Here is a 144,179-nt window from a genome sequence, read left to right on the forward strand (position 1 = left end):
ATGGACTTCCCTGGTGGTCCAGTGGTTAAGAATCTGCTTGCCAATGCAGAGGACATGGGTTCAATCCCTGGTACGGGAAGACCCCACATGCCGTGGGGCAACTAAGCCAATGTGCCACAACTACTGAGTCTGTGTGCCACAACTACTGAGCCCGTGCTCTAGAGCCCATGAGCCGCAACTACTGAGCTCGCGTGCTGCAGCTACTGAAGCCCGCGTGCCTAGAGCCTGTGCTCTGCAACAAGAGAAGCCACCGCAATGAGAAGCCCGCGCGCCGCAATGAAGGGTAGCCTCTACTCGCCACAACTAGAGAAAGCCCGCACACAGCAACGAAGACCCAGTGAAGCCAAAAAAAAAAAAAAAAAAGAAACAATGCCAAATGCAGCAACATGAATGGACCTAGAGATTATGATACTAAGTGAAGTCAGACAGAAAAACACAAATATCATCTGATATCACTTACATGTAGAATTTAAAATATGATATAAATGATGAATCTATTTACAAAACAGAAACATACTCTCAGAGATTGACTTATGGTTACCAAAGGGGGAAAGGGGCAGGGAGTGATAAATTAGGAGTTTGGGATTAGCAGATAAAGAAAATTAGGAGTTTGGGATTAGCAGATAAAAACTACTATATATAAAATAAACAACAAGGTCCTACTGTATAGTATATGGAACTATATTCAGTATCTTGTAATAAACTATAATGGAAAAGAATATGAAAAAGAATCACTGAATCACTTTGTTGTACACCTGAAACTAACACAACATTGTAAATCAAATATACTTCAATAAAAATAAATAAAAATTTATTATGAAATATTTTTACTTACAAATACATACCCTGTATTTCATCTGCTCTTAGACACCATCAATTGTCAGAAGCATCTTTTTTTTTTTTTTTGGCCATGCTGCTTGGCATGCAGGATCTTAGTTCCTTGACCAGGGATCGAACCCACGCCCCCTGCAGTGGAAGCACGGAGTCTTAACCACTGGACACTTCCCTTAACTACAGGGAAGTCCCAGAGGCAGCATTGTTTTATGTACCACAGAGAAAGATAATAGCCTACCACCTAAACTATGGCACAAGGCCATTCTTACCACATTGGTTGTGAGATGCATCCCAATTTCAGAGAGATTACATTTTTAACATGTGAGCTTTAGAATCCATGAAATAAGGTGCATAGCATACCTGTGTTGTTGCAGAGGGGGCAGGTGTGGCTGGATATAGGCAATGTACTAAACAAGTATAAGAGTCTGAGTACTCGAGGACTCACCCTCGGTACAGTTGTAGCCCTTTCTTTTTCCCCCTCCCTCCCGCTGCAGTGACCACCATCTTGGTTTTTTTGTTTTGTTTTTTTTAATGTGGTACAATATATATAACATAAAACTTGCCATTCTAATAATTTTTAAGTGTACAGTTCAGTGGCATTAAGAACATTCACATTGTTGTGCAACTATTACCAGTATCCACCTCCAGAACTTTTTCATCATCCCAAACTAAAGTTAAATAAACTGAGTTAAACAATACCTCCTCATTCCTCCCTTCCCCAGACCTCGTAACCACTGTTTTTACCTTCTTCCTCTATGAATTTGGCTACTCTAGGTACTTCATGTAAGTAGATAAGGGCAATATTCGTCCTTTGGTGATTGGCTTATTTTACTCACCATAATGTTTTCCAGGTCCATTCATGTTGTAGCCTGTGTCCGAATTTTCTTCCTTTTAAAGGCTGAATAATATTCTACTGTATGTATGTATATACCACATCTTACTTATCCATTCTTCTGTTGATGGACATTTGGGTTGTTTCCACCTTTCGGCTATTGTGAATAGTGCTACTACGAACACTGGTGCACAGATAGCTGAGTCCCAGCTTTCTTTTGTGTATATACCCAGAAGTGGGAATTGCTGGGTCAAATGTAATTCTATGTTGAATATTTTGAGGAATTGCCAGATTGTTTTCCACAGTGGCTGCATCATTTTACATTTTCACCAGCAATGTACAAGGGTCTCAATTTCTCCACAGCCAGCATTTGTTTTTCCGTGTGTGTGTGTGTGTGTGTGTGTGTGTGTGTGTTTAAATAGCTATCCTAATGGGTATGACTTCATCCTTATCTTGAGCGTGTAATTCTTTTGCTTTTGTTTATAGTTTTACTAAATATATATACCTCTAAATAATACATTGTTTACTCTTGCAAGTATTAAAACCTTATTTCAAGAAATCACGTATTCACTGACCATTTGTTGGATGCAGGCACTGTGCTGGGTGCTGCAGAAACCACAGTGATGGACTGGGGAGGCCCTGCCACGTGGTGCTGGCAGCCTAATGGGCATGATGCTTTTCCAACAGGGAATCACGGGTAGGATGCGCGTCCCCAAAGGCACTCATTGGAGAGGATTGTTAGGGGGGTCAACCTAGTTCCTTTGGAAGGCTGAATAATATTCTACTGTATGTATATACGTACAGTTCCAGGGGGTGGGGAGGTCTTCGGAGGAGATAATTTAGGAAGTTTGGTAACGTGAAGGGGAAGCAGAATCAAGAGAAGGATTTTGATTTGGGTAAAGGAAGTCTGCCCCAAAGAAGGTGCAAGGCGAGAGGGGCAGATTGAAGATGCCAGGCCCGGGCCATGCGAAGTCCCAGAAGAGGCAGGTGGGGTGGGATGTGAATCATTGAACACAGGCCCCAGCGACAGCGATTCCCGCCCTTCTGCAGGGCACTTGGAGACATGGTGTCCGGAAACACGAGGGAGGAGCTTGCTCTCGGGATTCGCAGGTGCGGCCCTGAGGCCCTGGTGCTCATCCGCCCGGCGGCCTCGCTCCCAGAGGCCTTTGCAGGATCTCCGGGAACCCGGAAAAGGCGGATTGTGACGGAAGAAGCGCAGCTGCAGTGGGCTGAAGGGATGGAGGAGAAGGGAAGTGCCGGTGCCCGCAGTCGGGAATCTCTCACCACCGCCGAACACGACAGAGGAGCCGCTCCACCCACCCGTGCCATCTGCCGCGTGGTCACCCTTCTGCCTCGTTCTATTGATAGGCTCGGGGAGCGTGTTCCACCTCAGCTCAAAACAAGTTGACTCCAGTAAAAATCTTCTTCTGCAAACAGGTGGGGGGGTGCTGTGGGCAGAAGGGGTTCAAGCCTCCAGGTGCTCGGGCCCCTTTCTTCTGACCTCCTCCTCTCCACGGGCAATGTGCCCAGAGTGTCACGGTCGCGAGAGGAGGTGGGACCAAGGCGGCCAGGCCGGTCCGCTGTGCTCCCGGGCCCGTGGGGTGGAGCTAGGAGGGAAGGGCAAAGGCATCCCGCTGCTGAGCAGCCCGGGACACCTGGGATGGCCAGGTGCTCAGAGGGAACACTGCACACGCAGTATAGCTCAGTGCAGGGAGACAGGTTCATCTCCTGAATGTTACACTTCCCTGCTGTGTGACCTGTGGGAAGTTTTCTTAACGTTTCTGAGCCTTGCTTGTCTCAACTGTAAAGTGAAGATTACTGTTCTTATTTGCGGATCAGTTTGAGGACTGAAAAAGATAATGTATGTGAACTCACTAGTAGAGTTCCTGGCATATAGGAAGTACTTAATACAAAGTAATTATATATATATAAAGTAATTATGTTCATATAATGGAAGCCACTCAGTAACAAAAAGGAATGAACTACTGATACGAGCAGCAACGCAGCAACGTGGCTGGATCTCAGAACAGTTATGCTGAGTGAAAGAAGCCAGACAGAAAAAGAATACATACTGTAAGATTCCATTTATATAAAACTCCAGAAAACGCAAACTAATCTCTGGTGACAGAAAGATCAGTGGTTGCCTGTGGATGAAGGGAGGGGAGGGGAGGGATGACAAAGGACACCAAGGAAACTTCGGGGTATGTTCACTATCTTGATTGTGTTGAACGTTTCATGGGTGTGTACATGTGTCAAAACTTACCAAATTGAATACTTTAACTATGTATTGTATGTCAGTAATACCTCAATAAAGCTGTTAAAAGCAACAAAAATGTAACTATGATGATGATGGTATTGAGTTGTTTCCCATCCCCACCCTTCCCATTCCTAGATGATCGCCTTTCTCAAAAACAGGAGAAATTCTGCAAAGAGGGGCTGATGCGATATCCCCTTACATGAAAGCATCAATAGAACTCCTCCAGGGTCTTGCAGAGAAGAGCTTTGGAGGGAAAGGACCCCAGAGAAGGTTCTAGAGGCTGCTCTGATGCACCCCCTCTCGCTGAGAACTATGGACAAAGGGAGCTGAGGGAAAGGACAACCACAGCTCCTGGGCGACGGTCCCCCCAGCCCGCCCACAGTTCAGGGACAGGCTACCCGGCACCACGGGGCATCACTCCACCCTTTTGGTTTGGCGGTTACGGGCAGACCACAGCTTTGGGGGTTCTCTGGTCTTCTTTACAGCCGTGCTTCGCTTTCTTTGTTTATGCTCTGACATACTTGTTGTGACAGCGGCCACCCCACATTCATAGTGGCAGCCACTGCAGTCACAACTCTAAGGCAGGAGGGCAGAGAAGGTGGGCAGCAGAAGGGACCTAATCCAACTCAAGCCCATTTTTGCTCAGGGGAGATGTTCTCAGCGCCCAGGAAGCAGGGAACCTCTCATGGTCCGTGGCTGGTTCCTTCTGCTCCCTCAGCCAAGCAGCGGCTGAGCTGCCCAGTGCTGTGGGCCGTGCGGGGACCCTGGGCTTCTTCCTTGAAGAGGGCTGCGTGAGCCCTTCTCTTCCCGGCTGGCCACCGTTCTCCCTTCACCGCTCTCCTTGCCAGGCTGGAAGTGCAGCTGGCTTCTTGTCAGGTTCAAGGGCTCAGCTGGGGATGCAACGTCCCTGGAGTGCTTCTGGGGTTTGTGTGTGTGTGTGTGTGTGTGTGTGTGTGTGTGTGTGTGTGTGTGTGTAGGGGTGTGGGACACAAGGAGGCTTGGAAGACTGTCACAGCCACGTCCCTAATCCCCAGAGATTGTGGGATCCTGGGCACAGAGCTTCTGCCGCAGGCTCCAGGACTGAGCATACAGGCCTGAGGGTGGCCCACAGGCTGCTTTCGTCTGGTCCACACAGGCACTGGTTTTTGTTCTAATTGCATTAGTTGCCAAATGGAAAAATGGAGAGATTTTAAACAAAAATCCAGATTCCCAGCTTCTTTGACGTATTGGGAAATCTGGCATCACTACATCCACCTTGCTGAAGGACGATAGTTGTGTCTGGGGTTGAGCCACAGCTGCTTCTCTAATAATAGTGATAATAATGATGATGATGATGATAATAGCAACTGATAATAACAATGAACACTTAGGGAGTTCTGACATGTGCCAGGCATACTTTACATGCAAATCATTTATCACTTCCCCCAGGACCAACTTCCCCTATTTAGGGTCTTGGCCTGGTGGCTGCAGGCTTCAGTTTGCAAGCCCTGCTCCAGAAAAGAAGGAAGAGCCTGTAGGGAGGACCTTGGGCCCCAGCGCATCTTTCAGGCTGCTGCCCCACACTGATGGAAGGCCACATCTCCTCACCGCTGCGCCAGCCACTTTTCGAATCCATTTTAATCTCACTTCTGCCACCTGGCAGCCGCTGTCACACTTCACCCTCTACCTCCTCCCACTGCCCGCTATCACTTCCAAACACCACTAGTCTTTTCGATCTTGCTTTCAGGAGGTCAGAGGAGCGCCTTGATCAGGGCCAGGCCAGATATAACAGCACAGAAAGACTTGGGGAGGGTTGGGGGAGCTTGTTGGGTGTTGGTTTATTACTTCAGGGAGCCTTGGGAGGTAAAGTCTTGATGAAATTTCATGTTGGAATGTAGACTTGACTTCAGCAAAACATTTGATGAAATGCCTCAAGTCCTTGCAGCCAAGCTGAAGAAATGTGGGCCCGTTGATGGTGGATTAAGTGGATTTTTAAAAAAATTTTATTGGAGTATAGTTGATTTACACATTGTGTTAATTTCAGGTGTACAGCAAAGTGAATCAGTTATGCATATACATATATCCACTCTTTTTAGATTCTTTTCCCATACAGGTCATTACAGAGTATTGAGTTCCCTGTGCTATATGGTAGGTCCTTATTAGTTATCTATTTTATATATAGTGGTGGGTATATGTCAGTCCCAATCTCCCAATTTATCTCTTTCCCCCTGGTAACCATAAGTTTGTTTTCTGGATTAAGTGGATTTTTAACTGATGGAAAACTGCACCCACACAGTCATGATTATTGGGTTGATGTCAGTGTGGGTCATTGATGAAGCCAATGCTCACTAGAAAGGAAACAGAAAATATGTTTGCCACATGTGTAGAGGATGAAGCCCACAACACTGAGATTAAGGGCCTTGGTTCTGGAAACAAGCAGATACAGGTTTAGATACCAGCTCTGCCACTTTTAGCTGTGTGACCGCAGGCAGATTAGTTACATCTCCCAGAGATGTAACTAATTTTGTTCCCTCATTTATAAAGCAGGGATCATAGCAATACCGTCTTGTGCAGTTGCTGTGAGGATGAAATGGTCTGATGCCCAGGAGACTGCTCAGTAACTGTCACTCTGATGGAGATCAAGTTCATCACAGTGCATTGCTATGGGAAATGAGGCACAGAGGCCTAATTTTCTCCCCTGTTAAAACAGTGTGTACCCACCTCACTGGGCAAATGCTAGGCTCTGTTGTCCACTGGGTCAAAGGGAGATGGCAGGGGTAGGGTCACAGGGTCTCGGCCCCCCTTGGACACTGAGGGACACAGCTGAAGCCAAGGATAATCAGTAGAGGAGGAGAAGAAAAGGAGAAGCAATTGTAAGGAAGGAAAACAGATTGGAGTTACAGGAGGAAGGGGGCAGAGAAAGATGAGGGGGAGGGAAGGAGGGAGACACAGAGGGTCTCTCTAGTCCTGCCCTTTTATGGGGGAGAGTCTTACAATGTGACAAATGGGGACCTCGAGGGGGCTGGCAGTGTTCCAGAAGCTACTGCTGGGGCTGCAGAGGAAGGAGTGGATGACTGCAATAAGGGACGCTGCCCCTCAGATCCACTGGAGAGCAGAACGTTAACACCAAACAATTCCCAAACTCCCCACCTTAGAGGTAGCCACTGCTTGTGCACTTCCTGCACCCTGGAGGGGGCTCTGGCTCCAGCTGAGGCCGCTGGAAGCCCATTTCTCTCCCGAGAGCCCAGGAGAGCTGTGTGCATGTTTGCTCTCGTATATTACAAGGGATATTACAAAGTAGAATCTTTGGCCTGAAGTGAGAAGTATAATTTTTCTCTGAAGCTCCAGTCTCCAAGTTCCTGACACACAGCAGATGCCCAATAAATGCTGAGAAAGGAAAAGAATAAAGCCTGAGTGGGAGTGGGCGGCTAGCAGCTCAGAGGAGCTTGGAAGTCTGTTCTGATGGTGGCGAGGATGAGAGAGGTTCCCCATGTAGCCAGCCTCACCCCCTGAACAAATCACACAGCCCTCTTACAATTATCAAAGTAATATGTGTGCGTGGTTAAAAAAAACAATCAAGTGGTGCACAACGCTTATAATGAAAGCAGTAGATCCTTGCCCTTTCCTGTCCCACTCCCCAGAGGCAATACTATTAGTAAAATGATCTCCCCTCAGAGATACTTATTGAAGCGTTAGAAGTATCTAACTTCACAATAGAAAAGGGTTGGAAATGACCTAACTGTCCATCAAATGGTCAATGAATGCTAGACCACGGCAGAAAAACAGTGAAGAATCTCTTTATGTACCAATTTTAAATCATCTCAGGATATATGAAGTGCAAATAGTGAGATGCATATGTGTTTACATAGCATGGTACCAGTTATGCAAAAAAGGGGAAAAATATGTATGTATCATCATGTTTATAGAGGGCTCCGTTAAGGCCTGGCACATTTGAGCAGAGAGCTAAGGGAGCGAGGAGTAACATGTGTATGTCCACATGTATTATATAGACAGAATCATTTGTTAAGTTACGAGAGAAACTGGTTATATTTGTTGCCTCCCAGGGAAGAGAACGTGTTGGCTAGGAAATGGGTGGGAGGGATCCATTAATACTCTTTTATGTATTTTGCATGACTTCTTTATGAAAAAACATTTAAGAACCTCTTTGTGGTGGATAGAATTTAGGGTGATCTCAGTGGTCCCAGCCTCTTGGCGTTCACATCTCCCATCTCCCCTCCCATGGCAAGGTGATGGGATATTACTGCTATGATTATGCTGTGTTATATAAGACTTTCTTCATAGCAAACTGGAGCCAGAGGCTCTCCCCGTGGGCTTGATAAAGTCAGTGGCCATGTTGGAGAAGCTTCCATGGCAAGGAACCGTGAGTGGCTTCTAGGGACTTCGGGAGGCCTATAGTCCTGAGGGTGGCCGCCAGCTAACAGCCAGTAAAAAGCTGGGGCTTTCAGTCATACAACCACAAGGAAATTAATCCTGCCAGTGACCTGAATGAGTTTGGAAGATGATTTTTCTCAGTTAAGCTTTCAGATGAGAACACAGTCCCAGCTGATGCCTTGATTTCAACCCTCTGTAGAAGATCCATGCCCAGACTCCCGACCCAGGAAAACCATGAGAAAATACATGTGTTGTTTTAAACTGTTAAGTTTATGGTGATGCAGCAATAGAAAACAAGCACACTCTTTGAGCTGTTTCTTCTAGCATTTATCTCTATATTTCTAAGTAATGTGCTTATATTTCTTTCCTTGATTTACCAAATTTAGAATTCATCTGTTGAGGTCCTGATATGGTAGACAAGGATTTGTCCTCTTCCCATTCCCTTCCCTTCTCTTACCCTCCCAGGATAATGGCTCCGATACTTTTAGTTAATATAAGCAGTTGGTGTATAATTATTATAACTGTGTGAATATTATTTATGGTAGAGCAAGTAATATGCAGTGATTATATTTCCTACCTTCCTTTGTTTATCCTGGGGTTAATAATTATTTCATTTAAAAATTCACCTAGTGCTTTTCTGATGGTGTGCCTGCTCTGAGCACTACAGCCAGAAGTGTCTAGGCTTGGCTGCCTTAGGGGCCCAGGGCTGTGGCCCTGACTGCTCTGTGGGCTGCTTGGAGGCAAGAAACTACTTTTAATCAATGGTCATTAATCATGGCTTAGAAAGAAGGGATGTTTTCAGGCCATTCTTATTGGAAAATTGCAGTGAACCTTTAGAGTCAAGAGAATAAGACAACCGTTTCAGGAGGTACTGCAGCTCTCTTTTTTTCCCAAATGTGATTTGACAAAGCAAGGTTGTTAAAGAAATTTAAAAGTATGTTTTTAAACAGAAGAACAGCAAAAATGTGTAACCCTAACTCAGGAAAACCCTGTCTCCTGTCACTGGCCTGCCCTGCTGCACTTGGCTATAGTTAGCCCCCGAATATAGCTGCATCCTGCCAGCCCAACTCCTGCCATTGGGATCAATTGAGATTTACCCCTGGGATGCTAGGAGCATTTAACATACATAAATTAACCAATGTGACACACCATGTTAACAAATTGAAGAATAAAAATCTTATGAACGTATCAAGAGATGTATCATAAGCTTTTGATAAAATCAACATCTATTTATGATAAAAATTCTCAACAAAATGCATTAGATGGAACATACTTCAACATAATAAAGCCCATATAAGACAAGCCCACATCAACCATCGTACTCAATGGTGAACAGCTGAAAGCATTTTCTCTAAGATCAGGAACAAGAAAGGCACAGATGCCTGGGCTCACCACTTTTATTTAACATAGTATTGGAAGTCCTAGCCATAGCAATCAGACAAGAAAAAGAAATAAAAGGAATCCAAAGTGGAAGGGAAGAAGTAGAACTGTCACTGTTTGTAGGTGGCATGATACTATATAAAGAAAATCCTAAAGACACCACCAAAAAACTACTAGGACTCCTCAATGAATTTGGTAAAGTTGCAGGATACAAAATTAACATACAGAAATGTGTCATAGTTTTATACACTAACAATGAACTATCAGAAAGAGAAATTAAGAAAACAATCCCATTTATAATCATAAAGTACCATACTTTTAAAATTACTTTATTTTTATAATATATTTTGAAATCAAGGAGTGTGATGCCTCCTGCTATCTTCTTCTTTCTGAATATCACATTGTCTATTCTGGGTCTTTTGTGGTCTCAAATGAATTTTAGCATTCATTTTTAAATTTCTGTAAAAAATGCCAGTGGGATTTTGATGCAGATAGCGTTGAATCACTTTGAGGAGTAGATTCCTCAAAGTGAGGAGTTAAAACTCCATTTTAACAACATGGAGTTTTTCAATCCATGAACACAGAATGTCTTTCCATTTATTTCTGTCTCTTTACATTGCAGGGGAGGTTGAAGCTGTAATTCTAAGGGAAAAAAATCTGGACTTTGAGGTGACATAAGTCTTACTTCAATCCCCACTCCACCAACTAGCATTTGTCAGAGCTTGGGCAATTACTTCTCCTCTTAGCCTCAATTCTCTATTTGTAAAATGAGGATAATGATAATAAGGATTTTGAGGAATAAATTGAGATAATGCATGCAAAACAGTGTAGTGCTTGGCATACAGTAGGCACTAGATAAATGGCAAATATTATTATCATAGCTCAACAGATGTTTTCATTGCCATTTATCTCTGTATAAATACTTGCTACTCAAAGTATGACGCACAGACCAGCAGCATCCACCTGGGGACTTGTTTGTAATGCAGTATCTCAGGTCCCGCTCCAGAACTACTGAATCAGAGGCTACATCTTATGCTGTGTTTCATAGGCATATTAAACTTTGATAAGCGCTAGTCTAAACGATCTTAGATTACAAACGGGGTTCATGTTTGTACATTTATCTTTTACTTTAAAATAAATGTCCATTTACCTTACTTCTTCCTCCCATTCTGGAAATGTAAATGGTTAGGACAATATTATTGGGTAAAAATGTTCATTTTGGTGAAGAAGCATTTGCCATGGCTATGAAGAAACTTGAACCAGTGGAATGAAATTGGATGGAAAATGTATAAATTGAGTGCAAATTAGCTGCCTGCCCTTATTAAAATATACCTGCTTTATTGCCAAAAAGAAAAAAGAAAAAAAAAAGAATTCACCTAGTTTTCTATGTAACTTGCTCCTTCGGTTCTGGCAAAGGCCTAACAGTATAATTTCTGAATGGTGAGACCTATCATTTAATGTATCTATCCCATTTTCCCCCAGTGGTCTCCCTCCTGGAGCAGCTCTCCCTCCTTCTCCAAACCATAAGCTTGCTCTCTAGGCCTGCTGCACATCTGTCATCCAGGGACTTGCATTCACTGCTCTGTCCAATCGCAGCTCTGCTGTTTCCTCAGGCCCATATCTTCTTTCTTGATTTACAGCCTAGTTTTGGTGGAGCACATCCTTCAGCAGTTTTTTAAGACAGGGTACATGGTTAGTCAATTTGGTTGAGTCTGTTTACATGGAAAAACTGTCTTTTTTCCACCCTCACGCTCACTGAGAGTGGCTGAATATAGAATCCAGTTTGAAAATAACATTTTCCCCCTGAGGATGCTGAAGGCATTGTTTCCTCATCTCCTGGCTTCCAGTGTTGCTGCTGAGAAATTGGTACCAGTTTGATTCCTGCTTCTCTTATTGTGCCCTGTTTCAGCTTTCAGACCCAAGCTTTTTGGATCTTCTCTTTATCTTTGGTGTTCTGACATTTCAAAATTGGTGTAGGTATTTCTTTTTTCATCTGTAACGATAGACTCTCAATTGGCCCTTTCAATATGGAAATTCACACCCTTCTATTCCAGGAATATTTATCTAAATATTTAAAAATTATTTCCTCCCACCTGTTTTCTCTTTGATTATTGAAATTTTAAAAAAATTTCATCTGTCCTGTTTTCCCTCTTTGTGTTTTAATTTTCTTTTCTGGCAGGTTTCCCTTTATTGAATTTTAATTTCAACTGTTATGTATATTTTTTATCTCCAAGAGTTCTTTCTTGTTTTCTGATTATTTCCTTTCCCATAAAGGGCAATGTCTGCTCTTGATTCTCAGAATTTTCACTAGAATTCATTTTGAAACTGTCCTCTGCTCCTTGCCCTGTCTCTGAGATGCTAGGTGCTCTGACACCTACTCCAGAGCTGCCTTGTTTTAGGTCTCTTTTTCACGTTGGAGTCTTTCCTCAAATATCTGTTAATCCTTGACTATCTGATCACATTTCCAAGAGGCTCTATAAAGCGGATTGAAAGTTCTGAATGCTTAGGTGGAGCGTGAAGACAGGTGGGGCTTTTTACATTGGAGATTGTCAAATGCCAGTATTTAGAGATCTTTTTCTCCGGGTTAGTTCAGCTACTCAAGAGGAGAATCCTCTAATCTCTTGCTTGGGGGCAGGATGCCTGTAGCAGGACCAGAAAATGGGACTCAGAAACCCACTGTGCAGTGCAGTTTTTTGTTTTATTTATTTATTTATTTTTAATTTTTTTTTTTTTTTTTTTTTTTTGCGGTAAGCGGGCCTCTCACTGTTGTGGCCTCTCCCGTTGAGGAGCACAGGCTCCAGATGCGCAGGCTCAGCGGCCATGGCTCACGGGCCCAGCCGCTCCGCGTCATGTGGGATCCTCCCGGACCGGGACACGAACCCATGTCCCCTGCATCTGCAGGCGAACTCTCAACCACTGCGCCACCGGGGAAGCCCCGCTGTGCAGTTTTTAGAATGCAGTCCTGAGCCTTACCCCTCACTTTGCCTGGTATCCCCAAATTTGGAGCTTTCTCTCTGCTTCACCAGAGAACAAGCCTTGGGCATCTTGCCCAGGTGGCGGTGGAGGAAGCATGTGAGCGGCCCAGTTGTGCAGGGCAAAGGGGGAATCTGGGGGGTGGGGTGTCACTCAGTGTGGCTGCCCACACAAATCTCCTTTTCCCAGCCCCACTCCTGCCCACAACTTTCTGTACCTGTTGCTTCTACGTCCTGAGCATCCCAGGTTTTCTGCCGGGCAAATGGGTTCGCTTCTCATCTGGAACCTCCTTTGCAGGCATTTCAGCTTATATCTTCCTCTGCTAATTTTCCTCCTCCATCTGCTTTTCATCTTTGTCAAAATCTCTTATCTATAATTGTCTCCTCTCCTAGAGGAGAAATTCTCCTAGTCTTTGGGCTTCTACTTTCAAAAATGCCTTTGCTTTCATTTCAGTGGGGTTTTTGGAGAAAGACAGGATAAAAACCTGTAGTAGTATTTGGGAGGGGAAGCGCATTTCTTGTCCTTCAGCCTGGGTACCAGGGTCTCTTCCCCATTTCCTGATGGCTCTGGGCAGCTGTCACAGGGAGGCGGAGATCCCAGATAGCAGGCATATGGCACTCAGAGTCAGGTACGTATGGTGGCAGGCGGAGCCAGTAGCCTGGGCTGACAGCCAGTTGTCCCCGGGGAGGTCCAGCCTCTGGGAGCTGGGTTTAGCTGGAGTACTGAGGTTAGATTTGGGGGAAAGTGGGATGCCTGCTCCCAGGGGATGGCTCAAGGCATGGATGTTGAGGCAGATAGTGGTAATACAGGGGACAGTTCTTGAGGCTGAAGTATAGGAGGGGGAGGGACAAGGGGACAAGGCAAGTGTCCTGGAATCTGAGCCGAAATAACAGCAAATAAGTCCGGCCTCCCGTGACAGCCTTGGGACAGATCATTCCCAAGCACGGGTCAGCCATGACCCGGGGCGGGGGTGGGGGTGGGGGGATGACGTCAGGTGGGTACAAGGTGTGGAAGCCGGTGATTACAGAGGAGTCTTATACACCAGCAGGACCTGGGCGCAAGCGAATTTGCTCCTTGCAGAGGACCTTTCCCCAGGTGGGATCTGACTTCGACCTCTCACTAGCTCCGCAGCAGAGTGAACAGGAGGGAGATGCACCGTCCTCTGCTGGGATCTGATATATTTGCTGGCAGCTCTCCCAGTCTTGATCTGGAATAAGGGGAGAGAATGAGCTTCTGTTGAATAGGCACTTTACAGGCCTATTTAACCTTCTTTATCAGCCCTTGGACATGGTCTTGTCACCCCATTATGCAGACGAGGAACCAAGGGTCAGAGAGGTCGAGCTGGCTGACTAGGATCACACAGCTAGTGAGTGGCAGACCCAGGACTCAACTCGGGTCTGCATGAAGCCAAACACAACGTCCCCCAACTCCCTTTGCTGCCACCAGAGAGGTGATTCTTATTCCTTCAAGGCACGTGTGGAGTCGCAAGCTTTGATTTTAGGACGTCCTGTGGAAAGCCCCAAAGCTGCTGTTGAAATTGATCGAGGCCTGGAATCAGCTGATGGGGTTACTTCTCTGGTAACGCAGCAACACTGAAACCCTGGTGTGCCCGAGCAGCTAAGCAGGAGCCCTGAGTCTGCCTCTCCCCGGCACACAGAGGGGTGTGTATGTGAAGGGAGCAGCTCCCTTTGGAGCCAATAACAGGATTTAATTTGCAAGCCTGTTCTGATCTCTCCTAAGTTGGCCAAGTTAATTAGGTTGGGGGCATCTGTGAGCTGTGATGAAGCATCTATGTAATCTAGGAAGGGCTGGTCCTGCCTGTCTCGTTAGTATTTGTCCAAATATTCACAAACCCAAACCTCCTCCAGCTGCTGCTGGAGTGTCAGAGCTCAGAGCTCAGAGCTCAGGCTCTGAGGGAGACCTAGAGAGAGGGAAACAATATGGAGGTAGAGACATTGGGATCGAGAGGTAGAAATAGAAATGGATGTAGTTATATAGTTGTAGGTAAGATAGATGGATGGATACATATAGATACATAGATATCACCAAAGACAGTCCAGGCAAAGGCACACATTTGGAAGAAAAAAGCTACCACTTCCTGAGTTCATTTAATCCTCATAGCAACCTGTGAGGCAGGAATTTTTATCCCCATTTTACGAATGAGAAACAAGGGCTCCTGGAGGTTGAGTGACTGCCTGGGTCTCAGTGATGGAGAACTGGACCACGTCTTGTTCCTGGGGCCTGAGTCCCATCACGGTGAGCGGCCCAGGCTGGGGGTCCCTGGATTTGGTCCTTCCTTGCTCCTGGCAGACTCCACACCCCTGGGACTGGAGTCCTGCTGGCCCCTGGAAGCCCTCCCTGCCCTGGCCTCCATCCCCTTACCTGCTCTGCCTTGTCTTGGAACCTTCCTAACAGCTACAGGTAAGGTCTGACTCAAGTCCTTTATTTTTTAATGTTGTTGAGCCATTTCTACAGGCCAGACACTTCAACGGGCACTGGGGAGAAAGTGGAGAATAAAACGAGATGGCCCAGGTCCAGGGGGAGCTCATAGGCGGCAAGGCAGGAAGATACTGAACATAACATGGTAATGGTGGTCAGCGCCACGGAGACTCTAAGGGCTGTGGAGTGTTTCATAGGGGAGGCTGAGCTGGTCTGAAGGGGTCAGGGAGGGCTTCCCTGAGGAAGTGACGTGTGAAGGTTCTGAGGCAGGAAGATGCCTGGGGGAACCTCTGAGTGTTGAGCACAGTGGATGAGAGGGAGAAGGGGCACAGAGAGGCTGGCAATGCGGGTAGGGGCTTTCTAAACCGGCGGTTGCCTGTCAGTCCCCTGAGCAGGATCGATCAGGCCTCCCCTGGGGTGGGCCTGAGCCCTGCGCCTTCCCATTGCACCTTCCAGGGAGGTCCCATCCAGGTCCTGCCACCCGCCAGCTGCCCCAGTTACAGGGCCATGCCCAGCTGGGTTCCAAGATCTCACACTTTGTCTTCCCCTCCTCATATAGCCTTTCCTGTTGCCACATGAGTCCTGGAAACAGCCAAGAGTACAGGACCCCAAGCCAGAATTTATGATCCCTTTCAGCAGGGTTTGCTGCCCGTAAACCTCAGAGCAAGAGAAAAGTGAAAGGATAATCCCCTTCAGCAATACTTTGATGCTGTGATGGAGGCCCTGGGTTTGATCTTTCCTGAGCTCGTGGTGGCCCTGAGAGCCTGGCCCTGGTCCCACCCACTGAGTCTCCTACCTGTAGGGGTTGGGTGACCTCTGAAGCCCCCTCATGGGCACAAGCTGGGGGAGGAAGCCTCAAAGGGAAAGTCTGAGAGAGGGACATCGTCACCAGGCCCTGCTGGGTGCTTCAGGACATCCCGCATTCCTAGAACCAGGCCGACTCTGTTATTTCCTTTGATTAAACTTCTGTTTTCCCTAAGCCCACTGGATCCATCTTTCAATTATTTAACTCCAGCTGTAATAAAAAAAATCTATTGAACTGCACACAAACACAATATGAGGCTGTGAAGCAAACAGCAGGCCTGGGAGGGGGGAATTGAGCAGAGAGGAATCCACAGGGCTTTGTTGTTTTTATGTGCTCTGGTACATAAAGTCTGATCGCATTTGGACTCAGAACGTGGGGATGGGAGACGCACTAAGTACAAGCTGGGGGCTTGGGGCGGGGGCAGGAGGAGGGACCTGTGCTGTCCTTGCTGATAGCAAAATGTTGTCCTTTTCCTCAGTCACAGCTCCCCTTCTTACAGCTTTTCATGCGTCCAGGTCCTGGGCCTCCACCCAGCCAGTCTTCAGAGACTGCAGGCCACGTACCAGCACCACGTGAAACAGGCCTCAAGCCGCCTTATGGTATTCGCATCTTTAGGCTGAAATCACATGCTCTGACCCACCTCCAAAGCCTCTAACCAAATTGTCCTTGCTCTTCCAGCTTCTGTCTTTGAGGCTCATTTCTTTCTCTGGCTTTGCCCCACCCCACAGATCCACACTAACAGTTGATTATCCGGCTTTGACTTCCTGAACATTTAGTCCCTTCTGGGCCACCGCAGACCCCCTCCCTGGACCATTCTTCCAGCCCTCCTGGCTCACCAGGCTCCCGCAATTGGTTCAGGCGTGCTTGGGAGTTGCCCATTCTGGTTATGGGGGGCTCTGAAGGAGAGATGGCTGCCCTGGCCAATTCTCTGCCTTGGGGACCACCCCTCTGTGCTGGCGGAGCCTGACCCCCCAGATGCAGCTTCCCTAGGGGGTCGGGTAAGGAGGACTATTTCATCCCTGGGGCCCGGGAGCCGCTGGAGATGCCCTTTCAGACCAGCAGTTCCCATGACAGGGTGGGACCCGAAGGAGAATTTCAAAATTATGAAAAAGTGATCTGCACAGGAACGGACCCAGCGTTGACTAAGCCCCAGCCCTCCCCTGGAGCAGGGGCCTGGAGGTTCCATGCAGGGCCAGGCATTAACCCTTGAGGTATGGGATCAGGGGAAGCTCCAGGGTTCCTATGGGGGCTCCTGAGCCATCAGGGCGATGGGGTCCAGGAGGAAGACATTAGGACAGCAGCTGTTTGTCAATGTGCATGAATGTATTTCAAAGTTTTACCAACAGGTACAACTGTACCGGTGCACAACCAACTGGTTAGCAGTCCTGGTGGCGCTGCTGAATGACAGTCGGGCAGAAAAACAAGCCTCAGTTATAGGGTTCCTCTGTGGAGGCAGCTGCTTTGTCTGAAGGCTCCACTGAAGCCACATTCCCTCAAGGCTTCCCCAGGGGGTGGTCAGGTTACTGACCTCAGATTCTTGGTCCTGCCCTCATTTGCTTTTTCTGAGAGGAGGGGAGGGGAGGGAAGGGGAGAAGTACATAGTGGTCAAAAACACAGGTTCTGGGGTCAGACTATCCCGGGTTTGACAGCTATGTCATAAGCTGTGTGACCTTGGGAAAGTTGCTTAACCTCTCTGAGCCTCAGTTTTCTCATCTGAAACATGAGGCTCATAACATCTTGCTCCCTGGGAGGCCGTAAATGTTCATATGTTAAAAGTCAGTAAAGTACCTGGCATAGAGTAAGCTTAAAAAATGGTAACTAATATTGTTGTAATTGATTTGACTCTGATGGATCAAGCTGACCATCTTCCCTTTGCCAACCTGACTATGCCTATATTCGGCCCCAGCAACTCCTGGGAGCTTGCCACGTGCCAGACACTCTGCTAGACCTTGGACCTTCATACTAAGTGCTATGCAGAGCTTAAGTAAATGAACGAGGTACTGGCCGTTCACCACCTCCCTCCCCTTACACCAACCCCTCCGCTATCTTGCGTGGAGACACCCCTACCTATAATGGTCTATGGTCCTGAGTTCCCACAGAGAGGCCAAGAGGGAGGAGGATCCATGTCACACAGGGCCAGTGCCTACACAAAGGCAAGGGGCTGTTGACACAGAGGGGCCTTTGACCCTCCTTGAAACTGATCAGTCCTCGGGGAAGAGAGCTCTTCATGGCTGATGCAGCGGGTGGTACAGCAGGGTCCTGAGCACAGGCCAAGGACAGGCCTCTAGTGTTCAGGGCAGGGTGGGGACCAGCCTGGGGAGGGGGGCGGGACAGGTTCTCTCCACCCTGAGGACAAGATGCTTGTGGTTCTTTCCGGGGGAGAGCCAGACATTCACTGCCTGGAACGAGGTCTGTTCAAATGGGCACTTAACATTAGAGTTGATGTGTTTCTTTTAAGAGTTTTTCAAATGTGGGTACTTAAATAGGCTATCTAATCTGTCTTCTCATCTACCTACCTATCTAGGGTTCAATTAGGGATCACAGCTCAGATCTGATCTCCCTGCTAAAACTGAAAGGGTACAATCTGCCATGCCTGGAAGAATAGAAACCATGTTCCTGGCAGATTGCAGATCTATTGGCAATATTTATTGCACTTATAAACTCGATGCTGCTGGTAATAATAGCTATGAGAAGAGTTCTCGTACCTTTGAAATGGAGATAATTGCTTTATTTTCTAATATGGATAATTTGAAAACAATATTTGTACCCATTGCCTGAGGCAGATGCCACCAGTCGACCGCATCCTTTTAAAGATACCCTCATCACGGCCTGCACATCCACCTGTGTCCTTGGCATGACGTACCTACAGGAAGGCAAGCAAGATGGCCCAGATGTACACAGAGCCCATGTGCTTCTCACACGAGGAACGTAGAGGTGAGGCTGCATTTCCTACTTGTCAAGCACTAAAGCTTAATTGGGCCAGAAACACTCCCTGGTTCCTGCTTCTGGAAGACAGATCTCAGCTGTCACTAAGCATCTGTGGTACCCAGAAGGGACGAGTGGAGTTCTGTGGGTTGGAGACTTTGAGAAGATTTTTTTCCCTCTGTGCCAATTACGTGCATGGTATTTGGTTTTCTTTGTCTAAGCCATCACGTCGGAACCTCTGGCCCTGGGGCTGACATTCTGAGCCCGGCTTAGTCCCCAGCACTGCTTACTGCCGTGACCCTCAGGGAAGCCTGGTACTGTAGGCATTAGAGCAAAGGGGGCCTCAGACTGGAGAGGCTTTCAGAGGCAGGTGAGGGGAGACATGAGGTGGTGACGATCTTGGATCTTGGAGGGAGGTGGCGGGGAACAGCGGAGCTGTGGGCGCAAAGGCACGGAGTTATTTGTTGAGGACTCACCGTGTGTTGCAGCGATCATGGCGGACCCTGTTCCTGCCATCGAGGACGGGAGAAAGGCGACGAGCAAACTCATAGATTTGATGGTATCTGGTGGTGAAGTGGGCTTTGAAGAAAAATGAAACAAGGTAAAGGGAGAGAGAAGGAGTAGGGGGCTGGTTGGGAGGGGGCAGAAGGAGCAGAAGGTATGAAGGGCGCTGCCAGACCAGCAAGGTGTTTGGAGGACTGAGGAGGGGCGTGGCTAGGGTGGGTGGCACGCCACTGGGCATGTGATGTAGCCTGGAGAGTTTTGTTGGGCCTGACGGGCAGTGTGGGGTCCTTAGTGACGTTACCCACAGGGCCAGGGAGGGGGACTGCCAGGTGTTTGGGCTGAGCCCTCTACTCTGTGAAGGAAGTGTCACCTTATTCCACCCGAGCCCTCCAAGCCAGCCCAGAGGTGTCCGTATATGAGAGTATCCAATGAGCCCACCCCCATTAATGGAGGAGGGAACTGAGCCCAGAGAAGGGAAGTGACTCACCCAAGGCCACTGGCCCACACAGCTGCCTCGGAAAGGCTGTGTTGGCCCAGCTCATCTTCTGAGGAAGGTGGAGAGTGAGGGGAACAGCTATCCCGGGGCCTCGGGCCAGTTTTGGGGAAGTATGGCTAGGCATTGCTGCGGTGAGCTTCCCTCATTTGACCAGAGGACCTTCCCTGGTTCCCTACCCCCTGCCCTTTGCCTTCCTCAATTCTTGCCCTTTCCTCTTCTCTCTAAAGCTCCTTCCTGCATTTCCCACCCAGGGGCTGTGGTGTGGTGTGTCCAAGACCCGACTGGATTCCTTTAGCACCTCTGTGCAGAAACCCCCAGATGCTGTGACTTCCGAGGGAGAATCTGCCTGCAAACGCCAGCCTCACCCTGGGCCAAGGAGGAGCCTGTGCCTGGCCAGTCTGCAGACCCTGTGCGCGTGGTGCAGAGTTCCAGGGCTGTGTATATTCCAGATGGGTGTGGGATCTGACCTTTTCTGTTTATTAACTCCCATGGGGGCCACTGAGCAAAGGACCGCCTCTGGTAGAAATTGCCCGTGTCTTGAAGGGCCTATTAATGCTGTCACTGGCCAAAGGCAGGCCGTCACTGGCATTTTAGCTGCCACTGGACTGATCCTTCAATCCACATGAAGGTCTCAAAGCCTCTCCTTCGAGACATTCATTAGCCCCCAGTTAATGTAAGACAGAAACTCACCCTGGAGAGAGAGCTGGATTCACTTCAGCTCCAGAGTCTGTCCCTCATTTGTCCGCAAATGGTCCAGCAAATCATGATGATTTAGTCCTTTCTTATCAAAACAGCTAAGTGAGAAAATTAAAGGGCCTTTGGAGGTTCATTTATTTCTTGGGCCTGTCATTGAAGAGTCCCCCAGTGCGGGCCCAGCCATGCCTCCAGCTTTTTTTTTTTTTTTTTTTTTTTGCAGTACGCGGCCTCTCACTGTTGTGGCCTCTTCCGTTGCGGAGCACAGGCTCCGGACGTGCAGACTCAGCGGCCATGGCTCACAGGCCCAGCCGCTCCGTGGCATGTGGGATCTTCTTGGACTGGGGCACGAACCCGTGTCCCCTCCATCGGCAGGCGGACTCTCAACCACTGCGCCACCAGGGAAGCCCCATGCCTCTAGCTTTATCTCCCGCTTCTCACTGTGGCCTCAGCTCAGCGCACAGAGAACCCTTGTACGCAGCAGCTTGGGCCTTTAATTAGCAACTCTGGAACGAATTAGTATCTCCATGGAATGGAAATGCCAGGGTTTCTCTAAGAATTATCCTTAGCGGGTTGCATAGGGGTTTCTGAGGCGAGTGGCGCTGTCACGGTGACCCCTCTGTCCCCAAGAAGAGGACTTTGCTGTCCAGTGCAGGCAGCTGGGGTGTGAGTTGGGGGAGAGAAACCAGGATGTGGTTCCTAAGTGGGCTTTTGTTCACACTCCAGGCAGCTCTCGGGCACCCACACTACTGCCTGAGCGCTTAGGGGAAAAAGCAATGAATAAAGTCGCAGCTGAGGAGGGCAGTCAGCCCTGCTCACAAAAAAAAAAAAACGACATAAGGGAAGGCGGAGCCCGATGGCAGAGGCTCAGGCCACATCTGCTCTGGGAAGACAGTTTGAAGTCGGCCAGCTCACTCAGTCCTTCTTTATCTCCCAGGACTGTCTCTCACGACACCAGTCTCCCAGAGCGCAGGGAAGAGGGAGCGGGAGGCTGAGAGGCCGTCTTCTTCGTGGGCGGAGGTGCAACTGACATTCTCTTTCCCACCCACTCCTGCCCAAGCAACCCAGACCCGGAAGAGGCTTTGGGGCGGGGACAGGGGCAGGGCCTCTTAATATATTGAAAGGCATGGAAGTGGGGATGGGAAAAAAGAAAAGGTCAGGACGTTGAAAAGACAGGGTGTGCGTGAGACCAACATCCTTTCTCTCCCGACTCTCACCAGCATTCCACCACGTGCACGCACACACCTGTGCATACACACGTGTGCACACACACACACTCAGATGCAAAGAGGGGGGAAGGGAGGAGTGTGAGAAAAGAGAGAGAGACAGGAGGAGGATGGAAGGCTATATGATGCGATAAACCCTCATTCCTTAACCATCCCTCAGGCTCTAATAACAAAGCAAATTGTGGCCCCTTTATCAGTGCCTTTGAAATATGACTGTAGTTGGCAAACATCAAGAGTAAGGCTGGCTGTTCTGCTAAGTGCTGGGCAAGAGAGAGCTGCCCGGAGGCTATTTGCAGTCTCTTTCCACGGAGAACTATATACAAGCCAGCCCATGGTGAACGCTGAACAAGTGAGGAGTTATACAACTAAGAACATGACTTGCATTGGGAAGTAGCTTGTCTATTTGTATTTTAATATTTTGGCATTTATTTTTGAAATAGAAGTTTATTTTCCAACGGAATTCTGAAGAAAGGTTTAGGTTTAGGTTTAGGTAGTTTTCTTGGGCTGGGAGGGCCTGGGTCATTTCCCTCATTATCATGACTCTATAGGTGCCCCAAGGCAAGGACCTGAGGGGGCTGGGCATTCCCTGTCACCACCTTTAGGGTTCAGGTCATTGGCGGCCTGGGGATTTGAACAGGGAAGGGGAGCCACCTCATTTAAAATTACCTACACTTGCAGCCAGGCGATCTAATTCCCCCAATTATTTTATCTCTCAGAATATTGTCAGCACGGGAGGCAAGTCCAAAATAGCTTCTCATCTTACAGATCCAGGTCCCCCAACACTTAGGCGACGAGCCTGATTGCTCAGCTGAGGGGTGCTGAGCCTCTTTTCCTGGCTGGCTGGAGGGCATTTCTACCGTTAAAAAACCTGACAGTATATAGTGATGCTACATGTGCGAGAAGCTATGCGAACAAATCGTAAAAGACAGCAGACTACAAATGTAATAAAATGTATACAAATGTAATACAAATGTAATAAAAACTGTGGAATTAATTAAAGAAATCTCAGCTAAAACTAGAGTCGAGACAGGCCTGTAGGGGAGGCTCTCACGCCCCACCAGGCATCCTCGGATACTCTAAACTCACATCTCAGACAGGAAGGTGTGGTCTACTTTACTTTCTAGCAGAAAGAAGAAAGCTTCCCTTCACTGGAGGACAGCCCAGCCAATCAAAGCAGCCCAACCAATGAGAAGCCTCTATACTTTGGACTCCTGGCTCTTCCAATGGATTCTTTGGTTATTACAAGCTCTTCTAACCCCCACCCCCCCCCCCCGCACTTTCCCTATAAAAGCAAGTTCCCCTTCCATGTTCTGCGGATTTGTTTATGGATCGCCGTAGTTTGTGTGTCGGAGTTGCGTTTCCTCTGGCTATTCCTGAGTAAACTCACTTTTCCTGGTAAAATAACTGGCGATTGCATTATTAAAGGGGACAAAAGCAATACAACAAAATTATTCTAATATGTATTCAATCATATAAGCAATGCGTGTGTGTGTGTGTGTGTGTGTGTATAATAGAAAACTTAACGTGACTAGTTCAGTACTTGAACCCTCACCCTAAGGGTCAGTTAGTCTCCTTCACAGGCTCCTGCCATGCCCTGTCCTTTGGGGTTGGTCCATCTTGCCCTGGGTTGGGGGATATCCACAGCTTAGCCCATGTGCCACAACTACTGAAGCTTGTGCGCCTAGAGCCCGTGCTCTGCAACAAGAGAAGCCACCGCACCGTGCACCGCAATGAAGAGTAGGCCCTGCTCGCCACAACTAGAGAAAGCCCGTGCACAGCGTTGAAGACTCAACGCAGCCAAAAATAAATAAATTTTAAAAAAAGGATTATTAGCACCTGGAAGGCGGCTTTATGGCCCCTCCCACGTACTACCACTTCACAAAGAAAAGCACTCTCCTGATTTCTAACATCCTAAGTTTTGCTTGGTTTTGAAATTTGCATAATTGTGCTGTTTGTACTCTCATATTTTTTAAAGAGGAAACAATCCTGAGTTCATACTAATATTTCCAATTCAAATGTAAGATTACAGAGTTTTCACTTAACTTGGTTGAATTTACACTTTCACTTTGCTGAAAAACTTGGTTTTTAACGACTTTAATAACACAATTGCTTGTTTGCCTGTTCCACAATACAAGTATAATAATTTCAGAATAGCTATATGCATATCGCTGCTGACAATGAGATGACTGAATGCAGTATAAGATATCTTTGTTTTTGTCCTTAGAATATTTCCCACTAGGACTGTATAATCAATTCTATATTTTAAAATTATTTGAAGCAATTATTTTGTGTGTGTATTGTTATGCCACCATCTTGATATGCAGTTAGGTGCATTTCTTTCCTTTTGTTTTCAATTTTTAAGACTTGCTTTTTGGATTTTTTTTAAAAAAATATGGATTCAAGTCAAAACTACATAACAAAATATATTCAGAGAAATCTAGCTTTCACCCTTATCTCCTCCATCCTGTTCTCTCTCTGCATGGGTAACTTTTATTAACATAAGTAATATGTATTAGCATTTGGTTTATCCACTCATCAATTTAAAAAAATATAAACAAATACGTATGTATTCACATTATCCCCTCCCATTTTGTGGTGGATTAGTGAGGTAACCAATTCTTTGTTACTCTCCCCGCTGAGGGATGAAGTTTCTCCCCGCTTCCCTTGAACCTGGGTTGGTCCTGGGACTGCCTGAACCAATAGAATGCAGAGGAAGTGACCCTCTGCTAATTCTAGGCCTATGAGGATGGGCAGCTTTCATTTCCTCCTTGGTACGTTCACCCTTGGGATTTAGGATTCAGCTGCCAACTATAAAAGCCCAAGCTAGCCATGGGGAGATAGAGACGTCCTAGCCTCTCATCCATCCCACCAACACACCAGACACGTGAGTGAGTCATCCTGGACCATCCAGCCCAGCAGCCATCTGACTGCAGCAGCATGAGAACCACCCCCCAAAAAAACCTACAGAAGAATTGTTCAGTGAACTTACAGATTCATGAGAGATAAGTTAATGTTTGTTGATGTGTTAAGCCATTAAGTTTTGGGATGGTTTTTTATGCAGTGGTAGATAACCAAAACATATATATATATATATATATATATATATATATATATACATATATATATATATATTTATTTATACAGAAGGAAGCATTCTAGCTATGCCACTCTGCACCTTGATTTAACCACTTAATGAATGCTGGAGAGCACTATGTATCACATATGTTGATTCTTACCTTTGTGATGACCCAGGTTATATATGGAGATCTGAGGTTCAGAAAGGTTGAGTAACTTGTCCAAGGCTGCACAGCTATTTTATTAGTTTGCTAGGGCTGCCAAAACAAAATACCACAGACTGGGTAAGCTAAACAACAGCAATTTATTTTCTTACAGTTCCAGAGGCTGGAAGACCAAGACCGAGGTGTCAGAAAATTTGCTTTCTCCTGAGGACTCTCCCCTTGCCTTGCAGATGGCCACTTTCACCCATGGTCCTTCCTCTGTTTGGGCACATCCCTGGTGTCTCTGTGTGTGTCCAAATCTCCTCTCCTTATAAGGACGCCAGTCATATTGGATTAGGGCTCACCCTAATGACCTCATTTTACCTTAATCACCTCTTTAAAGCTCTGTCTTCAAAACAGTTACCTTCTAGGGAACTGGGGGTTAGGACTTCAACATGTGAATTTGGGGGGGGGCACACAAAAATTTGTCCAAGAATTTGTGACCATCTTCAATCTGCCACATTGGGTTTAGACTTGTACATATGCATAAGATCTTCTCTTTCTGAGGCTGTTGGAGATATTGGAGAATAAATTTGTAATCTCTCAAAGTAACATGAATGTGATGGATAAGAATTCAAATAATAAATAAAGAACCGATTTGGAAAGCATGAGAAGAGAGAGTAAGAGACTCTCCCCACCACCACATTATAATAGTTCAGGAGAATGATTTTTAAGGAAAACTTAGCTAGGAAGTTAAGGAGGACAGTTCTTTTACTAAGAATATCTCTGTTGTGATAATTGTCATTTTGTTTAATACCTATTTACCTCTATCTTCTTAAATTGGAAAAAAATTAAAAGGTGTTACATGGGGCATAAGTGTTCCCCAAAATATTAATGTCAGTTGTCTCTGAGTAGTGGAACTATGGGTAAATTCTTTCTTTTTAAAACTTTCCTGTACTTTTCCATACTTCCTCTGGCTACTTCTTTTATAATGGAAAAAATAAACATCACAGAAGTGTTTTGAGACAGATAGGGCCATTCTCTTTCTCATTCTTTTGTCCTGATGAAAGCTGGTTAGTGGTGAGGGTAAGGGGTGGCTGGGGTGATGGGGAAGGTATCCATCAGGGGCTGGGCAGGAAACCAGGGCCATGACAGATACTTCCATGGAGGGAGCTAGTCCAGCTCATGGAGCGCAGAGCAGCCTCGGGGCTGCAGGTTTGGCCATCCCAGGGAGGGGGTACAGGGCTCATCTCTTCGCGGCAGCTCAGTGCAGCCCCCTGCCAGGGCATGGCGTGTCCACTGAGCTGCCAAAGGTTAGTGGCATCAACCCTCATGGCCAGCTTGCCCTCCCACCCTCAGAGCTGCCTCGGTTACCTCCCGCTACCCTGACTAATGAATCCACTTCCTGTGTTCATAGAAATTCAAGACGTGGGGTTTTATTTGCCTGAAGTTTTCTCCCACTTTCCCTCCCTTTCCTCCTTCTTTCCTTCTTCTCTTCCTTCCTCTCTCCCTCCCTCGCTCCTCCTTTCCTTCCTTCCTCCCTGCTCCTACTTTCCTTTCTCCCTTTCTTCTTTCCTTCTAGAGGGGAAGGAGGGAAAGGGGATAAGAGAATGGACAAGGGGACAAAGTACAAACCCTTTCTCTTTAGGGAACTGGCCACCTTATCTCATGATCTCAGTGCTCAGAAACCCCTTAGGTCTTGTGGAGAGCGATGCCCTGTCTTTAACCCAGAGCAGAGCCTGGCTTGGCCTGTCCAGCAGAAGGGGCCTCCGTGATTTTCCATGCAGGAGCCAGGAGGGGCCCCACGTGGTGATGACGTGGCCTGTCTGCAGCCAGAACACGAAAGGAGCAAAGGCAGGGATGCTGTACTGGGAGACGCCAGGTGCAGGTGTTTCCTTCCTTTGGAACTTCACAGCTGGACCTCGCTCCGCCCTGAGGGGTTCCTGGAGCCCAGCTGCTCGCTGTGGGGGGTGAAGAGGATGAGCAGAGCATGCTGATGCAGGCGAGGCCCTGCCGGAGCCGAAAGCTGGCCCCGAGATTCTCCCGCCGGCGATGACAGGGATGCCTTGCTCCTGAGTGGCGCTGCCTGGCCACGGAGTGCTCTCACATTGGGCTGCCTGCCCAGAAGCAGATCTAGAAAGTTCTGTTTGAAGGATAACATTAGTGTACTCGCCAAGAGTCCGCAACCTAATGATGTCTTTGATGTAAAGTTACTTCTTTTCTAAGAAACCTGGGGGACCTCCCGTGCTGTGTCCCAAAGCACACGTCACGTACCAGCTGGCTCTTGGGTTTCTCGAGAGCCACGTCCAGGTGGTGAGGCGCTCTCGGGGTCGCACAGGTGTGCTGGAGGCACAGTGGCCGGTCGACTCCGAGGAATGACAGCAACGGGGAGAGGTGCTGGGGGTTGGAGCCGGGAAAACCCACCCGGATCTTTTTAGAGGGAACAAGACAGATTTTAACATCTACGTGTTGGTGAATATGATGTCAATCCACAAGAAATTGCTACAGAAAATTGTTAAGTTCGTTGATTTTTTGAGTACTTAGGGGAAAAAACTAGTCCTCACTAGGTGCCATTGATCGCTAGTTGTTTTTTTTTAATAAATTAAAAAAAATTATTTTTGGCCGTGTTGGGTCTTTGTTGCTGCACGCGGGTTTTCTCTAGTTGCAGCGAGCAGGGGCCACTCTTCGCTGCGGTGCGTGGGCCTCTCGTTGCGGTGGCTTCTCTTGTTGCGGAGTACGGGCTGTAGACGTGTGGGCTTCAGTAGTTGTGGCACGCGGGCTCAGTAATTGTGGCTCGCAAGCTCTAGAGCACAGGCTCAGCAGATATGGTGCACGGGCTTAGTTGCTCCACAGCATGTGGGATCTTCCTGGACCGGGGATCAAACCCATGTCCCCTGCATTGGTAGGTGGACTCTAAACCACTGTGCCACGAGGGAAGTCCCTGATTGTTTACTAAAAATGAGCTTTCAAAGATTTCTGTGTAAAGATATTAAAGCCAGATTACAGCATCTTCCTCTCCCTGTACTGACACCAAAACCACAGATTTTATCAGAAAGGAAAATCATGGTCCCATTTCACTCATGAATATAGATGCAAAAACACTAAACAAAATATTGGCAAATAAAATACCAACATGGCATTAAAAAAATATATACCACATTTAATTGGGTATATCCCAGCTGTCTGGGATGCCCTAGTAATAGAAAACTGCAAATATATCATCATATTAACAGATTAAAAGAGAAAAACCATCTAACCATTTCAAGGGGGGGCAGTAGATTTAACTTTGATAAATTTGAACACTTTCATGCTAAAAACTGTTTCTAAATTAAAGATTATTTTGAAAACAAGTATCCATAAAAAAACAAAGAAATAAAATCCTAATAGGGGAAATATAAGAAGCATTTCCTTTAAAATCAAGGATGAGACAAGAATCCCTGCTACCATAAGTTCTACTGTATTGGAAGACCTGGGCAGTTCAGTAAGATAAGAAAAAGAAAAAGAGATTAGAGACATGAAACTGGAAAGCGGGTAATAAAACTCAGTATTTGCTGGTGACATGATTGCTACATAGGAAAGCCAGAAGAATTCATATGCTATTATAGACATGCATCATACCAGAGTTTAGCAAAATTGCTGGATATAAGATTCTGGTATATTTTTGTATACCAGCAGCAAATGATTAGGAATGTAATTACTATTGAAGACAGTGGAGAATATCAAGTGTCTAATAAAAGCATCAGAGAATATCAAGACTCTACCAAAATATGCGCAGGACCTCTATGGAGAATATTATAAAATTTTGTTCGCGATGCTAACGACCCAGATAAGTGGATACACCAAACTCCTGGACAGGAAGTTTCAAGATCGTGAAGATGCCAGTTCTGCCCAATTTGATCTATAGATTCAATGCAATTTCTATCAAAATCTGAACAATGTTTTTCATAGAACTTGATTAAATCATTAAAAAATTCATATGGAAGAAATAAAAGGCTAAGAATAGCAGAGCACTTCTGAAGAGGGATAGCAGGAAGGTGGGGAACACCCCCCACACACCAGGATTTATGAACCTACAATAAGTAAGGCAATGGGGGATTAGTGTAGGGACGGCAAATGGACCAATGCAGCAGAGCAGAGAGCCTCCTAAAAGACCTTACGCGGATGATGTAGTCAGCTCAGGCTGCCAACAAAATACCGTTGGTTGCATGGCTTAGACAACATTTATTTCTCACAATCCTGAAGGCTGGGGAGTCCTAGGTCAAGGTGCAGATTCAGTTCCTGACATGCAGAGAGCTGCCTTCTTGCTGTGTCCTCACATAGCAGAGAGCGAGTGAGCTCTGGTCTCCCTGGCTGGCTGAGCTCGAGTTCTCTTCATTACACCATGCCGCCTTCTGCAATCATCTGTCATGTTCTGCTGAGTCCAATTCTTTTATATATAAAATATATATTTTATTGAAATATAGTTGATTTACAGCGTTGTGTTAATTTCCGCTGTACAGCCAAGCTACTGAGTCTACTTCGTAAATATCTCTCAGGGCTGTCCTCCCCAGCTTCTCCTCATTGCCTCCTCCTTTTCAGGGCCTTATCATCTTTTCCCTGGATTGTTGCATGATCCCTCACCAGGCTTCCTGGTTTCTAGTTTTTTTTTTTTTTTTGCGGTACGCGGGCCTCTCACTGTTGTGGCCTCTCCCGTTGCGGAGCACAGGCTCCGGACGCGCAGGCTCAGCGGCCATGGCTCACGGGCCCAGCCGCTCCGCGGCATGTGGGATCTTCCCGGACCAGGACACGAACCCACGTCCCCTGCATCTGCAGGCGGACCCTCAACCACTGCGCCACCAGGGAAGCCCGTGGTTTCTAGTTTTTACCTTTACAATCTATTCCCTGCATTGCCGTCTGAACTTTTTATTTTTTTATGTTTATTTATTTGGCTGTGCCGGGTCTTAGTTGAGGCATGCGGGACCTTTAGCTGCAGCATGCGGGATCTAGTTCCCTGACCAGGGATCGAACGCAGGCCGCTTGCATTGGGAGTGCGGAGTCTTAACTGCTGGACCACCAGGGAAGTCCCACCATCTGAACTTTGTAAAAACGTGCATCTGGTTAAGGACCAGCTGCGTCTACAGAGTGAGGATGCATTGTCCTCAAAGGGGACAGGAAAACATGCTGGGAGAACACTTCAGTTCACAGCAGAAGGAAAGAGTCCTCAGTGTATGGGAGAAGCCCCATACACATAAGTGTATAATACATATGACTGTAATATATAAGAGTATAATCAGGTAGCTGTTACTGGGATCACAGTTTAAGCGGTACATACATTCATTTTTTTTTTAAACCTACCATTTATTGATCACGTACTTTGTACCTCGTGTTTGGCCTATACTATTTTATTGCATTCTCCCAATAATTCTTTGAGGCAGGCGATTCTGGTTCCATTTTATAGATGAGCACACCAAGGCTCAGAGAGGTTAGGGAGGTGCTTGAAGTCACACAGCTAGTGAACAGTGGAGTTAGGATTCCCTACTCCCACCCCACCATTGACCCAAAGCCTCCTACTCACAAATAAGTGTATCCAGAAGAACATGTTCATGGCACATAAGGACACGTCGGAGGAAATGGGTCTTCTGGACCTGGAAAACAAAGACATGACACTATAGAGAACAGTATGGAGGTTCTTTAAAAAAATGAAAATCGAGTTACCATATGATTGTGCAATCCCACTCCTGGGCATATATCAGGAGAAAACTCTAATTTGAAAAGGTACATGCACCTCAATGTTCATAGCAGCACTATTTACAATAGCCAAGACGTGGAAACAACCCAAGTGCCCAACAACAGACGATTGGCTTAAGAAGATACACACACACACACACACACACACATACACACACACAATGGAATATTACTCATCCATAAAAGAATGAAATAATACTATTTGCAGCAACATGGATGGACCTAGAGATTATCATACTAAGTGAAGTCAGACAGAGAAAGACAAATGTCATATGATATCACTTATATGTGGAATCTAAAAAAATGATACAAATGAACTTATTTACAAAACAGAAATAGACTCACAGACATAGAAAACAAATTCATGGTAACCAAAGGGGAATGGTAGGGGGGAGGGATAAATTGGGAATATGGGGTTAGCGGACGTACACTGTTATACATAAAGCAGATAAAGAACAAGGACCTACTGTATAGCACATGCAGCTATACTCAGTATCTTGTAATAACCTATAATAAAAAAAAAAGACAGACAGAGACCGTCAATTGTGAGCTCCTGGACACTGGGAGACCCACGTGGAGGTGGGAAAGCCAAGGAGAAGGCTCCTGCCTTGCATGAGAAGTTTGGAGAATGACTTACGATTTCATAGCCCTTTCTTTTCCACCTCCCTCTTTGCTGTTTGTTTCTGAGTCAGTCAAATCTAGTTAGCCTTTCTGTTGAGTGGAGGGAGGGTAAGAAAAGGGTGGAAGAAAACAATAGTTAACTTAATTAAGACCAGTTAACTAGGATAGCTGTCATTAGAGGGACAGAGTTGCTGAAGTGGCCATTGCTGGGCAAGGAGAGCTGGAGGGTTCCAGTCCCTGCTTTGCGGGGACTCTGTGGTCTTAGGAGGGTGCCCATCACTCCCATGTCACCTGTGGGACGTGGGGTCCAGGTCAGATACTCGGCGCTTCCCTGCATCATCAGTGAGTCTGTGAGCAATGAGCAGAAGAACATTCCTACGAGAATGTTCCTACAGGAAATGAACATCCTTCTCCTATAAAAATGTTTTCGGAGCTCTATTTTCAAAAGCAAAGCATTTGGAAAAAAAATTTGACTCATAAATTTTTTAGTAAAAATATTATAAAATGCCTGGGGCTGGGAATAGGATCAGAGAGCGACTGCAACCGCACATAGGGATCTTTCTGGGGTGATGAAAATGTTCTAAAATTCAACTGTAGTGATGGTTGCACAACTGTAAATTCACTCAAAACCACGGAACACTATGCAAATGATACTTCAATAAGGCAGTTAAAAATGATCACTGAATTCTGGGAAAATCGACACCAAATAACCCCAGTTGCCTTACAGATAGGTCACTCTGTGGCAGGCAGTGTGAGCAGGCTGTGCCCGGGTATTTGACAGAGCCCGTAAGTTATCCTGGGGAGGAAAGGCGTATAAATACAAATTGCTCTGGCCCATGAAAGCACGTGGTTAAATGGTACCAAAGAGGCAGAAAACAGAATCAGGAGGAGAGCCTTTAGGAGGTTCTGATGGGATCCAAGCCAGATGAGAATCCCAGGCAGACTCTGTGAAGGGCAGAAAAAGGAAGACAGTGCAGGCCACACACAGTGCAGGCCACGGAGAATCAGGAAAGGCAGGACTGGGGGACACGTGTGGGTAAGATAGTCCCTCTTCCTAGGCCCCTAGGGACCCAGCTGGACCAGACATGCCCAGAGTGGCCATGGGAGGGTCACATGGTCATTTGACTGTGCGGAGTGCCTGCGAGGCTGGGCTTCAAAACTGGGGAGGATGAAGTCACCAGTTAGTAAATGGCAAAACCAGGATTTGGACTCTAGAAGTATGATTCTGACCCTTGGCCCTCAACGACAACCCCGTGTTGTTTGTCTTACTAGACAGGAAACCAAAGCTCAGAGAGGCTGATTGAGCTACCCAAGGTCACACAGCAGAAAGTGGTAGGGCTGGGATTCAAACGAAGGTCTTCTGGTGCCGAGGCTGAGGCCGATCCCACTAGCCTCCCCTTTCCAGTGCGAAGGAGGGCATGAGGACTCAGCTAGTCCTGCTTTTTTCCTTGTAGGACTCTGGTTCGTGGCACTGCGGGGTGGGGGTGGGGCGGCTGCTTCCGGATGCAGTCAGGGGGCTGGGGAGGGGATGAGTATACTCTCATCAACCTGGCTCTCGATAAAGAGGGGACTCAATCTCCTTTAAACACTCCTTTTGGGGTGCTTGTTATTCACCCCAGCAGGAAATGGCTTGACAGGGGCCTGCTCAGCATCTGAAAAGGCTGCCAGCCCCCCATGGCCAAGGAGAGAGCGCCAGGCTATTTTAACCTGGGAAAAGCCTTCAACTTACCTCCTTCAGGCTGTCCTTTTCTCTCTTATTTGCTTGAAGAATTCTCATTCCTTTATTTAATGTGATAACACGCATTGAATGCAGTCTAGAACCAATGTTCAGTCGTGGCTCAATGTCCATATTTAGCCCGGAGCTGGCGAGGGTTCCGAGCCAGGTGTACCCGCGTGGCACAGGGCGCTCCACTCTCCCGAGTGATCTGGGGAAGTAAACGGGGCAGTGTGGGAAGAAGGAAGGGCACACTACGTGTCCAGCCTTGGACGCCCCAACAGGGATCCAGAGAGCAGTGTTATCACCCCTGCTTCACACGAGGGAACAGAGAGAGGGATCCAATTCCCTGAGCGGCTGGGCTGCGGCGTCCATCTTCTCCATCCCACTCCTGCCAGCATCCCTTCCATCCCAGGAGACGGCAGTGTCTGTGGACACAGCCTGTCCTCCAACAGGATGGAATGCCTGTACCTCTGCAACTCCCGTGGCTCTTCTCCACTCCTGGGTGCCATCCGCTGGCAGGGCCCACCCTGGACCTGGCCTTTATGTCCACAGCTGCTCCTCTGCCTAAATCTTTGCTTCCAACCAATGTTTCACTCTCTGGCTGCAGCCTCTACAACACACCTTCTTAGCTAAGCCCTGCTGGAGAAAAATCACATGGCCTGTACATTGGCCTGTGATCCAACCGTCCATCGCCACTTGACCTGGTCCCCTGATCTCCCTTAATGACTGTGCAAATCTTCACCACTTCCTTCCCGTCCTCCGTCCTCCCATTGCCCCTCTTTCACCTACTTTATTGAGCAAATCGCTCTGGGCTGCGTGCACGTGCCCCATGGGGTTGTAATGGCTTATTTATGTATTTGTTTCCCCAACTCAGCTGTGCCCTTCCTTGGGTCAGGATTTGTCCCTTACTCATCTTCCTGTCCTCGGTACCTGACGCAGCACCTGGAACCTGTATGAGTAAAGCAGAGTGGCCAATGGCAGAGGATGGCTCAAGGAGATGCCCTTGCTCCATACATACACCAGAGCAGCTCATCGGCTGCCTCCTGGGCTCCGTAATGCTGCTCAGCTGGCATTGAAACAAGAGAAAACCCATCCCTGTCTCTGCCTTCTGCGTTCTACCGATAAACTCCTATGTCGGGAGATGAAACTCAAAATGCAGGTCATTCAGTCCTTTACGGGGAGGTTTCCACGGTGACTGTAGTCCATGCCTGGTGGGGACAGCCTGCCTCGCTGGAGCAGGCCTGAGTCCCACCTGTGTGTGTATAACAAGGGCCACCTTGTCCTCTCTCCACCGGGCAGGTGTTCATATGTTTCCAAGTCTCTTGTCTCCTACTTCACACACTGAATAGCAGTTTAGCCCACGAACTTCCCTGCAGAGTTGAGAGCTTCGGGAAAAGGCGGCACTAACCCTGAAGGACGGGCCTGCACCCATGCACCCTAGACTCCTGGGCCCTCCCTCAAGCACCACCCTCCAGAGTCACCTGACCCGGGCGGAGCCAGGGATCTTTTGGCCTTTTTTTCCGTGATGGGGTCTCCGGGAGAGGTGTCGACCTAGTTTTCGCGTGTTTCTCACCTCTGTCCTTCCCCTTTGGGGTACAGATGAGCTTTGTGGTCAACAACTGGCCCTTTGGGGTCTCAATTGTCTCACCTGAACAATGAAAGTGTCAGATGCAATGGTAGCCACTTCCAATTATACTGCATTTCCGTGTCTGCCAGCTCCCTCTCTACCTCCCTTCCCAGCCCACCCTCCTCTTCACTCTCCGCACACTCACCAACATCCCTTCCTGCCCCCACCTTCCCTGTCCCATTGGCTCCAGGTGGCCTAGACCTTCCAGCACTGTCCACTGACCTCCCGGTCTCTCGGGAACGAGGGCCTTGGAATCTCTTCGTATTTCTCTTGGGTGTTTGGACCCCTGTCCATCCTCGAATGAAGAAGAGGTTAAGGGAGGAAAGTGAACAGACCAGGCTGGTACACGGCAAGGTTGCTCACCGAAACTAGAAAGAGATCTCTCAAGGTGTCCGCCTCCCAGCCCCAACTCAACCATGTCTCTTTCTCTCGCCTTTCCCTGTCATTTCCTGTCACTACCTGCCCTGCATGCAGGCTTTCACGCTGGTCACTAACTCCGCAGGAGTCAGCTCAGCACTGCTGTCTCAGAGATGTTTATCCTGTGAGTCTGGTTGTTTTCAGTTCCCGCCTCATGCGGGCTGAGAAGTTTAAATGAGATGATGCTTATCGCTGCCAGCTCAGGCCTAAGTGATTGAGCCTGGGGAAGACCAGGACAGTCACCAACCTGAAAATTCACGGCCTCCCTCTCATGTCATGACTTCTCCGCCGTCCTCTTGTTCGTGTCTTGTCCACTCTGTAATGCTTGGCTGCTCCAGCATCTCCCACTATTATATCCCATTTTACAGCTGAGGAAACTGAGGCACAGGGAAATGAAGTAACTTGCCCAAGGTCGCGGCTAGTAATTGGCAGAGCTGGGATTCAGCCGAGGTTGTCTGATTCTAGAATTGATGATCTTAATCACTACGGTATTTTGCCTCTGCTTTAAAAAAAATGGCTAAAAAGAAGTTCCCTTGTCCCTGCTTCATCCTCAAGTCAACTTTCCATCTCTGACTTTCCTGCTGGGCTGGCTGACCCTTCCCACTGTAGTCTGGGGACAACTCGTGACTTTCCTGAGTCGACTCCCTTGAAGGATATTCAGAGTCTGCAAACTGCCAAACTCGATGGCTTTGCTCGGTTCTCATCCTTCCCACAGAGGGGCCATCTTCTTTACATCACTCAGCATTGTGTAAAATAGCTTGTTTTGGACTCTGGGAAAATGCCCACATGCTTTCTGGAATAGTCTTGCTGCTCTCCCATCCCAAGAGCACCCCGCTGTCTTTGGCAGGACGTTTTCTCTGGGGGACCATATTCTAGGAGGCCCTGCCTGCTCCAGCCCACAGAGACCTCCCGCTGACCAGTGAGGTACAGAGAAATTGCGGTCCCCAGTTCCCCTGTGGAAAGCTGCTGCTTTTCCTGTTTCCATGACATCAGAGTCATTACAGGCTAAACTCCTTCCTCTTCTTCCTCCTCCTCCTTCTTCTTCTTTAGCATCTTGGGATATATTTACTCAGAACAGAGTGGTTTCTTTCTATCCTTGTCTCTTGCTTGAGTTTTTCCTTTTATTTGTCAGTTTGGAAGTAATGAAATAGTTTATTAGCGTCCTCAACTGATTATCAATTAGTTTCTGTTTTTCTTAAAACTATCATTACAGACTCACAGACTCAAATATATTTGACCTGTTTCAATCTCTTGAAGTTACTGTCCTCACTGATACATACTGTTGTCTCTCTTGCCAGGGAGAACCTCTTCAGCCTGGCTCCTGAGTCCTTCGGCCCTGGCCCTAGCCGTCTTTGTTTTTTGTTTTTTGTTTTTTTCGCTTCTCACTGCCGTGGCCTCTCCCGCCGCGGAGCACAGGCTCCGGACGCGCAGGCCCAGCGGCCATGGCTCACGGGCCTAGCCGCTCCGCGGCATGTGGGATCCTCCCGGACCGGGGCACGAACCCGCGTCCCCTGCATCGGCAGGCGGACTCCCAACCACTGCGCCACCAGGGAAGCCCCCTAGCTGTCTTCGATTGCTTCCTCGCTGTCTGGTGTGACAAGTTGCTCTCGGCCCGCATCATTTTCAGGGGCCTTTTCTGTCAGTGTTGGTGGGAGACGTCTAATTGAGTTTTCAAAAGAGTTCCTTATAGCATCCTTTTCCCCATGGCAGGGAGAAAGGATAGAAAGGTGGGAGGTAAATCTCTTTTGTGTTTGAGGTCTCAGGAGACTCAAGCTGAATTCCTTTGGGTTGGAGGAGGGGCCAGGGCTGGTGCTGGGAGGGGCTGATCCAGAAGCAGGGGAAGAAGTTTCCCCAAGGAAGGTGAGGGGCTGTGTTTGGGGGTTTCTGAGGGTGGCAGGGAGCAAGCCCTGCTTCTCTTGGAGCCTGGGAGCTGTCAGACCTCTGCAGGGGTGGCCCATGGATGCAGGAGGCCGATAACAGTGGGCTGTGGACTTAGGCTCCTCCACGGGGATCCCTGTTCCCAGCCTTAGCTGGACAGAAACAAAGCTGCCCGTGGACCATGCCAGCCTGGCAATGGGCATCTCAGATACGATCCCGTGATGGAAGGCTAGAACCCTTTCCTGGTTTCTGCAAGTTCTGCTGTCTAATGTTGCGCCGCTCTCCGGAGGGGGAGGCTGAGAGGCACCACCCGGGAAAGGGGCTCAGAGCCTCGTTTAATTTAGTTTAGGAGAAGTCATGAGGGCAGTCATCTGTGACCAGGTCTCCAGTTTTGAGACACACTCTTTGACTTAGACACTTTGGTTCCTAGTCCTAAGTCTCTGGGGGAACAGGAAGTCATCCTTTCTCCAGATGTGGAGAAGAGGAAGAGGAGAACCACTTCTTAAAAACCCTTCCTCAGGGCCGGCAATTATGATTTCCCTCTGCACCGCATCATCCCAAGAACTCCAGCCTCACCCTGCCTCCCTTTCCAGGCCCCCCCACCACGCCTTCCCCCATCACACGCCATGATTGACTTCCAGCCACTTGGAGCCACTTGCAGCGTGTGAAACATGCCATGTGCTCTCTTACCTCTGGACCTTGGTACGTGCAGTTGTATCTGTTAGGACCAGGCATGCTGCAACAACAACACAACTGATAAGTAGTTTGAATATGGTGTTTATTTCTTTTGTGTGTGAAAGTAGCTAGGTGGGAGGCTCTCCAGGGCTGGCCCAGCTGCTTCATAGTTGTCAGGGACCCAGGGTCCTTTTGACTTTCTGCTCTACCATTCTTAGCAGTTGGTTTTTATCCTCAAATTTGCTTCATGGTACAAAATGGCTGCTGGAATTCCAGCCATCAGGTACAGAGTCTAGACAGGTCCTAGGTGAGACAGAATTCCTTCCAAAGAATCTATATAAACTTCCATTTATATCTCATTATTCATTATTAGAAACAAGGGAGTGTTTTAGCTGGGTGCGTTGCACACCGGGCTAAGAAGATATTCTAATCATAAGGAAGTGATGGATAGATATTGGGTAGGAACTAGTAATCTCTGCCTTTCAATGTCCGTTCCCTTTGTTCAGCTGTTCTATTGACCCTTTGTTCTCAGCTTAGATACAGCTTCTTGAGGAGTCAGCCTTCTTCTAGGTGCTTCTCTAACCCCAAACTTACCCATTATCACACCACATTGCACCTGCTGGTTCACCTGTCAGTCTTTCCCCTTGAACGGTGAGCTCTGGGAAGGCAGGGATTGTAGGCGCTCAAATAACGCATATGGAGCGAATGCGTGGAGTCTGGGGCAGCGTTCATTCTAGAACATTTCACATTAATTCTCCCTATTCAGGATGTTGTTATAATCCCCAACGGATCTTGCTGTTTTTCCACTTGTAAGTCATTACCACACGTGTACCCAAATTGCTTTTTTTTTTTTTTGGAAAGAAAAGGCATCTCTTCCCAAACCACTGGGGATGACACATGATTTGCGCCTTCACAGCTTTGGAAAGCAACTGGCACATCCAAACCAGCCTCCAAGTCTGTCTGGATGGCAGTTTGGAGGGTAATAAAATAAAAAGTAATTTATAAGTGGCAAAAAATTTGAACCAAAGCATAATTCCATTTTGTGCAGAAAGCCAAGCTGTTCTGCATGATTTGTCATCCAGCCAGGGCTCTCCGACTCGCTCCAGCCAAAGGCTCCTACCTACCCCCCCATCTCCTACTGGCTCCTTCTAATTTAATTCCAAGTGGCAGGGCTCCCAGTATCCCCAGTGAAGATGTTTGTTATCTCACAGCTGAGCCAGCTGGTCTATGCTCTTTGTAAATGTCTGACCTGGGATGAAAAGTCTTGGCTATACTAATCCCAGAAACTTGCTCCCAGGAAAATCCTATCAGTGGTTTTCGGTTATCTGTCACCGCATAACAACCACTGCAAGATGTAGTGGCTTAAAATAACCATTTATTATTTCTCACAATTCTGTGGGTTGGCTGAGCTCCCCCGGGCAGTGCCGTTCCATGTGAATCTTTTAGGTCACTCATGTGGTGGCACGCGGCTGGGCGCCCACCTGTGGCTGGAACATCTAAAACGTCCTGCCGTCTTCCAGAGCTTCTCTTCATACGGCCTTGTAGCATTCAATAGCCTAACAGCGTGGTAGCTGTCTCCTAAGAGGGAACTCTGTAAGAGGGCAAGCCCCAATTTGCAAGTGTTAATCCAGCCTCATGTGGCTAATATCTCAATTGGTCAAAGCAAGTCACATGGCCAATCCCAGAGTCAATGAGACAGGAGGATAGACAGGTATATCTCCATGGATACTGGGAGGCGTGGTTCCTTGGGCCACCAATGTACCAGTCTACATAAGAGGCCTCTGAGGAGAGTGGCATAGGGAAGGAGCAGCCTGGCCTGGAGTGAGCCAGGTTCCTCTTAGTATAGGTTACATAACTTATTGTTTGAGCTCCAGAAGCAGGGCCAGTGGGGGAATGTTACAGGGAGACAGATTAGAGTTTTAATAGGGAGACACCTGCTTTGTGAGATAGTGAGTTCCCCGTCATGGAAGGCGTCCAAAGAGAGCCTGGTGGGGATGTATAGGGAATGCTTCCCTGCCTTAGGAGATGGATTCAGTAACCATAAGCTTCCTTTCAACTCTGAGTCTATTTAAAGCTCTCCTAGGCAGGCCAGGAAGAACATTTGTCTCACAGGTGGCAAGTTCACGTCACGGCATTTGAGAGGTGGGTCGGGGGACAGGGATCGTAGTCTTCCAGGTGGAAAATATCTTAGTGGCTGTATATTTAGGGACTCAGTATGGATGGGGAACATTCTTTTTGCTCTCATTGATTGACAGCTGTGCTGGGGATGAGAGGGTGGGACTTCCTGTTCTGGCCAGCCCTGAGGGAGACAAACAGGAAGTCCTGACTGGGCCGTGGGCAGGAAGGTCTAAACAAACTTCCAAGAAGCACTTCCGCTGAAGTCGGGGAGGGGGCAGGCAGGGGTCTGCTGGGTAGAGGCCACTCACCTCCCTCCACTCAGTCAGAGCTGCTCCACTTTTGTGCCCTTGCAGACTGAGTTTTCTTGTATGATTTTTGTGCGAATAAAGGGTTCTAAGAAAATAAAAGTTAAGAAGTCACTCAGAGAGATTTTATCCATAAGAAACATGAAGTCAGCTCAAGGGCTGTGCTGCAGGTGGAGACACGGGATGGGGGATGTCACACACAGGGTCAGAGATGGGAAGCAGGCCCACAGGCCTTTGCCATGGAGGGAGGGAGGGAAGCAGCTGAGGTGCGCAGGGTCCAGCATCGGCTCCAGGACCAACGCTGAGGCTACAGTCTCGACACGCTTGCCTACTTACCCAGGGGTGGCCCCACGTCTAACTAAAGGTGGTGTGAGGTCTCAGGTGACAGAGCCAGGGCCAGGGATGCTCAGATGACCACTCCCTGGGAGCACAGAAAGAGAGGGAGGGCACTGGTCTTGGACCAGATCTGACTGGAGAACCTGGAGCTCCCCCTGAACTCCCAGCAGCCCCCTCCCTGGGTGAGCCTGGGAGCCAGGGACCTTTTGCAAGAGAGCACTTGGCTTTCTCTCAGGGTGAGGGGTCTTGGCGGTGTGACTCAAGGGTGCCACTCTCCTCATAGCAGCTTCAGGCAAGGGTTCTTCGGGGAGCAGGACCCACAGACATGGCCCCTCTCCACCTCAGGACAAAGATAGAGTGGGACCAGCAAGGTGATCAGGGTTGAATATTTTGGCCCGAGCAGGTGCTTCCCGGAGACAGAAGCAGGCTAACGCGTTACAGTTGGAGGCTGTCTTCAGCTCCAGGACGTTTCCCTCCATAATATTAGTTTTCTGTCACTGTCACAGATCACACATGTTTAGCAACATGAAGCAACACACTTCATTCTATCACAGTGTTTGTGGCTCAGGAGTATAGGGGTGGCCTAACCGGTCCTCTGCTCTGGGGCTCACTGGGCTGCAACCCAGGGGTCGGCTGGCCTCCTTCTCCTGAGGAGGCTCGACTGGGGAAGAACCCACTTCCAAGTTCATTCGAGTTATTGGCAAGGTTTATTTCCTTGCACTGATATGACTGACGCTTCTGGCTTTTTGCTGTCTTTGGGCCGGAAGCTGCCTTCAGGTATTAGGCTGTCAGCTCCCGCCTTGTGGGCTTCCTCAGTATGGCTGCTGACTTCACCCAGGCTGCAAGGAGAGCTGCTTACCGCAAGGGGGAGCCAGTCCCATTTTAGGTGGTTTCACCTGATTAAGTCAGGCCCACCCAGAACAATTTCCTTTTAAATTAACCCAGAATCAACTGATTTGGGACCTTAGTTCCATCTGCAAAATCCCTTCACCTTTACGATATGCCATTGGCTAGAATAAGTCACAGTTCCCAGCCAGGCTCAAAGGGTGTGAACAGCAGGGGGTAGGAATCATGGAGGCCACCCTGGAGTCTGTCCCACACACCCCCTTTTAGAAACCCCAGGCTCCAATGCCCTAATCCATGACCTTGCTTGCTGAGACCCATACTCTCCCCACCCTCACTCCCCCCCCAACCTCATGCCCAACTCCAGACCGGCTCTTCTCTGCTGGTAATCAGAGACTCAGACTTGCATCTTACCCCAACGCAACTTTTCTCCCTGCTGTCCAACAAGGCCGAAATGATCAGATCAAAGAAGTAAGTCTCCCAAGGAGGCCTCAATGCCTTTTCTTTGTCTGGGGCCTCTGCCTTATCCCAAATAAGTGACCAGAGGTGGACGTGTTAGGGATTCGGGACTCATTTGTGGTAAAGATGGTTTATTGAGATGCTGGGAAGGTCACTCTTAATTACTCTGCTTAGATAACCACGTAGTTTGCTACTTTTTAGGGTCATCTCTTGTAGGGTTCTAGGGTCAAGCCTCCCTCCTCCCGCCACCCCAGAGGACAACTGGCCCAGTAAATCACCTGGACTTTGTGTGCTTGTGTCTGGCAAATGGGATGACTAGAGCTACCTGGTACCAAGGGAATTGTCTTGGTCTCCTCTAGGAAGTGTCAGTAATGATAATGGTAATGGAGTACTTGCCACGTGCCAGGCGTCGTGCTCAGCACTCTCTATGCAGCCCTCAGGGCAACGTTATGAGGTGGGCACTATTATTGGCCCCCCCGTTTACAAGTGTGGGAACAGAGTCTCTGAGAGTCTGTCCCTTGCCCCAGCTTGCGCAGTTGGTGAGTGACAGAAGTAGGATGGTACCCCCTGGAATGTCTGACTCCAGAGCCCATGCAACGGCCTCTCGAGAGCCCGAGTGTATATCCTTGTGTCCTGGGTACTGAGCACGCATGTGCACACCTCCCAGGGCGCGGCCCCCCTGGGCTCTCTGAGGCTCCCCCGGGACCCTGGGCGAGTGGGGGTGGGGACAGGGTGCAGGCCTGAGAGGCCTCCTTCAGCCCCTCTGAAGCCCCTCTGACATCAGTACTGGGTGGTTACCAGAAAGACAAACCAACCTACGCCCAGGGACTAAGGGCCGACAGAACCCAGTCTGCGGTGTCTGCCAGAACGACAGAGCTTCGTGTCCTCATGCGTCATCACAGGAAGCAGGAGACAAGGCACCGGTGCAAAAGCAGCCTGGGACCCAGAGGAGGGGCCCCGGAAGGCGGAAGGAGGGGCCAGGAAGCAGGAGCCAGCCAGCCAGGCTGCTGGTGAGTGGCCGCAGGGCTAAGCCTCCCAGTTTAGGGCCAGAGGGAGTTCAGCTGACGGGTTAGGAACCAGGTCAGTAAGAAGACACTGGGTCTCAGCTCTGACCCCCCTTCAGTGATTTGAGGGTGTCCAGGGCTGATAGCGCCTGCCTGCTAGGTTGGATGGGCTTTGTGGTTGCCTTTCTCTGTTTTGTTTTCTAGTCTGTTACTCTCTTAGTTAAATGCCAGGGTTGTGAGTGTAATGGCACACGATCCACCCTTGTGCCCTGGTTCAGATCACCTGTAAGGTGAAAGGCAGGCTCCCTCTGTCTCTGTCTCGCCTTTCCTCTCCCATACCCTCCTCTCTCTCTCCTTCTCTCTCATCTTCGCTATTTCTCTTTTGATTCCTCCTGGTTTCTCTCATCCTCTAGCGAGTCATCAGTTCTAGGACTCCCACTGTTTCCGAAAAGACATCAGCGAATTGGGGGATGTCTGGGACAGCCGGTTAATAAAAATTGCATGTGGAGATATATGAATTGATTGGCACCTGAATGAGTAGGCGAACTCAATCCACATTGATCGAACACGCGGGATGTGGCAGCCGCTGTGCTCAGGCCGGCGTGGGAGGGTATTGCAGGGAAGAGGAGTTGCCGATATGGGCGTGAAGGCTACAGAATCCCAAGCCGGACGGTAGGGAATCTCCATAGGAGGGCGGGAAGAAAGGTCAGCATCCCGGCCTGGACGAAGCACACTTGCTTCAACCCCACTTGGGTTCCTGGAGAGAAAAGAGAGGCAGGTTGATTTTCAGTTTCCAAGGCATCTTCCCCAGCTGTCCTTCTTAGCACCCCTGCCCCCATCTTTGGTCCCCACAGTTTTCAGGGCATCTTCACCCTCTGGCCTTAGCACCCCTCTCCATCTTTGGTCCCCACCAAAGGCTCACGGCTGCCGGCCGTCCCCTTCTGTTTCTGTCAGAAACAGCCAAAATCAAGTGTAGAGTTTCCAGACTACGTAGGGGACTGACACGTCTCAGAAAGTCCCACTCCCTCCCACTTCTGTACCCCAGTGGAGGGAGAGAAACCCCAGGAAACCAAAGGAGAAAGAAAGTACCCAAGACCCAGAGGAGGAGGGGTATCTGTGAACGGGAGGATGAGAGCTCTGGAAGATTCTTGCCTATCTTGGAGACCCCCTTTTTCCGTGACCTTCAGGATCTTGACCTCCAGCCTGAGGTCAGAGGTCTGGTCTGGCGCCCATATCCTCAGCTTTGGGGACAGGTGGGGAGGGGCACAGCAGCGAGCCAGGTCATCTGTGGTCAGGCCCTGGCCGGACAGGCCACAGGAGAGAAGACATAAGGTGTTTGAGGTCACCCCATTTTTTCTGTCAGTCAATTTGATTCATTGCTCGGCTCCTCAGCTGTAATTACAGGGAAACGCAAACCTAATCCCTACCAGGTTTTCTCAGGAGAGTTGATTTATAGGTTGATTACAACTTAATAAATTTATTAGAAGCTGAGGGGAAGCAGTGAGTAATCGGCTGAGTGAGGCCATGCTGTTACATTGGGAGACAGGAAAGAAGAATAAAAGCCAAAAAACCGGGGGAGGAAGGGAGAGGGTTAGGATGTGAGGAGAGAGACAGGCAGTGGAGAGAATCCAAGGAGAAGGAGAGACGGGCCTGGGCCGGGGAGAGAGGAAGAAACAGGTGGAATTTAGTGAACGGGGGAGAAAGCTTTCGGGACCTATCTAGTCCAGCTCATCACTGAACTTTTCTGAGTCACACTGTCTTCATCTGTCAAATAGGCACAATTACTACCGCCCTCACTAGGTGGCTGTGATGGTAAAATGAGACTGTGTATGTGAAATTGGGGAGCATGGGGCCTGCTGCATAGAAGGGGGTGCAGCAGGGAGTGGGGTAGAAGGAAGAGGGAGGAAATAGGAAATTAGGAAGATAGAGAACAGAGAGAAAGGTTACAAGAAAGAAAACTTGGCAGAAATGGATTCCAGGGCTACCCACATAACTGCCATGGAAGAGATTGCTACGTGCCCCCAACATCCATGCTCCCTTTCTCCCATAGGAATAAACTTTTTTTAAAAAATTAATTAATTATTTATTTTTGGCTGCATTGGGTCTTCGTTGCTGCACGTGCGCTTTCTCTAGTTGCGGCGAGCGGGGGCTACTTTTCGTTGTGGTGCACGGACTTCTCATTGGGTGAATTCTCTTGTTGTGGAGCACAGGCTCTAGGCATGCAGGCTTCAGTAGTTGCAGCACATGGGCTCAGTAGTTGTGGCTCGTGGGCTCTAGAGTGCAGGCTCAGTAGCTGTGGCGCACAGGCTTAGTTGCTCCACTGCATGTGGGATCTTCCCGGACCAGGGATCGAACCCATGTCTCCTGCATTGGCAGGCAGCTTCTTAACCACTGCACTGCCAGGGAAATCTAGGAATAAAGTTTTAATTTTTCACCAGAATAAAGTTTCCCAGCTTCCCTTGTAGTTAGGTGAGGCCATGAGACAATATGGGGCCAAGGGATGAAGTGGAAGGGATTGATGCAGGCCTAGGTGGTGCCTTTAAAAGGAGCTGCGATGCTTCCTCTTTCCCTCTTCCCTTGGCTGGGGCACCGTTCTCAACCATGTGGACCAGGAAACACCCTCGCAGTGGCAGAGCGTCAAGATGGAAGGAACCTGGGTCCCTGACTCTGTGGACACCACATGAGCATAACTGGTCTTGATGACTTTGGGGAATTGAGCAACTTTACTGACGTGGAATTTTATAAAAGAGGGAAATAAACTAATACCTTGGTTAAGCCACTCGGTGTTGCATCTTTTTAACATGCAGCTCAATCCTATTCTAATTCAGTGCTGTCCAATCAAATTTTCTGTGATGAGGAAAATGTTCTCTAATTGCACCATCCAATATGGTAGCCACGAGCCACAGGTGGACATTGAGCACTTGAAATGTGGCTGGTGCAGGTGAACTGAAGTTTAAGTTCTGCTGAATTTTTTTGTTTTTTTGTTTTTGTTTTTTTTTCTGCGGTACGCGGGCCTCTCACTGTTGTGGCCTCTCCTGTTACGGAGCACAGGCTCCGGACGTGCAGGCTCAGTGGCCATGGCTCACGGGCGCAGCCGCTCCATGGCATGTGGGATCCTCCCGGAACGGGGCACGAACCCATGTCCCCTGCATCGGCAGGTGGACTCTCAACCACGGCGCCGCCACCAGGGAAGCCCCTGCCTGCTTTTAGATCAGAAAGGGCTGTGCTAGCTCTCCTGGTCTCCCTCTTAACAGCATTCCATATTTTTCTTAGTAATTGCAGCCTGACCAACTTTAGAAAACTGTCAAACTGTTTGCACAAGAAGTAGGACTTGGTCAGATAAAGCTCTGGCTGAGTGTCTGCTGAGGACTCTTAAAGAGATGGCAGTCTCCCCCCGAGGCCTTGCTCGTCACATTAACGTGTTTTTCTCAGGTCATCAAGACTCTAAATTCAGTGTGATAATAATTCTTCCCTTGATCCTTAAATACTGTGCAGGGCAAGGAGCAATATTGTTTAACAGTAACTCTGGGTCCCAGGTCCTTCTTCCCCTGGGGTGGAGATGCTATGTCCAAGCTCACCTTCCCACTTGGGGGACAGGTAACTTCTGCTAAGCTTCACCCTTCCCTGTGAGGGGTGACTTCCTATGAGCAGTAGGTTTCCAAATTCTGTAAACAGTTAGTGTCCAAATCTAGACAGCCTGGTCTGATTATGGCCAAGGTTTCTACCATGCTTACCTATTAAATATAAAAAAGAATACCCACAAAGGGGAGCGCCCCTCCTCTAGAACAGGGACCCACACTGAGTCCAGTAGAACACTCTGGCTCCGGCATGGGAAGATGGGAGAGTGGGGGGCCCAGGCCTCCACTTCTCTGTTTGATCTTGGCCTTATAAACATTCCTTTTCTCTCATTTTGTTCCTCTGCAAACCTCATACCATTATGGCTTTGGGGGAGGCGTAGGGAGGGCAAATGTCACTTTAGGAAGGAAGATGAGAAGTTCCATCCACAGAGGAAGCAGGGAAGTGATCCACCTGATCCCAAGACCTGAAATAATACTACTGTTCTAATTTATGATCTAAATCCACATCCCTGGTCTTTTAGTGTGAGAAGGCTGGGCATGAAAATTCCTATTCAACAAATGGATAAATGGAGACACAGAGAGATGACTTGCTCTGACTGAGATCACACAGTTGGGTAGAAGTGCAGATGTGAAGAGAAGCCAGGTTGGGCTCTGTCTTTAAGACCACACTTCACATGAGTGTGTTGCGTCTGGGAAAGGCAACCAGAAGATGTGTCAGTGGAAGTCAGCATGTGGATGGAAGTCCGAACACATGACTCGTGTAGATCAAGATCAGTGACTTAGAACGGCTCATCACCAAGAAGCCCACTAACAGTCTTTGCGGTAGACTGTGGTCACTACGCTATGTTTGTCTAGCATACACCCCCAGACACCTGTTCTGGTTACAGTAGCACCTCTTTTTTGGGGGGTGTTTCCACCCACTCCTTGAGGTTTGATGGGGGCTGTCAATCACAGAATCCCACTCATGACAAGCCTGGTCAAACTTAACATAGTATTCTGGCAAAAGTGATTGATCCAAAATGTGGACCAGTCAGAACCCCTTCTCTGTGGGAAAGAAAGAAGTCTCTTTCTGCTTGGTTTGATTGGGAAGATGTGAACCTAGTGTTCAGAGACCATCTCCCTCACCACATGGGGAGAACCAGTGTACAGAACGAAGCCACTACACAGAGAGGGAAGCAGGGCTAAGAGATGGAGAGAGAGAGAGAAGAAAAAAGAGAGAGAGAGAGAGGAATTGATTAGATGACTCATTGCTATAGTTTGAGCCCTTCTCTGGACTTCCCAGCCATGTGAGCCCATTGTGTCAGTTGGGATTCAATCAGAGAAGTAGAGCCAGCAGAATCACAGATGACTGACAGATAGATAAGGATACAGATATGGATTTATTACAAGGGATTGGCTTGTACGCTGTGGGGGTTGGCTAAGCAAATCTGAGGTCCAGGCAGAGAGGGAGAGAAGATCACAAGCAAGTGGGAAGCCCCTGGTAAGAGTTGAAACTTGACGTTCACAGGTTTGGGTCACAGAGGAAGATCTAGAAGGAAGGGAAAGCAACAGCTGACAGTCTCTTGGAGTTGCTCCCTCAGAGGAGGCCTAAGCCTGCTTTTAAAAGCACTTCTAACTGATTAAGTCAGGCCCAGCCAGGACACTCATAGATTAACTTAAGGTTGACTGATGAGGGACTCCAATCACATATGCAGAATTGCTTCGCCACAGCACCTAGATTAGTATGTGATTAAATGCCTCAGAGAAGGTGCTCGTATGGTATAAAGTGGCCACCGCCTCCATCTGTCCTTCAGCTCTTGAGAGCTGTCATCATCTGTAGCCCACGCTAAATGGAAACAGGTTAGAAAGGGAATTCTGGGAACTGTAATTCAGCTTTGCCACGCTCATACATCAAAAAGCCATCACATCCATAAATTCCTTTTTTCTCCTCTAAGTTAAATTGGAGTCGGGTTTTTCTATCACTTGGGGTGAAAAGGCTCCTGCCTCAGTTGCCATTTATTGAGTATCTTGCACATATTTTTCTCCCTTAATCCCGACACTTACACAAATGAGATAAGTATTATTTACAGTTTTGGAAACTGAGGCTCAGAGAAGTTAAGAAATTGTTTAAATACAGGGAACTCCAAATACAGTCTGTCTTTCTACTGCCAAGGCTACGATGTAGTCTTTTCCAAAAGGAGACATCCTAGTTGATATATGAACTCCGTGTACAATTTGGAAGATGACTTAAGCAAAAAAAAAAAATTTCAGCTAAAAAGGGGTTCAAAGCTGAGGTACTTTATTCAGCTGAGGACAGAACAAAGCCAAACAACAGATTTTATCTTCATGACCCAATGCATGGCCTAGATGTATTTGGCTGATGTAATCAACTGTTTGCTCTGTTTCCTCTGCTGTATTTGTGTCTGATTTGGGGGCGGGGAGATTATTTTTTAAGGTTTCAACTTTTTTGGAGACCTCTTACTACCTGAAGTAGCTTAGATCTTAAACTCACCTTCAAACGTGTCATGGTCACCATGTCAAATAGATATAAACCCCTTGCAAGAGGGCTTAAGAAAAAAGAGAAAGCACAAATGACCAATATCAGGACTGAAAGAGGAGACATCATTACAGATTTCACAGACATTAAAAAGATAATAAAAGGATATTATGAATAATTTTATGCTAACACATTCAATAATTTAGGTGAAATGGGACAAATTCCTTGAAAATGGACACAGTAGGTGAGATTTTTGAGCTGGGATTCCAGTGAGCTGAACCTCCTAACAGCCAAATCTAATAGGCATTTTCGGCGTCTTACTCGACCTTTCTATGGCATTTGACACGGCTGACCGCTCCTCCTTAAAAATCTTCCTCTTTGGCTCCCATGAAACACTCTTAGTGTTTCTCCTTTAAAACCTCCTTCTCCCTCCTCTCTTTCTGCTTGGTTTCAGTAGCCTCTGGTGAGTTTCCTGGAAACTCTAGTCTTCTTATTCCACATTTGCGTTACTCCATAGGGCTTTAAGTATTATTTGTATGCTGAGGGCTCCAAAGTCTGCAGCCCAAATAGCTTTACTGAGACTCACACTGACTGGCAGTCAAGACAGCTGGTTATATAATCAACAAGTGCCCACCACCCCTTGGCTGTCCTCAGCCCCTCAAACTCAACTTTCCGCTTTGTCTGCTAATAAAATCACTATTATTTGGGAACTATCCCTTCCCTATCCCCATCCATGGAGGTCAGGAAGAGTCCTTCCTCTCATGAGCCCTAATTTTACACTGTCAACTGAGGAACAAAAACAAACAAAAAAAAACCCATAAATAATGCACAACCTAAAAGTTGTTGGTTATGTTGTATTAGGGGAACTTACTGATGACTATAGCCTGGGAAATAGCCTCTCAGATAGCTCTGAAGGACTCTTTTAAAGAGGTAAGGGAGGAGCTGGGATGTATAGGAATTTTCGTTGAAAAACAAACAAACATGGAGTCCAGCATCAAAAGATTACTGCCAGTCACAAAAAATAGACATCTCAAGTTAATAATTTTAGTGCTTTTCTATGTCTGGAAAGATGCAAGAGTCTGGGCTCATTGAAATTATACCTTTGATACGCATCTTAACTACCTAGGGCCAGTATCCCGTTTCCCTCCATCCTGAATTCCCCTCAGGGCGCACCGTCAGGGTGGCAACAGTAACGGATGGCTTGATGGAGGGCAACATTCGTTGTTTACTGATATAACAGAAACATTTTTTTTTTTTTGGTCTACAACCCCCTCGAATCCATCCTCCACACTGTTGACTGAGTGGTCCTTCCCCCAAACCATATCTCATTAGGGTAGTTTTAGAACCAGGGCTCAAATTCTTTGACATTACTCCATTGAGAGGTATGGTGTCCTCCATTTGAATCTAAGCAGGATTGCGACTGCTTCGATCAACAGAGCCCGCAGAACTGACACTGTGTGACTTCTGAGGTTAGGGCAGAAGGTCCACACAGCTTCCACTGGTCCTGCGATGCCCACTCTGGGGAAGTTTCTCCCAGAACCCAGCCACCACATTGTGAAAAGTCCACGTCACGTGGAACGGCCATATGTAGATGCTCTACGGAACAGTCCCAGCTGAGCCAGCTGTTAGGTTATCCCAGTCAAGGTATCAGAGTTGAGAATCCTTTTGGAAGTGGACCCTCTAGCCACAGCTGTTCCAGCTGCCACCGTTGGAGTCCTCTCAGCTCCAGACATAATAAAGCAAAGAAGACCTGTCTGAGCTGCACTCTGTCCAATTTCCTGATCCACAGAATTTGTGATCATAACAAAATAGCTGTGTCTGTGGGTAGTTTGTTACATAGTAACTAGAATATTCAATTCATGCCACATGCCTGCTTAAAATGTTGCAGTGAAGGCTTCCCTGGTGGTGCAGTGGTTAAGAATCTGCCTGCCAATGCAGGGGATACGGGTTCGAACCTTGGTCTGGGAAGATCCCACATGCCACGGAGCAACTAAGCCTGTATGCCACAACTACTGAGCCTGGGCTCTAGAGCCCGTGAGCCACAACTACTGAGCCTGCGTGCCACAACTACTGAGCCCACGAGCCACAACTACTGAAGCCCGCCTGCCTAGAGCCCATGCTCCGCAACAAGAGAAGCCACTGCAATGAGAAGCCCATGCACCACAATAAAGAGTAGCCCCCACTCGCCACAACTAGAGAGACCCCATGCAGCAACGAAGACCCAACGCAGCCAAAAATAAATAAAATTATATTAAAAAAATGTTGCAGTGATTCCATATAATCCAAATTCCTTTGCCAGTCATTACTTGGTTCCTGCCCACTCCACCAGAGCCATCTTTAGCCCCTGCCCATACCAGCCTTAGTTCTGCCACACTTGAAATCCTGAAATGTTCCTACTTTTCTAGGTTTCCATGCCTTCATACATGCTGTTGCTCTGCCTAGATGTCTTTCTGACGTCCATTCTAGATATTAAGAAAATCATCTAGAAAACTGGAGGATGTAAATCCATTTCCTTCCCTGAAACCGTTTTAGTGGCCCTAAAAGCATTCAGGTGCTTTGCAAAAGAATGTTCAAAGAATGTTTACTTAACCTCTCTGTGCTCCAATCTTCCCATTGGTAAAATGGGGTAATAAATAATACTTACTTCACAGAGTGTGGTAAGGCTTAACTGAGTTAAAATATGTAAAGTGCTTAGTGCCCGGCAGACTGCTTGGATAAATAAATGTTTGTTTAAAATAAAATAAATCTCCTGCAAGTAGTTAACTGTAGTCTTTGCTCAAATCTCATGTACTATCACCGTCTTTGGGAAACCTCCTGACGCCTCCCCTCCGTAGCTGTTTTCACAGATGGTTCCATGTTTTCCCAGCACCTTCAGCTTACCCAGCTACAGCATTCATCACCGTCTGTAATTCTGTCCCTTGTAGTTGTTAGTATCTATCAGTTCCTCTATTAGACTCTTGAAGTCAGGGGCTGGGTTTTACTCCTTTCCCTCTCCGCAGAATCCAAGTCATATTAGGTCTTCAATAAGTAAGTATTAAACTGAATATTGCTTTGATTTTACAGTCACAGTAACTCAAGCCCATAAGAGGTTAAATGAGTTCTTTTAAGTCATACAGGTAATTAGCGGCCGAATAGAGACGAACGTTTCGGTCCTGTTCACTTCTGACTGCCAGGCCTAACTAGTTACTGTGTGTGTGTGTGCACCAGTATCACCACTACCCTCTGCTGACCATCTGCTTTTAAAATTATTTTATTCAGATACCCATAAAGTAATACCCATGGTTCTTTTTAGCATCCTTCTTCGGAGTCCCTGGGTTGTTTGGGGATTATTCAATCACCATTTTTCCTGGAGAAAGAGGGTTACTGAAAAGGAAGGGGATTTATGCAGACAATTTGCTGAACATCTGGATAATTCTGATGCCTTGAATCCCTCCCTAACATAAGAGGCGGTTGCTTTCGTTCATTTTTTCCAGGTGTGGAGGTGAAGGTGGCGTTATTCAGGAAATCTGATTAAACATGGGGCCTCCTGGTGCCGGCTTAGACCCGGCCCGGCCACATCCTTCTGCTTCTACCAATTGCTGCATTATCAACACCAGACGGCGCTGTGTCTTCGCTGGCTTTTTAAACACCAGGTCCAGCTCACAAAAGCCCCAGGTTTCTCCCAGAACTGTTCAGGGGATGGTCCCCAACACCCACCTCCCCAACCCCAGTTCCGAGCAACAGGCTCATTTCTTTTAGCTTTTCGCATCTGTGTGTGTGTGTGTGTGTGTGTGTGTGTGTGTGTGTATGTAAGGAAGGGTCCCATTTAAACTAGTCTCATGGACCTGTTTGAAAAGCTGCGTCTCCTGCTTTCAGCTCGATTATCGATCCTAAAATCGCTTTTTCTCTGACTCAAGTCCATTTAAATCAGAACGAATTTAAAGCGTACTAGATACCAGGCGCGGCGCGTTCCTTGCCTCCATCTCCCTAGCGTTAAATGCATCCTCCGGAGTAAAGGACTCAACCTCGAAGCCTTTCCCCGCCGTGCCAGCCGAGAGCACACGCCCAATTCGCGGTGTCCTTGGCTGCGGTTCCCTCCTGGTTCACCTGTCTGGGGAGCGAGACGTGTGTCCATTCCTCCCAATAGCTGGACACCAGCTCCCTCTGCGTTCCTCTTCTACTTTCTTTCCTCCTCCCTGATTTGTAAGTGGTATTTTGGGGGGTGGGGGCAGCGGAGGGGAGGGCGGGGAAGGGGCCCCGCGGGGAGGGGCGTCGGAGCGCTGTCACCGAGTGTCACGCCGCCCTCCCCGCCCCTCCGCCGGGGCTGTGGGAGCGCAGCGGAGCGCGCGGCAGAGGGCCGGGCGCTTGGGGACGCGGGAGTGCGGGGCTCTGGGCGAGCCGCGCGGCACACCGAGCACGCTGGACGCCTGAGCTCGGCGCGGAGCCCGGAGCCCCGAGCCCGGAGCCGGCCGCCACCCGCCTCCTGTGCACTGGGCGGCAGTCCCGGCCGCGGCAGCCCGGCTCCCGGGGAGCGCGCCCCGCCATGGAGCCTTCGCACAAAGACGCTGAGACGGCGGCAGCGGCGGCGGCGGTGGCTGCGGTGGCGGCGGCGGACCGGGGGACGTCCTCGTCCAGCGGGGTGGTGGTGCAGGTCCGCGAGAAGAAGGGCCCCCTGCGCGCCGCCATCCCCTACATGCCCTTCCCCGTGGCCGTCATCTGTCTCTTCCTCAACACTTTCGTGCCCGGACTGGGTAAGACGCGGCGGCCGCGACCCCTGCGCCCCGGGCACCGGCGCGGGAGGGCGGCAGGGGAGGCGCCGGGGAGGGACCCTCGGACGGCAACCACGGGCGGCATGTGCTGCGCCGGCGCTCCCAGCGCCCTCTGGCAGGTGGCAGAAGCGCCTGGAGTGGGCGCCCGGAGGGAGGCGCGGCGAAGGGCTCCTGACACACCTTTCACCTTCTCCGACCTGGGAGCCAGGTGATCCGGGCCCAAAGAGCCAGAAACTTTGCCGGGAATGTTGGATCACGCGGGCGGCGGCCCGGGCGGCTCTCTCGGCCCTGGCTAGGTTCCCCTCCAAGCGCCCCCAAATCCTGTCTTTTCCCTCCGCCGCGCTCGCCCCCCTACGAGCTCCTGTCTCGGAGGGGCGCGGGCCCCCAGCCGGAAGAGCGTTGGGGCCGTGGGTGGGGGTGACCAAGGTCTCGGGCATTCGAGAAGTCGGCCGAGCTATGGAAAAGCGGGGCGAGCCCGGATAGAAGGGTCCTCTCAGCCCCGCCTGCGTTCGCACGGTGCTGGGCGTGTGTGGGCGAGAGCTCTTCAGCCAGAGTCTCCCCCACCTCCTTCCCGAGTGCCCGCGATTCCGCCGGCAGCCCCGCAGGACGCCGAGGGGAAGGGGGATGATTTTGTTAGTTTAGATGCCTGTGGGTTTGAACCGCACTTGGCCAGAGGCGACCCCATAACTCCATCCCATCACTTCCGTTCCTGAGAAAGTGGAGAGAGCGCGGTTGTAATTCGGTGTCGGACTTTGGCTGCCTGCAGGGTCCTTGATAGCACCAGTGTCCCAAATTTTAACACAGAGGCCCATCACAGAGATGGGAGTGCCGAAGAGGGCATAAAGGGAGGAAATGCTAGGTTTCCTTGACCCTCCCTCTCCTAACCCCACGCCCAAATCTGTCTGCGCGCCCTCCCCGCCACTCCCAGCTTGCCAGCTTGGCACCGTCTGTTCTTCCGTGCTAAGTGCACCACCCCCCCAATTCCATGCGGGACTGGAGAGGCAGGCACCTCTGTGCCCAGGAGAAAGCTTGCCACTCGTAAGGCTCCAAGTTCCCAAGAACAGAGGTCAGCTAGGAGTGGTTTTCTGTTTTGCTTTGGCCTTTCTCACGGCCCCGCTCTCAGCCAGCTCTGCAGGGTCCTCTGCAGCACTGATAGCGAAGATCACACCCACCCACGCAGGTCCCGTTCACTTTCCCCTTCGTGCTCACCTTTCTGCCCCCTGGGGGGAGGTGGGGGGCTGTGGCCAGAGCAGCGTATCTGTCTGAGCAGGAAGTTAGGTGGTCTTTAGTTGGGCGTCCGCCTTGTTGGTGCCTTCATCAGCCTGGTTGGTGTCATCAGGGCGGCTCTCTTAGTACATTTAGACACGGTGGGGACGCAAGCGATGTTAATTTAAGTTGTCAGAAATCCCCACCTGCTGGAGTAAAAACACACTGCCTGTCCATCTCTCCGGGGATGGGAAGATCACGAGCAGGGATGTGTCTCGATTCCACTTTTCTTAAAGTGGTGAAGCAAATGCCATCTTATGGTCTTTGAGGAAAGAAGCACATTGGGGCCTGGTGGGAGGAGCTACGTCAAGTCTCTGCTGGCTGAGGCCACAGCGCCTGTGCACCTGCGCCCGCCCTCCTGGGTCTGCCTCACTAGGTCCCTTTCCCACCCTTAGCCCTGCTGCCACGCCCCCTGCCCTTCTGCCCCCCTGCCCTGGGCATCCAGCTCTTCTCTCTTTACACTTCCCTTTGTTAGATCAGAATCCTATGGGATTTTTGTAAGAAACCTTTCTAAGAAGCCAGAAGAAAATAAAGAGGAAATAAAGCAAACTACAAAAGTAATAAAACAGGCTGAGATGAGCCATGGGTGTACAGACTTAGGAATTTTCAATGACGAAATCCAGGCCTTTTATCATTTTGTTTTGACTATCATTGTACAGTGGACTGAGTGCACAGGCCCCTGCCCCTCTCCACCCTGAAGGGGTTCCAGATCTTTGTTGGTGTTTCATATCTGTGAGTCAGGGATGCGTGTCTCTCCAGGTTGCTGGGAGGATGAAATGAGATTACGTAAAGCTCAGGGTCTGGCCGTTAGAGAGTGTTCCGGAGACCGTGGGTCCCTGTGGCTCTTTGCCCTTCTACAGAGCTGAGCGCTACTCCCATCTCTGGTATGTGGGGCCGCCCCCGGGACCTTTCTTCTGAGTACTTATTGATCTCTCTGTTCCCCTCGACCTGCGGTAGAGTCCTGGACGGCAAAGCAGCCCAGGCAAAACTTGCAGGCTTTTTTTTTTTTTTTTTGCACTGCCCCCTCCCCAGTGGTTTGAATGGTCCCAGCTCTCAGAAATTTTTCCCTCAACCCAGATCTACCTCTCCAGGTCCTCCTGGCTCATCTGATGCTCCTGCAAAAACTGAGTATTCGTGTCTGGCTCTGCCCTTTGAAGAAGCGAAGCTTCTTTTAATGCATTCACTCATTCATTCGACAAACACAGAGCACCCACCACATGCCCGGCACTGGGGATGTGATGATGAATAAATCAGTCAAGATGTCATAGATAGTTGAGGGAAATTGGTGCAAACTTTGTTTACATTTGAAAGTGCCATGATGGCAGCAGGAAGAGTATTTGAGCAGTAATTGATTCTTCCAGGGTTGGGGTGGGTGTCCAGAGAAAGCCTCCCAGAGGGAGTAGTATTGGGTTAGACTTTGCTGAGCGTATCCATCACGAGGCCCCAAGCACTTGCCAGCCTCACTTCACTCCCACTCTCTGGAAACTGGTCACAGCATTGGCCCAAAGAGCTCTTCTTTTTTCTGGAAGCTTCCTTACCTGCAAGTCCTCTCCTCATTTGCAAATTGGATGAGAGTGCCAGTGTTAGGCTGAATGCAGGCACGGTTTTTCTCTGGTAGAGTGTCTCAGGTCCACCCAGTCTGCAGGACCTGCCATGGAGAAGCCCAGTCCTTTCAGTTCCCTGGTGCCTTCTCCACCCAAGCAACAGTGCTGTTGGGATAACATACATAAGAGGGATGTTTCCTTTCCTGGGGAGTGGATGGGAAGGAGAAGTCATTTATGATCGCTCTGACACCTCATTGGAACAATGCAAAATAAATTTGAAAAATGGATGATGGTAATTTCCTATTCAGTGAAAGTCTACTAATAAAGACCATGGACCTTCATAGTCCAACTGGTAGGGCATTTATAAGTACACACAATTACTCACACATGTCATGGAAGTTCACCGTTATGCCCCCAAATCGCCAGAGGGTTTATCTATTGGTTAGGATCCAAATGATACTTTCATATTTGAAAACTGTTATTTATCTTTATTGACTTGGTGAAATGAAAATGTTGATAACTCAGATAGTGGCAGGGAAAGTTGGACAGAGAAGAACTTCCAGTGACTGTTAACCATTCCATCAGATTAATGTTGGATATTAATCTACTGTTGAATATTCATAAATATTTAATCTGTCCCTAATATATTGCCTACTTTTTGACACTCAGCTAAGGTCTTGCTTCCCTGGTCAGAGCACCACAGGTTGGCTCAGCTTCTCTCTCTCTTTCCTTTAAGCCTGAGCCTCTAGTTGATGATGAACCATGCCCTACCCTGTGGCATCTTTTGTATTGTTGCCTTTTTATTATTGCTTCAAGAGTTTATTATTTGTCTATCTAGATAGATTGTAAGTTCCTTGAGAGCAGGAACCATTTAAAATTTCTCCTTGATATACTATCAACATGCTATTTATGGAATGCACACTGACCAGAATTTTACTCCTTGAATAGGCATTAGAGATCATCTCACCCAATGCCTTTATTTTATATAGAAGTGAGTCAGGCCGGAGGATCAAAAGACCAAGGAAGTTTACATCCTACTCAACCTTTTTAAGGAAATCATTTGAGGGTGTATTTCAGCAAAACAAGAGAGTAAACCAAGAAAGAAGATATGAGATCCAGGGAATAATGTATCCAATTCAGGGTAGACATGAAAAGCCACGCAGGATAAAATTGTTCAGCAAGCCTGCAAAGCAGTCAGTCTTCATTAGAATGGGAGGGTAGAAGGCTCCAGGAAGCAGGTTTCTGAGGATGATGTGAGGAGGGGACATTCCACAGAGTAGAGAATATTATTGGTATACTGCAAGAGATTAAAGTTGTGATACAAAACAGAAAGCAAGCAAGAAAAACAGAAGGCAATTAGTAACTGCAGTAAAGACAAAAAGCTATGCAAAAGCATTAATAGGCTCAAATGAAGCAACCTACCCAATTATATCAGGAGGCCAGTAGGCTTCAAAAAGAATAGAAGATTCCAAACAATCAATGAGAAAGAATTTGAGGATACTAGGGATATGATGTAGAAAGCACATGTTTCTTCTACCAACAATAAAAAAGAGAGGTAATAACAACTTCAGGAAAAGTAACAACAAAAAATTATTAAAGATATAGCTCAAATAGGAAGCAAATCAAAATGTGGCCTGATTTTAAGCAAGTGGTGGAACGTAAGGAAAGCTCTTTTAAGTGCATAGAATCTGTCATTGGAACAGTGGTGCACTGTATGGGCTCTTAGCTTCCCTTTGATTCTGTAGTGACGAATATTTGCTTAGTCATAATGATATAAATGCTCCTCAGTTTTGTGGGTTTTTCCCCACATCTTTATTGGAGTATAAATGCTTTACAATGTTGTGTTAGTTTCTGCTGTACAACACAGTGAATCAGCTATATGTATACATATATCCCCATAACCCCTCCCTCTTGAGCCTCCCTCCCACCTTCCCTACCCCATCCCTCTAGGTGGTCACAAAGCACTGAGCTGATCTCCCTGTGCCATGCAGCAGCTTCCCACTAGCCATCCATTTCACATTTGGTAATGTTTATACATCAATGGTACTCTTTCACTTTATCTCAGTTTCCCCTTCCCTCTTGTGCCTTCAAGTCTGCTCTCTACATCTGCGTCTTTATTCCTGCCCTGCCACTAGGTTCATCAGTACTGCTTTTTAAAATTTCATATAAATGCGTTAGCATACGGTATTTGTTTTTCTCTTTCTGGCTTACTTCACTCTGTATGACAGATGCTAGGTCCATCACTACAAATAACTCAATTTCATTCCTTTTTATGGCTGAGTAATATTCCATTGTATGTATGTGCCACACTTCTTTATCCAATCATCTGTTGATGGACATTTAGGTTGCTTCCATGTCTTGGCTATTGTAAATAGTGCTGCAGTGAACATTGGGGTGCATGTCTCTTTATTTTTTTAATTTATTTATTTTGCGGTATGCGGGCCCCTCACTGCTGTGGCCTCTCTTGCTGCGGAGCACAGGCTCTGGATGCGCAGGCTCAGCGGCCATGGCTCACGGGCCTAGCTGCTCCACGGCATGTGGGATCTTCCCGAACCAGGGCATGAACCCGTGCCCCCTGCATCGGCGGGCAGACTCTCAACCACTGTGCCACCAGGGAAGCCCCTGTTCATAGATGTTTTGATGATGGCCATTCTGACTGGTGTGAGGTGATACCTAATTGTGGTGTTGATTTGCATTTCTCTAATAATTAGTGATGCTGAGCATCTTTTCATGCATTTGTTGGCCATCTGTAGGTCTTCTTTGGAGAAATGTCTATTTAGGTCTTTTGCCCATTTTTGGACTGGGCTGTTTGTTTTTGTGATATTGAGCTGCATGAGCTGCTTGTATATTTTAGAGATTAATCATTTGTCAGCTGCTTCATTTGCAAATATTTTCTCCCATTCTGAGTGTTGTCTTTTCATCTTGTTTATGGTTTCCCTTGCTGTGCAAAAGCTTTTAAGTTTCATTAGGTCCCATTTGTTTATTTTTGTTTTTATTTCCCTTATTCTAGGAGGTGGGTCAAAAAGGATCTTACTGTGACTTATGTCATAGAGTGTTCTGCCTATGGTTTCCTTTAAGAGTTTTATAGTGTCTAGCCTTACACTTAGGTCTTTAATCCATTTTGAGTTTATTTTTGTGTATGGTGTTAGGGTGTGTTCTAATTTCATTCTTTTATATGTAGCTGTCCATTTTTCCCAGCACCACCTTATTGAAGAGGCTGTCTTTTCTCCATTGTATATTCTTGCCTCCTTTATCAAAGATAAGGTGACCATATGTGTGTGGGTTTGTCTCTAGGCTTTCTATCTTGTTCCATTGATCTACATTTCTGTTTTTGTGCCAGTACCATACTGTCTTGATTACTGTAGTTTTGCAGTATAGTCTGAAGTCAGGGAGCCTGATTCCTCCAGCTTTGTTTTTCTTTCTCAAGATTGCCTTGGCTATTCGGGGTCTTTTGTGCTTTCATACAAATTGTAAAATTTCTTTTTTTTTAATTAATTAATTTTTATTTTTATTTATTTTTGGCTGTGTTGGGTCTTCATCGCCGTGCGTGGGCTTTCTCTACATGCAGCGAGTGGGGACTACTCTTCATTGTGGTGCGTGGGCTTCTCATCATGGTGGCTTCTCTTGTTGTGGAGCATAGGCTCTAGGCATGCAGGCTTCAGTAGTTGTAGCACGTGGGCTCAGTAGTTGTGGCTCGCAGGCTCTAGAGCACAGGCTCAGTAGTTGTGGTGCATGGGCTTAGTTGCTCCACGACATGTGGGATCTTCCTGGACCAGGGCTCGAACACATGTCCCCTGTATTGAGGCGGATTCTTAATTACTGTGCCACATGGGAAGCCCACAAATTGTAAAATTTCTTGTTCTAGTTCTGTGAAAAATGGCTTCGGTAATTTGATGGGGATTGCATTGAACCTGTAGATTGCTTTGGGTAGTATAGTCATTTTCACAATATTGATTCTTCCAATCCAGGAGCATGGTCTGTCTCTCCCTCTGTTTATATTACCTTTGAGTTCTTTCATCAGTGTTTTATAGTTTTCTATGTACAGGTCTTTTGCCTCCTTGAGTACGTTTATTCCTAGGTATTTTATTCTTTTTGTTGTGATGGTAAATGGGATTGTTTCCTTAATTTCTCTTTCTGACCTTTCATTGTTAGTGTATAGGAATGCAAGAGATTTCTGTTCATTAATTTTGTATCCTGCAACCTTACCAAATTCATTGATTAGTTCTAGTAGTTTTCTGGTGGCATCTTTAGGATTTTCTCTGTATAGTATCATGTCATTGGCAAACAGTGACAATTTTACTTCTTCTTTTCCCATTTGTATTCCTTTTATTTCTTTTTCTTCCCTGATTGCCATGGCTAGGACTTCCAATACTATGTTGAATAACAGTGGCAAGAGTGGACATCCTTGTCTTGTTCCTGATCTTAGAGGAAATGCTTTCAGTTTTTCACCATTGAGAATGATGTTTGGTGTGAGTTTGTCGTATGTGGCTTTTATTATGTTGAGGTAGGTTCCCTCTATGCCCACTTTCTGGAGAGTTTTTATCATAAATTGGTGTTGAATTTTGTCAAAAGCTTTTTCTGCATCTGTTGCAGAGATGAAGAGATGACATATAGTTTTTATTCTTCAATTTGTTAATATGGTGTATCACATTGTTTTGCGTATATTGAAGAATCCTTGCATCCCTGGGATAAATCCCACTTGGTCATGATGTATCATTCTTTTAATGTGTTGTTGGATTCTGTTTGCTAGTATTTTGTTGAGGATTTTTGTGTCTGTGTTCATCAGTGATATTGGTCTATAATTTTTTTTGTGTGTGTGTGATATCTTTGTCTGGTTTTGGTATCAGGGTGATGGTAGCCTCGTAGAACGACTTTGGGAGTGTTCTTCCCTCCACAATGTTTTGGAAGAGTTTGAGAAGGATAAGTGTCACTCTTCTCTAAAAGTTTGATAGGATTCACCTGTGAAGCCATCTGGTCCTGGACTTTTGTTTGTTGGAAGATTTTTAATTACAGTTTCAATTTAATTACCTGTGATTGGTCTGTTTATATTTTCTAATCCTTCCTGGTTCAATTTTGGAAGGTTGTACTTTTCCACGAATTTGTCCATTTCTTTCAGGTTGTCCATTTTATTGGCGTATAGTTGCTTGTAGTAGTCTCTTATGATCTTTTGTATTCTGTGGTGTCAGTTGTAATCTCTCCTTTTTCATTTCTAATTTTATTGATTTGTGTCCTCTCCCTCTTTGTTTTTGATTATTCTGGATAAAGGTTTATCAATTCTGTTTATCTTCTCAAAGAACCAGCTTTTAGTTTTATTGATCTTTGCTATTTTCTTTGTTTCTATTTCATTTATTTCTACTCTGATCTTTATGTTTTCTTTCCTTCCACTAATTTTGGATTTTGTTTGTTCTTCTTTTTCTAGTTGCTTTAGGTGTAAGGTTAGATTGTTTATTTGAGATTTTTCTGGTTTCTTGAGGTGAGCTTGAATTGCTATGAACTTCCCTCTTAGAACTGCTTTTGCTGCGTCCCATAGGTTTTGGATCATCGTGTTTTTGTTATCATTTGTTTCTAGGTATTTTTTGATTTCCTCTTTGATTTCCTCAGTGATCTCTTGGTTATTTAGCAGTGCACTGATTAGCCTCCATGTATTTGTGTTTTTTCCTGTTTTTTTCCTGTAACTGATTTCTAATCTCATAGTGTTATGGTCGGAAAAGATGCCTGATACAATTTCAATTTTCTTAAATTTTCCAAGGTTTGATTGTGACCCAAAATGTGATCTATTCTGGAGAACTTTCTGTGTGCATTTGAGAAGAAAGTGTATTTTTCCACTTTCGGGTGGAATGTCCTAAAAATATCAATTAAGTCTATCTGGTCTATTGTGTCATTTAAAGCTTGTGTTTCCTTATTTATTTTTTGTCTAGATGACCTGTCTGTTGGTGTAAGTGGGGTGTTAAAGTCCCCCACCATTATTGCCTTACTGTCGATTTCTCCTTTTATGGCTGTTAGCATTTGCCTTATGTATTGAGGTGGTCCTATGTTGGGTGCATAAAAATTTATAATCGTTACGTTTTCTTCTTGGATAGATCCCTTGATCAAATGTAGTAAAAAGACTCTTGTAACAGTCTTTATTTTAAAGTCTATTTTATCTGATATGAGTATTGCTACTCCAGCTTTCTTGTGATTTTGATTTGCATGGATATCTTTTTCCATCCCCTCACTTTCAGTCTGTATGCATCCCTAGGTCTGAAGTGCATCTCTTGTAGATAGCATATATAAGGGTCTTGTTTTTGTATCCATTCAGCCAGTCTATGTCTTTTGGTTGGAGCATTTAATCCATTGACATTCAAGGTGATTATCAAGATGTATGTTCCTATTACCATTTTCTTAATTGATTTGGGTTTGTTTTTGTGGGTCCTTTTCTTCTCTGGTGTTTCTCGCTTAAAGAAGTTCCTTTAGCATTTGCTGTAAAGCTGGTTTGGTGCTGCTGAATTCTCATAGATTTTGCTTGTCTGTAAAGCTTTTGATTTCTCCAATGAATCTGAATGAGATCCTTGCTGGGTAGAGTGATCTTGGTTGTAGGTTTTTGCCTTTCATCACTTTAAATATGTCCTGCCACTCCCTTCTGGCTTGCAGAGTTTCTGCTGAAAGATCAGCTGTTAACCTTATGGGGATTCCCTTGTGTGTTGTTTGTTACTTTTCCCTTGCTACTTTTAATATTTTTTCTTTGTATTTAATTTTTGATAGTTTGATTAATATGTGTCTCAGCATGTTTCTCGTTGGGTTTATCCTGTATGGGACTCTTTGAGCTTCCTGGATTTGATTGACTATTTCCTTTCCCATGTTAGGGAAGTTTTTGACTATAATCTCTTCAAATATTTTCTCAGTCCCTTTCTTTCTCTCTTCTTCTTCTGGGACCCCTATAATTCGAATGTTGGTGCGTTTAATGTTGTCCCAGAGGTCTCTGAGACTGTCCTCAATTCTTTTCATTCTTTTTTCTTTATTCTGCTTACTGGCAGTTATTTCCACCATTTTATCTTCCAGGTCAGTTATCCTTTCTTCTGCCTCAGTTATTCTGTTATTGATTCCTTCTAGAGTATTTTTAATTTCAGTAATTGTGTTGTTCATCACTGTTTGTTTGCTCTTTAGTTCTTCTAGATCGGTGTTGAATGTTTCTGTTGTATTTTCTCCATTCTGTTCCTGAGATTTTGGATCATCTTTACCATCATTACTCTGAATTCTTTTTCAGGCAGGTTGTCTATTTCATCTTCATTTATTTGGTCTTGTAGGTTTTTACCTTACTTCTTCATCTGTAACATTTTCTTGTTGTTTCTATTTTTTTTTTTTGATGGGTGTGGCTGTATTCCTGTTTTACTGGTTGTTTGACCTGAGGTGTCCAGCACTGGAGTTTGCAGGCAGTTGGATAGGGCTGGGTCTTGGTGCTGAGATGAGGACCTCCAGGAGGCCTCACTCTGATTAATATTCCCTGTGGTCCGAGGTTCTCTGTTAGTCCAGTGGTTTGGACTCAGAGCTCCCACCACAGGAGTTCAGGCCTGACCTCCGGCCTGGGAACCAAGATCCCGCAAGTTGTGTGGCGTTGCAAAAAAAAAAAAAAAAAAAAGGAGCAATACAATAATAAAGAATAATAAACAAAATAAAATTAGAAAGATAAAAAATATATTAGGAAAAATAAAAATATAATTGAAACAACTGCAACAAGGTAAAATAAAACCACAACAGAAAAAAAAAAATCCTTGGCTGTGGAGGCGGAGTTTAGGTGGGGGTGGAACTTAGGCAGGGGCAGGGTTTATGGTGGGGCGAGACCTAGGCAGAGGGGCGGGTGATGTTTGAGTGTGGGGCGGGGCATCTGCTTAGGACCTGCCCAGAAGGGCAGAGGCAGCACGTGGAAAGGAGGGCCTCTGGAGTGTGGAGTTTCGGAGTTTGGAGGTAAGGCCCTGGGTGGGGTTTAGGCCCAGCGTGATGGAGGGGGTCTCCGAGTGTAGAGGTGGGGCCCTGGGTGGGGGTGCAAGGGCGGGGCTTGGGCCCTGCACGGGAGGAGGGAGGCTCCGAGAGCAGAGGATTGGCCTGGGAACCCAACAGGCTCCCTGGTGCCCAAGTGGACAGGGAAAGCACTGGCCGCTTTCCCTTCTGTTCCTCCATGCCACCCCACCCATGGTCTCCCCCAGGGTCTCCTCTGTCCCTGCTGGACCTCTAATGGTGGGTGGGTCCTGCTGGGTGTAGGAACTCCTCCCCTCCCCCAGCCACCCCTCAGGGGTGCCAGTCCTGTAGTTCCGGCCTGTACTTTTGCTCCCCCTTCCCTCCTTCCCACTCCCTCAGGACCCACATAGCTGGAGGGGGCCTAGGTGGGCAGAGGATCAGGCCCGGGATCTCAGCAGGTTCCTGGGGGTCCAAGTGGGCAGGGGAAACCTGGCCACCCTCCCTTTTGATCCTTCACCCTCCCAATCGTCCCCCAATGTTCCCTTCGGATGTGGGATCCCTTCTCCCCCAGCCATCCCTCAGGGGCGCCAGTTCCGTCTGGCCTCCACTACTCCTCCCCCTTCACTCCCGCCATGCCCCACGGCCTACCTGGTCACTGGAGGTTCCTCCCGTCCCCTTAGGTGTAAGTGGTCCCCCACAGGTGCCTGGTATGTGCCCTAGTTGTGCAGAGACGCGAATTCCACGTTCTCCTAGTCCGCCATCTTGATTCCGCCCTCCTCAGTGGTTTTCAACTTTTAAAACCAACCACAGGCAAAGCACTGAAGAGTACTTAATAATAGCTATAAAGGAGTGTGAAAGATTTTTTTTACCTTGGCAATATAAAATTTAAAAAAAAAAACAGCTTGTAGAAGTTGGCAGGTAGATTGTGATAGATTAAATTATTGTTCCCACTTAGCCACTGAAAGATGACGGCACATCTCCACTTAATGCCCTGCGGCTCGCCACGATTCCTGTGGGAGGGGACTACTTCGTTTCCTGCGCGTCGATATCAGGCTTGGCCATGTGACTTGCTTTGGCCAGTTGAGTGAGTGGAAGTGACATAGGCCATGCCTGAGCAGACATCTTCAGAGGTATTGAGGTTCTGCCACTGTTCTTTTCCCTCTCTCACGAGAATGGCAGGTCTCAGATGGGGGCTGCTCTTTAACCTGGCTCCCAGAATAAAGAGGGTATCAGAAGCAGAGCATGACATGTCACATGAGTGAGTAATAAGCCTGAGTTACTGAGATTTTTCTGTTGTTGTGTTAGTGTTGTTATTGTCCCAGCACAGCCTACCAAAGCTGACTAATGTGTGGAGGGTGGAGTAGAGATGTGAATACCCTCCTCATGTGGAGTGAGTGATCAAGACATACTGTCTGTAGTTGCTAGACCAAGAAATAGACTACCAAGGAAATCAACAGGTGCACTGAAATACAGTAGCGATGTCTTGGGACAATGGGATAATGTGGGAACAAGAGTAGAAGGGAGATGAGGAATGGTTAAGTAAGCTAACTCTTATGTATCATAGCAGAAAGTCAATAAATGATGTCTGAAGTTGATAAGACAGAAAAAGCAACATAAGCCTACTCTGGAGATTAGGAAAACACCAGAAGAATTCCCACTCTTTCAGACATCATCAATTTTCCTTTGTCTAGTGACTCATTATTAGCACATATACATACTGAAATTGTCTCCCATCATTTTGAAATAGGATCTCTTGATCCCACACCCACCTCTGCCCATTGCCCATCTCTCTGTTCCCCTTTGTGGCTCAGTCCCCTGAAAGAGTTGTCTAGATTTGTTGTCATCAATCCCTCTTCCCTCATTTTCTCTGGAACCCACTCTAAGCATGTTTTTACCTCCATCAGTCACCTAAATTGCACTTATCAGCATCACCAGTCTCCTCCAGATTTTCTGAATCCAGTGGTCAATTCGGCCGTCAACTTCCCAGACCTCTCAGTCGCATTGGACACAATTGCTCACTCCCTCCTCCAAACACTGTCTTCACTCGGCTTCTGGAACATCACCCTCTCCTAGTTTTCTTTATACCTTGTGACTCCTTCTCTGTTCCCTTTGCTCATCTCATCAGCGTCTAAACTTGGGAGTTCCCCAGGGCACTTGATCTTCTTGCTCTCGATCTTCTCTTTGACCTTGATCTCTTTTCTGCCTACACCACCGCCCTCCCCCGATGTTCATGCTGAGTCTCCTGGCTTTACATTGCATCCTTGTGATGATGACTCCCAGATCCAGATCTCCAGCTCAGACCTCTCCCTTGACCTCCGGAGTTTTATACCCAACTGACTTCTCAATATCTCCCCTTGGAAAGCAAAAGGCATCATAGACTTAACTTATCCAAAACCAAACTTCTGATTTTCTTCCCCAAACTTACTTCTCCCTCGTCTTTCCCCATCGCAGCAAATGGCATCCTTCCAGTAGCTCAGGCCAAAAGCTGGGATTCATCCTTGACTCCTCTTTTTCTCACACCCCACGCCCAGTCTGTCAGGAAACACTTGGCTCTGCTTTCGTAATGTAGTCAGTATCTGACCACTTCTCACCATCTTGTGTCTACTTCACTGGTCCAAGCCTCCATCTTCTCCAGAGTGCAGTGGCCTCTTAACGGGCTGCTTGCCCATACTGACCTCCCTTATAGTCTGTCCTCAACGTGGCAATAAGAGGGATCCTTTTAAAACACAAGTGAATCAGATAATGTTACCTTTGGGCTGGAAACCCTCCAATGGCTCTCACGTCACTCAAGTAAAATCTCAGGTCCTCATGATGACCCACGTGGCCCTAGGCCAGAACTGTTAAAAAGAAATATAACATGAGCCACAGGTGTAATCTTAAAATTTCTGGTACCTATATTATAAAAAAAGTAAAAAGGAACAGGTGAAATTAACTTTATTAGTATATTGTACTTAACCCAGTATATCCAAAATTTCATCATTCAATGCATTTTTTTTTTTTTTTTTTTTTGCTGCATTGTGTCCTCGTTGCTGCACGCGGGCTTTCTCTAGTTGCGGCGAGCGGAGGCTACTCTTGGTTGCGGTGTGTGAGCTTCTCATTGCAGTGGCTTCTCTTGTTACACAGCATAGGTTCTAGGCGCACGGACTTCAGTAGTTGTGGTATGTGGGCTCAGTAGTTGTGGCTTGCGGGCTTAGTTGCTCCGCGGCATGTAGGATCTTCCCGGACCAGGGCTCGAACCCGTGTCTCCTGCATTGGCAGGTGGATTCTTAACCACTGCGCCACCAGGAAAGCCCTCAATGCATTTCAATATGAGAAATTTATTTTCTCACAGTTCTGGAAGCTGGAAGCCCAAGGTCAAGGTATTAGCAGGGTTGGTTTCTCCTGAGTTCTGTCTCCTTGGTTTGTAGACAACCACTTTCCCCCATGTGTCTTTACGTGGTCTTCTGTCTGTGTGTCTCTGTGTCCAGATCTCCTCTTCTTATAAGGACACCAGTCATATGAGGTTAGGGCCCATCCTCAAGACCTCATTTTAAGTTATTTACCTCTTTAAAGACCTTATCTCCAAACACAGTCGCATTCTGAGGCACTGGGAGTTAGGACTTCAACATAGGAGTTTTGAGGGGACACAGCTCAGCCCATAACACCTTCCAGACGATCTTACTTAAAATTGTGGCTCTCCTCCTCCTCCCCAGACTCCCTATCTTTCCCTAGTTCATTTTCCTTAAGAGCGCTCTCACTATCAAACATACGGTCTACTGCAGGGACCCTGTCCCCTTTGACCTTGCATCTCAGCAGGAGCACAGTGCACATCTGGGGAGTGATGTGCTCTGTAGTAGGCACTGAGTCAACTGTCCTCTGATCAGCACACCCCTGGGTCTACACCTGACTGCAGCACAGACTTCCTTAGTATCACCTGCTGACTGACCACGTCCACTCCCCACAGCAGCTCCGTTTCTTGCAACATCTGGGAAGAAATGTGGATGCTATTTACATTATTGAACCGGACCTGGTCACCCCTCAAAGTATCGCTGCCCAGGCTGTGACCCAACTCACTACGGGATACGTCCCATGGGAGACTCACTGAGCGAGTGTCGCTTGGCACAGTGACATTTATACATTGGCTTTTAAGTGATGCTGCAATATATAGGCAGGCAGGTAGGGTAAATACAGTGGGGCGACCTGGAGGGCACTGGACTAAATCACATCTCCAGTTGCGCATCAGATTCATGAAGCCACGAGGTGTTGTGGAAAGGGGGTGAACTAGAAGTTAGGAGGCCCCAGAGCTAGTTCTGATTTTTCAGATCCGTGCAGCCCTGAGCCCCTTCACCTCTCTGAGCCCATTTCCCCATCCGTGAAACGGAAATAGTCCCCGCTCTGCCACCTCGCAGGGTCGTTTATGTTCTGTTTAACCACGAAGCACTCCATGGTCAGAAAGGGGGTTATCACTACCAGTTAACATTAACAAAATGTCCTTTGTTCCCAAGTTCATCCTGGGCTTTTCCTCACAGTGGCACGAGGGCGAGCGGGAGAGCTGTAAGCAGGGCAGCTTTTTCAGCATCTGGTCCCATGTGGCTCAGAGCTGAGACCTGGGACCTCCTGCTGGGCACTGCTGGGACCTCCCATACCCAACACGCTGGGGGCAAGGGGGCAACAGCGCACATTCTCTAGGGCTTGGTTTACCATTTACCAGAAGGTTCTGCCATTATAACCCCCAAACCCTGGGTCTCTGAGAGGGACGTGTCTCTGAGGCCGACTCTGCCGTTTGGTAAAAGGCTGTGGGAGCATCAAACTGGAGAATGAATGTGTGCCTGTGTATCTGGACACGCAGACACATGCACAAATGCCCCGCAAGCTTTACCTGTAGTTATCTTACTGTAAAAGTTAGACAGGTCCTAGGTTTGTGTTTGAACTTCCCAGCTCATGATTCCAGGGAAACCGTTTATTCATCCTGGAGGCCATGTAGGTGGTTTGTAGCCCTGAAGCCCTATCACCTGGGCAACGGGCAGAGGTCGGCCTTGGGAGGATGTATTTTTATTGAAGTTTAGTAGATTTACAACATTACATTAGTTTCAGGTTACGACATAGTGATTCAGTGTTTTTATAGATTTAAAGTTATTACAAAGTTTGGCTATATTCCCTGTGTTGTATAATATATCCTTGTTGCTTATTGATTCTATACATAGTAGTTTGTATCTCTAATAGACTTGCCCCTAACTTGCCCCTCCGCCTTTGCCTCTCTCCAGTGGTAACCACTAGTTTGTTCTCTCTGTGTTTCTGCTTTGTTATATTCATTCATTTGTTTTACTTTTTTAGATTCCACATATCAGTGATATCATACAGTATTTGTCTCTGTCTGACGTATTTCACTAAGCATAATACCCTCCAGGTCCACCCACGTTGTTGCAAATAGCAGAATTTCATTTTTTAAAATTTAGTTTATGGAAGTATAGTTGATTTACAGTGTTGTGTTCATTTCTGCTGTACAGCGAAGTGATTCAGTTATGCATAAATATATATTCTTTTCCATTATGGTTTATCACAGGATATTGAATGTAGCTCCCTGTGCTATACAGTTAAGACCTTGTTGTTTATCCATCCTATATATAGTAGTTTGCCTCTGCTAATCCCAAACTCGCAATCCTTCCCTCTCCCCCCTTCCCCCTCCTTGGCAACCACAATGCTGTTCTCTATTTCTGTGAGCCTATTTTTGTTCTGTAGATAGGTTCATTTGTGTCGTATTTTAGATTCATATAAGTGATATCACGTGGTATTAGCCTTTCTCTTTCTGACTTACTTCACTTAGCATGATAATCTCTAGGTCCACCCATGTTTTTGCAAATGGCGTTATTTCATTCTTTCTTATGGCTGAGTAATATTCCATTGTGTATATATACCACATCATCCATTTGTCTATTGGTGGATACTTATAAGCATTTATTTTATGAAAGGTCTTAAATTCATTGAAGAAGTCATTTTTCTTGAAAAGAAAAAAATGACATGAGACCAGGGCTGTCCTGGAACCTGGACTGTGTAGGGGCCACGGCCAGGTCTTCTGTAGGCTTTGGTCTTCACTGACTGAGAAGTTTGACCCCAAAGCCAAGAATAATTTGGTGTTTGTGGACAAGAGCCTGTCAGCTGTCCTAAAATCTCAACAAAGAAAATGGTCCCCTTTTCCCAGGGCCAGGCAGCTTTAGGGCTGTCCAACCCCTTCACTTTACAAAGAAGAGGTCTCCTCCCGGACCGAAGGCTCTTACCCACAATCTCACGTCACTTACCCCAGCCCAAGGTCTTCCTGCCCACTCCAGTGCCTGGCTTGTACTGGAGGGTTAATTACTATTTGTCGAATTAAATGAGTGTGTGGCTATTATAAAGACCTGATGAGGGCTGCAGGAGACAATACATGACTTGTCAGTGATCACATCCGATCCCACCACCTGAACCTTCTTTTTCTCACTGACCCAGCCTTTTTCCCTTCATAACAGCTTTATTGAGATATAGCTACATAAAATAAACGTCACTCTTTCAATGTGTACAACTCAGTGGTTTGTAGTCTATTCAGAGCCTTTTGTTCCTTCCCCTGCCCTGCTTTCCAATTCCACCATTTGGCCCGTCTCCTTTGAGAACCTCGGAAGCTTCATGTGACAAGAACACCTTCAGGCAGGTGGTTTTGAGGAAGAGTGATTGTCTGGGTACCTTTTTCTCAGAGTTCTGCTAGTCAGCAATCCGCATCTCAGAAGGCGAGGCCCAGATGGGCGAGACGCGAGCCGCTTGGAGGCTTTCAGAAGAAACATTTTTTGGGAGGTTGTCATGTTTTATTTTCTGTTTTGTTTTAAAAAGAAGCGTCTCACCAAGAGGGAAAACTTTCTCAATGAAAAACGTAAAAGCATGGCGCCAGTGGCATAAGTTGAAACGTGGGCCATTTCCGAGGTGGAGTGAGCCCCTCCCTCTGGAGACAGATGGGCTCTGGCCCTGGTTGTGGGTGTTGCATTGGCCCGAGAAGAGTTCCCCTTAGTCCAGGCGGCAGAAGGGAGTGCCCACAGCACCTCAGGTGGACATGGGTCTTCCTGGGCAACAGCTCAGTGCACCTATGGTTTTAGTAGAATTTCTATGCTAGTAGATTAAGCCATGTCTGCCCATGGCTCAGCTCTGCCCATTTCATTCTTCTGCTCTGAAACCTTCAATAGCTCCCTCTTGTCCACAGACTAAGTTCACATTCCACGTTAGACCCACCAGGATTCAATGAACTTCACCTATTCTTTCCCTCCCTTTTACTGAATCAAACCGGACGACTTGCTTTTATGGTTCTGCCCACGCCTTTTTGCTCCTCTGTACCCCCGCCTGGAACACCCTTCTCCACCATTGTGTCCAAATCCTGCCCAGCTTCCAGGCCCACCTCCAGCGCCCTGCCGCTCCAAGCTTTTCTTGACCGTTTCCGTGTGGGGAGCTCCTCCTTCCTGGGGCTGTCAGGCCACTTAGGACATTTCTCTTGCTCCCCTTAAATTCTGTTCTGCTGTTAGTGTCTTAATCTTCTCGTATGAATCATCTCCTTGAGCGGAGGGGCCGTGCTTTATCACTTCAACCTCCCACAGCACCTAGCACGGCCCAGTAGGCATTTGTTGAAGGAAAGATGTGTGTGCAGACTGACTTCTGGTTGTGAAGGTGGAGTCAAGAGCGTGTCCTGGCCCCGTTAACCTAGTGAGTGTGTCTCTTACCCAAGGGACATAGGCTCTCGTGTCACTTCTCAGCCTTCCCGGCTCAGAGGGAAGGATGGGATCCAGTTCTCAGGGCTGAGGCAGGACTGGAGGAGTGTGGTACACGCTGTACCACAACATGTGTGTCTCTGGTGGGTCCTTGGTGTTCCAGCCACTCAGGGGAGGGATGTGGCGCAGGGGAGGGATGTTGGCCGCCCCCGTCGCTGGGCCAGAGGGCTTGCTCTGTGGGGAATTCACTGAGGACGGTCACCATGTGACTGGGAAGAGCTGGGTCCGAACCCATCCTTTCAAGTTGCTCAGCCAACAACTGAGAAGCGTGGGCGGGGAGGGGGAGGAGGAGGGCGGAGCAGCGGAGGCGATCAAGCTTCGTAAACCATTTTAATAAAGATTGCTTTGGGCAATAGCCATCAAATTAAACCTAAGGGGACATTTTGATGAGAAGCAGGATATCTGCGTGATCTTCAAGTGTCTCTCCACAGAATGCTCATTGCTTGCGAGGGGAAAAAAATCATAGAGCAGAGAAAGCAGACTGCATCTTGACTGGGTGAACAAAATAACATTACCTGGACCTTGAGAACGTCATGCTAGGTGAAAGAAGCCAGTCACAAAGGACCCTATATTGTACGATTCCATTTATGTGAAATGTCCAGAATGGGCCAATCTGCAGAGACAGAAAATAGCTGTCGGGGGAGGAGTGGCACGGCTGGGAGGACATGGGGAATGATTGCTAATGAGTACGGGGTTTCTCTTTCAGGTGATAAAAAATGTTCTGAAATTGATTGTGGTGATAGTGGCACAACCTGAATATACTAAAAGCCACTGAATGATTCAATGGGTGAATGCTATGGTGTATGAATCATATCTCAATAAAGCTGTTAAAAAAATTAGCATCACCAAGGAGTATCGCATGCCTCCTGATGTGACATCCTGAGAGGGACACATCACTACTTTTGTGGTATCCTAGCCAGGGGTGCATAATCTGAATCTATTCATGAGGAAATATCAGAAAAGCCCCAAATCAAGGGGCATTCAAAATACCTGGGCTGTATTCTTCAAAAACATCACCGTTATGAAAGATTAAAGGAGACAGAAAACCATGACCACTAAATAGAAAGCATAATCTTCGGGGTATTGGATTCTGTACCGGAGGGAAAAAGAATACCAATAAGGACATTATTGAGACAGTTGATAAAATCGAAATATGGACTGTAGATTAGAAAGAGTATTGTATCCATGTTATGTTTCCTAAAATCAGTAACTGTGCTGGGGATACATAAGAGAATACCTTTGTCTTTGGAAGCACGCTGAAGTATTAAGGGATAAAAAGCCAAGATGTATGCAGCCTTGTTTACAAATAGTTCAGGAAAAAAGATACCACTATGTAAAGAGAAAGGGAGAGAAAAACAAAAGAAATACAGTCAAGTGTTAAAATCTGGTAATCTGGGCAAAGGGTAGACACGATTTTTCTATATTATTCTTGAAACTTTTCTGTAAGTTTGAAAGTATTTTCTAATAGGTTAAAAATTATATGGTTAAAAGCCGAACGTTCTGAACTCACATAGTTCAGATATAACAATTGCACCTAAATTTAAACTACTGTACCCTATGTAAGTGCTTTCCTATCACTTCAAGTCTACCAGCTGTAATTCACTCAGGGGCTGCCTGGGGCCATGGGAACAAAGTCATGGTACAAGGTGGCATTGGCTTGCAGGGTCCAGACGCCCAAAAGAGATTCTCTCAGGGATGCCAACCATTAAAATCCCAAGGAGGCACAGAAGCTTCTTGCAGACATTTGGGAGCGTGAACCGTTCCTCTGTTCCATCAGCACATCAATCAAGTACAACAGGCTTGATCATAACTAAAGTGAGTTTCCGGGGAGGCTGGGGCCCGTGGGCAGTGCACACAGCTAGCCCGCCTTGCAGTGACTAGTTGGGACTGACCCGGCTACATTCCCAGCCTTCCTTTGGGGCCGGTCAGGCATCTGAATGCTTCAGCCAGAGCTGGAGCAGGTCCCGATGCTGCAGAGCTATTTTGGAGAAGTCTTTCTTGTCTTGGTAATTCCTCTTTTTGACATCTCAGTGTGGAGTCCAAGAATCATTCGTGGACCTCAAAGAAACCAGCCTCAAGCCGACAACCAATGACCACACCATGCCGGGAGGGCACGGGAGAGCCTACCCTTGGCCTCGGCTACTCTGAGGGGTCATGTGGATAGAATACACAAGTGGAATCTTTTCAGGGATCATCCTGTGGCCTGACTCAGGAAGGAGAAAAATAAACATAACCATCTTAGGCCCTAAAGCTGGGGTTCTGAGGCTTAAGGCAGAAGGGGGGCGGGTAGTGGCTGATACACCAAAGCTCACAAGCTGGGCGTGGCCAGGTTTCCAAAGTCTAGGACCTCAGTGTCTGTGGCTGGACTCTGAGTCCATCCTGAGGAGAGGGGCCTCACTCTGGGGCTTGGGAATTGATTTGGGCTAAAGGAAAGCAGAGAAAGCAATGGCCTGGGCAAGATCCCCAATTGCTTGGGCCCACGGTTGGGTAGGATGGCTGTGTGTCTTGTTTTTGGTTTTTGGTTTTCTTGTACACTTTTTTTTTTTGGCCACGCAGCTTGTGGGAACTTAGTTTGCCGACCAGGGCTGGAACCCACGCCCCCTGCATTGGAAGCGTGAAGTCTTAACCACTGGACCACCAGGGAAGTCCCATGGCTGTGTGTTTTATTTTCCCCACCGGCGTCTCTGAGCCCAACGTAAACCTGCCACAGGGTGCCGTCAATGATCCTGTGCGGGTTCCCCTGAGGACAAGAGCTGGTCTACCCCATGTCAGGATGTAGGTACTTGGAGATGGACCCACACACTCCTTAAAGGTAGACCTAGGAAGGAAGGAGTGAGCAGTTATGTCTCCCCTGTGCTGTTTGCGTTCCATCATTTCATATTCTGCATGGGGTTCCTCACCCACCACCCCCAGGCATCAGGGGATCGGCCATGGGAGAAATGCACGTGGTTCTTAGCATAAGTCTGAAGACAATGAAAACTGACTGGTGGTAGGGGATACGGTGATGGGTAGGATATGCCTTAAAACTGAGCATTTATTTACTCTTTTGGATTATCTGGCCTACCTGCTGCTCTAACTTTGGGTTTTCTAATCTATCACATGGGTTCGACTTGTCTCTTCAACTACACCTCTTTTGTGTCATCCCCTAGAGTGTGGTCCAGCGCAGAGCACAGAGCAGGATCCCAGCCACACTCGCTGACTGATAATAAGCTGGGAAGGAGCGTGGCCCCCGCTGGGCTGAGATCTGGCATCCCAGCTTCTCATTCCAGATCTGTCGCTAACCGTACCTTCGGCCCGTTGGCGCTCACCTCCCTGATGGGCCCTGCTCTGTACTCCTCCGAAGCAAGAGTGATTATTATTCTTGCCTCCTTGTTTGCGCTGAGATAGTTAACGACATAAGATCAAGGTCACATGCACCCTGTCCCTTTAAGTCAGGAAGTGAATGGGGGCTCTGCTCCAGCAGCTTGTCTGGCTCGTCCCACCCACGCAGTCCGGCTGATCTGCTTTCATGCTCTGAGGGCACGAGGCTTGCCCTTGCCGAGGTGGGCAGCAGCGGAGGCTTCCACATCCTTCCTCCTGTCCCCCATCCGTTCTCAACTCATCCCTGGCCTTGAGGCTGACCTCTCCGTGACCTCACCTGCTCCAGGCGCGTTGGCCAACGGGAGGCACCGGCAGGGGATGGAGCAAAGGAACAGAGAGGTGGGATGTTGCCCCTCGGGCTCCCTTCGGCTTGTGTATTGACCATGGTTTCTATCCTGCACCCCCCTTCCTCCACCCAGCCCTCTGGAGACTCAGCACCCCGTTCCCGCCCCTTCTACTGCTAAACATCAGCATTTCACTGGTTGGTTCTCCTGGTCCTGCCCAGACCTCCGTCAACAGTCACTGCCTTAAGACCCTGACCCCCACTGGCAGAGAGACCTGTGTTTCTAGCGCCCCCAGCTGGGCTGTGGGATCCTGAACCACCAGCTTGGCACCATTACCGCCGCCCGGCCGCCAACCCGGCAGTCACGCCCCTCCCCGACCCAGCCCGGTTTTCCTAAAGAAGTTGGTTTCCAACAGTCTTCCTCCTGGAAGCTCTGGAACAGCCAGTACACAGAGCCAGAAAAACGTGGGCGTCCAGCTTCCAAATGGCTCTCGTGCTCGTGAGATGCCACATTCCCAAGAGTGCCCGGGGGAGGGGGCGGCGCAGGGAGGGGGGGCCTGACACGGGCTGAGCGGCGCCCCCGGGCCCCAGGGATCTTCTTCCTGTGTTTTCCTTTATGGTTTTTCACGTTCTTGTTTAACGGCGGGCGCCAGCCCCAGCTCCTCCCTGGGCAGTTCTGGCCCCTGGCGCCTGGCTCAGAGATCTGTGCGCCGCCCCTCTTTCCCCAGCGGCCGAAGCCAGGTTCTGCGCTCCCACCCCGTCCGCTCTGCAGATTTGGGTCGCCGGAAGCATGGCTGCCCCAGGAGGCGCTGCTCTCTCATCCTGGAGCCCTCGTCTTTACTTGCCCATTGGCCGCTCGGCCCCCTCTCCCCCGCTTCCCCTGACATGAATCTGAACACCGTCCACCTTTTCAGAACTAACTCACCATTCACAAGCAACTTTTCGCTTGTGATCTCTATGATCATTTTGCAAGATGCAGCATCAGCCCAGGCTGTTGTACTTGTAACAGCTATTCCTCTTCACGCTTCCTGCTATAAATGGAAGACACTGAAAGCAAATCACCACCTCCATCCAGCGTGTGTTCCTCTCTGGAGGACCCACCATTTTGCATTTTGCCCCCCATTTCCTTTGGTTGTACCCACCGCCAGCCCTCCCCGTTGTGGAGACTGAGACCAGTTAGAGAACGAAGTTGTCAGGTGCATGGCTTGATGTTTCTCCCTCCACTCTCAAAAAGAACCCCCACCGTTTGAGTTGTTAAAACCCTCAAAGGTTCCTTGTTATGAGAAGAGTCATCAAAATACGCCTATTACGTTTAAAGTCTTTACAAAAGACACCAAAAATGAGTGCATCAGCTACTTAAAAGGATCCCCTTTGATAGCCATACAATTAACATTTTTAAAAAGCAAAAAGATTCCGGTTGGGTACCTCTGATCTGTTTTTTTCCTCCTCCTGTGTGATTTGTGTGCAGACTTCTGAGAAGCAGATTTTATAATAGAGATTCAGCCAGGCTAAATCACAGCGGCAGAAGCTTATGCAACTGTTAAAAACCTATGAGTTAAAAATGGAATAGTCTTACAGAGTGGGGAAGGTAATAATATCAGTGATGTGAAAATAGAAAGTAAGAAATTAGTATTTCAGCAATTCAGGTCTCTTATCCACATTTTTCTGCACTAGGAGATCTTGGTGTCATTTTCCAGAATAAATCCAAGGTGCAACCTTTTATTAGAAAAAGGAAACTTTGTTTTCACAAATTCAGCCCTCTGTCCCCAGTTAATCTAGGGTCAGGAGCCCTTTTTACTGACTTTTGGGCATCATGTCATGAAACGTATTTTGTATTTGTTCGAATCTGTGTGTTCACTAATGTCCATAAAGGAACAGATTTTAGATTTTTATAAGTGGGTTTTGTTAATTTGCTATTTTAAAAATACTTGTGAGACCTTTACAGTTGCCATGGTGATATAATTTCCATAAACATGATTTTTGTCGAGATTTTTGCACATTGAAGGCTGAGGTTGATATGGTTGGGGGAAAGTAGGTGGTAAATTTGTCAGCCACCAATTGCTGCTCCCTCAAGTGCTAGAAATCTGATTCCAAGAATCCATGTTATGACAGAGACCTGGATCTCTAAAGAATGCAATCGACACGAGAGGCTTCTGGGAAGTGGACTTGGTCAGGGGAGAAGGAGTCCAGCCTGCTCTCCGGATGAAACCAATGGGGTGGTGGACTGTGGGCGTGGTCTCAGCTAATCAATGATCCTCTCCAGGTTTCAGTGACCTGCAGTCTCTTTAAACCTGGCTTTCAGAAAGCCTTTGAGGACCAGACACCCTGGAGCTACCCAAGGTGTGGTGAAGAGCCTGAGGGCTCTTTTATTCCTTTTAACCAGATTTGCCAAAAATAAAAAAACCCCATTTAATGCACAATACGGCTAAAATGCTGAAATCTATAATGGAAAATAACAGGAAATCAAAATGTAACAATATTAACTGCTAAACAAAACAAGAAGACATTGAATCAGAAAGAGTTTTATAGTCATCTTGAATGCCAGCAGTTAAGGAAAAGCAGATTTAATTAGAAGAAGAGGTAGATGGTCCCAGTGGCACCAGACTTTTTATCAATGATGCTAGATATTTCTTTGGCTCATAAACAGAGGGGCTTCACAATGAAACTTCATTTCCCAGAAAATGGAATATACAAAGCCATCGAGGGAGAAGCAGAACGCATAAGAGAGAGGATTTTCTAGTAACTAAAAATGTTTTGGAAAAGAAATGACCAGTAAAAGGAGTTAAAAGAGGAAGTGTGTCAGCATGAGATAAATTCCACCGAGGGTTCTCCAGTGAGCAGGGCAGGCATTCAGTGCCAGGAGTTGCTAATTGAGCACCTGGGCCCAGCCGAGGGGTTTGAATCATACAGAATTATGAATCATAAGGCATTATGAATTACTAGAAAGCCATTGTGTTGACTGTTATTATTTATGTAGTGCTGGAAATTTGAACAGGACCACCCAGAGGATGTGCGAGACTCCCCGTCTGGCGGAGTGCTGATCTCTGTTCCTTGAAAGCCAAACTGCGATGCCCGGGAGACGCTGTATGTGCACACCCGGTGTGTGCACGTGTGAGCCTGCACACTGGTGCCCCCGGTGTGCACAGGACAAGGGCATGTTCAGAGTTTGCACAAGTTAGAAAGGTGCAGAGCCCCAGCCCTACTACCCACAGTCTCACCCTCACACAGTGGGCTATCCAGTCTACAGACTCTGGAGACAGCAGCTGCTGCTGACTTGTTATTTGTTAAGTGAGTTTATTGAAAAAGAAAAAGAGTGTGAAAGAGAGGCGTGAGGCTCCCTTCTAGAGTAGGTGGAGCTTGGGGCAAGGCTCATGGTGGGGGTGACCTGGGCTGGGTCCCACTGTGGATGCCCGGTGGAGAGCTGGCACCTTTGCTGCTGGGGCTTCCCTGCCTGGGGCATGGGATGTTCCTGGCTGTCAAGCCTGGGTGGAGTGACTTGATTATGACCTGGTGACTAGTTTGTAGTGGTGCCTTCCAGGGCTGCTCAGAGGGCTTCCCAGGCATTTTTATTTGCCCTGAAATAGCCCAGAGGAATTTGGCATAGAGGGCTGCCAGAAAGTGGCTCACTGCCCCGTCCAGGGTGGGAATCAGAACCAGAACAGTGCCTGGAGCACTGCTCCAGCCTCTTCCCTGAATACATATTTAATTTAGAGGTTTTTTTTAAATAATGCACCAGTAGCAGGCAGCACGGCTGCGGCCGTTGGGCAGCTGGGAGAGGGAAGGAGCCTGGAGCGTTTTTTCCTGTTGCCCACTCTGGTGGCCGCTGTCCTGCTGCAGGGTGGAGGTCCAGGTGTGCACTGCAGTGGAGAGCTTTGCCCTGGGGCGTCGCCTTCTGAGATGCTCCTCAATGCTCAGGGTGCAGGAAGGCCAGGCTGGCCCTTGCTCCCCCTGCCAGGAATGGGAAGCTTTCATTCTCAGGGTGGGAAAAATAAGTAGAAGCAGAACCACCTGCTACACTGCCCAGAGATGAGGGCGTGGGAGGGAGAGGTCCTCTGTGGGCTCGGGAGCAAAAGGGCATTTGATGTGGGGAGTCGGGGATCCCCAATTTTCTGTGTGTGCTTCAATGAATCCTGGTGATCCTTTTCTGGGTATAACTTCTTTATTTTGCTGAGGGCCTGGATTCTACTCTACCATGTGATAGCTGTGTGACTTGGGCAAGTTACTTAACCTCTTGTGCCTCAGTTTCTTCATCTGCAAAATGGGGATAATAATAGTACCCACTTCATAGGACTCTTTTGAAGACGAAATGAGCTATTACACATAAAGTGTTAAATTGTGCTTGGAACACAGTGAAGACTACATTTTTACCAAGCTCTAAAGGAATTTATTTTTTTACCTCTTCTTTTCCCTTACACCCCAGCCTTTGCTAACCACCATTCTACTCTCTGTTACTAGGAATTTGGCTTTTTTTTTTTTTTTTAAAGATTCCACTCGTAAGTGAGATCATGCAATATTTACCATTCTGTGTCTGGCTTATTTCATTTAGTATAATGCCTTTAAGTTCCATCCATGTTGTTACAAATGGCAGGATTTCCTTCTTTTTTAAAGGCTGAATAACATTTATGTGTGTGTGTGTGTGTGTGTGTGTGTGTGTGTGTATATATACACATGGCAGTTTTTTCATCTATTCATCCATTGACAGACATTTAGGCTGCTTCCATATCTTGAGGATAATGCTGTGATGAATATGAAAGTGCAAATATCTCATCAAGATAATGATTTTATTTCCTTCAGATAAATACCCAGAAGTGGAATTGCTGGGTCATATGGTAGTTCTATTTTTAATGTTTTGAGGACCCTCCATACCGTCTTCCACAGTGGCTGCACCAATGTACATTCCCACCAAGAGTTCTCGAAGGTTTCCTTTTCTCCACACCCTCTCCAACACTAGTTAGCTCTTGTCGTTTTGGTAATAGACCTTCTGACAGGTGTGAGGTGATAGCTCATTGATTTGCATTTTCCTGATGATTAAGGATGTTGAGCATTTTTTCCTGTACCTGTTGGCCATTTGTCTTCTTTGGAAAAATGTCTATTCAGGTTTTGTGCCTATCTTTAAACTGCTTTTTTGAAAAATTAAATATTATTCTTATCATCCTTGGAATTTGTATCGGGGTGAAGCTAGCCCTCCCATTCCAGCGCTGAGAGCACGGATGCTGTATAAACCAGCAGGGCCTCTAGACTATGGGCCTGTTGAGCACAGGACCGGTCCTCACACTCAGCTCTGCCCCTCGGAGGCTGGTACAATGCCTGGCTCATAGCAGATCCTCAGTAATTTGGGATCACAATAGCCAGTTGGGGACATGGCTGACGTGTGGTCCTACACCGTGGTTCTTCGACCTCAGGGTGTATTAGAATCCCCTGGGAAGCTTGTTAAATGTCAAATCCCAGCTTTCATCCTCTGAGAGTTTGGTTTAGGATTAGTAGGAGTGGGGTGGGGCACAACCTCAGCCTGTGGCACTCGGTGGTGTCCCCAGAGCCAGGCCTGGAGGAGAAGGGAGCCAGGGGCGACTGATACCAGCAGGGCCTGCCCCAGGAGTTTCTCAAATGGGGTTCTTTTTTAAAAATGCAAGTTCCTCAGCCCCACCTCACTCCTACTAATAGGAGTAAGCGTGGGGTAGGGCTGCGAGGGGAAGGTGGTGGCCCTCACAGGAGCCCTTGCTCTGTGCTGTCTGGTGGACACACCAAGGAAGGCTGGAGCCTTCCAGGGAGAGAAGTTGTGGTTGAATTTGGTCTAAAGCATGATTAACTTCGAACCGCTCTACAGGGAATGGTGAGGTCAGTGGTTCCTAGAAACCCTCAAAGGAGCCCCCCGGATGGGGTGGGGGGGTCCCTCGAGGCATCTCTGCACATCAGGGCCCTGCTCGTCCCCTCAGCCTGCGCTGGTCCCTCCTAGGAGGCCCTCCTTCACCAGCCACCTGCTCAGAGCCTGCAGGCAACTTTGGCCAGGGTGGTGCCCTTCTTTCTGTCCAAGGCCACCACCCCAAGCTCTGCAAGTAGCTCCCCTGTTTGCATCATTGGAGCAGTTCATTGGATTTTCCTCCAGGCTCAGACTGAGGCCTTTGCAAAACAGCTATTAGTTTAACCTAAGCAGCCAGAGAAAAGACACGCTGGAGTCGAGTGAGGAGGAATGTGCTTTTATGGAGCTGTGTGTTTAAAGATACCTCTGGGATTTGTTTCTTAGCAACAGGGCTCATCCAGAGCACGCTGGCAGTGTCGGAACATCCAATGATGCCCGCAGGCACCCTCGCAAATACAATAAAGATCTGTAGAGTACGAGAGAAAAGTCTGAGCATAGTGCCTCCAACAGGCAGAAAAACTCAGAACCCCGAACAGATGCAGCAGCTGTTGGTTTACATTAGAGAGCTCCGCGGGAGAAAAATTCCTACCCAGGGACGCCAAGCCACTTCCCTCCACGAGGCTCCCTTCTGACCAGTGGAAAAAGCATCACTTGGAGGGCTTTCCTCTCCTCATGGCTCCCTCCTTCCCCGGCACCTGGAGACCCAGCGTCCAATCAAATGGCCTTCCATGGTCTATAATTGAAGAGTGGCAGGTTTGAGCCCTCGAGGAGATATTAGACCCAAATCCAGGGGTTCTGAAACTTGTTTGGTGCCATTGGACCCTTTAACAGTCTAGTAAAGCCTTGGATCCCCTTTCAAAATAATTTTAATGCATTTTTAATGTATTTACTACATAGACTTATAAAGAAATGAATGATTTTAAAAAACAGTTATCAAGGGGGCTTCCCTGGTGGTGCAGTGGTTGAGAGTCCGCCTGCCGATGCAGGGGACGCGGGTTCTTGCCCCGGTCCGGGAAGATCCCACATGCCGCGGAGCGGCTGGGCCCGTGAGCCATGGCCGCTGAGCCTGCGCATCCAGAGCCTGTGCTCCGCAACGGGAGGGGCCACAGCAGTGAAAGGCCCGTGTACCACAAACCCCCCCAAAAACAAAAAAAAACTGTTATCAAAATATTAAAAACAAATTTGTATATAGAAACACCAGGCTTCTGTATTAATATACTAAATAAGAAGATCCAGCCGTGAGTCTAATTACCATAACTTTGAAATAATAATAAGTGTCAGTGATATTTTGAGAAATCTACTTCTCAGCTTCGTTGTGATATGGAAATACCTTATTGGTGATGAAGACCAGGTTCTGCTAATATTATGGTGGCTGTTGCCTACATCTATAATGAAAGGAAATGCTGAAATTGAGTTAAAGGTTAGTGAAAATAAAGAAGTAAATTTTTTCCAGTCCTAGTTCGTGGATCCCCAGGGGGGTTGCGGCCCCCTGTTTACCCCTTAGAACCTCTTCCCTTCCTAATCCTCCTACTTCGCACTTCTGTGTACCCAGCCCTGTTAACCAAAGTTGCTTAAAAACCTACGTTGTCAGAGCTGCTCCACGGGCATGGACAGACAGACAGACAGAGAGGCAGCAAGACACTGTTGAACAGACATAGCGAATACGTGTTGACGGGCGTGGCGGCGCTGGGGCTGCCATGAGAACCTGTGACCTGTGTCGTCAAGGAGGCCTCTGCCCTCACCTTCCTCCACAGAGAGGGGCATTCTCAACACAGGCGTCCCGGGCCAAGGTCACTGAGATGTGATGTGACCTCGGAAACCTCGGAAACATGAGAGCTTCTGACTATGAGGGACAGCTATGGGGCTTGTTTTCAGTCTGTTTCTCTCATATTTACTACATCCATGTAATAGCTCTCAACAGCCTAAAATTTAGTCACTCGACTAGATCCTGGGTCTGCAGTGCTGTTCTCATGAAGCCGGGCTTCAGTGGAAACCAGGAAAACCCAGGTGGGGAGGTTGACAGCCCTGCGCGGCCAGGTGCCCACGGGAGACAGAAAGCGAAGCTGATCAGGTGGCACCGGGAGCGGCCCCTGCCTCACTGCAGAGCACCCGAGACCTCTGGGTCAGAGGAGGGGATGCCCTGCACGAGCTGCACCCACCGGGCAGGCCTGCAGGCGGGTTAGGTGGGCAGGGAAACCTCCACGTGTTCCCGGAGTCCCGGAGTCAGCCACTGGGCAGGGTTCCTGGGGCCCAGGGCAAGCCTACGTGTAGGGGGCCCCCCCAGCCTCTGAGCAAAGGCTCAAATCCTCCCTCCCCCGCCCACCACTGATTCTGCTCCATCACCGAGCAGGAAGGTTGTGGGCCCCATGGTGCTGGTTCTGCCAGAATGTCTTTCTTCTGTTTCCCAGGACCAGGGCCACAAAAAGTGAGACCTGGAAGGGTCCTTGGGGAACATGCCATCCAAGCGTCTCAATTTACAGACTTGGACACCAGGGGGCCAGAGTGAGAGGGACTCTCCCAGGTCGTGGGGCAGTGGCAAGAGGCAGGGAGAGAGCCCTGGTCCCCTGACCACGAGTCCTGAGCAGTGTGCTGTGACCACACCTTCCTCCTCTCGCCCCAGGCAGGACGGAGGTCGCTCCTGAGTCCTGGGCCTGTTGCAGTTTACGGAGTTTGGCTCGTTGTTTTAATACAACTATCCGAGAGTCAGTTCAGCACGCACAGCGTGTTACCTGGGCAATTCTGATGAGGCGATGTGGATCCCCACCTTGGTTAGTTACCGCATGCTAAGGTTTTCCAAAGTGGTACCTCAGCCCTGCCATCCCTGGCTCTGCTTTGTCTAACCTTGGGCAGGTCAATGAAGCTCTTTGTGCCTGTGTTCAAACAACCTGATGTTACCAGTACCTACTTCACGGGCTTGTTGTCATGTGAGTTCATACACATAGAGCTCCTGGAACACATGGTGATGGGTTACCGCCTTTAAGTTAGAAGTGTCAGGAAACCAATTCAACTGGCTTAAACAAAAGAGAGAAGTACCGCCTTACAGAACTGTGGAATCCAGTGGCACGGCGGATTTCAGGTTTTGCTGGATCCAGGTGCTCAAAGGTGTCTCAGGACTCAGTTTCTCTTCCCAGCTCTTGGCCCTAATTCCTTTCCTCTATGTTTGATTTTCAGATGGGCTCTTTCTACACAATAGCTCCCAGGTGCTTCATGTTGACAACGTCTTTTAAACGAGCAATTCCAGTGTAAAGAGGGCTTTTTCTCCCAATTGGTCCAGCAAACTCCTGGAACTGAATCTCAAGGGCCTGCCTTGAGTCATGTGCCCATCTCTGAGCCAGTCACTGTGGCCTGGGGAGTGGAATGTCTGGATCGTCCAGGTCTGTGTCATTCATCTGCCTTGGGAGTTGGGGGCCAAGGTCATTCCCATCCAAACTTCATGGCCTGAGCATTGGAGAGAGGGAGGCCCCAAAGGAAGCTATGGGCACTGTTTCCAGAAGAAGGAGAACTGATATGAAATAGGTAAAAATTACAGCTGAGCAGACAGGTGAGGGATGTGGTGACCTCACAGAAACCTGTGCATCTAGGGGAGCTGACGGTGGGGATGTTACCACTGCCAACTCTCAGAATGGAGAGAGCTGAGTGGAGGAAGGGGCCATGGTGGCTACAACTGGTTTGCAGCACAAGCAAATGGACAAAGTATTAGAGAAATTGTCCCTGATATAAACCCGAGGCAGGATTGAGGGTGTTACTCATATTAGTTAATAGATTTGGGTCCATAAGTCTGGTTCCTGTCTACCAGTCGTTGCCCTGTGTGGACAGGAAGCACCTTTCTGAAGGAGCTACGGGGCGGGCTTCAGAAATCTGTTCGAGTCCAGAATCTAAACGTCTCCAGGAGTCCACCTGAGCTGGGGCTGTGAGAGGACTCCTGAAGCCCAGAAGAGGATAGGAGTCAGGTTCTGGCAGTGAATGAACCGGAGAGATGGAAGGGGGCACCAGGGATGCAGACCTCATAACCCTCCAGGGAAAGGCCTGCCTAGCACTCACAGGGGACAAGCAACCAGAGCAGGTGTGGATGGTCACCCCCATCCTGTGTTATGAGCAGGGTGGAGAGTGTCACAGCGTCAGGGTGAAGAGTACAAGTCTGGGTCACGCACCTAGACTCTCCCTGTAGGTGTGACCGTGTGCCTGGCTGTGTTGCAGGAGCTCTGTGTGTACTCACTCACTTATTCATCACACCAGGCCTGTTGCTGTGGACTGAACTGTGTCTGCCCCCAGCCACTCCATTCCTACACTGAAGCTCTAATCCTCAGTGTGTCTGTATTGGGGAGGGCTTTTAGGAGGTAACTGAGGTTAAATAAGGTCATAAGGGTGGGGCCTTCTTGGTGGGATTAGTGTCCTTATAAGCGGAGACCCCAGAGGCCAACTCTCTCTCGCTCCCTCTGCCACCTGAGAACACAGTGAGACGGCAGCCACCTGAAGAGCCGGAAGAGAGCTCTCACCAGAAACTGAAGTCAGTTGGTACCTTAATCTCAGACTTCCCAACCTCCAGAGCTGTGAGAAATAAATTTCTGTTAAGCCACCCAGACTGTGGCACTTCGTTATGGCGGTCCAAGCTGCCTGAAACACCTGTGCAGCAGGTACAGTTAACATCAGCCCTGTGGGGCAGAAGGAGGCTGGAGGCACAGAGGGCCTAGCTGACCTGCCCAAGGTTGGAAGGGGGCAGAGCCAGGTTGGCGTGGGCACCCTGGCACCATCAGCAGCCCGTGACCAATGTCCCACCCCCTCCCTTGCCAGGAGCGCCCACCTCAGGGCTTTTGTGGGGACAGAAGGAGTCTTTGCAGGCGGAGCACTTGAACAGGCCTGGCACAGAGCGAGCCCCAGTTGAGGCTGAGCGCTGTCGCCCTGCCCCATTGCACACATAGGACGGGGAGCAGAAAGTTAGGAAGCACCCCAGCTGGGAGCTGAAGGTTCCCAGAGAGGTAGGTTGGCCTGGCCTAGTTCTCCGGCAGGCCACTCTCTGGCCCCCACCCCAGCAGAGCCCCCAGGGTGGGTAGCCGGGGAGAGAGGCCGGACGGAAGCGGCTGGTCGCTGAACTGGGCAGCCAGGCCTGGCTGGCCCCTGGGTCGTGGGGAGCAGCAGAGCAGGGGATGGCTAAGTGGCAACAGGGAAGTCTGGGGCAGGGGCAATGGACCAGTCTCCACCTACACTGTCCCTGCTGGGGAGATCGGGGCAGGGATTTCTGGGAGTCCATCAGAGGGCAAGATTTTCCAAAGTACCATTTCCGAGAGGAAAGAAACAACCAACTGTTTCTACAGAAAGGCATGCCTTACTCACTTGCCCAGTTTCCAGCCCCCTTTTAGGCGATTGGGATCTATAGTGACGAGTCTGAACTTCTAAAATATTGAAGGGAACTACACTCTGATCACAAATTCTGCTTTTCACATCTGCAGAGCCTTCTTGCAATGTCTGGTGGTGAGCTGCTCCCCAGAGCCTGCCTGGGCGTCTGGACTGGGGCCAAGTCCCACCTCCCAGCTCCCGGGCTGCCACCTTCGTTATTTTCCTGCTTGTTCAGATCTCTGCAAAGAGAATATCCTACCGAGGTTGCAAAGCCCCCAGATAAGTCTCCTTCCACCTAATGAGTTCTGCTCCAAGAAATCTATCAGCTGCGGAAGCGGCTCTATCTGACTCTGTGCTTCTCCCCTTGGCTCGGTAGTCAGATCACAGGAAGGAACACGACTCGTCTCCCGGCCGCTCCCTGGCAGGTGGATTGATGGTCTGTCCTTACTCCAGGTCTCAGAAGCTCCTCATTAAAGTGAGTGACACACAGTCTCCTGGAGCTGCTGACCAGGGTGGCTGCAGGAGCAGAGTTAGAGGGACTGAGCTGTACTAGGGGCAGGGGATGGGGTGGCAGGCTGTGTCTTCTGGGGTCCCCAGCTGTGAGTGCCCCTGTGGGGGGTCAGTGGCCCTGATTTTGGCGTTCACACACTGCCTCCCTATAGGTTGGACCTCTTTAATCAAAATGGCATTCAAGGGGGCTTCCCTGGTGGTGCAGTGGTTGGGAATCCGCCTGCTGATGCAGGGGACACGGGTTCATGCCCCGGTCCGGGAAGATCCCACGTGCCGCGGAGTGGCTGGGCCCGTGAGCCATGGCCACTGAGCCTGTGCGTCCGGAGCCTGTGCTCCGCAGCGGGAGAGGCCACAACAGTGAGAGCCCCGCGTACCGCAAAAAACAAACAAACAAACAAACAAAAATGGCATTCAAGTCAGAGACGAAAAAAAATTCTTTCCATATGCCAGAAGCCATGATGAAATTAAATTAAGACATGGCGAGATTACACAGGATCAAGGCTCCCGAGTGGCTGCCGTGCGGGGTGTGTACGTCCCCGGCAAAGGCTCACCTCTCACTGAGGCTGCCGACTAGTAGAGATCCAAAAGTGACTTTTGTTATTGTGGTAAAATATACATCACATAGGATTGACCATATTAACTATTTTTAAGCGTACAACTCCGTGGCATTAAGTATATTCACATTGTTGGGCACCCATCACCACTCTCCAGAACTTTATCATCTGAAATGGAAACCCTGTATCCATTAAACGGTAACTCCTCACTGCCCCTCCCTTAGCCGCTGGTAACCTCAATTCTTTCTGTCTCTATGTGGAATCAGACCGTATTTGTCCTTTTGTGACTGGCTTATTCAACTTAGCATAATGTCTTCAAGTTTTATCCATGTCGTATCACTTGTCAGAATTTCCTTCCTTGTTAAGACTGGATAATATTCCATTGTATATATTCCACATTTTGTGTATGCATTCATCAGTGATGCACACTTGGGTAGGGCATTTCTGAAATGCAGTGATTGTTCTGAGGGTCTCTCTAGATGTCTAGCTGTGACATCTCACCGTAGTAGTCTCTGGGATTGATTTGTTTGCCTGGGAAGAGGTGTGCCCAGGAGGAGAAAGGAGAGAGGCCCACTGCTCCCAGGTAAAGGCTGTGTGTGGTGGGCGGGAGTTTGACTCCCAGCATCCTTTCCACCAAGATGACTAGTCCAAGGCAGTCTTATAATTCCAACTCTCTTATGGGTGACCGGCTCAGGAACTGACAGGCGACTCAATGATCATTAATTAGGGAAATGTTTCCTCGAGCGTGAAAGAGGGCCACAGGAAGAGGTTATCTTTATTCTTGCAGACAGTGTCATGTCTGGATTGAGATCTCTGGAACTGCCGCAGCCATCTGTGTACAGCCTGAGGTTGAAGCCAGCTCTCAGAGTGGCCGTGCAGGTACGGAAAGAGCCTGGGCCCTTGGGGACACAATCGAGCTCCTTTAGACTTCCTATCATCTGAGGTGATACACACTTCACATCACTCAAGCTCGTTTGAGTTGGCTTTGTGTCACACTCAGCCCAAAGCATACCAAGAGATACCATCTCCAAGCAGCTATGTTCCTGGATTAGACCCTCGAAGCGCTTTGGAAAAAAAGCCTAACAACAGGGCAATTTATCAGCCTCAAGAATGACATGAGCCTGCCATTAACTGTAAATATAGATATAATGTAACAAATCCAGTTGCACTATCCATGCACCCTGACCAGCCCCAGGACCTTGGTTGGTGTACCTGCCATTCCACCAGTGTGTCTGCATAAGTGCCGATGCCCGTCTCCATCTGCACCTACTTCTTCCAGCCCTGTGGAGGTGGCGTGCAACACTGCAGCAGATGATGTGCTGAGTCTAGGAGTGCAGGGTAGGCCTGACTCTGCTCTAATGTCACCTCTAGAGATGAGGTTGTTGATGCTGAAGGTGGCCACTGCCCTCCAGCATCCAAACCTGCCGTTGCCCGTCCCCACTGGGGAAGCACCGGAAAGGGACACAAGGGAACGGGCTTTTGTGTTTACCCAACGCTTGTGTGCTCTGCCTTTGGACGCCATCGCCTTTGAGGGGGTGACTGGGACATGAAATAACTCCTCACCTACAAGACGCACATTTATGGGCGATCCTCTTGTCCTGCGTGTCACCGGTCTTAGCAGGGCTGCCGCTGCTCAGAAAAAGCTCATGCCCTGGGGATCTGCTCTCAAGGTCGGCGGCACATTTTTTGGAAAATTCTAAATCATTCCCAGAAAGCTCACCCAAGGAGGGTGAAATTAATTTCTGGAAAGAGCCAGTTTGCACCCAAGCGAGGTGAATAAAGTGAGCGATTGAGCCAAGTATTCTGACTTCCATCAGGGTGAACTGTGACCAAGACCTATGAGTCTGAATCCTGGTGTGGGTTCTGAGGGTCTGCTGCCGTGTTCCTGTCCTGACGGTGTGGGTGCAAAACAGTCACAGCATCTCAGGGAATGAAGCGTGTACTTTGGGGCGACTATCTGTGTGGAATAATGGTTCACATATCTTGAAATGTTCCTGCCATTTCATTGCGGGGGAGGGGGCTATGGTCTCCCAAAACTCTTTAAGGACACGTTCCTTGATGTGCGCTTGGGTCTGTTTGTGTCCACTTTTAGGGTGTGGGAAACTCTGGGACATAAAGTCCTTATGCTGTTCATGTAGCTCCTTCTCAACAGGGCTTTGGTCTCTTGTTGTCAGGCTGTCGCCCGAGGGCTTCTGTCCCTTTCCTGTCTCCTTCTCGGACCCTGCCAGGCCTGCAGGGAGGGTGGGGAGTACTTCCTGGACTGCACAGCCCCCAAGAAGCTACGTCATTTCCATTTCAGAAGGCAAAGTGGTGCCCAGATCGAACATCCTGGGGACTGAATACTGCTGGGTGCCGATAATAACATCAGTAGGGCTTCCCTGGTGGCGCAGTGGTTGAGAGTCCGCCTGCCGATGCAGGGGACGCGGGTTCGTGCCCTGGTCCGGGAAGATCCCACATGCTGCGGTAGCGGCTGGGCCCGTGAGCCGTGGCCGCTGAGCCTGCGCGTCTGGAGCCTGTGCTCCGCAATGGGAGAGGCCACAACAGTAAGAGGCCCGCGTACCGCAAAAAAAAAAAATAATAATAATAATAATAACATCAGTAATAATAACCATCCCAGGAGTAGGAGGATGCTTAGAGAGGGGAAGTGATGGCCGAGGTCCTGCAGTGAGCGATGAGTGTCCAAGTAGGGCTGGAGGCCACGATGTGACTCTGCTCTCCTTTACCATGCGGCCTTTCCTAAACAGCCCAAGGCTTTGGAGCATGTGCAGGCAGTCAGTTTGTCTTCCCAGGACCTCAGGCCATCTCTCATCTGTAGGGACCAGAAAGAGTGGATCCAGCTCCTTGGCTTGCGTAACCTTGAGCTTCTCAGGGAAGATGGTCCCGCGAGGGCACTGCTCTAATGTGAGCTGTGTGCCGACCACAGAAGCGGGTCAGGGTGTGGGATGGGGACCCAGTGGAGATGTAGAAACTCACAAACACATCTTGCCCGGTTCTGTAGACACACAGATCTTCAGGCCTTAGCTGCCGCCTCTGTGGAGATCTATTCATGTACTAAAGGTCTGCCACGTGCCAGGCATCGCACCAGTGCCTGGAAGATAAAGGGGAGCAAAATGCACACCCTATTTCTAGTGTCCTAAGAGTTAAAGCACACACTTCCGTCACACTTATTGGGTGCCCTGTACTGTTCTAAGCTCCAAACACCTCCTGTAATGTTGATGACAGCACAGAGCAGTAGAGATGATTGCTCTCATCCTCAGATGAGGAAACTGAGGCCCAGAGAGGTTAAGTGACTTGTCCAAGGTCACTCAGGTGGTAAGGGGCAGAGCCAGGGCTCAGACCCAAGTAGGCTGGGTTCACAGTCAGCTTCCTTACCTTTTGGCTGCACCCCTCGAAGGGCTCGTAGCTTGTGTGGGGGGCAGAGTGTAACTTCTTGGGACCACTCTCCAGCCAGGGGTTGTCCTCACTGTGCTCCATTCAGATTCCTTAGACACTTGAGTACCTTCTATGTGCCAATTATGCTTCTAGGCAACGTAGGGGCCTCAAAGGTGGACCAGACAAGGCCAGGGCCCTCGAAAGGCTTGCACCGTGGTGAGCGACCTACCTGCAAATAGTACAAAGCGGTGAGCGGAGGTCCGTGGTGCCCGGGTGGAGCGTGGGCTGCTCGCGGCACCACCCAGGCTCCGAGCTGGAGCGTTCAGGTGGGTTGTACAGCGGGAGGGAGTGTAAGCAGAGAAGATGGTGGGGGCGGACGGACGGACAGCCAGCTTGTGGGCGGGGAGAAGAATAGGAAACTAGCAAAATCGGCTGAGAAGAGTTGGCTGGTGGGTAGGTGGCCGGGCTGGGAGACTCACCACCCGTTAGCGAGTTCCCTCCTGAGCCTAGCCTGGCGCCCTCGGGTCACGGAGAAGCTGCAACGGCTCTGGCAGAGCCATTCTCTGGACTGACCGTGGCCAGTCACCTTGGGTAGTAATGTAGATGTCCCCTTCGCAACTGGGATTCCACTGAAATCTTCTTTCTTTCCATTTCCAACTGCAGACCGCCCAGCTTCTGCCCTCCCCTCCCTCCCCACTCATGTATCTGCCCCGTTGAGCATCACAGCTTCCGCGTCCCTGCCATGTGGGCCCCTCAGCTGAGTCACCCTGCAGCCACGGTGGACATTCCCAGCCTCCTTTGGAAGCTTTCATCCCAGGGGTGCTGCCCCAGCTCCACCAATACTGAGGCTGGAGCTGGGACAGCTGTGTGGCCCCTGTCCTATAGAGATCAAGTCCCAGCCTCCCGGACCTGAGGGAAGGCCTCCATCAGGACAGCTGGCTTAATTCTTGGTCCTTTCCTGAAATAAGTAGGTTTATCAAATCCATTCTCCTCTTGGCCCCTGTAAGAAATCAGCAAGTACATGCTGCCTCAGAGGTGGTCCCTCTGGAGGGCAATCCATGGGGAGCCAGACCAATTTTGTTTGGCTATTTTCCGAAAAGCCTTTCTCGGGTCCCAGGATAGGTTCTGCAGCCAAAGCCTGGGTCCTCCCCTCCCTCCTGTTCTCTTGATGGAGCTGAGGGCCTCCAGTCTTCTGGCCTCTCGTTCCCCTTTCCTGGCGTCCACTGGGTTCTGAAAACAGGCACAGTTGGTGTTTAGTTAGCTTTTGCTGCATAGCAAACCTCCCCAAGATGTAGTGGCTTAAAGCAGCGGCCATTTACTTAGTCCGTGGGTTGCACTGTGGGCTTGGTTCAGGGGGGCTAGGCGTGGTTGTTCTCAGCCACGATGGCCGGGTGGCTGGAGTCTCCTCCACGTGGCCTCATCCCCCAGAGGACAGGCTGGACTTGTTCACATGGCGGCTGGCCGGAGCTCCACGAGAGCAGGTGAAGGAACGTGTTGCCCTGTGGCCTCGGCCCAGAACTGCCACGATGCCACTTCTAGCCACGTATCGGCCCATGAAAGTCACAAGGCCGGTCTGGAGCCAAAGGGTGGGGAAACATTCTTTTCATGGGCAGAGGTGCAGAGTCACATGGCGAAGGACATGGGTACAGGGAGTAGAGAATTGGGGCCACTTCTGCAATCGACTACAGTTGGTTAATGCACCTTGTATTCCAGGTCTTGTCTGTTAAATGAGGATAAAGACGTGGCTTGCTGTGGGAACCGGGTGAGGTAATACAGTAAAATGTTAACCTCTAACGAATGCTCGATACATTATAGATCCATAATCAGAATCGTAATAACGGTTATACACGTGGCCGTTGAAAGGTCGGGAAAGGACCTTTCTGTAGACATCAAGCACACGTATCTGGCAGAAAGGACAGTAGAAGCAGTTCTCTCTTCTTCCTTCTCAGTGAATTATTAGTCTGTCCCTGTCCACCTGGCACGGTCCTCAGGGACCCCCTCCTCACTGGCCCCTTCCTCTCTCTTTCCCCATAGCCCCGGGGTCCACTGTACTGCTCCTCGATGGAGTGGGGCGTTGGAGGGGGAGGCGAGGGCATCAGTTCACTGTCCAGGAGACACAGAAGTCACAGTGGCCCAGCTACAGGGCAAATGAGCCTCTCTTGTCCCCGGCTGCCGCCTCCAGTTGTGTGGGTCAAAGGTCACACCATACGTGGCCGGCAGCCCTATGTTTTGACAGTATTGAGTACTTCTAGTAACATTGCTCCAGTGTGGTGTTGTCCTAACTGAATCCCTGACTGTCGGCGGCTGTCCTAGCTCGGTGTGGAGGATGGGACTAGGCACCCAGTGCCCAGGGGGCAAGCAGAACTGGCCCTCTAGGATTGGAGTCAGGTGGTAAATGAGCGCTGTAAGAACCAAACAGCCTGGCCCACTTCCTGCTACCCTTCCTTCCCCACCACTGACATGTTGCTCAGTGACACCCCTGTTCCAATGATCTATCGCTGTCCAGCAAAACCTCCCAAAATTTAGTGGTGTGAGAAAAGCCTTGTGGGAGGCTCATCAATTCTGTGGGTCAGGAATTTGGACAGGACACACTGGATATTTCATCTTTGCTCCATGATGTCTGGAGCTTCAGCTGCGAAGACTCAAAGACCAAGGTGACTTGATGGCTGGCGACTGGACTTATCTGGAAGCATCCTCACTCACATGTCTGGTGGCAGATACTGGCCATCAGCTGAGATCTCACCTGGGCTGTTGGCTGGACACCTACACACCTCTCCACGTGGCTTCTTGAGGAGGCTAGTTTGGGCTTCCTTACAGCATGCCCGCTGGGTTTAAGAGTGCGAAGGTAGAGATTCAGGAAGTGGAAGTACCAGTTGGTTACGGCCTGACCTGGGAAACTAGCACAGTGTTACTTCTCTTATATCCTGTTGGCCAGCCACAGAGCACAGTTTAAGAGGAAGGAATTTAGACCCCACCTCTTGATGGAAGAGTGTCAAAGAATTTGGGGCGATCTTTTAAAATCACCACACCTCCATTTAAAAAATGATGGTCCAATGTGTCATTTCTCTGCTGGACTTTGTAACACATTTCTGTTAGCAAACATCAAAGACCACTTATCAGCCTCATTTTACCCTCTTCTCACTTCCCCCCCAAACTAAGATTTTCACTCAGAAGTCGACACCTCCTTCACACAATCTGGGCGTTGTAGGGAAATCTGACCCTATTTCTAGCTCCAGGGGTGGGCCCAATTGCTTAAGCCAGTAAGTACCTTCCACTTTCTTTGACAAATGGTTGGTTCAAGGGCGGGTATGTGACGTACACAGTCCGATCTAGGTAGATCTCAGGACTCCTGCTCGGAACACTGGGACAGAAATGTTCTGTCTTCTCTGGACAAGTGGTATGTAGATGTGAAAACTGGAGTTGCTGCAATCATTTTGTCACCATGAGGGAAGTTGGTCTTGCGATACAGTTGATACCATGGAAGACACAGCAGAGATGGAAGATGTTGGGTCCCTGCTGAATCACCGAGTCATGGAATCAAGCCAATCCTGAATTCTTATTAATAATCAGACAGCATACAGCGGTTAAGGACTTAGTATGTTCCAAGCACTTTAAATGCGTAATCTCTTTTAAGCCTTACAGAGAGCCCTGGATAAGGGTATTATTATAACTCCTACTTTACAGATGAGGCAATAGGTGTACAAATGTTTGATGAGGGCACAGGCCTCCAGGGGCAGAGTCATTTGCCTACGTTCCCACAGCCAGTAAATGATAGTCAGAAATCACACTCAGCAGTCTGACTCTCGAGCCTACATGCCTAACCACTGCCCCACACCGCCTTCCTGGACGTTCCCAATTATGTGAACCAACAAATCCCTGTGTCGTTTGAGCCTGTTTGAGTTGCTTCCTTCCCAAATAAAGACCACAACTGACAACACCTCTCTGCCAGCGTGGCACGCTCCTGTGCCATGAGCTGCAACGTCAGCCCTGCTTGGAGAGAGCCAACAGGAGTCTAGTCCCAGGAGCCCGGGCAGGAAGTTGTCCCTGTCACGGAAGCACACACACACGGGCCACCCTGCAGGGCACGGCTCCAGGAAGGAGCAGGTGTGCCTGCTGGGCCAGCAGGGAGTCCCCAGCCAGACAGGGAGCATCTGAGCACGAGCCCCACACAGGCCTCCTGCCGCCCTCCCTCCTTCCTCCCCAGTCCTCCGGGAGGCTGGGGTACCCGCTCAGCCCAGCCCCCTCCTTTCCTGCTCTTGCTGTCGCGTGGCCTCCTAAATGAACCCACCGTGGCTCCTCCAGGTCTCTTGGGACTGGAGTCCTTTCCTGGCTTCCAGACAGGAACCTGGAGCATCCTCCTTCTCATCCCACCTCCAGCAGGTGAGCCCAAGCCTCCCATTTAGCTTGATAGCCTAGCTTTCCCTGCTTAAGTGGGAAAGACGCCGTAGGGTTGGGGGCTGCATTCCAGAGGTGTTCCTGGAAGTTCCGGGGATTTTGTCACAGCCCTTACGTGGTCACATGGCATCATTTATTTTCTGTGTCAGGTGTCTGCATGCCACCTGTCCCCTAGTTGGCTCGACTGCCACATGGTTTTCTCTGTCAGCAGTAAAATGCTGTTTGGCGGACAGCAGAGTTGGATTTTGACAGGTGCCTGAAACTTTTTTTAACTGGAAAGAGAATTTGTTTCTGAAAAAAGAGAAGAAGCTACCTCTAATCCTGCCATGGCAAAACAATTCTCATTTTGCTTTAATGCACTCCAATCCTTGTCCACAGCGTAAATATTTTTTAAATAGTCCTCTGCACAGTATACGTACTATTTTTGTAATTTCACTTAAAGCACTGGCCTGGCTTGCTGCGTAGTTGTCATAACTATAACTTTTACTGGCTGCATGGTACCGTGGCAGATGGATGCGTGCCGAGCCTCTGGCTCCGTGAGGCTGACACAGTGAACTCGGCAACTGTAGTAAACTTTGTTTTAAGGTAGAGTGAAGAGTAGTACCACTGGCTACAAGCCGCTAGGAGAGCAGGATTCATGGAGATCTTCAGTTTCACTCATGTTCACTGAGAATAACTCCTTTTTCTTCAGGGTTCTGCTCCAGCATTGCCTCCTGGGGAAGACTCTGGGTCTCCCTGGTCGGGGTGAGGGCCCTCCCCTTGCTCCCACGAGGGTGTTCCAAGTATTACATGCATGAATTCAGTCCTCACATCCCTATGAGGCAGGCTACTATCATTACCTTAACTTCATAGATGGGGAAACTGAGGTCTAGAGAGGTTAGGTCACTTGTCTAGGCTTCTGGGGGATCAGCCGGAATTCTGACGCCAGAGCCCCCCCTTTGTAACGTGGGGTCACCCCGCCTCTGCGCTGTCCCCCAGGACTGACCACACAGGTTGTGTTCCGTGGCTTCTTCTCTCTCACCATCCTGTGAGATTCTTGAGGGCCGGGACACTCCTAGCCCTGGTCATTGCATAGCCACCCTCCTGGTCCTATCCCCAGTTCCTCAGTTTACCCTCTGCCGTTTAAGCCAGAATCTGTCCTGACAAGGTTCAGAACTGGGGAACCGAGAAATTCCACGTGGTTGCATTTCTGCTCAGGCTTAAGATCCCGGGGAGATCTTGGGGCCTCTCTGGGGCCCCCGAGAGACCTAAGGTGTCCAGTTCTGTCCTGCAGCTCGTCTAGGGCTGGGAGCACATCTTGGAGCCCATCAGGGATGTGGCAGGGGAGGCTGAGGGCAGAGGAGATGTGCTAACAGCCACAGGGAGGCTGATGCAATGCCCAGTGCCATTAAAATTAATTATCTGCTCCAGTCAACCTGCCCATCCGCGGGACAATCAGCCTGATGTCACGGTGGAGGCAGTAAGAGGGACGGAGGAGGGAGCTGGTCTCATTTTCTCTGCCCTCCATGGAAGGATGACAGATTTATTAGTGGCAGCCGGAGGGGCTCCTGTCCTCCTTCCTTTAAGCCACGGAGGCTTTTCAGTTGGAAAATCTAAGGCCCCTCAGTGGCTGTGGTGTCGACCCAGGACTGTTACCTGCCGAGGTCTCCCTTGCAAGCCCCCTTATCCATCTGATGGCTTCTTCCTGGCTGCCTTTCTCCAAGCTCCTCAATCCTCGGGTCCCCATGTGACTCCTCAGCATTTGCCTGAGGGCCAGGGAGGAATACAGAGAGGGTATCCCGAGCTGGTACTTTCTGACTAAGGAGAGTGGAGAGGAGAGGGGGCACCGGGTGTGGGGTAGCAGCTGGGGCTAATGGTGAAGTGGTCCTGGGTACCATACACATTCTCTTTACTGGGAGCACAGAAGGCCCATCTGTCCACCCTTCATTATTTTTCTTCCATGAAATTGATGCTTGGAAATGTTTAAGTCATAATAAATTCACTTTCTTGTTTCTAATTGATCAGAGGTGGATAGAACAGCCCCTAGGAGATGCTAACAGCAGGAGGGAACCCCAGTTACTGCACTAAAATGATGAGCTTCCAGCCACACACTTCTAAGCCGCCTTCTGATGGGCTGCTGCGACCTCATTAGGGATCTTTGTGCTGTTTGGAATGGAGAGAACAGTTCACAAACCCTTTTGCCACTGGTCCAGGATCTATGGGGCAAAGACACTAGCAGATTTTTTAAATATATTTTTATTCCAGTTTTACTGAGATATAATTGGCATACAGTACTATATCAGTTTAAGGTATACAGCATAATGGTTTGACTTATACACATCACAAAATGATCGCCTTGGTGGGTTTGGTGAACATCCGTCATCTCATGTAGGTACAAAATTAAAGAAATCGAAGAAAATGTTTCCCTTGTGATGCGAACTCTTAGGATTTACTCTCTCAACAGCTTTCATCTATAACATAGAGCAGTGTTTACATATTTATCATGTTGTACATTCCATTACATAAGTAGTACTTATTTATCTTACAACGAACCTCAAGTTGGTACATTTTGACCCCCTTCATCCAATTGCCCTTCCCCGTAGCCCCTGACTCTGGTAACCGCAAATCTGATCTCTTTTTCTGCAATCGTGTGTGTTTGTGTTTGAAGTGTAATAGGCCTATGACACTATTTTAGTTACTGTTATACCACGTAGGGATTCGATATTTCTGTACCTTTCCAAATGATCATCCTGATAAGTCTAGTTACCATCTGTCACCATACAAAGATATTACATAATTATCGACTGGATTACCCACACTGTACCTTTCATACCCAGGACTCACGTATTTTGTAGCTGGAAGTTTGTCACTCTTAATCTCCCTCACCTATTTCTTTCCTCTCCCACCCCTTCCCCTCTGGCAAACCACCAGACTCTGTTTTATGTGTTTATGCCTCTGTTTCTGTTTTGTTTGTTCATTTGTTTTGGGTTTTTTTTAGATTCTACATATTACTGAAATCGTACGGTATTTGTCTTTCTCTGTCTGACTTATTTCACTTAGCGTAATTCCCTCTACGTTTACCCATGTTGTTGCAAATGGCATACTTCATTCTTTTTTTATAGCTGAGTACTATTCCACTGTGCGTGTGTGTGTGTGTGTGTATATATACACACACACACACACATACCACATCTTCTTTATCCTTTTATCTATTGATGGACACAGGTTGCTTCTCTACCTTGGCTTCTGCAAATAATGCTGCATTGAACATAGCATATACCTCTTCAAGTTACTGTTTTCATTTTCTTCAGATGAATACCCAGAAGTGGGATTGCTGGATCGTATGGTAGTTCTGTTTGTAATTTTTTGAGGAACCTCCATACTGGTTTTCACAGTAGCTGCATTTACATTCCCATCAATAGCGCAGGAGGGTTTCCTTTTCTCCACATCCTCGCCCACACTTGTTATTTGTTGCCTTTTACTGACGGCCATCCTGCCAGGTGTGAGGTGATACCTCATTGTGGTTTTGATTTGCGTTTCCCTGATGACTATTGATGTTGAGCATCTTTGCGTGTGTCATCTGTATGTCTTCTTTGGAAAATTGTCATCTGTGTATCTTCTTTGGAAAAATGTCTATTCAGCTCCTCTGTGCAATTTTAAATCGGGTCGTTTGTGTTCTTGTTTTGATGTAGAATTGTATGAGTTCTTTGTATATTTTGGATATTGACCCCTTGTTGGATGTATCATTTGCAAATATCTTCTCCCCTTAAGTATGTGGCCTTTTTGTTTTGTTCTTGAGGGATGCAGTTAGCTTTGTTTCGAAGAAACAAGGCAGATTTGTTTTGAAGACGTTGAGGGTGGTCAGGATGACAAAAATACTAGAACTGTCCGTGTTTTGCCTGCACTGTTCTCTCTTGGTTTTATAATTGGTCTCCTCTTTGCAAGTTCCTTGCTGGCCAGGACACGAGAAGCATGGTGTTGGGTCTACGAAACACTTTCTGGAGGAGGACACGGTCGTCCTCACAGACCTCCACAGCCTTGGACCTTGGGCTGACTGTCCTTCGGCTCCCAGCGATACCCTTCGTTCTCTGAGACGCACGAGGTCCCGCTTGTACTGGTCTGGCGTGCATTCCTTGCCCGCCTAGCACAGCCTTCTCAGACTCTGTTCGACTTATCAGGCTGAAAAAACAGACCGTGCCTTCCCACAAGCACATGTGAACACACAATGTCCAAAAGCCTCTCCCCTTTCTGCCCCGTCTGTTAAGAAATCAGAACCACAGGAGCCGGGATGACAGAAGGAACATGCAGGACCCCATCCAGGACCAAGGCCTTATCTTCTGCAGACCGACCCTGGCTTGCTTAGGCCACAGGCACTTTTATTTTATTTTTAATTAATTTTTACTGGAGTATAAAAATTTTTCCTGGAGTATAATTTTTATTGGATTATTGCTTTGCAATGGTGTGTTAGTTTCCACTGTACAGCAAAGTGCATCAGCTATAGGTATACCTATATCCCCTATCTTTTGGATTTCCTTCCCATTTAGGTACCACAGAGCACTGAGTAGAGTTCCCCAAGCTATATAGTAGGTTCTCATTGGTTATCTATTTTATACGTAGTGTCAGTAGTGTATATATGTCAATCCCAATTCATCCCACCCCCTCCCCTTTCCCCCGTTGGTGTCCATACATTTGTTCTCTACGTCTGTGTCTCTATTTCTGCTTTGCAAATGAGATCATCTATACCATTTATTCTAGATTCCGCATATATGTGTTAATATACAACATCTGTTTTTCTCTTTCTGACTTACTTCACTCTGTATGACAGTCTCTAGGTCCATCCACGTCTCTAAAAATGACCCAATTTCGTTCCTTTTTATGGCTGAGTAACATTGCATTGTATATATGTACCACATCTTCTTTATCCATTCCTCTGTTGATGGACATTTAGGTTGCCTCCATGTCTTGGCCATTGTAAATAGTGCTGCAATGAACATTGGGGTGCATGTGTCTTTTTGAATTATGGTTTTCTCTGGGTATGTGCCCAGTAGTGGGATTGCTGGGTCATAGGTTAGTTCTATTTTTATTTTTTTAAGTAACTTCCATACTGTTCTCCATAGTGGCTGTCACAGGCACTTTTAAACCCTCCTGATTCTGTCTTCCTAGGACTTTTGTCCAGAATCATTTGTGAACTTGTAGTCATTTCTTTTTCCTTTCCTTTTCCATTTCCCGTTGAAATGATTGCACAATGATGAAAAGATGATGACCAGACACACTGAATTACAATCTTAGGTTGGTGTAGCCCAGGAAGGTGTATTTTTAGCACGATCTCCATTGCTTCTTATGCCCCCACCTCCAGGTTTGAGAATTGAAATCTCATAGGGCTGAGTTTGACCCTGAACGTGGTCTGCCGTTTATCTTATTCTGGCTGTGAACTGGAACACACAGTCAGCAGTGGGACGTGTTTTGTACGGTGTGGCTTGTCCTTCTGAATCAGCTGTGAAGTCCGGGCCAAGCCTTCCCTTACATTTCCTTCCCCTCCCCCGAAGGTCACGTTCAAGGTTGTGCTGGTAAGAGAGCCGTGCTCAACCAGCCCTCCCTGGAGGAATGATGGAGGGGGTCCAGGTGTAAGTCTCGGCCACTGACGAGTAGCACATCTTAATGACCGCAGAGCCAGCTGCAGATGATGGCTGGGATCCAGCTGGACTTATTGGTCTCTGTCCCAGGGGAGCGCATTTTCTGGGGAGCAGCTTCTTCAGAGGACAGCTCTGCCCTTCTCCCCCTGAGTTCAAGAGGCCTTGAGAGCCCCCCCTTGAGCCCAGAACCTTCTACTTCTCTCACGTGAGTCATGTGACAAGCTGAACCTGACGGGGCTCATGAAGGACGATTTCAGCCCCCAGGCTCAATCTTATAGAGCAGAGCCAGCCCCTCTGCTGATGGGAAACTGTCAGCCCACTTCTGGCACCTGACAGAAGAGTGGCGGGGGAGCGGGGGAACCAGGAGCCCTCCCCCAGGACGCTTTGGGATATCCAGGATGGAAGTGGAGGGATGCTCTCCCCTCCCCACTGCCTGCGCCTGGGGCCTGAGCCCTGAGCTCTTCGGGGAAGCCAGTGACCTCGGCAGATCCATGGTGGCCAGAGAGGGCTATGGCTGCAAAGTCCTTGGGGGTCTTTGCTGTAAATCTCTGTGCGGTGAGGGTGGAGTCCTCCTCAGGCTTCTCCCACCCTCCTCTCTTCCTCAGGATCCTGTAGGACATGCAAAGCACATGTCCATGCCTAAGTTGCAGGTGTCTTAGAGCACACACTGATTTTGGGGGTTGACAGTTCAGTTCATTACCATCCTTTTCCTTTATGCCAATTAGTGTTGGCCGGGCCTTGACACCCCCAGAAACATTATGGCCGGGCCCCTGCCTCTGCTGCAGAGGGTAACCTCCACTGACTCAGCGCCGGGTCACGTGGCAGATGCCGTGGGACAGAGTGAAAGGTCGGAATCACGGACTAATTTCCTACCAGGTTCTGTGGTTTTCCGGTTCTGTAACCAGGAAGCCAGTCTCTCCGCCCCTCGGAGAAGGATTCTCAAACCTGATTGTGAGTTAGAATCAGCTGGGGGACTGTTTCTTTTGTCCTTTCAAACAAGCAATCCCTGGACCCGTCCCTGGATGCGTCACTGTGCCCTTGGTGGTCTGGAGGTGCAGCTCTGCGACCTGCATCTGCATGAACCTCAGTTGGAGAATTCTAATGCGCAAACCGGTTTGGGAAATCTGCTGTAGGCCCCCCCCCACCCCTCACCTTCTCACCTTATCGAGAACCTCGCCACCCACTTACCCTCTATCTGGTTATGTCCTCATCCTCTCCCCTCTCTGGCGGCTTCTCAGCAGACAGACAAGCTGAAATTTCTCCCAAGTACTTCTGACACAGTGGTCCTCGCCTGTGTTCTGAAACCCTCACCTCATTCTCCCCTCAAACCTCTGACATTCTCTTCTCTCCTCATCATCCTCTCAGCCCCCCTTCTGAGGCTGCTCGTGACCTAATCAGACCCGGGACCCCGCTGTCCCTTCTCCTTCTCTGCGGTAAGTGACCCTGTCCACCAGCTTCTCTTCCCTGAGACTCTGTTTCTGGGACACTCTCCCTCACCTCTCGGATCGGCCCCGCTCTGTCCCCTTTGTGGTCTTAATGTCCCCCTGGGTCTTTTCATGACCCCCCGGGTGACATCATTCGCTTTGGTGACTTGTGCTACCCTCAGCCTCTGTCTCCAGCTCGGCTCTGCTCAGCCTATGGGCACAACCCTCGCTGGGCTCCATACCTGGTTCGTGGCTCAACCCTCATCACAGAGTGTGGGAAACCAGACACCCAGACCCACCTGTGCCCCCTTCTCCCTTCCCCGACATGGAGCAGGTCCCCCAATCCCCGGGACACCATCCCCTCCTGGGGGTCCTTCTCCGCCTCCCCTCCCCACTGCCATGCCTCCCTGACCACCTCACCTCATCTCATCTCCTAGCCTCTGCCTCACCCCTTCTGCCCCATCCTCCCCTTGGGAGTCAAAACCCTGGTCTGTGATTCCCCATTGAAACCCTTCCCGGGGCCGCGTGTTGCCTAGAAGAGGAAGTCGAGCCCCACAGCAAGTCCCTCGGGGCCCTCTGCAGTCTGACCCCTGCCCGCCTCCAGCCCCGTTTTTCATCCCTGCCCCGAACGCTGCACCCTATGCTCAGCTCCCTGTGCCCTCAAAGTCCCCTGCCACCCTCTGAGCTTCCAGACGGACACACTGGGTCATCTCTGGGATGCACTTCCCCTCTTCCTCCCCTTGAATGTTTCCCGTCAGCTTTCCAGACCTCTCCCCACTTCACGTTCTCTTCTGTGAAGCCTTTTCTGATAAACCAAACAAGATTCGTCACTGTTCCTTTTGTGACCCAGTGTCCCCACCAGAATGTGAGCTCCCGGAGTGGGACCCGGCCGAGCCCCATCTCCTGCTGCACTCTGTATTCCCAGGGCCCAGCACGGGCTCGTGGTTGGTGCTCATGCAATAAGTTAGAACTAACCCGTCGCTGTTGGAGAGGGTCCGTTCTTTAGCGGGTAAGACTCATTTAAAGTAATTAACACCTCTTCATATGAAAGGGTGCTAAAATCATTTTAAAAAACTTCTGGTTGAATAGATTAAAACGATGTTTTTATATTATAAATCCATTCACGGGACTTCCACAGGGCGCAGTGGTTAAGAATCCGCCTGTCAATGCAGGGGACACGGGTTCGAGCCCTGGTCCGGGAAGATCCCACATGCCGCGGAGCAACTAAACCCGTGCGCCACAACTACTGAGCCTGTGCTCTAGAGCCCGCGAGCCACAACTACTGAGCCTGCACACCTAGAGCCCGAGCTCTGCAACAAGAGAAGCCCCCACACCGCAGCGAAGAGGAGCCCCCGCTCTCCGCAACTAGAGAAAGCCTGTGCGCAGCAACAAAGACCCAACACATCCAAAAATAAATAAATAAAATACATAAATTTTAAAAAACAAAACCAAAAAAAGTGTACAGTTCAGTGGCATTAAGCAAATTCACATTGTTGTACAACCATCACTACCTTCCATCTCCAGAACTCTTTCATCTTGCAAAACTGAAACTCTGTGCCCATTAAATAATAACTCCTCATTTCTTCCTCCCCCAGCCCCTGGCAACCACCATTCTATTTTCTCTTCCTATGATCTGACTACTCTAGGTACCTCATACAAGTGAAATCAGAAAACATTTGTCTTTTTGTGACTCGCTTATTTCACTTAGCATAATATCTTCAAAGTTCATCCATGTTGTAGCCTGTGTCAGAACTTCCTTCCTTTTTAAAGATGAATAATATTACAGTGTCTGTATAGATCACATTTTGCTTGTCTGTTCATCCATCTGTAGATACTTGGGTTGCCTCCACATTTCAGCTATTGTGACTAATGCTGCACTGAACATGGGTGTACAAATATCTCTTTGAGACTCTGCTTTCAGTTCTTCTGGGTATATACCCAGGAGTGGAATTGCTGGGTTATATGGTGACTCTATTTTTAATTTTTTTGTGAAGGGCCATACTGTTTTCCATAATTTTCCTTAATTTTTAATGTAAGGATGCAGCCTCCTAGACTGAAAAGAGCTCAGCCTTCCACACTAGACAGATGTGGGTTTAAATCTGCACTCTGCTATGTGGGCAAGTCACTTAGCCTTTCTGAGCTTTGGTTTCCCCTTCTATAAGGTGGGAACCGCTATCCAACTGTCGTAAGGATTAGAGGTAGTGTGGTTAGGAGAAGGTAACATGCTGCAGCACACTGTGGGTGTGCAGTAGATGATATCTCTGTTAATTTTACTGAATATTTCCCCCACGTGCTTGTGTTCACCTTCTACCATCTTTCTACTTCAGTGGTGTTCTCTTTTTTAATGGTGTCAGCTTGTGTTCATCTCATATCCCACAGCATAATACACGAGCAGAGGCGAAGGATGGTGGCGCACACTTTCTCATGGTCCCTATGTCCTGTTTCCTCCCGTGCCCACTACCAAGCCCTGAATTCGTGTCCCCATCATTTTTCAGCTCTGCTTTCTTCGTTTGTCTTAGTCATCTCAGACACTTTCAGTCTACTCAATACCCTGCTGACAAAACGGACTGTCCGTCTTCCCTGGTGGTGTAGTGGTTGGGAGTCTGCCTGCCGATGCAGGGGACAGGGGTTCGATCCCTGGTCCGAGAAGATGCCACATGCCGCGGAGCAACTAAGCCCGCGTGCCACAGCTACTGAAGCCCGTGCGCCTAGACCCCGTGCTCCGCAACAAGAGAAGCCACCCAATGAGAAGCCTGCGCACCGCAACGAAGAGTATCCCCCCGCTCGCCGCAGCTAGAGAAAGCCCGTGCACAGCAACGAAGACCCAACACAGACAAAAATAAATAAATTTTTAGAAACCAAAAAAAACCGGACTGTCCATTTGGTGAGAGTGGGAGAACAGCATTTGCCTCCCCAAATCTCCCAGAGGGCCACCCCTGGCGCTGCGTCAGGAACACAGAGGGGCTGTTTAGACTTGAATCTTGATCTTGAATCTGTTTGGTTGATCTTGAACCCTTGGTAATTACACTTTAGTGAGCATTATCATTATTTGAGTGGAAGGAGAAACTTGCTTAGAAATGCAGATTCCTGGGCCACCCCTTAGACATCCAGCTCTCGGACGGACACCCAGGCATCTGCATTTTAAACAAATACTGCAGGCGATGATGCAGGTGGTCTGAGGATGAACTTCACACGGGTTGCATTTCTTTGGGTCCCCGTATCCCACCTGCTGTTCACCAGGCGCTGTGCTGGGCTGGGGGCAGAAAGGTGGATGGGATGCCACCTGGGACCTCAGAGGAGTTCTCGGTAGCTCAGGAGGCAGAAACACTCACAAGCAGTGGCAGGTGTTCGGATGAAGAGGAGGACGGGGCAGGGTTGGGATCAGAAATCAGCCTGGTGGACTCAGGGGTCAGCCTTGGATCTGAGGCACGAGTGTGTGGGCTGAGGGAAAGGCCACGTTAGGAAGCCAGTAGGAGCCACCAAGTTTGGGCAAAGAAGGACCAGCAGCCAGGGTGCAGAGAAGGAGGGGAATCAAAGCTCCCCCCACTCCGTCCACCCCAATCCCCGCCTGCCGAGCAGCTTCCTCAAGGAGCAGGAAGTATGAGAAGTAGGAACGTGAGAATCATGGGCTGATTTCCCAAGTGGCTTGCGTTCTTATCTGGACCCGCTCTCCCAGGTCACGTCACCTGTGAGGTCAGGATGACAGAGCATGGCCATCCGCGTCAGACAGCGGTGGGGTCAATGCCCACCTGTGAGTGTGACCTTGGATAAGATACTTAACTCTTGATTGTGTGTGTGTGCGTGCTTTAAAATGTAGATTTTATTATTAGTTAGGTATGGTGAGGCCAACAGATCAGGAAATCATGGCCACTGAAAAGATAGTTTTTTTCTCTTTAACATTCCTCTTTTAAAAAAAGTTTTATTGAAGTATAGTTGATTTACCATGTTGTATTAATTTCTGGTGTGCAGCAAAGTGATTCAGTTATACATATATATATTCTTTTTCATAGTCTTTTCCATTATAGTTTATCACAGGATACTGAATACAGTTTTCTGTGCTATACAGTAGGACCTTGTTGTTTATCCATTCTATATATAATAGTTTGCAGGAAAGATAGTTTGATACTCACAGTTCCTAAGAGGAGGGGGCACACCGCACTTCGGGGGTGGCAAATAAGAAAGCACAGTTAGGAGGCAGAGGGAGTGAGGGGAAAACGTGGGGAGGAGCCTTTACTGTGGTTTCCACGGGAAGGAACGGCAACACAGGGTAAGCAGGTTTAGGATTGGCTAGTTTGAATCATTTCAGTGGTCTCTGGGGTGTAGGGGCTGCCCTAGTGGTCTGGTACCTGGCTCTGGGTGATTAGGGTAGCGGGGAGCGACCCAGAGTGTGAGAGTCCATAAAGGAGGAGTTTGGGTGTGGGCTGTGGATTGGTTGGCTTGCGTAAGAAAGTCATTTAGTATCTCTAGGACTTGGCTAGCTCTGGGAGGGGTTCTCTCCAGGGTCAGCAAGGCCCCAGATATCAAAGCATCAGAAACACCTGGTTAATACAATATGTAAGCTAGTGTGGTGGGCAGAAGGATGCCACCCCCCCCCAAAGATGTCCATACCCTGGTCCCCAGAACCTGCAAATATGGTACCTTACATGGTAAAAAGGACTTTGCAGATGTAACTAAGTTAAGGGTCTTAAAATGTGGGAATTACCCTGGATTATCCGGTGGGCCCAATGGAATCACAAGGGTCCTTATAAGAGGGAGACAGGAGGATCAGAGTCAGAGAGAGAAGATGTAAGGATGGAAGCTGAGGTCAGAGAGGAGAGAAGTGCAGCTCCTGGCTTTGACGACACAGCCACGAGCCAAGGAGTGCAGGCAGCCTCAAGAAGCTGGAGAAGGCCAGGGAACCTCCGGTCCCCCAGAGCCTCCAGAAAGGACCCAGCCCTGCGGACCTGTTTCAGACTTCTCATCTCCAGAATTGCGTTGTTTTAAGCCACTAAGTTTGTGGTAACTTGTTACAACAGCCATAGGAAACTCATACAAATAGAAGGAAGGCCAGCTGCCTTGCAGGGTCATTGAGGGGCTCCGAGCCTGTGTAGATAAAAGCCTGGCTGGAGAGAAATGTCAGTAAATGCAGCAATAGTACCCGCAGGGCTCTGGGAAGTTTGGGACGAGGTAAAGACCGTGGACACACCCACCACGTTGCTCTGTGCTTTGTGGCTGCCCAGTAAATCTCGGGCTCTCTGTCCTTCCCCTTTCAGGTCTGGGGTGCTTGGGGGAGCCCCCTCAGGATATGCCCTGGCCTGTGCTCTCTCCCCTCTGCTGGCACCCGCCATCAGCGTGTGTGCCGGGGGTCATTTCCTGAATTTACCCTGTGGGTGGCTTCTGTGTCACCTCAGCGGCAGCAGCTCCTACCTCTGAACTGCTAGGCCCTGAGGATCTTTGCCGCACGAGGTCGGTGCCCTTTCCACCCGCTGTCTGTTGTCCTTAAAAGTGGCTGCACCATCGTTCCTTAATGGCAGGGACCAATTGTCCTGTGGCCTCTGTGTTCCCCCAGAGGCCTCAGGACTGTGCTGGGTCCTTGGCATCCCCCGGCCATGCCTCCTCCAGGCTGGGACATTGGCATCTCTAGTATGGGCAGCAGAGGTGGCCTGAGCCGGAAGGTGCCACCCAGGCCGCTCTCTCGGAGCTCCCGGAGGGTGAACCGCTAGTTCATGTGATGAGCGCACGTGCCGCTGTGATATGCGCTAGTGATGAGCGCACGTGCCGCTGTGTCTCGCAGCGCCCTCAGGAGGCTGTCCCCTCCGGCCTCTCACAGGGACGTTCGTCTCGGCCTTCACCGTGCTGTGTGGCGCCCGCACTGACCTCCCGGACAGGCACGTGTGCTGCGTCTTCTGGCTGAACATCGCCGCGGCCCTCATCCAGATGCTCACGGCCATCGTCATGGTGGGCTGGATTATGAGCATCTTCTGGGGCATGGACATGGTCATCCTCGCCAGTGAGTAACCGCTGGAGCGGGCCGGCATGCGGGGAGCAGGGCTGGGGGAGGGGCAGGGACCAGGGTGGTCTGGGTGTTTGCGATGCTTCGGGGCATGGGGGCGTCGCAGGGCGATCTGCCTCCGGGACCCTCCCCGCACGCCCAGCCCCGAGGCCTGCAGGGACTCTGAGGGACCTGAGCCGGAGGGGAAGGGCGTGAATAAGGGAGGGAGGGAGCCCCCGTTCAGCTCAGAAACAGTCCTGCTGACAACCGCGGTAGCAGGGGTGTGGCCCGCGTCAGCTCAGGTCCCCTGTGCCCCCAGCATGCCGTTTCCAGACAGAAGGAAAAGCCCACTGGGTATGTTTGCCCTCAGGAAACACTGTAACTTTTTCTACAACTAGAACAGCCTAATTTCAACTTCTTTTAAACTAAGCTTTTTGTTCCTTGATGCTAAAGCCTTACTCTTCCTAATTTGTATGCAGTGGACCTTCACCAGTCACTTAACACAAACTTGATCTGGACACAAAACTACCAGAGAAGACTTGATTAACATTTTAAAAATAACCTAGTGAGATCTTAAAACAGACACATATTTTAAGCAGCCGTACTCGTCACCGTGTGCCCCTGTGCATGGCCCTGTATTGTCACACGTTCCGTCTACCTCATTAGGCCTCAGGTCCTAACAAGGACCACGTCTCCTCAGGCACTTTGCCCTTCTCCCCACACCCCACGCTCCTACTGTGTCCTACACCTGACAAAACCATTGACAGGTGGAATGTCAATGCCAGAGGTGAGCTGTGCCAGGTAAGGACAGCAGAAGCAGGAGGGGAAGCCCAGGGGCCAGGGGCTCTAGAGCGATCTAGAATGATTCCTAGTTGACCCAGTCTGAGTTCAGGATCCTGTGAGGACCCAAGATTCAGGGCACACACAGATGCCAGGGCCCAGCAAGGCTCGGGTCAGTGACCAATTAAGCCGCCAGGCCGGAGAAAATGCAGGTCCCTGAGCATGAGCGAGCTCGGCAGAGCCCGTAGATTGGTCAGACAGGCTGCTTGGAAGCAGCTCCTCCCCTGCCTAGGATGCTGGACTGCCAGGGCATCCCAAAGTTAGAGCTGGGAGACAGGGGCAGGCAGAGAAGAGGGAGGGGGACACTGGGCAGGGAGAAGCTGAGGAGCCGTCCTTCCTTGCTGTGGAGAGCTGCTCTCAGGGCAGGGGCTGCTGTCAGGGAGGATGTCGGAAAGTGGGCAGAGCAGGCAGAGACCAAGGCAGGCCCCTCATGGGAGCCCCGCCCCATGGGCCTGTCCACGGACCACTTGCATTTGTGGGGAGGGGTGCAGAACATCGCTAATTGGACGGAAGTGCTGCCTGTCATCCTGTGAGTCCTGAGAAGCCAAGTCTGACAATTTCCCAGGGGGAGTTGGGTGCTTCCCGAGAGGCCTGTTGTAAGCTCCTGACCTTGGTCCCAGTTGGAAACTGGAAGGGGCCTCTGCTCTCAGAGGCTTCCTCAGCGGCAGATGGAAAGCCTGTGACGGCTGCCCCATCTCCACCCAATAGGAGCCCCGACCCCTCTTACTACATCATCTCCTCATCACACAACTGTCTGGCCAGGCACTGGGGCATGTCAGTAAGGAAATTTCCTGTTACAGCGGCACAAGCCTGTGTCACAGGGTGGGTCTCAATAAATGTGTTGATGCCTAATCTGACCCCGAGAGCTTCCTGGTTTTCTTGTTTTGGTCATGCTTGACACCGGGACCCACAGGGGTCTGGATCTTAGAGACAGCCTCAAGAACTCCCCTTATCACCTCCTGAAGGAGGAAACAGAGACCCGAGAAGGGCAGATGGGGGTCTGTCGCTTCCTCACCTTCCACCACCCTAGCTGTTGACTCAGCAGAAATCCCTCTTCTGTGGCTGGTGTCGGGGCCGTATTTGGCGCCAGGCTAATCAAGTGCTGGAACCCACCTCCCCACCCTTCCTACCCTCTCCCCCCCCCCGCCCCGCCCCGATCCAAGCTTTCACTGTGGGTCACCTCCTTGGTTCCAGGGATGCTGTCTTTGTGTCAGACTTTTTAGAACACTGTTTGGGGGATGGACTTGAGGGCTGCACCAGAAAACCCAACACACCTCACCGCTACCCACGTACCCCACCTGGCCACCAGACTTGCTCACCTATCTCAGCAAGGGGTGCCTTTGCCCTTTCTCCAAAAAGTAAGCCCACCCTCAAAGGATGAGTAATTGCCACTGTTGAGATGGTGCTGTGGGCTGGAACTGCCCTGAGCAACAATGCAGTGTGTGTATCCCAGGATGACTACCTCGAAGAGAATAGCCACAATTGACTTATTTGTCCTGGTAGATAGTTGGATAAGGGGCTGTTCTTTCCGGTGTCACTCCAGCCTCGTCCTGTGAAAATGAAGGGAACTTTTCAATTATAACAATACAGGGTGATTTTTTTTTTACCTGGCATTGCCTGGGGTGTCATCAAGAAACGTACCATCAAGAAAAACCTCCTAAGAGGTGAATCAGAGAAATATAGATCAAAGTAGAAGTTAAAATCAGGAACTTACAAGGCCGCTGCTCTATTTATATGAATAATAACAAATAACAGTCAACAACAGCCTGTATTGGTTGTGGGTCAATAAATATTTGGTAGTTGTACGAGAGCCTCTCTCTACTGCCATACCCATGACAGACATTGCTAATCAATCATGACACTTTCTGCTGAATAGTCTTACATGTTCTTAACACAGGGCTTCAGGCAGTCACTATCAATGGATCCAAGATGTCTGCAAGATAAAGTCTGTTTACCATCCCCCACCTGGATCTTTCCCAAAGCAATAGGTTTTATATATGTGGCTCCTGTCCACATAAAAGGCAAACCCCGTGGCTCAGACAGAGCTGGGCTGGGGCCAGGATGGGTCACTTCAACATCTTTAGGTTGTCACAGTTAAACCTGTCCTGTACCCATCCCTCTTGGGGTCCATCCAGAATTCCATCTCAAGACAAACATGGGTTGGGGGTGGGAGAAGAGTGAGGGGCAGAGATGAGCAGAAGAGCGGCCTTGGCTGAGATAGGGAGGGAAGGGGAGAGAGCTTCTTGGCAGTGTCTCACCGAGTATGACCCCCAGGGAGGGGAGGATGCTCTCTGTGCGCTCCTGCAGCCAAGTCCACACGCCTGCTGGGGCTGGCCACTGGCCGCAGGGGCTGGTCACTCTGAATACTGGCCACGGCCCGCTTCCATCTCCTGGGCCGCACTGTGCATCCTCCCTCTTTTTATATTTCAGGCAGTCCCTCTGGCCTCTGTTTTCAGACTGTTTTCTCTTTCTCTTTTTCTCCTCTTCCTCATGCTGCCTCATAACCCTGTGTTGCTCCAAAGTTTCCCAAGGTGAGTCTGTTGGGGGATGACAGGCCACATGCCTGGGCTGCCTTGGGCCTCCCCTTCACTGTCCTGCCCTGCACCCCCAATGCACACAAACACCCCCTCTCCCAATTGGTCAACAAGCTTCTATTTTCAGAAGCTTCTTTTTTTTTTTTTATTTTGGAAAATGTTTAAACATAGACACAAGTAGAAGGCCTAGTACAATGAGTCCCTAAACGCACATATTGGCTTTAACCATCATCCACTCATGGCCACTCTGGTTTCATCGATTACTCCCTACATCTTCCTCTACCCCAAACAACTAAATTTGATGAATATCTGGTAAATAAAGAGAAAAACTACATGTAAGTCCACTGCTGCTCCTCTGTGGGCTGAGTTACCAGCTAATAGGGGTAACCACTCCGCAAATTCCAGACTTATAATTTCACCCTTAAATATTTCAGTAGATGTCTTTTTTTTTTTTTTTTTTTTTTTTTTTTTTTGTGGTACGCGGGCCTCTCACTGTTGTGGCCTCTCCCGCTGCGGAGCACAGGCTCCGGACGCTCAGGCTCAGCGGCCATGGCTCACGGGCCCAGCTTCTCCACGGCATGTGGGATCCTCCCGGACCAGGGCACGAACCCGTGTCCCCTGCATCGGCAGGCGGACTCTCAACCACTGTGCCACCAGGGAAGCCCAGTAGATGTCTTTTAAAAAAAAAAACCCACAATACCCTTTCATGCTCAAATAAACTAGCATCAGTTCCTTAATAGCAACAGTGGTCAATTTTTTCCCATGTCCTCGTAATCATCACCAAGGCTTTAAAGGCTCGAAGCCATCAGTCGCCTTGGCCAGTGTCCGAGGCGTCCAGCTGATGGAGCACGCACACTCGGCTCCTGCCTTGTGTACGCTGTCTTCCTTTTTAATTCTTTCCTCCTCTCGGTCCACATGTACCAGATGCCCATCACTTGGGGAAGCCTGCCTGGTACCTTCTCCCAAGGCTCCGCGTTGGGAAATCACAGCAGGCCAGTCTGCTGGGGCCACTTTTGTGCAGTAGCTTCAAGGGTGTGGATTCAGGAGCACAGTGATAACCTTCCAAGCCCCACCAGATCTGCAGCAGACACCCTCCTCTCATATATCCCCCACTAAACCCAAAGATCCATTGTTCTCCATTCATCCCTTTGTTTCCCGTTAAAAGCCAATGACCTTGGCAGTCATTTACACCTCTGTGTGAATAAGTTCTAGCATATTCTAGTCTGGGGGCACCGCCTGGAGAAGTGCTGAGGGAACCGGGTGTCTGACCATCTCTCCTCTGCTTCTTCCTTACAGGCTACAAGGAGCAGGGCATCCCACAGCAGCTGTGAGCCCGGGCGAGCCACTGAGAAGCCCGGTGTCCCGGAGGGCCACGTCAGGCAGAGGCGGGCACGGGGTCTTCACATATTCTCTTCTGCCGCTTCCCGGGTTTGGAGTGGAAAGAGGGGACTTAAAAATATTATTTATTTTGAAAACGCATCTGCTTCTCTCAGCAGGCTCTAAGGGCTACCAGCTCCTCCCGCTGCTCCAGAAAGCCCTGTAGTGCAGACACACAGAGCATCTGGGTTGGGTGGGGAGTGGGATGGAAATGGGAATGCCTGGAGAGAGGCAGGAGCGCCCCGGCTCGGCCCGCTTCGCGTCACCCGCCGCCCACTGCGAGGGCACGAGGGGCCGCCAGTCCAGGCAGCAGTGGCCCTGTCCAGACGAGCAGGGCTCGTCAAGGGACAGGACTGCAGTGGACACCTCCTCCGGGTCCCCAGCCCCTGCCAGATTGGTCTCCTGGGGGCAGCGGGAGTGAGGATGGACAGACTCCAGCCCAGCGTGGAAAGGCCTGCTGTGCCCTCAGCTGTCAGGGGGACAGATCTCCGCAGGTGTCTGCTGACCCTAATCGCAGCCCTCACCTCCTCGCCCCTGAAATCTCCAGGCCTGGGTGTGTTTGACCTTTGTTTCCCTGGGAAGGAGGGCAGTGGCTCCATTCCCGGGGCGAAACTGCTGGAATTGCCTGATGTTCATACACAAATTTACCAACCCAGGTTTGCATGGGCAGCCTTTCCCGTTATACTTAACACCATTTGGGGTCCACACCCTTTTTCTGAAATCCTTGGGGCCAAATGGGTCTCTGACCTGACAAATTTTGGATCTGAGGAGGAGGATAAGAGATGTTTGCCATACATTTCCTTACAGCCCAGCAGAGTCTGGAACAGCTCACCACCATCAAACACGCGACCATTTCTGCAAAGAAACATGTGAATAGTCAGACTAATTAGGATCAATAAAACTGTAAATAGCCTTACCTCAGTGCAGGTCAGATTTTGCCACTAAATAAGCTATGGGAGAAATGTCACCATTTGAGAGCTTTGGCGGTTTTAGGATTGCAAAAAACAGAAAGAAAAAACAAAATTGTATGGGGTGCTGGCCCTCTCTCTGAAAATCCTTCTTGCAAACAGATGCATTCAGGTGATACTGTTGGTGTTACACAGGGATTTCTCCTGTTGCAAAGGGACGGTCAGGCCCTTTAAGACACCTCTGTAAGTGACTGTTACAGAGCCGGGAGCCAACAGAAGCTGTCTGATTCAAGATCCATCAGAAATTAAGAGAACGGAGACCTACGTGACAGGGACAAGATGGACATTTACATGTCTGTTTTCTTTTCCTTTTCATTCTAATGTAGGAATCGCTAAAATGTGGGACTGGCCCAAAGCCAAGTTTTTGGCCTGACTGGACTTTGTGCCATTGGGTGTGTTTCTCTCCAAGGGGCATTTCCTATCCATCAGGGGCTCTGTCAGAATTTGGCCAGGGCGGGAGGAGTGGCCTGTCTGGCCTTTTTCCCCAAAGGATTGGGGAGCCGGCCGCAGGACAGGTCCCTCGCTCCACCGTGAGCCCCTTTGCGAGCCGCTGCTTGCATAGTCTCTGTTCCTACAACCCTCCACCTGGGGCAGTGGCCCACCTACCCCATCCGCTGGGCTTTCTAATTACAGTCCTGCTGGGAAGTGGGCCTCAGGGTCCCTGTGGCCCGGAGAGCAAACCGGCATCCTGGGAGAGACAGAATTCCTCCCAGCCACTTGCTCCCCTAGCCCACCCTGGCCCTGACTCAGGGGTGGGTTCTCTCCTTGGCCTGATCCTACCCCGCTGTCCACTCCTTAGCTCTGATGAGCTGCCTGGGGCGGGGTTGCACTTTCTGGACACCTGGCAGTGTCTATCTCTTCCCCCTCCTTTCTTCCTGGCCCCAACCTGGGCCTTTGCTGCTCCTTTCACGTTTGGTAGCCTCTGTGTTTTCAAGGTGTGGGCTCAGATCTGGTTTTATCCAGAAAGTCAGAACCTTCTGCTGTGTGAAGACAGCATCCTCCAGGCCAAGAGGAGAGCAGGCTGGCGGCTGGCTGCTCTCGAGGAAGCGGCATCAGAGCACAGAGCCTCCCCTAGAATCAGATAAAAACAGCTCCAGCTGAGGGAAGTAACTCCAGCCCACGGCCCGTCACCCCAAACAGCTCCCCCGAGTTTGCTTGACTCCCCGGAGAGATGACAGGTATCAGGAGGGGACTGCCCCCACAGGGAGAGGGGGGATCTTATTTTCCTGGCGTGGCCGGGGGTGGCTGCTAAGGAGGTAGAGAAGAGAGAGCAATTTCTGTCTCGTGTTTAGTGACACATTCAGACACGGGTGGAGTTTTCTTGAGTGACAAGTGTCACCATGTGTCCCAGTGTGGGATGGTTTCATGCCAGGGTTTGTGTGCTTGGAAGGACATCTCCCCTCCTACCCCCCGGTCCCCGGACCCTCCCCTCACCTGCGGCTGCTTCTCCAAACTTGAGAAGACACCAGCCTCAAGAGGCAGCCCCTTTCCAGGTAACTGACGTGCAGAAGAAACCAAGAGGACCCCAGCCCGTCTTCTGAGCAATGAGTCTATGAGGATTGCCAGGCGGGTGGAACGGCTCAAAATAGCTTCTCTCTGAGTGAGACCATGGTCTCAGAATCATCTTCATCATTAGATAAGGAACAGTGGCTGGTGTCCTGTTAGTCCCCTGAGCTGGCCGCTCAGGCTTTTAGATGGCCAAAGTTAATTTCTGAAACACCAGCTGGCTGAAAAGCATGGTTCTCTGGCCAGCAAGAGCTTGGTTGACACACAGCCCTTTGCTGACAGATCTGGGCTTACCTCAGTGGTACAGCACAAGGGTGATGGTCCAGAAACTCCAGGGTGCATCTCAGGTCCAGCCATTTATCAGTCAGAATTCCGTAGGACAGTCCTAGGCCACGGGTGTTCAGGGCAGGGATCACAGGCACACAGAGAACTTCACAGTGAATGAGATACTCCCAGAACCTCATTATGACACTTGGAACACAGTGGCCATTCCCTTGGGCCAGAGCAGGATCCCGGAGCAAGAATCAGCCACCTGGCCGCCTGGGAGTGTCTTGCGGACGGTGGACACAGCTGACCTGGATCTTAAGATCTGAGCCCAAGCCAGGACTTCGGGCCGGGAAGGCCGGGGTCCCCGTGGGGAGCAAAGGGGCGGATGGCTCCCGGCTCTGGTCCGGCACCCCTCCCGCCTGCCGTGGCGCTGAGGCTGCAAGCAGGAGCCCTCCCGCGGCCCCTGCCTGATGAGCAGCAGGCCTGGCCTTGGAGCCAGCCTCGGGCTGCACTTGAGGGAATGTAAGGAGGGGACACGAGGCCCTCTCTCTGCTGCCTCGGACCCACGTGTCAGCCCCCACGACAAGGGCAGCCTCTAGATGCTGAGCCCTTGCCAGGCACTGTGGGGTGCATTTCATCTCCTGTGACCCCTACCGATAGCCTGCCGGGGAATCGGAGGAGGGGGATATCAGTGTGCGAGGATGGGAGGGGGTGGGGTGTTTTTCAGATGTCAGAACTGAGGTGACAAGAGAGGGTCCTCTCGGGGGGCAGTGCCCGGCCCACTCAGAAGTAATAGGGTGCCACCCTGCTGCCACCATCCTGGGCGGCCCTCAAACCTGCGCTCCCTTGATGAAGGAAGGCAAACCTGCCTGGTCCCAACACGCAGGACCCCGCCCAGGGGCTCCAGTCCCTGACCCACCGTGTCTCAGAGGCACGGCAGTGATTTCAGCCTCGTCTGGGCGCCACCAGGGCTGAGGAGCTGTAGGGGGCACGCAAACGGGAAGGACAGAAAGAAAGAAAGCCACACGGCAACGTTTCCTCCTGGAGGAACGGGGACCCAGATCTGAGAAAGAAAAACCAAACAGCAAGCCCTGAGGCCAGTGAAAGGAGGGACCGAATCCACGGGACCAGGAGGATGGCTTCCAAAGGCCTGGGGCTCCTGAGGAGGGAAGCAAGGGGCTGGCTGACAGTGGTCTTTCTGGGCCATCTTGGCTCTCTAAAATTAAAAAAAACAAAGACCTGACATGTTTTCTTTAGTGAGCCCCCATCCCTGCCCAGACAGGTGAGTTTGTGAGGGTCACTTCAGTTCTGCCTGGATCCACCTCCCTCTGGGCCGCTGGGCCCCAGCCAGGGCGGATCCTACCCTGGGAGAAGCTGGGCCATGGGCTCCAGGCCCACCTCAGGATTTAATGACACCCGCTGTTTTTATCCTGTTAGTGATGTTGACAGAGAAAGCCTCCTCCATTGTGTAAACGGCCTGGGGATATGTAATTGAGATGCAAACCCTCCAGTTGTTGGCTGCAGGGCTGTTCACTGTTATTGCTACTCCCTCTGGCAGGCTTGCTTAGAGGGCTTTCAACAGGGGCATCGGAGGTGGAGGAACACTTTTAAATCACCAGCCGCCACTTCGGCCACACTGACCCTCCCCAGAGACCATGACCTTGGCAGTGGGACGAGCAGTCTGAAGCAGTTGCTGACCCTCCGCGGACACACACTCCCCCGTGGAACCTGGCCTTTGTCTCTATGGGCTCCCTGTGCTGGCCTCTAGTAGGCCCGCCAGGGGAGGCTCCCTGTTTTGCTTTTATGCATTCAGCAAGCGCTCAGTGGGCACTGAGTGGGCCAGGCAGGTCCTGGGCGTGGCCTCGGAGGAGCAGCTCAAAGATACCACTTACCTGGTGAGCAGCATCTCTAGAATCCCCACCTCCACAGGTGGAATAGCAAGGTGAGTGGAGGTCCAAGAGAGGAGATGCTCTCCAGGGCCTGGGGCTGGAGCCTCTCCCCCGCAGAAGGTTCTGTGTGTATTGGAGGAGACAGGAGGCCAGGCTGTCAGGGGAAGGGAGGCTGAGGTCAGCCTGAGCAGGTGGCGATGCCCGGGGTCCTGTATTTTTCATCACTTTTCTTCCCGTTGGATTCTTAGAACCTCAGAACGCTCTTGGGCTCAACAGAGGTGTGGAGGCTTACGCTCAGATTCTCATGGATCCACCCCAGATCCCACGTGGAGACAGGATGAGCCGCTCTGCTGACGGATGGGGGAAACCCCAACCAGAGTGACCTCGAATGTCCCCCGAAGCCCCCGGGGGTGAGTTCCAGCCTCAGCGCTATTCGTCTCTCCCAGTGTCTTGTGCCTCAGTTTAAAATCTATAGCTTGGGTACAAGGAGGGGCTTGGGCAACCGTCATCCTTCCCACTTCTCTCAGAGCAAAGGGCTTGGAGGACGAGCCTTGTCAGGCGAGGGCCAGGGCCAGGCCAGGGAGTAGCCGGCCCCATGGACTTAGAGGCCAGGACTCTTCCTAGTAAAACAGAAACACTGGCCCCCCAATTCTGCTCTCCCTTCCTGATTCTGCCCCAGAGAGGGGAGGTTGACCACAGGGTCCCACTTGTGTGTCCTAATTTCTGGTACAAGTTGTCTCTCACTTTTGATTTAGCTGTGGAATCTCTGTTCCTAACCCCTCTTCCTCCCTGTCTGGATTTGCCAAAATGCCAACCACCCAGGCTGGTCCGGACTCCACGGTCATCCCCGACCCCGCACCTTCACCCTGGAGTGAGCAGAAGCACAGACACATGCACACCCCTGCCTGTGCACACACACAGCGCGCACGTGCACACTCACAGCCCCTTTGATGCTGGGAGAAGTCAGGCCAGGGTCTGTCTGGAGACTCAGGATGGGTACTTACCGTCTCCAGAGGAGCCCCGTGCCCCATCCAGGAGCCACCTCCCTTCAGCAGGGCCTCTGGCCGGTGGTACTTTTGCCGTTGTCACCCCCATCCCAGGCCCAGATGCCCACACTGTTTCCTCTCCCTCCAGGGCCCCTGGTCTTGGAACTCTTCCTCCCAGGGTCCACGGGCTTAGCACCCACACCTCACCAAACCTGGCTGTGCTCAGCCCCACGCCCCAGCTTGGCCTTCTGTGGGAGGGACAAGAAGAGTCTGCCCAGAGAAGAGGGGACAGTGGTCTCCTTCTGGGCTCTTGTAGGACTGCAGACAACCCTGTCCTCTGAGGTCCTTTTCTGTTCCTACAACCCTCCCACCAGCCCCGGTATAGGAACCAGTGAGGAGAGAAGGGGGACAGAGGTCACGTCCACCCGACTTTCTGGCCCATGTTCCAAGCAGGGAGAGGGTGACGGTGGCTCTAAGTGGCCTGGGCGCCCTGAGGGAGCCCTTGGCCGGCCCCCTTCACAGCCTAAGCTCCATGCTGTTGTACGTGATGCCATTTTTAAAGAAAACAACATACATAGAAAGAGGACTGGTTCTGTTGCTTATCAGCTGAATTTATATATGGATGAGTGCTGTGATTTACAGTTTTTGATTCCGTGATTGGCTTTGTTTGGGTCGCTCTTCTTTATGTTAAATTAATCGCCGTACGGTTCTATTGTTCTCTGGCAAGATCTACTCCCCGATCTCCAGGGCATTCTTGTCTCACTTCTACCCTGACCATTGGGAGCCCACCCTACCTCCACAAGCTTCCCCTGGGATCCAATCCAGCCAAGGGGCTTTTCCAGCCCATGGCAATGACTGGAGCCTTCCTCGGTTCCAAGAGAGGAAGAAACTTCTAATGCCACAGACTAGGGAAGCTTCCAGACTTGCCCTGGCCCAAACCTTGCAGCCTGGGGCCCAGGCCTGCCTGCAGCTTAGCTCCCACAGACCCTCAAAACCCAGCCCCCACTGGCGGACCTGCCCACTGCTGCTGGGTCTCTACAGCGCCCTCTAGGCACTGAGCAGGGTTCCAGTTTCTCCAGCCTTCTGCCAGCTTTCAGATGCATAATTCGAGCACCTTTACTGTACATGTAATGAAAAATACCATGTATGACAATAAAAACTTGTGTACATATCTCCATGTACATATTTATATATTCCTATTATAAATGTAGAAAGCATGGCATCTCTCTGACATTCCAAGTTTGTGTTTTTTTAAATCCCGGAACTATGGCTTTGGAAACCTTTTCTTCCTTTCCCTCTTTTCTATGTAATAAACACCCATGTGACCTTTCTGGTGGCTTCTCGAGTCCCTGTGTCCTCTCGTTTTCAGAATTGGGCAGATCTCTGACTGGTCCTCGATGCCTCCCTCCTTCTCCCTCAGCAGCATTTGCTGCCGGTGTCCTTCCTGTTACGAAGGTTGCCCTTCTCCGAGGCGGGCCTTGCCTTCTTCCTTCACACTGCTTCCTCGCATCCCCCTTCTCCTGGGAGGCTTGTACAAGTTACTCCTCAAAGGCCCACATGTTTGGTAATCTGATGCCTTCTCAACCTGGAGTTTGCGGGCTAAATCGAGTGTTGGGCCCAGACTGGGTTTTCCAAAAATAAGTGTACAGATGAAACTCATTTTCTTCTGTTGATTGCCAGACGGGTTGATGAGGGACGTGTGTATAGAGTACTTATTTGTCCAAGTCTCCGGTGTAAATAAGAAGCTGGGTAAGGGTGGTTAGGAGAACTTATAACTAACGGGTCAGTTGTAACAAGGGACTGGTTGAACGGATGTTACCTTGGAGGGAATTTCAGGGCATGGCCCGTGGCCCAGTCGGTGTTCTCTTTAATAACTGAATGAAGACCTAGATAGCTTATCCAATGTGTTGCTGAAGGGAACTAAATATATTAGACCAATCAGAATTCAAAGAGCTCTCGAGAGGCAGAGGCCATCTAACAAGATGAAATCTAATGGCGTGAAATGAACAAGTCGTGCTTGGAATTAAGAAGGCTCCAGGCTCTCCCTCGTGCCAGGGAAGCATCTGACAGGCGGCTTGGCACTCAGCAGCAGCGTGGTGTAGGTGACAGAACAGAACGTCTGATTTCCGATGCCTTAGGAGCAGCAACCTGGGGTCCAGAAAGAGGCCACATCTGCAGTGCTGCATTCAACGCCGGGGGCTGTGGGAGGTGAATCCCCACGTGTCACCCCAATACTCACACCCCAATGGAAAGGCCTTGCCGCTCGCTGTTTCCTCAGGTCAGCCTGGGACCCCTGGGGCCCGCCATCCTCGTCCACTTGTCGGGGGCGTTTTGGTGTGTCTACTGAGAGATGCTGCCGTCTCGGGACCTTGATGCTGCTGTGGCCCCAAAGAATGAATCTGCTGCAAGGTACACCTTCCAGGGAGGCTTCAGACTCAACCTCAGGGACTGCTTCGAGGCCCCAGAAATGCCATCTGTGCCTAAGGGTTCACTTTAGTCACTGCTAAAACCAGGACGCAAAGCTCAAGGCAGCATAATGACCGAAGACACATCACGGTTGCCCAGACACCCCAGGGAGCATTTCTTGACGGTGTGCATCTTCCAAGTACTTACTGTGCTCAGGTTATTCCAGGAATGCTTTTGGCTAGAGACTGCTTCCTGCAGAGGGTTCCGGCTTCAGGGGGCTGGTGGGAAGGCACAGTGGGAAATGAAGTTAGCAGCATTCTCCAGCCCTGCTACGTGACAGAAAAGAACCCTGGGGGGCACCGACATCTCCTCTCCCCTCCCCGCCGCCACCTGCTCATCCTGAGGAAGGTGACGTGGTTGAACCTTCTAGTGCCTCTCCTGGAGGGTGAGGAACAGTGTCCCCCAAAGAGACAGAGAGTTCTCAGACCCAGAGGGAAGGGGCTGTGAAAAACACAGAGCCATCTGCTGTCCAGAAATCCCTGCACTCCCAGAGCCCAGGCTCTGAGGGAGATTTGTGGTCGCCTGTAGTCAGTCACAGGACGGAATGCGGGAGGATACGTGGGGGGCAGGAGGCGGGGGGGCCGTGGTTGGGCTGTGGATCTATTCTGAAGATGCATGGCCTCCGGAGCAGAAAGAGAGCTGGGGCAGAGAGCATGCTGGGAGCAAGAACTTAACTAGGACTTGTTGTCACTAGTGAGAGGGACTCAACTTGAATCAGTTTATGGAAAGGAGGAATGGAATGGAGGGAGGGAGGGCAGAGGTGCTAAGGAAGCAGCGGGCCCGGGCAGCTCCTTGAGCAGGAAGCTGAGTCCTGTACGCATGGCTCCTCTCCCGCAGCCCCATGACCTGTCCTCAGCCCCCAGCTGGCCAGTGGCCCAAAGTGCTGGAGGATGGCCGCCAGCTAGGTCACTGAGACCTCCTCACACAGCGACATAAATTAGGAATTACTGAGATGGTCACTTGGTGGGTAGCAGGGGGCAAAGGGGGACCCCCCGCAGAAAAAGAGGAGACAGAGCAATGTCTGGCCACGTGAGTGGGGTACACTTTCATGGCTCCGGGGGCAGCCCCATGTCCTGGGCCTAGGGTGCCCACCCACTTGCCAGTTTCTGTGGGGCGCAGCTGTGCGGCCACTCCTGTGGCCTTGGCCCTGAGTGTCCTTGTGGAAAACCTGGAGACCTGAATGGCCCCTGGGTTAGTGCCCCCTCCACCCGCGATGCTGAGTCCAGGCCCCGCGACGGGCTCTGGCTCTGTGGAGGGTAATCAGAGGAGGGGCTCAGAGCAGGAGCCTGCAGCTGTCTCTCCAGTCAGGGCGGTGATTATTTATATTTTTGTCAAAAATAGCTATGTTTAAAAAAAAAAGAAAGAAAAAAGCTCTAGAAAGCAAAGAAACTTTTAAAACTAGGAATGTCTTCAGTGAAAGAAATAAGCACTTTCCAAACCTTAGAAGCTGTCCCCATCTCCTGAGGTTCCGGGCCAGGAGGGGAGCCCAGCAGTCAGGGGACAGAGGATTCACCTCCGCTGCTGCCTTTAAGTTTCTGGGGAAACTTGAAACACATCCAGAATCTTCTGAAAAAGCCGAGGTGGTGATGTATAGATTTTTGTTACAAAGAGGTCAGAGTGGTGGCTTTGAGCATCCTGTCCCCCCAGCATGGGGGTGCCCCCAGAGTCGGCCGCCTGTTCCCTCTCCCTGAACGGAGGCAGCCCGCCTCCCCTCTCCACTCAGATCCTCGCTGGCTCCCAGGCCCAGCTCAGGAGCCGCACCCACCAGGGCGAGACAAGACTGGAATCTTCTTTGCTCCGCTCTCCACCTGCATTTCCCAGGGGCCAGCTCCTCCCCTGCTCGGCGCATGGGATTCTGGGGGAGGAAGCCACTCCCAGACCTCTCCCCACCCCAGACAGGCCCATAGCATGTCCCTCTTGCTGGGCTAACCTGCAAAGATCCGGCTCCTTCCTGAGATCTTTCTAACAGGAGTACGGGAAAGCAATTTTCCCTCCTTGGTCCTGAGGCGGTGGTTCGTCAGCCTAAACCTGCCAATGGCCAAGGTCCCCCCACTCGTGGAGACATGAGGATGGAGCAAGACATCAGCACACGGGGAAGGGTAGAGGTGAAAGAGGGAGGGAGGATGCCACCCGTCACCCCCAAGGCAGTACCAGCCCTGCCCATCCCACAGTTTAAATGCATGAGCCATCCAGCCCCACTAAATTCTCCACAAAGCAAGGCCAGTGGCCCAAGTCGCTTCACAGAGGGAACTTGGTTTCTCAGACATGAAACTCTCCCCCAAATAGCACCAGCTCAGATCATTTTTTTATTTCCCTTGTGCCGTCTCTGGCCCTGTTCCAGAGAAATTTCATTGCACGGGGCAGGAAGAGTTAGAAGCAGCAAGTTGCTAATTGACACGAAGCACACCTGCGTATTGGCCCCCTATTCCACCTCCCACCTTCTACCTAGAATGGGAAATATTCTGTGCAAAGACCATCTCGGAACCTAGAATAGGAGCAAAGTTTGTGTCCGTTGGCTTCCTGCCTGTCTGAAATGCTGGTTACTAGTCATGAAAGTAAGCACAAGTCAAAGAATTTCATTTGGACCAGAAAGAAGCTAGACAGAAAGAGAACAAACAGATGGAAGAAGGTGGACAGTCAAGCCTCTTGAAGCGATGGTGACACTTGGGACTGACCAGGATTTCCAAAATGTCTCTCAATTTCAGCGAAAGCATTAACCTCCAGGCTCTGTTCTCTCTTTGCTGTGAGACCCAAGAGGCACTGTTTGCTGTGGCCGTATGGCAGCCCAGAGTCCTGAGGCCCCAGGTCATTTGGGAGCATGCCTGGAAACATCTGAGGGAGCCGCACTTTGCAGAGGTGGGGAACACTGCATGTGCCAAGGACCACGGTGTAAGGAAAGAAGGCACTGCGGGTCACTGGCCTCAACTGCTGCCTTGGCCTCAAGGTCCCAGCCTGGGAATTGGTCTGGCCGTCCCCGTGGAGGTGGCCTGCCCTGAGTGCCCAGCTGGAGAGATCAGATTCTCTACTGACAGTAGTTTGGTTTGAGTGGTGAAGGTCGAGACCATCCCGTTCAAAACTCACCTCCCCAGATTGCTTCCCACATTCATTTCCTGTCAATCATGCCATTATTACATCCTCTTCAGGACACAGGCAGACCATCTGGTTTTGCAGGATTTGATGCAAAAAAATTGAGCCTTTAAATGTATCTTTTTCACTATAATAGCAATGCATGTTCATGAAAACTTTTTGGAAAATATAAAAAGGCAGTTAAAATAAAAGCTTATTTGTTGGTTGAAAATTACTTTTCTGCATGGCAAGTGGCTCTTCATAAAATCTCAGAGTTGGGAGGGAGCTTGGAGGTCACGGTGCCGCATCCCCTACCTTTTCTGTGAATCCCCCCTACCGTCGGCCAGATGAGTGGTCATGAAGCTTCTGTGTAAATTCCTCCAATGACCAGGGACTCACTACCTTATTCCTCTGTGGGATGGAAAGAGAATTGTGAGAGCCTGTTGGGTGAGTCATAACCTACTTTCCTGTAACTTCTCCCCATCAGTCCCAGTGGTTCTTTCCAGAGCTAAAGAATGAGGATAAGATGGGAGTACAGGAGGTCCTCTCCCTCTTCTACTAGATAGCCAGCCCCTCGATTATCTGAAGGTGTCTCTCTTGTCTCCATCTCCCCTTCTCTTCTGCAGGGTAAATACCTTTGATCCTTTTAACCGTCACCCATGTGATCTGGATTCCAGACATGCCCATGTTCTGAACAAGGAATCCTAGTCCTTGTGTTTTATTTGTTTATTTGTTTGTTTGCGGTACGCGGGCCTCTCACTGTTGTGGCCTCTCCTGTTGCAGAGCACAGGCTTCGGACACGCAGGCTCAGCGGCCATGGCTCACGGGCCCAGCTGCTCCGCGGCATGTGGGATCTTCCCGGACCGGGGCACGAACCCGAGTCCCCTACATCGGCAGGCGGACTCTCAACCACTGCGCCACCAGGGAAGCCCGTCCATGTGTTTTGATTGCTGACAAGTGTATGTGCGTGTAGGTGTAGAGAGTGGGTGTCTCACCAACTAGATCGCAAGTCCCAGTGCCCCACCATCCAGGGCCTTGAGATTAGAAAAGAGCTGGGGTCACCACAGCTCTCTCCTTGCAATGGTCACCTCACTGCCCAACACAGGTTTAGGCATAGCCGTGAAATAAATGAGTCCTCGGCACCCACCTCGGCCTCCCTTCCTGAGTGATTGCAACCCCAGGCTTAAGACTCCCCACACTCCCCACACCCCGAGCCCTGAGAGAGCCTGAGCCAACTCGCACCCTTCCCTGCAGATGCTAGAACTTCCAGCCCTGCCACTGCTGGCGCATCCACTCTGTTCTCTCCCGAACGAAAGGGCCAAGAGAAGGAGCCTCTTCCATAGCCACTGTCTCCTGCCAGAGACAGGTGGAGGAGAGTGGATGCTGGCTGGGAGGACTCCAGCTCCTCTCTGGAAGGCCCTGCTGCAGGAAAGCCTGTGGCTCTTTCACCAGGGAAGGGGCTCTTGTCAACCTAGTGCAGGGGAAGCCGGAAAATGAGTAGGGAGGAAGGAGAGAGGAAGGGAGAAGCTTAAAATAAATAAGGGGCCGCAGAGAGAGAATTCACTGACTGGGATTCTGCAGAAGAAATGGGGGAGGAGGGAGGGAGGGAGAGAAAGGTCAGGATGCCATTCCTTTCTTTTTAACCTGAGAGGCAAGTCAAAATGTTTCTTTCTTCTGTCCCTGAGGGTCTCGCCTCTGAGTGGAGTAACACAGTGGGAAAGGACAGGACCCACTGAGCTACTAACTAGCTGAGTAAATTGATGCCTATCGTGATGCCTCTGAGTTCTGGTGTATCTTTCAGGCATATCAACCAGAGAAGCAGAGCCAGTAGGAGACATAGATAGCAAGGAAATGGTTTAGGCAATTGTGGCAACTCCAAAACCTGTAGGGCAGACCACCAGGAAGGGCGTGCTGGAATGCTTGGACGTGAGCAGACGCTACCATGCACAGGTCAAGTTGCTTCTCCTGGGAAGTCTCAGTTCTGCTGCTCTAGTCTTTCAACTGATTGAATCCAGCCATCCAGGTTATCTGGGTTAATCTTCCTTACTGAAAGTCAACTGGTTATGGACTTTAAACACATCTATAAAATACCTTCACAGCAACATGAGGTTGACACACAGAACTGATCATCACACTTGGTTTCTGTAAATAATAACCATGTTTAAGGATAAATGAAATAACACTTGCACAATGCCTAGAACAGAGCTGATATAGAGCAGGCAAAGGGTAAAGGGTGATGGTGCACAAAAAAGAAATGTAGAAGGAATTAGTCCAAGACACTAACAGTGATGCTGGGTGACTTATTTTCTTTATGTTCCAGCCTTTTTTATTCATAACAGAGATCAATTAATTTTTCAGTCAGGTTTTTGGAGAAATAATTTACATAATTCACCCTTTATAGGGAATAGTTCTATACACAGTCCTATGTACAATTTGTCAGTCACATACAGCTGTATAACCATGACCACCATGAAGGTATAGAAGAGCTCCTTCCCACCAGAGAGTTTCCTGTGTTCAAGCCCTGCCCCGAACCTCAGCTTTTCGCAACCACTGCTGTTTTCTGTCACTGTAGCTTTTACATTTCCAGGATGTCGTATCATGAGAATCATATATAATTATAACTAGAATAATTGTTCCTTTCACTTAGCATAATGCGTTTCTGATTCATCCAGGTCGTTGCCTATACCAATAGTTTGTTCCTGTTCATTGCTGAGTAGTATTTCACTGTAAGGATAACCACAGTTTTTATGTATTCACAAGTTGACGGAGATAAGCAGAGTTTTCAGTTTTTCATGATCGTGAATAAAGTTACACACATTTGGGAATGTTCTTGTGCGAACATAAAATATTCATTTCTTTTGGGTAAATACGAGAGATCGTGGGATTGTTGGATTGTATGACAAGCGTATGTTTATTTTATATGAAGCTGTCAAGCTATTTTCTAAAGTGACTGCACCATTCCCTTCAGTATCCCCTTCAGCAGCGAGTCAGAGTCCCACTTGCTCTGTATCCTCACCAGCACTTGCAATCACAGTTTGTTTTTTGAAGCCATTCTAATAGGTACGTAGTAGCAGTTCATTATGGTTTTAATTTGCATTTTCCGTATGACTAATGATGTTGAGTATCTTTTTATGTGCTTATTTCCTATCTTATTTGGTGAGATGTCTGTTCAGATGTTTTGCCCATTTGGCGGAAGGTTATTCGTTTTCATATTGCTGAGTTTCTGATGCCTATCAATGGATGAATGGACAAAGAAAACATAGAATAGATATACAATGGAATAGTATTTAGCTTTAAAAGAAGGAAATCCTGTCATGTGCTATAACATGGATGAAACTCGAGTACATTCTGCTAAGTCAAATAAGCCAGTCACGGAATGACAAATACTGTATGATTCCACTTACACAAGGTATTTAAAGTAGTTGAACTCACAGAAGCAGAGAGTACAATGGTGGTTGTCAGGGGCTGGATGGAGAAGGAAACGGAGAATTGCCGTTTAATGAGTACAGAGTTTCAGTCATGCAAAATGAAAAAATTCTAGAGATTTATTGTACAGCAATGTACATAGAGTTAACAGTAGCATAATGTACATTTAAAATTTTGTTAAGAAGGTAGATTTCATGTTATGTGTTTTGTACCACAAAAAATTTTTTTTTAATATATTCTGGATACAATGTTTGCATCCTTTGTCAGATACGTGTTTTGCAAATATTTTTTCTCAGCCTGTGGCTTGTCTTTTCATTTTCTTAACAATATTGTTAAAAGAACCGAAGTTTTGGGGACTTCCCTGGTGGCACAGTGGTTAAGAGTATGCCTGCCAATGCAGGGGACGTGGATTCAAGCCCTGGTCCGGGAAGATCCCACATGCCGCAGAGCAGCTAAGCCAGTGCACCACAACTACTGAGTCCGCATGCCACAGCTACTGAAGCCTGCATGCCTAGAGCCTGTGCTCCACAACAAGAGAAGCCACCACAATGAGAAGCCCGTGCAATGCAATGAAGAGTAGCCCCTGCTCGCTGCAACTAGACAAAGCCTGCACGCAGCAACGAAGACCCAACGCAGCCAAAAATAAATACATTAATTAATTAATTAAAAAAAAGAACAGAAGTTTCTCCGCCTAACTCCAAATCACAAAGATGCTATCCCATATTTTCTTCTGGAAGTTTTATAGTTTTAGGTTTTACATGAGTTTACATGAGTTCAGTTTACATGAGTTCACTTTTGCATGTGATGCAAAGTTTGAGTCAAGGTTGTTTATTTTGTGTATGGATGTCCAATTGTTCCATCACTATTTGTTGAAAGAACTATTCCTTCTTCATTGAGTTATTTTTGCATTTTTGTTGAAAATGAATTCATAATCTGTGTATAGATCTCTTTCTGAACTCTCATGTCCCGCTGATTTATGTGTTTATTCTTTTTAATTTATTTTTTTAAATTGAAGTATAGTTGATTTACGATGTTGTGTTAATTTCTGCTGTACAGCAAAGTGATTCAGTTATACATATATGTACATTCTTTTAAAAATGCTTTTCCATTATGGTTTATCTCAGGATATTGAATATAGTTCCCTGTGCTATACAGTAGGGCCTTGCTGTTTATCCATTCTATCTATAATGGTTTGCATCTGCTGATCCCAAACTCCTGATCTATCCCTCCCCCACCTCCCCTCCCCCTTGGCAACCACAAGTCTGTTCTCTATGTCTGTGAGTCTGTTTCTGTTTTGCAGATAGGTTCATTTGTGTCATATTTTAGATTCCATATATAAGTGATATCATATGGTATTTGTCTTTCTCTTTCTGACTTACTTCACTTAATCTCTAGTTGCATCCACGCTACTGAAAATGGTATTATTTCGTTCTTTTTTATGGCTGAGTAGTATTCCACTATATATATGTACCTATGTGTCTATTCTTGCATTGGTGCCACATTGTCTCAATTACTCTAGCTTTTTTTTTTTTTTTTTTTTTTTGCGGTACGCGGGCCTCTCACTGTTGTGGCCTCTCCCGTTAAGGAGCACAGGCTCCGGACGCGCAGGCTCAGCAGCCATGGCTCACGGGCCCAGCCGCTCCGCGGCATGTGGGATCTTCCCGGACCGGGGCACGAACCCATGTCCCCTGCATTGGCAGGCGGACTCTCAACCACTGCGCCACCAGGGAAGCCCTACTCTAGCTTTATAGTAAGTAATGAAATCAGGTAGTTTGAGTCCTCCAACTATGTTCTTTTTCAAAATTGTTTTGGCTATTCTAATTACTTTGTCTTACCATGTATATTTTAGGATAAACTTATCAGTTTTTACCCCAAAAAAATCCTTCTAGGGTTTTGATTACATGAATTTTGAGACTTGACATCTTAACAAGATTGAGTCTTCCCATTCATGAATATGTTATATCCATCCATGTATTTAGTGCTTCTTTGATTTCTTTCATCAGCATTTTACAGTTTTCAGCATATAGATCCTGCACATATTTTGTTAGATTTATACCTAAGTATTTCATCATTTTGGGCATGATTTATGGTAAATGGTACTGTTCTTAAAATCTCAATATCTATTTGTTCATCACTAGTATATAGAAAAAATAATTGATTTCTGTGTATTTACCTTGTATCCTGAGACATTGCTAAACTCACCTGTTAGTTTTAGTTGCTTTTTTGTAAGGTTCTTTTGGATTTTCTGAGTAGACAAAAATGTCATCTGCAAATAGAGACAATTTTATTTTTTTTCTTTGCAATCTGCATGTTTTTAATTTCTTTTTCTGGCCTTATTTCCGTGGATAGGACCTTCAGTACAATGTTGAATAGGAGTGGTGAGAGAACATATCTTTGCCTTGTTCCCATTCTTAGGAGAAAAACACTTAGTCTTTCACCATTAAGTATGATGTTAGTTGCAGTTTTTCTTGTAGAAGCCCTTATTATGTTAAGGAGTTTTTTTGATTCCTATTTACCTGGAATTGAATGTTGAATGGATGATGAATTTTGTTAAATAATTTCTTGGCCTCTATTAATATGATCATATATCTTTTCTTATTTAGTCTATTGATATGATGAATTGCATTGATTAACTTTCAAATCTGAGCTAGTGTCACATCCCCAGGCTAATCCCCATATGGTCATGATGTATTATTCTTTTTGCATATTGCTAGACATGATTTGCTAACATTTTGTTGAAAATATTTGTGTCTACGTTCCTGAAAGTAATTGATCTGTCATTTTCTTGTAATGGTTTGTCTGGTTTTGATAACAGCGTACTGCTGACCTCACAAAATGAGTTGGAAAGTGTTCTCTTCTCTTCTACATTCTGGAAAAGTTAGTGTAGAATTTGTATTTTTGTTTCTTTCAACAATTAGTAGATTTTGCTAATGAAGCCATCATGGCCTGAATTATTCTCTGTGGAAAGATTTTTTCTTTTTTTGCATATACGTATTTTATTTATTTATTTATACAGCAATTTCTTATTAGTTATCTATTTTATACATATTAGTGTATATATGTCAATCTCCCAATTCATGCCCAAACCACCACCACCCCTACCCCCTTGGTGTCCATACATTTGTTCTCTACATCTGTGTCTCTATTTCTGCCTTGCAAACCAGTTCACCAGTACCATTTTTCTAGGTTCCACATATATGCATTAATATACGATACTTGTTTTTCTCTTTCTGACTTACTTCAGTCTGTATGACAGTCTCTAGGTTCATCCACATCTCTACAAATGACCCAATTTCGTCCCTTTTTACGGCTGAGTCATATTCCATTGTATATATGTACCACATCTTCTTTATCCATTCATCTGTCAATGGGCATTTTAGGTTGCTTCCATGACCTGGCTATTGTAAATAGTGCTGCAATGAACATTGGAGTGCATGTGTCTTTTTGAATGATGGTTTTCTCTGGGTATATGCCCAGTAGTGGGATTGCTGGGTCATATGGTAACTCTATTTTTAGTTTTTTAAGGAATGTCCATACTGTTCTCCATAGTATCTATATCAATTTACATTCCCACCAACAGTGCAAGAGGGTTCCCTTTTCTCCACACCCTTGCCAGCATTTGTTGCTTGTAGATTTTCTGATGATGCCTATTCTAACTGGTGTGAGGTGACACCTCCTTGTAGTTTTGATTTGCATTTCTCTAATGATTAGTGATGTTAAGCATTCTTTCATGTGTTTGTTGGCAATCTGTATGTCTTCTTTGGAGAAATGTCTATTTAGGTCTTCTGCCCATTTTTGGATTGGGTTTTTTATTTTTTTGACGTTGAGCTGCATGAGCTGCTTGTAAATTTTGGAGATGAATCCTTTGTCAGTTGCTTCATTTGCAAATATTTTCTCCCATTCTGAGTGTTGTCTTTTCATCTTGTTTATGGTTTCCTTTGCTGTGCAAAAGCTTTTAAGTTTCATTAGGTCTCATTTGTATATTTTTGTTTTTATTTCCATTTCTCTAGGAGGTGGGTCAAAAAGGATCTTGCTGTGATTTATGTCATAGAGTGTTCTCCCTATGTTTTCTCTAAGAGTTTGATAGTGTGTGGCCTTACATTTAGGTCTCTAATCTATTTTGAGTTTATTTTTGTGCATGGTGTTAGGGAGTGTTCTAATTTCATTCTTTTACATGTAGCTGTCCATTTTTCCCAGCATCACTTATTGAAGGGGCTGTCTTTTCTCCATTGTATCTTCTTGCCTCCTTTATCAAAAATAAGGTGACCATATGTGCTTGGGTTTATCTCTGGGCTTTCTATCCTGTTCCATTGATTTATATGTCTGTTTTTGTGCCAGTACCATACTATCTTGATTACTGTAGCTTTGAAGTATAGTCTGAAATCAGGAAGCCTGATTCCTCCAGCTCCATTTTTCTTTCTCAAAATTGCTTTGGCTATTCGGGGTCTTTTGTGTTTCCATACAAATTGTGAAATTTTTTGTTCTAGTTTTGTGAAAAATGCCATTGGTAGTTTGAAAGGGATTGCATTGAATCTGTAGATTGCTTTGGGTAGTATAGTCATTTTCACAATGTTGATTCTTCCAATCCAAGAACATGGTATATCTCTCCATCTGTTTGTATCATCTTTAGTTTATTTCATGAGTGTCTTATAGTTTTCTGCATACAGGTCTTTTGTCTCCTTAGGTAGGTTTATTCCTAGGTATTTTATTCTTTCTGTTACAATTGTAAATGGGAGTGTTTCCTTAATTTCTCTTTCAGATTTTTCATCATTAGTGTATAGAAATGCAAGAGACTTCTGTGCATTAATTTTGTGTCCTGCAACTTTATCAAATTCATTGATTAGCTCTAGTAGTTTTCTGGTAGCGTCCTTAGGATTCTCTATGTATAGTATCATGTCACTGTAAAACAGTGACAGTTTTACTTCTTCTCTTTCAATGTGTATTTCTTTTTCTTCTCTGAATGCCATGGCTAGGACTTCCAAAACTATGTTGAATAACAGTGGTGAGAGTGGACATCCTTGTCTTGTTCCTGATCTTAGAGGAAATGCTTTCAGTTTTTCACCATTGAGAACGATGTTGGTTCTGGGTTTGTCATATAAGGGCTTTATTATGTTGGGGTAAGTTCCCTCTATGCCCATTTTCTAGAGAGTTTTTATCATAAATGGGTGTTGAATTTTGTTGAAAGCTTTTACTGCATCTATTGAGAGGATCATATTGATCATATTGTTTTTCTCCTTCAATTTGTTAATATGGTTTATCACATTGATTGATTTGTATATATTGAAGAATCCTTGCATTCCTGGGATAAACCCCACTTGATCATGGTGTATGATCCTTTTAGTGTGCTGCTGGATTCTGTTTGCTAGTATTGTGTTGAGGATTTTTACAACTACATTCATCAGTGATATTGGCCTGTAGTTTCCTTTCTTGGTGACATCTTTGTCAGGTTTTGGTATCAGGGTGATGGTGGCCTTGTAGAATGAGTTTGGAAGTGTTCCTCCCTCTGCTGTATTTTGGAAGAGTTTGAGAAGGATAGGTGTTAGCTCTTCTCTAAATGTTTGATAGAATTTGCTTGTGAAGCCATCTGGTCCTGGATTTTTGTTTGTTGGAAGACTTTTAATCACAGTTTCAATTTCATTACTTGTGATTCGTCTGTTTATATTTTCTATTTCTTCCTGGTTCAGTCTCCAAATGTTGTGCTTTTCTAAGAATTTGTCCATTTCTTCCAGGTTGTCCATTTTATTGGCATAGAGTTTCTTATAGTAATCTCCCATGATCCTTTGTATTTCTGTAGTGTCAGTTGTTACTTCTCCTTTTTCATTTCTAACTCTATTTAGTTGAGTCTTCTCCCTTTTTTTCTTGTTGAGTCTGGCTAATGGTTTATCAATTTTGTTTATTTTCTCCAAGAACCAGCTTTTAGTTTTATTGATCTTTGCTATTGTTCCCTTCATTTATTTTTCATTTATTTCTGATCTGATCTTTATGATTTCTTTCATTCTGCTAACTTTGGGGGGCTTTTTTGTTCTTCTTTCTCTAACTGCTTTAGGTGTAAGGTTAGGTTATTTATTTGAGATGTTTCTTGTTTCTTGAGGTAGGATTGTATTGCTATAAACTTCCCTGTTAGAACTGCTTTTGCTGCATCCCATCGGTTTTGGGTTGTTGTGTTTTCATTGTCATTTGTTTCTAGGAATTTTTTGATTTCCTCTTTTATTTCTTTAGTGATCTCTTGGTTATTAAGTAGTGCATTATTTAGCTTCCATGTGTTTGTATTTTTTACAGATTTTTTCCTGTAATTGATATCTAGGCTCATAGTGTTGTGGTTGGAAAAGATACTTTATACAATTTCAATTTTCTTAAATTTCCCAAGGCTTGATTTGTGACCCAAGATATGATCTATCCTGGAGAATGTTCCATGGGCACTTGAGAAGAAAGTGTATTCTGTTGTTTTTGGATGGAATGTCCTATAAATATCAATTAAGTCCATCTTGTTTAATGTATCATTTAAAGCTTGTGTTTCCTTATTTATTTTCATTTTGGATGATCTGTCCATTGGTGAAAGTGGGGTGTTAAAGTCCCCTACTATGAATGTGTTACTGTTGATTTCCCCTTTTATGGCTGTTGGCATTTGCCTTATGTATTGAGGTGCTACTATGTTGGCTGTATAAATATCTACAGTTGTTATATCTTCCTCTTGGATTGATCCCTTGGTCGTTATGTAGTGTCCTTCTTTGTCTCTTGTAATAGTCTTTATTTTAAAGTCTATTTTTTCTGATATGAGAATTGCTACTCCAGCTTTCTTCTGATTTCCATTTGCATGGAACAGCTTTTTCTATCCCCTCACTTTCAGTGTGTATGTGTCCCCAGGTCTGAAGTGGGTCTCTTGTAGACAGCATTTATACGGGTCTTGTTTTTGTATCCATTCAGCCAGTCTATGTCTTTTGGTTGGAGCATTAATCCATTTACATTTAAGGTAATTATCGATATGTATGTACCTATTACCATTTTCTTAATTGTTTTGGGTTTCTTATTGTAGGTCTTTTCCTTCTGTTGTGTTTCCTGAGTAGAGAAGTTCCTTTAGCATTTGTTGTATAGATGTTTTGGTGGTGCTTATTTCTCTTAGCTTTTGCTTCTCTGTAAAGGTTTTAATTTCTCTGTCGAAGCTGAATGAGATCCTTGCTGAGTAGACTAATCTTGGTTGTAGGTTTTCCCCTTTCATCACTTTAAATATGTCCTGCCACTCCCTTCCGGCTTGCAGAGTTTCTGCTGAAAGATCAGCTGTTAACCTTATGGGGATTCCCTTATATGTTATTTGTTGCTTTTCCCTTGCTGCTTTTAATATTTTTCCTTTGTATTTAATTTTTGATAGTTTGATTAATATGTGTCTTGGCATGTTTCTCCTTGGATTTATCCTGTATGGGACTCTCTGTGCTTCCTGGACTTGATTAACTATTTCCTTTCCCATATTAGGGAAGTTTTCAACTATAATCTCTTCAGATATTTTCTCAGTCCCTTTCTTTCTCTCTTCTTCTTCTGGGACCCCTATAATTCGAATGTTGTTGTGTTCAATGTTGTCCCAGAGGTCTCTGAGATTGTCCTAAAATCTTTTCATTCTTTTTTGTTTATTCTGCCCTGCAGTAGTTCTTTCCACTATTTTATCTTCCAGGTCACTTACATTCTTCCGCCTAGTTATTCTGCTATTGATTCATTCTAGAGTATTTTTAATTTCACTTATTGTGTTGTTCATCACTGTTTTTTTGCTCTTTAGTTCTTCTAGGTCCTTGTTAAACGTTTCTTGTATTTTTTCCATTCTATTTCCAAGATTTTGGATCATCTTTACTATCATTATTCTGTATTTTTTTCAGGTAGACTGCCTATTTCCTCTTCATTTGTTTGGTCTGGTGGGTTTTTACCTTGCTCCTTCCTCTGCTGTGTGTTTCTCTGTCTTCTCATTTTGTTTAACTTACTGCATTTGGGGTCTCCTTTTTGCAGGCTGCAGGTTCATAGTTCCCGTTGTTTTTGGTGTCTGCCCCCAGTGGCTAAGGTTGGTTCAGTGGGTTGTGTAGGCTTCCTGGTGGAGGGGACTAGTGCCTGTTTTCTGGTGGATGAGGCTGAATCTTGTCTTTCTGGTGGGCAGGACTGTGTCCAGTGGTGTGTTTTTGGGTATCTGTGACCTTATTATGATCTTAGGCAGCCTCTCTGCTAATGGATGGGGCTGTGTTCCTGTCTTGCTAGTTGTTTGGCATAGGGTGTCCAACACTGTAGCTTGCTGGTCATTGAGTGGAACTGGGTCTTAGCGTTGAGATGGAGTTCTCTGGGAGAGCTTTCACCATTTGATGTTACATGGATCTGGGAGATCTCTGGTGGACCATTGTCCTGAACTTGGTTCTCCCACCTCAGAGGCACAGGCCTGACAGCCGGCCAGAGCACCAAGACCCTGTCAGCCACATGGCTCAGAAGAATACAGAGAAGGAAAGAAAGAGAGAGAGAGAGAGAGAGAGAGAGAGAGAGAGAGAGAACGAACGAACGAACGAAAGGAAGGAAGGAAGAAAGAAAGAAAGAGAAAGGAAAAGAAAGTTATTAAAATAAAAAATTATTAAAAATAAAAAAGAATTAAAAAGTAATAAAGAAAAGGAAGAAAAAGAAAGAAAGAAAGAAGAGAACAACCAAACCAAAAAACAAATCCACCAATGATAACAAGTGCTGAAAACTATACTAAAAAAAAAAAAAAGAAAACAGACAGACAGAACCCTAGGACAAATGGTAAAAGCAAAACTATACAGACAAAATCACACACAGAAGCATACACGTACACAATCATAAAAAGAGAAAAGGGAAAAATATATACATATCGTTGCTCCCAAAGTCCACCACCTCAATTTGGGGATGATTTGTTGTGTATTCAGGTATTCCACAGATGCAGGTACATCAAGGTGATTGTGGAGATTTAATCTGCTTCTCCTGATGCTGCTGGGAGAGATTTCCCTTTCTCTTCTTTGTTTGCACAGCTCCTGGGGTTCAGCTTTGGATTTGGCCCCGCCTCTGCATGTAGGTCACCTGAGCGCATCTGTTCCCCACCCAGACAGGAGGGGGTTAAAGTAGCAGCTGATTCGGGGGCTCTGGCTCACTCAGGCCGGGGAGAGGAAGGGGTACCGAATGTGGGGCGAGCCTGCGGTGGCAGAGGCCAGCATGACATTGCAACAGCCTAAGGTGCACCGTGTGTTCTCCTGGGGAAGTTGTCCCTGGATCATGGGACCCTGGCAATGGCGGGCTGCACAGGCTCCCGGGACAGGCGGTGTGGATAGTGACCTGTGCTTGCACACAGGCTTCTTGGTGGCTGCAGCAGCAGCCTTAGCATCTCATGCCCATCTCTGGTGTCTGCACTGGTAGCCATGGCTCGCACCCATCTCTGGAGCTTGTTTAGGTGGTGGTCTGAATCCCCTCTCCTCGCACAATGGTCTCTTGCCTCTTAGGCAGGTCCAGACTTTTCCCTGGAGTCCCTCCCAGCTAGCTGTGGTGCACTAGCCCCCTCAGGATGTGTTCGCACAGCCAACCCCAGTCCTCTCCCTGGGTTCTGACCTCCGAAGCCCGAGCCTCAGCTCCCAGCCCCCACCCGCCCCGGCAGGTGAGCAGACAAGTCTCTCAGGCTGGTGAGTGCTGGTCAGCACCAATCTTCTGTGTGGGAATCTCTCTGCTTTGCCCTCTGCACCCCTGTTGCTGCGCTCTCCTCTGTGGCTCTGAAGCTTCCCCCCCACCCCCCACTCCCCTTCTCCACCAGCGAAGGGGCTTCCTAGTGTGTGGAAACTTTCCTCCTTCACAGCTCCCTCCCAGAGGTGCAGGTGCTGTCCCTATTTTTTGTCTGTTTTTTCTTTTGCCCTACCCAGGTACATGGGGAATTTCTTGCCTTCTGAGAAGTCTGATGTCTTCTACCAGCGTTCAGTAGGTGTTCTGTAGGAGTTGTTCCACATATAGATGTATTTCTGATGTATTTGTGGGGAGGAAGGTGATCTCCACATCTTACTCTTCTGCCATCTTGAAGGTCTCTCCATGGGTCTTGTTTTTATATCCATTCAGTGAGCCTGTGTCTTTTGTTTGGAGCATTTAATCCATTTAAGGTAATTATCAATATGTATGTTCCTGTTACCATTTTCTTAATTGTTTGGGGTTTGTTTTTGTAGGTCCTTTTCTCCTCTTGTGTTTTCCACTTAGAGAAGTTCCTTTAGCATTTGTTGTAGAGCTGGTTTGGCGATGCTGAATTCTCTTAGCTTTTGCTTGTCTGTAAAGCTTTTGATTTCTCCATTGAATCTGAATGAGATTCTTGCTGGGTAGAGTAATCTTGGTTGTAGTTTCTTCCCTTTCATCACTTTAAATATATCGTTCCACCCCCTTCCGGCTTGTAGAGTTTCTGCTGAGAAATCAGCTGTTAACCTTATGGGAGTTCCCTTGTATGTCATTTGTCATTTTACCCTTGTTGCTCTTAATCATTTTTCTTTGTCTTTAATTTGTGTCACTTTGATTACTATGCATCTCGGTGTGTTTCTCCTTGGGTTTATCCTGCCTGGGGCTCTCTGTGCTTCCTAGACTTGGGTGGCTATTTCCTTTCTCATGTTAGGGAAGTTTTCAATGATAATCTCTTCAAATATTTTCTCGGGTCCTTTCTCTCTCTCTTCTCCTTCTGGGACCCCTATAATGGGAATGTTGGTGCATTTAATGTTGTCGCATAGGTCTCTTATGCTGTCTTCATTTCTTTTCATTCTTTTTTCTTTATTCTGTTCCGTGGCAGTAAATTCCACCATTCTGTTTTCCAGGTCACTTATCCATTCTTCTGCCTCAGTTATTCTGCTATTGATTCCTTCTGGTGTATTTTTCATTTCAGCTATTGTACTGTTCATCTCTGTTTGTTCTTTAATTCTTCTAGGTGTTTGTTCTTTAATTCTTCTAGGTCTTTGTTAAATATTTCTTGCATCCTCTCAATCTTTGCCTCCATTCTTTTTCTGAGGTGAGGTCCTGGATCATCTTCACTATCATTATTCTGAATTCTTTTTCTGGAAGGTTGCCTATCTCCACTTCATTTAGTTGTTTTTCTGGGGTTTTATCTGTTCCTTCACCTGGTACATAGCCCTCTGCCTTTTCATTTTGTCTGTCATTCTGTGAATGTGGTTTTTGTTCCACAGGCTGCAGGATTGTAGTTCTTCTTGCTTCTGCTGTTCGCCCTCTGGTGGCTGAGGCTATCTAAGAGGCTTGTGCAAGCTTCCTGATGGGAGGGACTGGAGGTGGGTAGAGCTGCATGTTGCTCTGGTCGGCAGAGCTCAGTAAAACTTTAATCCACTTGTCTGCTGATGAGTGGGGCTGAGTTCCCTCCCTGTTGGTTGTTTGGCCTGAGGTGATCCAGCACTGGAGCCTACCTGGGCTCTTTGGTGGGGCTAATGGCAGACTCCGGGACAGGATGGCTTATGCCAAGGAGTACTTCCCAGAACTTCTGCTGCCAGTGTCCTTGTCCCTGCAGTGAGCCAAAGCTGCCACCTCTGCAGGAGACTCTCCAACACTAGCAGGTAAGTCTGGTTCAGTCTCCTATGGGGTCACTGTTCCTTCCCCTGGGTCCTGATGTGCACACTACTTTGTGTGTTCCCCCCAGGGTGGAGTCTCTGTTTCCCCCAGTCCTGTCAAAGTCCTGCAATCAAATCCCGCTAATCTTCAAAGTCTGATTCTCTGGGAATTCCTCCTCCTGTTGCTGGACCCCCAGGTTCAGAAGCCTGACATGGGGCTCAGAACCTTCACTCCACTGGGTGGACTTATGTGGTATAAGTGTTCTCCAGTTTGTGAGTCACCCAACCAGCAGTTATGGGATTTGATTTTATTGTGATTGTGCCCCTTCTACTGTCTCACTGCAGCTTTTCCTTTGTTCTTGGATGTGGGGGATTTTTTTTGGTGAATTCCAGTGTCTTCCTGTTGATGATTGTTCAGCAATTAGTTGTGATTGCAGTGCTCTCACAAGAGGGAGTGAGCACACGTCCTTCTATTCCACCATCTTGAACCAATCGATGGGGAAATATTTTTTATTTATTTATTTATTTTTTTTGCGGTACACAGGCCTCTCACTGTTGTGGCCTCCCCCGTTGTGGAGCACAGGCTCCGGACATGCAGGCTCAGCGGCCATGGCTCACAGGCTTAGCCGCTCCACGGCATGTGGGATCTTCCTGGACCGGGGCACGAACCCGTGTCCCCTGCATCAGCAGGTGGACTCTCAACCACTGCGCCACCAGGGAAGCCCGATGTGGAAAGATTTTTAACTACAAATTAATTTTCTTTAAGAGATATAGGACTATTCAATTTATTTATTTCTTCTTTAGTGAGCATTGGTAGCTTGTCCATTCTATCTGAGTTGTTAAATTTAAAGTTATTTATTTTAAAAAAAGTTATTTATAATATTTATTTCTTGTCCTTCTAAATGATGCACTGTTATCCCTTATAAGGATAGTTACCATCACCCATCACCAATTTTAGAACATATTCATCACTCCAAAAGGAAACTCAATAACTGTTAGCAGTCACTCTCCCTTTCATCCCAATCCCCCTAGCTCTAAGACAACCACTTATTTACTTCCTGTCTCTACAAATTTGCCTTTTCTGGATGTCTTATCCAAATGGAACCATTTGATATGTCGTCTGGCTTCTTTCACTTAGCATAATGTGTTCAGGGTTTGTCCATGTTGTAGCATGTATCAGTACTTCATTCTTTTTTATTCTCAAATAATATTCTATTGTATGGATATACCAATTTTATTTACCCTTTCGCTAGTTGATGGACATTTGTATTGTTTCCACTTATGACAATTATAAATAATGGTGTTGTGAACATTTGTGTACAAGTTTTTGTGTGGACATATGTTTTTATTTCTCTTGGGTATGAACCTATAGTGGAATTTCTAGATCATATAGTAATTCCATACCTGTTGAGGAACTGTGAGACTGTTTTCCAAAGTGCCCATTTTTCATTCCCACCAACTATTTATTTTTGTGTATGGTGTGAGAAAGTAATTCATTTTGATTATTTTGCAAGTGTCTGTCCAGTTTTCCCAACACCATTTATTGAAGAATCTCTCTTTTACCCTTTATATATTCTTGACTCCCTTGTCATAGATTAATTGACCTATAGGTGTGGGTTTATTTCCAGGCTTTCTATTCTGTTCCATTGATCTATGTGTCTATACCTACTGTTATGATTACTGTAGCTTTGTAGTGTAATTTGAAATCAGGATGTGCGATACCTCTACCTTTGTTCTTCTTTCTCAAAATTGTTTTGGCTATTTGGGGGTATTTTGTGTTTCCATACAGATTTTAGAATTATTTGTCCTAGTCCTGTGAAAAATGCATTTAGTATTTTGATAGGGATTGCATTAAATCTGTACAATGCCTTGGAGAGTATGGTCAGTTTAACAATATTAATACTTCCAATCCATGAGGATGGTATCTTTCCATTTGTTTTTGTCATCTTCACTTTTTTTCATCAATATCTTATTGTCTTTTGAGTACAGGTCTATTACCTCCTTGGTTAGATTTATTCCTAGGTATTTTATTCTTTTTGATGCCATTATAAATAGAATTATTTTCTTAATCTCTCTTCTTATAGTTCATTTTTAGTGTATAGAAATACAGCAGATTTCTATATATTAATTTTGTATCCTATAACATTACAGAATTCATTTCTTAGCTCTAATATTTTTTGGTGGTGTCCTTAGGATTTTCTATATATAGTATCTTGTCATCTGCAAACAGTGACAGTTTTATTTCTTCCTTTTCAATTTGGATTCTTTTTATATCTTTTTCTTGTCTGATTGCTGTGGATAGGCCTTCCAATAATATGCTGAATAAAAGTGGTTAGGGTGGGCTCCTTGCCTGGTTCCTGATCTTTGAGGAAATGTTTTCATTGCAGAGTATGATGTTAGCTGTGGGTTTGTCTTGTATGGCCTTTACTATGTTGAGGTATATTCCCTACCCACTTTGTTGAGTGTTTTTATAATAAATGGATGTTGGATTTTGTCAAAAGCTTTTTCTGCATTTATTTAGATAATCACATGATTTTTATTCTTCAGTTTTTTAATGTGTAGTATTGCATTGACTGACTTCCAGATATCAAACCATCCTTGCATCCCTGGGATAAATCCCACTTGATCAAGGTGTATATCTTTAATGTATGATTGAATTGGTTTGCTAATATTTGTTGAGGATTTTTTCATCTATATTCATCATTGATATTGGCTTGTAATTTTATTTTTTTGTGCTATCTTTGTCTGGTTTCCATATCAAGTTGATGCTGGCCTGTACAATGAGTTTGGAAGCATTACTTCTTCAATTTTTTTAAATAGTTTGAGAAGGATAGGTGTTAACTCTTCTTTAAATGTTTGGTAGAATTCACCTGTGAAGCTATCTGGTCCTGGACTTTTGTTTGTTAGGAGTTTTTAAAATATTATTATTATTACTGATTCAAATTAATTACTGGTAGTCTACTCATATTTTCTATTTCTTCCTGATTCAGTCTTGGAGATTGTAAGATTCTAGGAATTTATCCATTTCTTCCAGGTTGTCCATTGTATTGGCACATAATTGTTCACAGTAATCTTTATATGATCCTTTGTATGTCTGTGGTGCTGGTTGCAACTTCTCTATTTTCCTTTCTGATTGTATTTATTTGAGCCCTCTTTTTTTTTTTTTTTTTTTTGAGGAGTCTGGTTAAAGGTTTATCAATTTTGTTTATCTTTTCAAAGAACCAGCTCTTGGCTTCATTGATCTTTTCTATTGTTTTTTCAGTCTCCATTTTATTTATTTATGCTCTGATCTTTTTTAAAATAAATTTCTTTATTTTATTTGTTTATTTTTGGCTGTGTTGGGTCTTCACTGCCATGCACAGGCTTTCTCTAGTTGTGGTGAGCAGGGGCTACTCTTCGTTGCGGTGCATGGGCTTCTCATTGCAGTGGTTTCTCTTATTGTGGAGCATGGTTCTAGGCACACAGGCTCCAGTAGTTGTGGCATGCAGGCTCAGTAGTTGTGGTGTGCAGGCTTAGTTGCTCTACAGCATGTTGGATATTTCCAGACCAGGGCTCAAACCAATGTCCCCTGCATTAGCAGGCGGATTCTTAACCACTGTGCCACCAGGGAAGCCCTATGCTCTGATCTTTATTTTTTCTTTCCTTCCACTACTTTTGGGTTATATTCGCAAACTTTTTCTAGGTTCCTTAGGTATAAGGATAGATTATTTATTTGAGATTTGTCTTGTTTCCTAGGTTAGGCTTGTATTACTACAAAATTCCCTCTTAAATCTGCTTTTACTGTATCCCACGGATTTTGGATCATTGTGTTTCTATTTTCATTTCTCTCCGGATATTTTTTGATTTCCTCTTTGATTTCTTCAGTGACCCATTGGTTGTTTAGTAGTGTATTGTTTAGCCTCCACATTTTTGTGATTTTTAATTTTTTTTCTTGTATTTGATTTCTGGTCTCATATAATTGTGGCAGGAAAAGATGCTTGATATGATTTCAATCTTCTTCAAGTTATTGAGACTTGTTTTGTGGCCTAGTATGTGATCTATCTTGAAGAAAGCTCCATGTGTAATTGAAAAGAATGTGTATTCTGCTGGTGTTGGATTAAATTTTCTCTTCATATCTATTAATTCCATCTGGCCTAATGTATCATTTAAGCCCAGTGTTTCCTTATTGACTTTCTGTCTGGGTGATGTGTCCATTGTTGTAAGTGGGGTGTTAAAATTCCCTACTATTATTGTGTTACTGTCAATTTTTCCCTTTATGTCTGTTAATATTTGCTTTATGTATTTAGGTGCTCATATATTGGGCCCTTATTCACTTACAATTGTTATACATATTCTTACTGGATTCATTCCTTTATCGTTATGAAATGTCCTTGTCTCTTTTTACAGGTTTTGTTTTACAGTCTATTTCATCTGATATAAGTATTGCTACCCAACTTTCTCTTTGTTTCTGTTTGCATGGAATACCTTTTTCCATCCCTTCACTTTCAGTCTGTGTGTGCCCTTATATCTGAAGTGAGTCACGCGTAGGCAGCATATATATGGGTCTTTTTAAAAATTTTTAAAAAATATATTCAGCCACTCTATGTTTTTTGGCTGGAACATTTAGTCCATTACATTTAAACTAATTATTCATATGTATGTACTAATTGCCATTT

At 47.9% G+C, this 144,179-nt stretch overlaps 1 protein-coding gene across 1 annotated transcript; it reads left to right on the forward strand.

Annotated features, from left to right (window-relative positions):
- Positions 1–53,256: 53,256 nt before the first annotated feature.
- STUM (stum, mechanosensory transduction mediator homolog) lies at positions 53,257–113,361 on the forward strand (the record flags this gene model as incomplete). Its single annotated transcript, XM_082677917.1, has 3 exons — positions 53,257–53,464; positions 108,495–108,674; positions 113,327–113,361. 3 exons carry the CDS (start codon positions 53,257–53,259, stop codon positions 113,359–113,361), a joined length of 423 nt encoding a protein of 140 aa, XP_082534043.1.
- Between the last annotated feature and the right edge of the window lie 30,818 nt (positions 113,362–144,179).

The sequence above is a fragment of the Grampus griseus genome, assembly GCF_964374135.1.
Source record: "Grampus griseus genome assembly, chromosome: 1".
In the NCBI taxonomy this organism is placed as follows: domain Eukaryota; kingdom Metazoa; phylum Chordata; class Mammalia; order Artiodactyla; family Delphinidae; genus Grampus; species Grampus griseus.